Raw genomic sequence first — 120,155 nt, forward strand, 5'->3', positions numbered from 1 at the left:
TGGTTGTGAAGTAGGTGAACTGTCCACAGCTGCCATGGGTGTGTGAACTGAAATTCAGCCCGAGCTCCTGGCCTGGGGCTGAGAGGAAAAGGAGGAAGGCACACCGCTTTCCACTTTGCCCAACCAGAAGAGACATCTTCTCATGTACCCACAGAGTGAAGGATGTGTGCCTGCTGTCTTTTTGTGTATTTATTACTTTAAAAAAATCAAATATAAATTGCATTTGTCAGAGTTCTCCAGAGAAATGGAACAAATAGGATGTAGCTATATAGAAGGAGATTTTTCAATAAGAGATTGACTCACATTATCACAGAGACTGAAAAGTCCCACAGTATGCTGCCTGCAAGCTGGAGGCCCAGGAAAGCCGGAGGATGTGGTTCCAGTCAAAACCCCAAGGCCTGAGGACCAGGAGAGTTAGCAGCATGCATCCCAGCTGAATCCACCGGTCAGAGAACCAGGAGTACAATGTCTGATGTCCCAGGGCGGGAGACAATGCATGTCCCAGCTAAGCAGAGAGCAAATTCACCCTTGATTTGCCTTCTAGTTCTACTGGGGCCCTCTGTGGATTCAGGGATTCCTGCCCACATTGATGAGAGTGGTCTTTACTCAGGCTACCCATTCAAATGCTAATCTCTTCCAGAGACACCCTCACAGATACATCCAGAAATAATATTTTACCATCTATCTGGACATCCTTTAGCCAAGTCAAGATGTCACGTAAAATTAACCATCACATAAACAAAACTAGAGAATAATATGATGAACCCTCATGTATCCTTTGTTTAATTTCAACAGTTATCAACTCAGTGTGAATCTAGTTTCATCTATGTCCCTCTCTCTGGGTTTCTCATTTAATATATCTGTAAAGCAACTGAAAATAAGGATTTGTTGTGGAAATACAACCTCAATATGATTATTCTATCGAAAAACCCAACTAATATCATTAGTATCCAGTCAATGCTTGCATTTCCCCAGTTATTTTTATAGCTTATTTGTTTATCACATCTCACGAAAGTCTGCATGCTGCACTTAGCTGATATACTCCGTATGCCTCTACAGGGAACTCCTCCATCTCATTTTCCCCCCTTATAATTTGTTTTTTGAAAAACATGTTTGTCCCGTAGAGTTTTCATGATCTAGATTTTGCTAAGTGCACATGTATGTCGTTGTTCAGTTGTTCAGTCATGTCTGACTCTTTGTGATCCCATGGATTGCAGCACATCAGTCTTCCCTGTCCTTCACTATCTCCTGGCACTTGCTCAAACTCATGTCCATAGAATCAGTGATGCCATCCAACCGTCTCATCCTCTGTTATCCCCTTCTCCTCCCGCCTTCAATCTTTCCCAGCATCAGGGTGTTTTCCAATGAGTCAGTTCTTCGCATCAGGTGGCCAGAGTATTGGAGTTTCAGCTTCAGCATCAGTCCTTCCAATGAAAATTCAGGACTGATTTTCTTTAGGATTGATGGTTGGATCTCCTTGCAGTCCAAGGGACTCTCAAGAGTCTTCTCCAACACCACAGATCGAAAGCATCAATTCTTTGGTGCTCAGCCTTCTTTATGGTCCAGCTCTCACATCCATACATGACTGCTGGAAAAACTATCATTTTGACTAGACAGACCTTTGTTTTCAACGTGATAAAGTATTCTTTTGGTGTGTTTCTCTGTTTCCTGTGCTTCATATCAATTGGAAATTAGACCTAGAGGTTTGATTAGGCACATGGCCCATTTTCTGGAAAGACTACTTCATGAGTGGTGGTCTGTTTTCTCATCAGGGAGCAAATTATGTCCCATATGTCTCCCTTTTGCTGATTTTATCTGCTGTCGATGGTCATTGAGTCAGTGATGCTATCTAACCATCTCATCCTCTGCAGCTCCCGTCTCCTTTGGCCTTCAATCTTTCCCAGCATCACTGACTCAATGGACATGAATTTGAGCCAACTATGAGAGACAGAGGAGCCTGGTGTGCTACAGTCCATGGGGTCACAAAGAGTCAGACACAACATAGTGACTGAACAATGATGATCATTTGTTGTGCTTAGTAATATTGTTTCATTAAGATGGTATTCTCATTATATCACTGCTTCTTCATTTATTAGTCAATACTTCTATAAAGAGAAACTTCCCCTCATCCAGTATTTCATTATCCTGAAATGGAGTTCATAGAAGGAAAGGAAGGCTAGATGCTTGATTCTAATTATCAGCTTTTTTTTTTTAAATTGGCTTTTAAGTATCTTCCAAATCAGCGCTTTTCTAAGAGAGCCATCCCACACCATCCCTGCTTCCATCTCTTTCCCTAGGACAGGCAGAGTCACAGGACCCCACTGCCCTGCCAGGGTATCTGGGATCTTCAGCATTTAACCTGGGCAGCCAGGTACTCAAGACGATTTCCCGAGCACAATGGAGAAGCGGGCCATGGACCCTGGGTACCTGCTGCGTTTCCTGTTGGCCCCACCTGTTTGAGGGCTGAGACAAGCTCTCGGCGCTCGGTGAGTAAGCACGCTGCAGAGGAGTGACCGGTCCAGTTCCCACGGCTCCCATCCTTGCCACGCCCGACGTCCCGTTCATTTCTGAGCTGCCTCCTACAGCTCACTCAGCCCAAGCTGCCGCTGCTACTGCTTTTCCTTTCCCTTTCCTTCTGCTTCCTCTTCTTCCCTCTGTCTCCTCCTCCTTCCTCTCCCCTTCTTTTCCCCATCCCTTCCCTTCCCCGCCTCCAGCTCCTTCTGCATTTTCTTCTGGCCTTTGTTCATGTTTTGCCTCTTTGAGTCGATGCCTCCCCCTACTTTCTCAGTCTGTTGGAAAAGGAGCCAGCCTTTAGGGTCTTCTCCTACCCTTGCTCTATCCCGAAGGAGTCCTTGAGGACTCAAGTCCACCTGACTTCCCTCCGACTCACCATCATGTTTGGTTAAGCCCCTCTTGGATCCCTTTTTTTGCTTGTGCTTATGCGCAGACCCCACCAGTGACTGTCAGTGCCTGGGGCCATGCTTCCGCCCCCAGCAGGCTGCATCTGGACCTCCTGCCTTGTTCAGCACAGGAGCTGTTGTGACACCAATCACGGGGGTGCAGTGGTTGAGGCACTGCTGTTTTGCTCCGATTTTGAAAGCGATGTCCACCTGATACCAACACATCCTGGAGAAGAGCAGGAATTTGGTCATCAGGCTTGGAAACTGTTTGAGGTCTACATGACTGATGAGGTGGATTTGTTTTCATTTTTGGCTAAAGGGCAGTGGTAGTCATAACCCAGATCTGACATTGGGCTCCAAAGTAGTAGTTCTTGAAACAGTTGCTTCTGGGTCCCAGAAACACGATGCTCTGTAGAACCTTTTTGGCAGGTGGCCAGAGTGGAAACAAAAAAGAGTGAGGAATCAAAGTGTGGGTCAAGGTTCCAAATGACAGTGCTATTTCTACTTTATAGAGCCATGTTTCTCCATTTTGGATCAGGAATTACGGATGGACCTTCACCTTGCATTTTCAGTATTTCCTCCTGAGTCTTAACATGCTAAGCCTGCAAACATGGTCTAGATACTGATTTTGGCAGTGGGCAAGAAGAACATACAAAGAAAAAACCGGGATGAATGAACTTCTGTGGACTTTATGTAATGGGAAGGGGAGTGAAAACAGTCCTCACCGGCATAAAGGGAAAAAAATGGGAGGTAGGACAATACTAGGCTGTATGCTGGGGAAAATGGACCTAGCTGTAACCCAGCCTTGAACGGTTCATGACCTTGTTCATGAGCCCATTTCTGAGCCTCAGTTTCCTCATCGGCAAAACAATAATCAAGTTTCATTCTTGGAGAGAAACTTGAGACCAGGTTTCATTCTATGCTTCTAGAATTCTCTGTATTGTTTACAGACTCCATAGCTATCTTCTCATTTGATCCTCACAGTAAACCTTTAATGCAGGTTATTATTACCCGTATTAGACAGATGGGCTAATACACTGAGCACTGAGGCTGAGGGATGGTAGGTTTTGTTACAAATGCAGCTTGTCCTCCTGACCCACAGTCCTGCTTAGCAGGAGGGGCAGGCCTGTGTGGGAATGTTGCTGTACTGATGAATGTGGGCATCTGCCAGTTATGTTTCTCTGAAGCATATAAAGGCAGGAAGGGTATGGTTAGTAGGTGGATTTCCCTAGCTATAGTGCTGGTCTGTTCCTTGATGATTGCTTTTGTCTAATGGATGTTCCACATTATGGTATAATGTCCCCTAAATGCATTAACTAGGCAGTCATAAATAACAACAGGAGGACAAGAGGTAGTGGACAAGGAGAGATGGACAAGCAAAGGGGAAAGAACTATGGGCTGCAGAGCCACGTACTATTCTATGTCCTTGACAAGTATTAACTTACTTGGTCCTCACCTCAGTCCTTTGGGGAAGGTTGCTATAATCATGCTCATTTTACAGCTATTGAAACCAAGGCCAGAGAAGTTAAAATAACTTGTCCAAGCTAGTAAGTGGCAGAGCCAGAATGTGAAACCAGGCAATCTGACTTTGGAATGTGTACCCAAACTGCTCTGGTGACAAGGTCAGGCTGGGCAGTTATAGCCTTTGTGAGCTGCTCTAGTATAAAGTAAGATAAAGAATGCTCCCCCAGAGCTAGCCAGGTTGCAAAGGAATTGGCATACTATAAAGAATCAGCCTGCAATGCAGGATCTGCAGGAGACACAGGTTCGGTCCCTGGGTCGGGAAGATCCCCTGGAGGAGGGCATGGCAACCCACTCCAGTATTCTTGCCTGGAGAATCCCATGGACAGAGGAGCCTGGTGGGCTACAGTCCATGGGTCACGAAGAGTCGGACAGGACTGAAGACTTAGCACCCCAGCATGCATATTGCTGGTAGCATTGGCAATGAGCTTAACATTTTTATAAAGCTTTTAAAATGTATGGCAGGCAACATAAAGTTTTCTATATTTATTTAAGAATGCCAGCCAATCCTCAAAGTTTATTCGAAGTTACAGCTCAACAAAAGCTACCAGCTACAGGAATATAAAAGTTCACTGTATGATTTGCAGTAATGAAAAATTGAGAGCAAATTAAGTGCCCAAGAATAGAGGATGATTAAGTAATTTCACAGTACATTCACTTATTGGAATACAATGAAAACATCTAAAATGAAAATTAGGAAGATAATTATGGGAAAATGTTTCTGATAAAATTTTAATTTATTATTATTATTTTAAACATTTATTTATCTACTTCTTTATTGCTGTGCTGGGTATTTGCTGCTGTGTACAGGCTTTCTCTAGTTGTGATGAGTGGAGGCTACCCTCCCATCCAAGTTATAACCAGGCCTGACTCTGCTTAGCTTCTGAGATCAGACGCGATCAGGCGTGTTCAGGGTGGTATGGCCAGTGGCATGGCCAGAGACCCAGGCTACTCTCATTGCATTGCGAACGCTTCTCCTAGTGGTGGCTTCTCTTGTTGCAGAGCACAAGCTTTAGGGCACTTGGGCTTCAGTAGTTGGGGCGCATGGGCTTAGTTGCCCCTTGGAATGTGAGATCTTAGTTCTCAGATCCGGGATCAAACCCATGTCTCCTGCACTGAGTAGATTTTTAACCACTGGACTACCACTGAAGTCCCTATTACTATTTTGATTATTTATTTCCTTAAATACTTGGCTCTCCTGGGTCTTCATTGAGGTGCTCTGGCTCTTCGTTGCGGTAGGCAGACTTCTCTGCAGCACAGAAGATTAAAAAGTTTTGGCGTGTGGGCTTAGCTGCCCCATGGCATGTGGGACTTTAGTTCCCTTACCAGGAATTGAACCCACATCCCCTGCATTGGAAGGTTGATTCTTAACCACTGGACCACCAGGGAGGTCTCTAAAATGTTGAGTTTAAAAAGCAAGGTAAAAATATGTAGATTATGATGACAAAGCTTTATTATACAGTTATACTGGCAAAGCCTGAAACAGAAAAGGAAAAAATTTTAGTAGTTAGGTGTTCTTAAGTTCTTTTCATTTAAAATTTTATTAGTGGTGGATTTATGTTTATTCAATGGGGAATGAACAAAAGAAAGAGCTGGGGGCAGGAGTGGGTTGAAGTGATTGTCAAGAATGGGGCTTGGAACTGTTGGTGTGCTCCTGCCTGCCTTCGTCCCTGAGGGCAGCGGAGGTGCTCAGGGTGGGGAGAGGTCTGAGGAATATGCATGCACTGGGATCGCGCCCAGCTGTGGCCACCGGGAAAACGGTGGGTGTCTTGGCAAAGCCCCACAGTGTTCCCTTTGCTGTCTTCTTCGCCTGACCTCACTTCTCCTGTTCTTTCTTCAAGTTGCTCTTAGAAGTCACTTTTCTGGAGTCAACCCTGTCTGCTCTCCCCACCTCCCAGCCCCTCTGCGCTCCTCTTAGGTGTCCCTTCCCCAGCACCCCGTGCTGACCCCCATCTCTTCCATTTCTGAAGCCCCTCTGGGCTGCAAGCGTTGGGGCCTCCATAGGATTTGGATCACCTCCTTCGGCCCTGACACAACACCAAGTGTATTCAGTAAATGGGCCTGCTTTTCCTTATCTCGAAAAGGGAAGCAGCTTTGGTTGAGTAGATTTTTTTTTTCCAGTTCCACCTACTGCAATTTTCCCATCTAATTTTCCCAGACTCATGAAATAAAGCAGGCACTGAAGACAAGGTGAGATGGAGGAAATGTCCTCTGCCTTGTGGATGTCAAGCTGACCCTGGTCTTGCCTTGGACTTTGGACTGTGAGCCTGGTCTGAGGGCTCTGCGGGGAGATGCCATAGCAGGTGGTCTGAGTGTAGGAACCAGGTCGCAGCCGTCCACCTGACAAGTGGCCTGCTGGGTGAAGGCTCTTTGCTTCTGCCTTGCTTGTACCTGGCAGACCAGCCACAGGACCCATGGGACCCCGGGGCTGGGCGGCCTCGTGTGACTCTGAGGAGCTTCCTAACCCTGATATCACATATGTGCCTGTCAGCAGTGGAAGTGGGCGTGTCTGTCCACATGGCTGGTTGCGCCTCTGTCAGAGTGCAGAGAATGGTGGTCGAATGGTTTTCTGGGGTGAGTGTGTCTCTGTATGGAACGTGTGCACACACTTCAGCCTAGAACAGGGTTTTCCATTCTGCAAATACATATTGTCAGCTTTGTGCTCTGCAGAAGCAGCGAAGCGGTGCGACAGGCAGAGAGCCTGGAAGTGTGCATATCTGCATTGTGTGTCCTCTCTGTGTGTCTTTGGGAACGCGTTCTTGGCACGTGTTCGGTTAACAAGGCTTTCCGGTGTATGCATGCCCGTGTGACAGTGCCTGGGTCCCGTGTGCGGCGCTTGCTCGCTTTCCAGCTCCACTTGTGCCCGCAGTCGGGCTCTGCACGTGCGCCAGCCTCCATGCACACGTCCCCGAGTGACCCGGGAGCGTTGTGCAAGGACCTCCGGGTCGTGTGCACTGGAAACGCTCGAGCCTGTCTCTCCGCAAGCACGAAGGCACCTTCACATGTCTGGGTGCACGTCGCTCTCGGTGTGTGCACGTTCCGTGTGCACGCCGCGCGTGTCTGGGTGCAGGGCGCTCCACGAGCGCGGTTTCCGGCCCGCGGGCGACCAGGGACCCACGCGAGGCTGCAGGAGCCCCGCGGGGCTGACCCCCTTCCCGCGCCCGGCCGCGGGCTGCGGCGATTGGCCGCCCGCTGCTTCTCAGGCATCACCCCTCCCTCCCTGCACCCCCGCCCGCCCGCCCCCCGCGCGCCCGCGGTCCCCGCTGTCCCCCGCGGTTTCGGCGAGGCCGCGCCGCGCTGCGCTCCGTTCCCATTGGCTGGGCGCGCCTTTGTGTGGCGGCAGCTGCGGCCCCAGCGCCTTTGAATGTCGAGAGGGGCCGGGAAGGGAGCCTTTCCATGGGCCATCTGTCTCTCCGCCAGCCGCCGCCCCGCCGCCGCCCGCGCCCCGCGCCCCGCCTCCCGCCCCGGCGGCTCCCGCAGCCCCGCCGCCGCCCGCGCCCGCGCCCCGGAGCCGCGCCACAAAGGGCCCGCGCGCAGCCGCCGCCGCCGCCGCGCGAGGAGCCAGGATGGTCCTGGTCCACGTCGGCTATCTCGTGCTTCCAGTGTTTGGCTCTGTGCGAAACAGAGGTATCGCTTTTTGCTTTCGGGGTCCTCTTCCGAGCGTGGGTCGCCGCGGGCACCGGGGCGGGGGCTGGCGCCGAGGGCGGCGGGGGTGGGGGGGCTCAGGGCACACCCGGGAGGACGCGGGGCGAGCGGTGGCTTCTCCCCTCTCCCTTCTGGGGGCACCCCGAGTGTGGAGGTGGCCGCCCTCGTGGGAGCTTTTGCAGTGAAGTTAGGGTTTGGCGAATTCGAGTCCCCTCCCTCCCCGGCCCCATTTTTTTATTCTTTGCGGCGGACGCGGTTCCCCAGTCATAGCCCCTTCCCCCAATACCTAGCCCTGTGTGATCGAAGGACGGAGAGAGATACATGACTGTGTGCGCGCGCGCCTGTGTTTGTGTGTGTAAGCCTACTTGGCTTTCTGTGATTTTTTTTTTTTTTTGAGATGTATGTGTGTTTCATGTCATTTGTGTTCGTGTTTCTCCATTATTTAGTCACTGATACCGATGGCTGCCTAGCTGGCATCTGGCATCTGCCCTGTCCCATGCCCCAGCCCCCACCTTCTCGTAGGCACTTGCACGATTTCCCGTCCCATCTTTTCCTCCCCCTTTAACCCTTTTTGGTGTATCGCCCTTCTGCTATCCACCCCCCACCCCATGGTCTTTGTATGACAGTTGTATTAATGGGTTCAGGATGCGCGTGTGTGTGTGTGCGTGCGCGCGTGTATGTGACTGTATGCAAGTGTGTGCGCGCCTCGGAGAGTCAGGCGTGCACTGCTGTGCACCCCTGGACCCGGCCGGCCGGAGACGGGTGCCGGCCCTTGGGTGTTGCGCTGTGTGTGCGCGGATGCGGTGGGACGCTGCCCCCAGGCCAGGCCTTTGCCCCCGGCAGGCGTTGACAAAGCAGCAGGCCGGCGCCGGCTTTGTTTTTAACTGTGATATATGGAGTGTGTTTGCACGGTCCCCTTCCCCACATCCCCTTTCCCTTACATTCTGCTAACAACAATAGCTTGATTTCCCCCCTCTTCTCCCCGCTTCACATTTCTTCCATTTTCTTTTAATCAAAAACTCCCACCTCCCAAAGCAAACCCGAGATGCATTTAGATTCATTATTATTATTATTTTTCTTTTTGCATTCTGCCTCTGGACTCACATTGCTCTTCTTGGAAATGTTTCTGCTATCCTCTCCCACTCCACGTCTGCTCAATCCCTCCTGGCTGAAGCCCTCCCCCGCCCCCACCTCCCTCACGCTCGGAATGATGTCTTCCCTATGCGACCAGGGCTGCTCCCCCAAGTCAGAGTGGGGGGTGGGGTCGCGGGCCAGCGCTTTCGTGCGCCCCAGGGGCCCGATTGGGCCGGAGAATGAAAGCCCAGCCCTCTTTCTTCCAGCCCAGCTGTCCCCAGCCACGGCCTCTCTCCAGAACCTAAAAGGCAAGGTTGACCCCCTTAGGCCTGTTTGAACCGCAGTTTTTTTGTGTGATGATAGAATGATGACATTCTGCATTTATCAAATCTTTTTTTTTTTTCTTCATTGTGTAGCTCAGTGAATGGTCAACTCGCTGCTGTGTGCGCTGTGACCCTTCTGCCTCCGCATTTAGCTGTATTGTGACACCCCTCTTAACCATCTCCTGTCTCCATCTGAGGAAGGCATTGCTATTTAAGCGGCAGTATCCCCTGTCTCAGGCCAGCCTAGCAGTGGGGGGCAGGGGTGGAGGGGATGTGTGAAGAATAGGAATGGGAGGGGGGCTGGGTGAGATCTCCCTTGAAATGCCAACCCCTCCCCCAATACACAATTATATCTCATTACTTGGCATTTCCGTTTAAAACGGGTGTGGAACATTACACTAGGCAGAAATTCAAAAATGATTAAGATGGATGTTGAGCCTGAAAGTATAATTATCCTGATTAAATCATTATCATCCTCATTAATACCACCGATCTCTAAATACCATTGCAGGATGCTGATTCCATGTTTTGAAATTCAAATTGCTCAGCTGCCTTTAAATTTTATTTTTAATACACCCCCTCAAAAAACAAAAAACACCTAAGAAAACAAATTCTGCCAGTCAGTCAAAGTTTACTTTCATGGCAAACACGCCCATAGGAAATTCAAGAGCTGAGGGTTAGTCGGGCTGTGAGTAAAATTTAGCGCAATGTGATAAGAATTCATGACCTTCCGATAGAGGATACTAATGCTTAACCCAACAAGGTCCTAAACCACAATCTTCTTGTAAAACTATTAGATAGCTTGCCAGCTTAAATCTGTTCTTTTTAGTTTCCATTGTAGTAGTATAGGATGTAGGCCATTTCAGAATAGATGTAGAGAAATAACCATTTTTGTATCTCATCTTGTTTAGCCGAGTACATTGCACTGTAAATCCCTGTTAAGTGGATTCCTTTTGCCTTGGCTTGGAGGCTGTAGCACCCCATTTGCCACTTATCTGGGTGGCTTCAGCTAGCTCCCTGGTAGCACCCCGGCATAAGTGAAGAGATTACATCTAGTCAGAGGCAAAAAATAATAAATATATATATATATATATGAACAATTTTGATAAAATGATAGTTGCTGCTACTCTGAAAATTTGGTGCAGCAAGGTCTTTGGCTTAAGGGGGAGCCCTGGCCACCGTGTCTTAATTGTTTAATTTTACAATGTCAAGAGCATCTTTGGACATCCGCCCTGGCCCTCAGAGCTGCCCCTTTAACAGCCGGCTCCCTTCTGCTGCCTCGCTGGCCAGACCTGCTCGAAAACGGAAACAAAACAGCAGCAATAAAGAAAGAATAAGGCCCCTACTTTGAGGGCCCTTCCAAAGTAAAGTCCCAAGGGGCCTCCCCAGATTGCCATTTGGCAATCTGAAAAGAAAGAGAAGAGAAAAAAATGAAAAGAAAGAGAATCCCCAGCAAAATGGTTTTCCATTAAACAGGGATCGCGTGTTCTGCTGTGCTGAATTACTTCCTGTTCTTATTTTGTGGGTAATTTTTTCTGTATCAAATATCCTTTTGGTTGTGTATCTTTTTCACCTTTTCTTGTACTAAAACTAAAGCATGATCTGTATTTTTTTACATCCCCCAGTTGACAATGTACAGCGCTCGGTTAGAGATGTTACCCTGCTGAAACGTACTGTGCTCATGTAGCCCGGGCCATCTGCTCATTGTACGCTGCTTTTGTTCTGTCGCCCTTCCGAAGCATGGTGGGCCCAGCCTTTTTTTTTTTTCTTTTTTTTTGTATCGTGTGCATGACGACATTGTTACACACAGAATCCACTAATACTAATATACAATCTCTCAATAAAGAACTAGTTTCCTATATTAACCTAGTGTGCTTTTTCTCTTGCTGTTTTCCCATTTATTGTCGTATCCTGCTGTTTAGATTTTCCCCCTTGCTTTTCTATCCCCACCCTCACCCACCCACCCACCACTCCCACCTCCCATTGTAAGATTTGAGTGAATGCCTTCTGGTTTTTTTTTTTCTTTCTTTCCTTTTTTTTTTTTTGTGATACAGATATGGTGACTTTAATCTCATCTAGTCCATATCTTTCTACAGTAGATATCTGGGTAATGTGGTGGGGGATGGGTCAGTTGTCCTGACACACCAAAATAGCTCTATTACATAGAAAGAACTCCTGTCTTTGGCCACCTATGTACCCACCCGATAGCCTCCACTTTTCATCTCAGTTTGCAAGTTTCATGGGCACCCGGTTTATGATGTTGATGAAGAGATGGGCTATAACCCTTAGGTTGAGAAAAGGGATACTGTTCTTAACTAGCAATCTTGTAGCATTTCAGACTCGCCTGAAAAACCCATTTTCAGTTGTCTTTTTTTTTTCTTTTTACTGTTTCATTGATTTACTGTCCTTCTAAGTCATGCTGGGGGTGACATGTTACATGCAGTTGAAGCCATGATCTGGAATTTGAAAGTATCCTCTCCCAGGTGCATATTTAAATTGTTGGGACCTGCGATGTAAGTTTTGCATGGAGATCCTGCATAAGGAAGATGTTTGAAACAGAAACCAACTCAGACCACTCCCACATTCATCCCAGGGCCAGCAGCCTGACCTGTTACTGCAGGAATAAGAGGGTCTGTGCCCTCTGCAGGCTGTGAGCCAGTGAACGCTGATTACAGCCCAGTTTCCTGACAGCTGCCTCATCTGTGGCCGGCCGGAGTGCCTCTCTTGAGAAAGAAAGCCAGATCTCTGTCATTGTCCGAGTGTGGGGGGCGGGGATCAGGAGGGAAGTCCGAATCTACCTCCAAACTGAACTGGAAGAAGAGCCCTTAAAGTATATCTTTGTTCCATAATTATATTTGAGGAGCTAGTGGAGAGGTATTTTTTTTTCCCCCAGAGTGGAACCCAAATTCAAACATTTGTCAATTACACCTATTCAATTTCAGCTCAGAATAAGCCTTGCTAAATGAGGCGTTTTAGTCACCGAGGAAATTAGCTGATTAAAGAAATTCACGATTCCTTCAGAGGGTCATCATTTTGAAGCTGCTCTTCCTTGGGCCAAGGTGCCTCCTGCTCGCCCCTGTGGGCTGTCTCCCAGCTCGCCTCTGCCCCCTGCCAGCCTTCCCTCCCAGGCGGGCGCACCCCTGCCTGACCACAGCGCTTCCTCGCCTCCTTTGTGGCTTGGTGCGGCTCTCCTCTCCCCCATGGCTGCCCTTTCTGCTCTGGCCCTTTGTTCTCGCGCTCTCCCCAGCCCGGGTGGGAAAGCTGAGCTGATTTACTGTGACACATGGACACACAGGCAAGTTCCCAGCAGAGGCTCGTGCTGCAGCTTGTGTGAGACGAGATAGGCAGGTCGTGGGGATTTCGTTTCTCTCCCTCCTCCTCCCTCCCCTCCTCCTTTATTTTGGTTTTCATGAAACTTTCAATTTTGTTCCCAGTTTGAAAAAGCAAAATAAACCATCCTCCAACCAACCTCAACAAGAAGGAAAATGATCCCAACTCAGGTGATCACGCTGGAGAGCAGTGGCTATTAACTAACTCTCAGATTTTATTTTTTTAAACGAATATTATATATGTTGGAATTATCTGGTCAATATGCTTTGAGAATGGTTTAGTAACCTAGTAATAACATAGAAAGTTAGTAGGTTACTGGGAAGTCATGTTTTAGCAATTTATCAATGCATACCATATTTTTGTCTAGACTGTCAGAGTAAACTTACTCATCCGAAGGAGCCTTTTCCTCTAACTGGATTGTCCAGTCATTACAACGCCATTGTACTTTGTATCTACTCTCTCAGCCAACAGACACATACCTGTTTTAATCAATTTTAACTCTTAAGATTTTGGAAAAGCCATCCACTCTGTAGATCCTATGCTGGACTTTGTAATAAGATGGAACATGGTTCTCATTTACCACTTTTCCTTTTGAATAAGAGAACTTCTCTCCTGAAACCAGCATTGGATAAGGCTCGCCTGATTGAGGGGCTTACTTAAATAATAGTTTCTCATAAATCAGCAGATACTATTAATCACTCAAGGCGAGGCGAAAAGACCACCAAGAGTCTCCATGCCCCAATATGCAGATAACAGACACTGGGCCACCTCTCACCTCTCTTCCTTGCTCACCCCCTGCCCTACCTGCCATGTCCTTCCCCCCTTTAAATACGCAGCCTGCAGTATCCATTGGAAAACTTAATGCTTTTCTGACCTCGGGAAGCAACAGCTCCATGCTGGATCCAAGTGCAGTGGCAAACTCCCGGCCAGGAGACATAGGCCCTTGACTCCAGCTCAGGGTATAACTTCGGGTGTCTCAGTCCTTCCTGACCACAGTTGCTCAAATGTATGACACTTGTACACTTGCGCCTTAGTTCCTCTATGAATCTAAATAGTTCTTTAAAAAGTCCTGGCTTAATATAATATGAATCTGAATTTGCTTTTATTAGGATGGTATGGTTTGGCCACAGATGAGCCAATATATTTCTAAGAGAATTGGAGGGAAAGGCTTAGCTTAGGCTCAAATTTTCTGGCTGATTTAAGAACTAAGAACAAACATTCATAACCCCACAGCTGAACCACTTGCAATGCCTGTATTTTCATGTATTCATTCATTAAGTCATTCATTCACTGACTCACTTGTTTGTTCATTTAGTTAATGAGTGTTCACTGAATTCCTACTTGGGGCCAAGTGAAGGGGGATATGAAAGCCATGTAGGACCTGGATACCTGCCCTCCTGAGGCTTATGCTGAGGCTGGGAGATGGATGCTTAGCAAATCAGACACTGTCTAAGGTATTCTGTGCCTCGGCACCCAAACAGATGGCAGAGTGTCCTGATTGGTGAGAGGGGAAGAGCTTGGAGCAGTCCAGGAGTTGAGTCCTATCCCAGTCTTGACCAGGAAGGGTGAACTTAGGCCACTGCTGAGTGTCCTCTAAACAATCACCATCACTATATCTACTTGATAGGGTATGTGGAGACTTTTCAATGACACCTGGCACAGAGCAGGTCCCTCGGCATGCTAGGTGGCCGCCCCCATCCTGCACAGCGGTCGAATGTACTGGCCAAGCGATCAGATAAATCAGGGAAGATGTGCTGAGGAAATGGGGTTGAGTTGTGCCTCAAAGGTTGGTATGTATACAGGAGGGAGGGGAGAAAGACTCCAGGCAGGGACAGGAGTGGAGGGAGACTTCGGTCAAGGCCAGGTGGCTCTGCTGACTGGGCAAGAACAGAAGGTGCTTACGAGGAGGGGCTGTGTGTGTGTCGGGGTGTGGCTGCGGGTGTGTTGCCTTGCATAGCTATGGGAGGCACTGGGACCATTGTCCTGTCTTTGAATGGTTCTTGGGACAGCGTTACTCCAGGGGTTAAGCAGCGTAAGGTTGGGAGAAAATGGGAGAAAAGTCTGGAAGAAATCCGTTTCTTAGGCCTTTGGAAGCTCCAGTAGAGGGATGAGCCCAGAGGGCTTAGCTGGGGAGGAGTCCACGGCGGGCATCCAGGGTCGTTGGAAGTCCACACACCAGTGGTCTGGAGGATGAGGAGGAGGGCTTATGGGGGGCGGGGGGCTTCCCATAAGAGGAAATGAGCAGAGCTCAGTTGATGTGGAGGGGTGGAGGGGTGGGGAGGTCTGGAGGTGCCTGGGAGAATGTGAGACCGTGAAGGCAAGCAGGGATGATGGGCGGAGCAGTCAATTTCAGAGAGAGGTTAGTTCAACTTGTAGATAAATAGAATTTGAGATGCTGAAGGGGGCAGAAGGAAGGGCACTGTGGCAGTGTCCTGGGATTTGAGACCTCTAGTCCTGGACGGAGTACTAGGTGATAAATGAAGTCATATTTATGGGACACACCCTCAAAGAACGCTCCCTCCCTGCCTTATTTGGCTGGGCACGTGCATCCTTAGTCATGCGGGTAACTCAGCAACCTCTCTACCAACATTCACTCTCTCAGGGAGCTGTGCTCTGGTATCTCAGTTTGAACGACTTCTATCAAACTTCACCTTTCTTGAGAAGAGGGACCCAAGGCCAGCAGGTGGCAAGATCATTGCCTTCACGAGTTTGCAAAAAGGTGGGGCCTACCCATGTGAGGAGGAGGGCAGCGTCGCAGAGACGGAGGGGTAGGGGGTGGCAGCTGGGGACAAGGACAGGGTATGAGAGGTGAGGTGTGGGCTCCAACCTCAGGCTTGGCACTGTCTGCCAAGAGCGGATTTTCCCAAATTCAAGGCTCTTCTCTTCTGTTATCTCATCTCCTCCTCGACACAGTCTGGGAGGAGATAACTGGGGACCAGAGGAGACAACGGAGGCCAAGGGTGGGGAAAGTTGCCCCCTGCCCGTGTTGAGATTGGGAATGACTGACCCAGAAGTGGATGCAGGGTGACTGGCCGGCTGGCTGTGGCTCCCTGCAGAGCTTCCCAGGACCTGCACACTGTTAGGAACCTCTTGAAACCAAGAAAACACTGGAAAGGAATCCTTGCTTTTCCTCCCCGTCTGGGGACATCAGTTTATCTGCATTGGGAGAGGCCTCAGTCTAGCTCTCGGCCAGCCAAGCTGTGAGGCAGGTCAAGTCCCCAACCTTGAGCCCCCACCTTCTGGAACGGGAGTCTGAGAGACAGGGAGGGTGCATGGTGGACCAGAAAGACCCCAGGGTAGGAAACGAGCAGGGGGTGGAACTGGCCTGCAGACTCTGGCTCGGAGGAGGCCTCACCAGCTTAACCGGGGGACCCCCGTGCTCAGGTTGCCACCAAGATAACTAGGTGTCCCCCCATCGAGGACTTTGGCTCCCAAGTCATGAGCACCTCTCCCAGGTTTTCTTAGGTCATCATGATGCCTTCTATCTATGTTATATCATCAAGTAATAAACTCACATTTTGGAAAGTTTAGAAAATAGACCAAAGGGAAAAAATCTCTTAGGAGTCCACCTGTCTGTGATCACTTTAGTGAAAGGTTTTCCACCAGTTTGTTCATACTCATATATTTTCTGTAGCGCTCTAAACACAGTAATATACACTTTTGCATTCTCCGATTTTTCAGATTTAACCTATTGAAAGCCTTTTCATGTCTTGCTAAGTTGTTTTCACAAGCATCACTTTGACTGGCTTCACCAAATTCCACTCAAACGGTGGCTCTGTGTTCAGACTCGCGGCTTGTGAGGCACCCAACGGCTCTGGGTCGCAGGCCACTCCTGCTGGTGTGGTCTGTGGCCTCCCTTGGGCTCTTGTTTGGCCATGGGGAGGGTGGGGGATGGTGGACTCTGACAGCTCCTAGGCGTCTCTGCTCACCATCCGTCCCTTCCATCCATGGGCCCAAAGGGGTGGGAAGGGAGGGCAGGAAAGAGGGCGTGAGGAAGGAAGCTTCGAATAAATTCCTCTGAGATCTGGCTTCTGGTCTCTGTTCTGCCACCAACGTCCACTGTGATCTTGAGCCAGTCAGCTTCCTCCAGCAGGCCTCAGTCTACCCATCCGTCAAATGGGGACGATGGGTCTACCTTACAGGACTTGTCACATGAAGTATGACTTACGCGAAGTGAAGTTTGAGAAGCCAGCCAGAGGCAACAGTCAACAGTGATGGCCCATTATTCAGGCTGGTGGGCGCAGCGCTGCTTCGAGGCTGCCCTGCCAATAACCACCCGTGTGACATGGCTGGCAAGCCTGACTGCTCTGGGTCTGCACTTCCAACTTGCCAGAGGAGATAATTGGCCTAATTGCCCCTTCCTGCTGTAAAAAAATGGTGATTTCCTGTGGATGAGAGTCACTTACACTTCCATTGTCTTTTGGCCAGTTCGCTGGGCAGCAGCCACGCCTCGGCGCTCAGTAGAGAGGCCCCGCCCTTCCGCCGGCCGCAGCAGGGACTCCGCAGGCAGCGAGCTCAGGCCCCGCCGGGGGTCCGGAGCCTCGGGTCCCTCCTGCCTCCTGGGGCTGCAGCCGCTCGCGTTTGCTCCTCAGCCAGAGCTTCCCTGGGCCCTGCTTTCCTGCGGTGTGCCCCTGCAGGGGAGCAGGGTCCGCCCTGCCGCAGGTGACCTCAGCAGAAGGGCCCGGCCGCTCCCCCGGAGGTGGGGGCTGGTGTCCCCGAGTGGAGGCGAGGAAGAGGCGCTGCTGACTCTGCACCGGCCTGCGGGGTGGAGAGCGGGTGGAGGCGCTCTCTGAGGCTGGGAGGAAGTGAGAATTCAGCCAACACCTGTCTCGAGGAAGGGCGGGGAGCTTTGGAACAGCTGCTGCTGTTTCTCTGGGGGCTGCCGTGTGGGAGGCAAGGGGGCGGAGGCCCTCCCAGGGCTTCGCCTGCCCCCACAGCCCGCTTGCTGGGCTCCAGCTCCTCTCCCCCAGCGGCCAGTGCCTCCAGGGCACCCTCGCCCCCTCACAGTAGCTTGTGGGCCCCTCTATGGCGCCTGTTCCCAAGACCACCCCCTCCTAGAACATTTAGTTCTGCTCCCAAACTCTGGGTGCTAAGAGGGTGGACGTGTCCCCTGGCCCAGGGCTGCTGACACTGACCTTCTTTAAGCCAGGGGGTGGCTCTTCCAGTGGGGCCCTCTGTCTCCATGCTGTTCTCTGGAGTGGGAGCTGGCCTGGGCGGGCCTCTTCTTCCACCAGCCTGGCTCTGCCGAGCTGCGCGGAGAAGTTCAACTCTGGGGCAGGTGAGGCGGGGATGGGAAGACCTGGGTCCACTGGCCGGTTCCCTCCTGCAAGGCGCCCTGAACTGCTGGTCACGCCTGGCCCAGCAGCACGGGTGCCCAACTTGGTACTCAGGGAGGGACCCCAGGGAGGCAGCTGGACAGCCTTGGCCCCAGTGCAGTCAGAGGCGGCCAGAGCCCCTCCTGGACGCCAGGTGGGTCAGCCCAGCCTTGGTTTCACCTTTGGTGGACTCACCTCCTTTGGAGCACAGGGGGAGTCCGGCAGGAGGAAGGGTCCAGTCAGCTGGTCTGCAGGGAACCTGGGCCTGGGTGGTGGGGGGCAGCTCTCATCTTCCTGTTTCTGGCTGGGGGAAACTGAGGCTCCCGGGCAGGTTTGTTGGGGAAGCAGGGCGGCCACAGAGCCAGAGCCGAGGTTGGGGAGGGGGCAGGGTAGGGAGTAAGGCCCCCCACCGCCCCCCGAGAGGGAGCCTGGGCCCTCTGGGACCTGAGGAATCCAGCCTTCTCCACACCAGGAGGAACGGGGCTGAGGGAAGGGTGGGAAGAGACATCACGGGGGTGGGTTGGGGGTGGGTAAAGGGCGCTATAGCCATCAGCCCTCACCTGAGCAGGTGAGCGGGGAGTGTGACGGCGAAGGTGGTCCAGGAGCCCAGAGAGGAACCTGGGATGGCCTTTCCCCAGCCCATCCCCATCCCACCCTCGACGGCCCTCACCAGCCCACGCCACCCCTAGGAGAAGGGTGGAGGAAAGAGGAGCCAGAATCATAAGAGGAGGGAGTAGGTGAGGTCAGAGACCAGCCCCTGTCCCTGTCTCAGCAGGAAGCACCCGTCTCTCGGGTACTCACTAAATCCATATGGCCACCTACTGCAGGTGACTTTGGACCTCTCTGAGCCCCAGTCTCTTAGAAAAAACTGGAGATAATTGTTATCAATACCATTGTCGTGGGGAGGTAAGGATGAAAGAAAGTTATGATGCATGTAAAGTACAAGACATCTTTTAGAAAAAGATGTTCATTCTCAGTTCGTCCCTCACACATCCCTGTTTGGGCCTGGAACAATCTAAGGGGCCCAAAAGGAGTCACGGGGAACAGGCAGGGAAGGGCATGTCTCAGCTTTCTCAGATAAGCAGTTACTGAGATCTGTGCCGGGCTGTGGGCCGCTGAGGCACAGACAGTATCTGGCCTGCAGCCTGACTGCGGAGATCCCCGAGGACCCCTGGAATTGGGCGGAGAACGCACAGATTAGGCTACACTGAGGGCCAGGCTGACGGCGATGCTGCCCGGAAAGTGTGACCCAGCCTGGAGGCCTCTGGCCAGCGTCGGTGCCTGGGACGGGAAGTCACGGGTGCCTGGCAAAGCCAGGAGGGCCTCTTGGAGGAGGTGGAACTGGAGCTGGTTCCCAGAGCAGGGAGTGATCTGTGGCTTGCTGCCTGGGAACCTCTCAGGTCAGCCTGCACCCTGCCCCTCCCACGGAGGCCCAGAGCTGATCCAAGAGGTGAATGTTCAGAGTCCGGGGGCTGTCACCTTGCCTGACTTTTCTTTTTCTTTTCTGGAGCATCGGGCCCTCTCATTTCATTGTCATCCTACCCACGCCAGTCCCTGTCTTCCCTGCTGTTCCCCAGCCCCAGCCATTTCCCCGGTAATCCTCTGGCCCTTCCCACCCTTCTGCCCAGCTGAGTGCTCCCACGGGTCAACGTGTTATTTCTGGGAGGGCCATGCTGAGGGGGAGGCTGCCTGCGGGGAGCTGAGGGCTTGTGACCTCCTCTGAAGTGGGTAACCCTCTCGAGCATTGATTGTGCTCCCTGCAGGGTTGGGTTCTCATTCTTAACCTGCCAGGCTGAGTGACAGGTGAGGTGGTGGATGGACTACATCCACCGTGACGCCTGGCGCAGAGCGTGGGGCTACACTTACTATTACACATGGCTGCCTGCTAGGTTGTTGCGTGTACAGGATCCCCTGACTGCTCCTAGGAGGCATTTTGAATTTGGTAAAGGAAGGGTAGGGGAAAAAAAAAAAACAAACACCTCCAAGTCTCAGTGTTCTCATCTGTAAAATGGGAACAATTCTAGCAACTGGTTATAACAAAGCTCAGATCTGATCATGGATTTGTGACCTAACAGATGTGTGCCTGAGTTGGACCAGGCACTCTGCCAGGTACTGGAGACATGGGGATAAGAAGAATAACACGAACATCAGCAAATGCTCACGTAGCACTTGCTCTGTGCCAGGTATTCTCCCAAGCACTTTAACTGCCCTAAAGAAAGGTAGTCCTGTGGGAAACAGACATGTGAACGAACAAGAAAGTATGGTTTGAGGTGTGGGCTGAGTGCTCTTTCAGGGGGAGCTCAGGCTGGGCAGGTCTTAGAGGATGCATGGGGTTGAGCTGGAGCAGAGGTGGGGGCAGAGTGTTGCAGGCAGAGGGGCTGCAGGGCACAGGGCGGGCTGGGGAGCAGAGAACTGCAGAGGGGACAGGAGAAGAGGCAGATGTCCTATGGGGCAGCTGGGCCCTTGTCACTCCTAATTGTTGTCCCCGCAGTGTTGCCTGTTGATCAGCTTTGCCAGTGGCTGACTGGCCTTTGTCAGGAACGAAGGGCACACCACCCATGTGCAGCTCCAGTGTGTCCGGGATGAGCTAAGGGCTGTGCTGAAGCCCCAGTCTGCTCAGGACTTCCTCCCCCTTCGTATGTTTGTGACCTTGCCCAGGTTCCTTGGCTTCCCTGGTGGCTTAGCAGTAAAGAATCCGCCTACGATGAAGGAGCCACAGGAGACATGGGTTTGACTCCTGGGTCGGGAAGATCCCCTGGAGGAGGGCATAGCAACCCACTCCAGTACTTTTGCCTGGAGAATCCCATGGACAGAGGAGCCCGATAGACTACAATCCATGGGGTCACAACGAGTCAGACACGACCGAAGCGACTCTGCACAGCACAGATGTATGCCAGATTTCTTGGGGTGGGCTTTCTACCTAGCCACCTGTGAGCCCACAGCTACACTAGACACGCTGTACACGACCCGTCTGGTACTTGACGTGCACATAGTTGTGCCCCTGGATGCTCAGCCCAACACACGCCTGTCTGTACACAGTCCCCGAATCATGCACATTTGCATAGTCACACACAGCCACACACCCGCGTGATGTCACCACGTCCACTCATCGACACGTGTAAATATCTGTACACACAGCACTTTACACAGTCACACACACAGGTGACAACAGGCGCACACAGCCACTTGCTGCTCACACCCGTGAGTACACGCAGCAGCACGAGATACCCACGCATGCTGTCTCTGGAGACCCAACTTCAGTGTCTGCTTCCCTTTCTTTCCATCGACAGGTCTCTTGAGCCCCATGAGTTGGACACCATCACTGAATTCACACAATTGATATTCCCATGAGACTTTAGCCGGGGTAATGCCACCAGACCTGACCATGGCCACGTGCCTCACTAGAGCCTGTGGCCCCCAGTTCTCACCGTCCTCAGGGCTCTGCTGTTTCCATCGCCCTCGCTGCAGCCCAAGAGGGGCAGAGGCTGTGTGGGCTCGGAGGGAGGGACTGCTGACTCGTCGTGGTCTCCGCCATAGTGCCCGCTGATGGATGCTACAGACATGGCGCAGCTCCTTTGGGTCGCTGTGTGGCCTCGGGGGCTTTGTGGAGGAGGTGGGCCTCGGGCTGGGGTGGAAGGCCGAGGTCCCTGTTGGTAGGAGGTGAGACAGGGAAGGGTACCCAGGTGGGAGGAGGCCCCATGAGGGATATGGGGAGGACTGACCGTGGCTGGCAGCCCCCCAGCCCTGAGAACCCCGGCGGTGCTTATGAGGGCAGTTTGGGCAAGGATGGAAGAAGAAGCTGTGGGTCCAGGAGATGGCCAGCAAACCCCGCTCTGCTGGGGTTTCCACCCGCCACCCTGGGTGGTGGTCCTGACCCCCGGGAGACTCCTCGGCTGGAGCTCAGCCTCGACGTGCAGATGGCGGGGGAATTAGACCGTGCGGTATTAATGGTGCTGCCCTGCTTTATAAAGTGCCCTAACAAGCTGGCGAGCCAGGCACACTCAGTCTTATTTACAGCTGCTATTATTTCTCTGACATCGAGATTAATTTGACGATAGCTGTTTATAAGCTCTTCTATCATCAGATGGGCCCATTACCTGGGAGGAGAGGAGGGCTGAATTTAATTTGTGAATGGTGCGCCGGGTTCTCTTGTTCATGGAGTGTGTGTGGGAGTCACAGCCATAAATCATGGAAGAGACCAGCAGTGCCTAGACCAGAAGTCTGGGAGTTGCCGGGCCGGCCACGTGCCGGGGAGGGATGTGGGCAGGTGGGCGGGTCTGCAGATTCACGGAGCCCAGTGGGATGCACATCATCTGTGCTGGGAGAGAGACCTGGGGCTTCACCTGGCCAGAGAGCTTCAGACTCTAGGGTCTACAACAAGTGAGGATCATCTAGAAGTTTGTGACAACACAGGTTTTGTAGACTCACCACCTCTCGGGGGCGGGGCTCGTGGCTTTCCCAAGTCTGGAGTTATCTCACAGGAGGCCTGTCAGGCACAGTCCCACCTCTCTGGGCCTTGGCCTGTGGACAGGATGACTGGCCTCTGGGGTTCCCCCTGCTCCGGGCACAGCTCCCCTCCCCTGGGCATCTGGAGAGAAAGGCACAGGAGAAGGGCTGGCCAAAAGTAGACCCCGAGTGACAAGCTGAGAGGTTGGATCCTGAGAAGAGCGGTAAATGGGCAAAAGCCACCTCCTTCCTCCCATGGGCCCCTCCTAGCATGGTCACCCCTCAGCTGTGATCTCCTCCTGCAGGCAAGGGAGAAGCGTCAACTTGTGAGTGTTGTGTTGGGAACTTACAGGCACCGTCTCTCTGTCTTCTTGCATTGATCTTTGGGTTACCTTTCATTAAACCCAGTTGAGAGATAAGAAGACCGAGGTGTCGTAGGAGGTGGTTTAAAATTTCACGGCCTAGAACTGAGGCTGGGGTTTCAGTGCAGCCGGGACATCAGGTCCCTTCTATGACCTGAGACAAAGTTCTCCCCCCGCCAGGGGGCAGGGGCCCGGCTGTGCAGCTGCACACGCTAGACTTTGCATCCTTCAGCACACAGTGACTCTATGGAGTGTGGGGGGAGGTGGGGACAGGGTCCCAGAGAACTCAAGGTGTTAAAGGGGCCCCTGTGCTCCTGAGAAATCTTCCTCTGATGAGGGCTACATTTCCCTGGGTGCCCCTGGAGCCCAATGCAGCAGATCTTTCTCCACTTGTGGCCTGGCGCACTCTGTGACTGCAGGTCTCTGGGGGAGACGGTTGGGCAGGAGGGCCTGACTCACACATAGCCCCCGACATGCACTGATGGGGATCAGTGGCCCGTGGGCAGTGACCAGGCCCCTTGCCTTTCCTGGGTCTGTCCCAGGATGCCAGGCTCTGTCCTCTGCCTCCCAGGCCCTGGCCTTTCCTTCCCCACTGCTGACTGTCCTCTTGGCAGCCTTCGCAGGCCTCTGCTGGGTACTTTTGAGAATCCTTCAGGCCAAACATCCCTGGTTCCACCAGTGTTATTGCTTCCAATCAGACGCTGACTTGGATGAACTCCAGCTGGTCAAATTCCATAAAATGAGAAGGACGCCAGTGTGAATTCCATGAGATGCCCCCCTCGTCGTTGAAAATCTACACTTTCATTACTGTAGTCTGAGTTTGCATCAGATCGCCTTATTATTGAGCTTAATTCATGCAGACCTAAACTCTCGAATCTGATGACACTTGCTTGGAGATGCTTATGTCTTTGCATGGTGAAATTGGTTTATTGAGTAGGGTTTAGTCTGGTTCTGGTTCAGAGACTCCAAACAAAGTGGGTACCAACTATCTCAGGTCAACCTGGAGTTCGTGGTCCTGGGCAGGCATGGCAGGCAGGTGTGGGTGGCAGGGACTCGGGTATCTCTTCTTGCTCCTCCCTCCCTGGGGTCTGGCCCTTTTCAGCATATCCAGGATAGTTCACATCATGTCCACTTTCTAAGCACCAGCATGGAGGAAGAAGAGAAAGGACAGGAAGAGCATGATGTATTGCTACCTGGCACCTCCACTGGTATCCCATTGTCCAGAACTTCGTCACATGACCATGCGTTGCCGCAAAGGAGGCTGGGAAATGAGGTTTTTATTCTGGAAGGCCAAGTGCCCAGCTAAATTTGAGGGTCCTATTACAATCTGCCTGCCGTGCAGGAGACCCAGGTTCTATGCCTGGGTTGGGAAAATCCTCTGGAGGAGGAAATGGCAACCCACTTCAGTATTCTTGCCTGAAGAATTCCATGGACAGAGGAGCCTGGCGGGCGGGCTACAGTCCATGGCATCACAATGAGTCGGACATTACTGAGTGACTAACACTTTCACTTCACCGTAGAAAGAGGGAACGGGTATTGGGAGACAATCCATCATCTCTGCCCTAATTGGTCCTTAGTACCCACAGTTGAAGCCTTACATTGATCCTATTTAAAAACTGTCTTGTGAGCGAAACTTATGGTCTCACAAGAAAACTCCTTGCCTATGGAAATAAAAGAGACTGTCTATGTTCACACCTCTGAGTTTAGTGTCATGGTGGGTGGGTTAACATGCCTGCAAGGGCTTTGCCTAATAGGCAAGGGGCAAGGTCCCAAGGCAAGAAGTGAGAAGCCACCTGTCCAAGTTGGTGTCTGACCACTCACCTGTGTTGACAGAAGGTGCTCATTCATTTACTTACAAATTCTTCTCATTATCCTGGTGACTAGCGTGCATCTTCCATCTTGTCCAAAGGACACAGTAGAATGTGTGAGCTAAGGAGGAGGTCATAACTGGGAGTGCTCAGCCCGCGTATGGTATACAAAAGCTGTGTGTCCTGGGGCAAGGTATGTAGCGTCTCAGAGCTTCGTTTTCTCATCTGAGAAATGGGGATATAATCATGACCCGCTACTGGTTGTTGGGGAGACTCAGGGAGAGACCATGGGCAGCACCGGTGCAGTGCCTGGAGCAGGGATGGGACTGTGAGAGTGTGGGTATACATGAAAGTGAAGGTCGCTCAGTCATGTCCAACTCTGCGACCCCATGGACTGTAGGTCCATGGAGTTCTCCAGGCCAGAATACTGGAGTGGGTATTCTGGAGAAGAATAAAAGGAGAAGCCTTTCCCTTCTCCAGGGGATCTTCCCAACCTAGGGATTGAACCCAGGTCTCCCGCATTGCAGGTGGATTCTCTACCAACTGAGCTATTAGGGAAACAATTCAGATGCGAGTTTGCCTTCACTCAGGCTGAAAAGCTGAGGTTCTCACGCACAAAGCGCAGGATGAGAAGGACTGATCAGGGTGTGTAAGTATCCTACTCCAACAGCACTATTGACAATACAGGGTCTTCTTTTATCTTAGAGACTAAACAAGAAAAATCTTTACGAGAGTCTGAATATCTGGTTACAGTATTTCCAGGGCGTTCGCTCGATACTACAGGGTTTCATGAAACACACTCAGTCACTAAGCTCTAAGGCACATATATTTGCATGTTTCCCATCTCTGAAATTGGGATACATCTTCTAGATGTCTGTGTGTCCCAGTTACACTGTCTTTTAGAAATTGGTGGTGGTTCATAAAGGGACAGTGCACCATCCAACTGATGGCTTCCTAGAACTGATGAAATTTAACACTTTTTTTTTTAATGCATCTCATTCACAAAGCTTTGAGGGCCACAAATAAGTCTGTAGAACTCTCAGAGGCAAATAGTGTCAAGTTTGCGATTCATAGGATCTTGGTTTCTTTCTCACCATAAACATCCCCCTCCCCTTGTCTTGTTTTTAACATTGCGTGACCCCTCACACCCAAGGACCCAGGAGAATAAGCACTCCCTGGAGGACTAGAAGGCAGCGAATCTGGAGACAGGAGTCCTGGGACCACTGTGAGCTTTGTTAACCTCTCCTGGGGCTTTGGGCTCCTTGTAGGTCCTAGGAGTAAGAGCATCGCTTTGTGCTTCCCTCCTCAGGGGCTGGTGAACACTTCAGGGAAACTTGCTGTCTAAGAAGCTTTGGAAAGGACGGATGTGCTCTAGAGTTAATATTCTAGGACAAATGCTAACCTCCTTAACTTTCCCCTTTTCCCCAAACCAGCTGTTGAAGCCCCTTCCTGTACCTCTCTGAGAACCACCGGTCTTCTAGACACACAGGTGACCCTTCTGGAAAGCTGACCCCGCCTCTACCCACTCCTCCAGCAGCCACAGTCTCCCAGGACCCCGGGGGGTCCCTTCCCAGGGCCTCTGCCCCCTGCATTCAGTGCTTGCTGGCTTCCCTCCGTCTCTCCCCCAGCCCCTACGCCGTGTCCTCAGTTGCCCTCTCAAGACTTTCCCTAACCCAGCTTTGTACACATGCTCCAAAGCCTTGCATGGCCCATATACCTGCAGGACCTCTGTACCTAAATGCCCAGTACAGTCCCACCTCATGGACTGCCAAGGGTGATAATGACATGACGACGATGCCACAGAAGGACCTCTGTGGGTGGAGGCATGGCCAGGTAACGGGGGCCCGCTGAGCTAAGGCCACGGGTCTGGTCCTTGGCAGGGTTTTCCACGGCTCTTGGCTCGAGATCAGGATGAGTTTGGCTCAATGCAGGCCCAAATCTCTACCGTTTCTCCCTCATTCTCTGCTTTATCTATTACTTTAATATTTATTAAGCCCCTCTTCTGTGCCAGGAACCATTGACCCGGGATTCAGACCCAGGCAGAGGACTCCAATGTCTGTGGGGAAGCTGAAAAAATATTGCTCTATCTTCCTTCTTTTCATTCATTTGTTTATTCACTCCCTCATCCCACAGATGTTAACTGAATGGCCCGTCTTGCCCCAGATTTGTTCTGGGCACTGAGGACGCAACAGTGGGCAAGTCAGGACCCCTCCCCTGGATTTAGGGAGCTTACCATCGGGTCGGGGGGATGATGGCAGACAGCAAATGAATAAGCAGGTAAACAGATAGCATGCAGGAGGTGATGGGGGTAGGGTGCAAAATATCACAGGGTCGGGGGCCAGTGATGCTGGGATAGGGCTGGGGGAGCGGCAGGGATGTCACTTTACTTCCACAATCAGAGAGAGCACTGTTGTAACTGTCACACTTAGCAGAACCCAGAACTTCAGGGCAGTGAGAGAGGAAGCCCAGAGGGTGTAAGGGGGTGAATCTTGTTGTGGGGGAGGGGGGTGCTGGCTGCTTCCTGCCTCCTGATCAGGGCAGGGTGCCCACACTTCTGGTACCACTCTGTACTAGGCACCCTAGCAGCATCGTCTTCGCACCGGGGAGGTAGAGGCTGTCATCCCCATTTTACAGAGGGGGAAGCTGAGGCACAGTAGGTGTGCTCACTCGCTAAATTGGGTTCAACTCTTATGACCCCATGGATTGCAGCCTACCAGGCTCCTCTGTCCATGGGATTATCCTGGCGGGAATACTGGAGTGGGTCACCAAATCCTCCTCCAGGGGATCTTCCTGACCCAGGGATCGAATCCGCATCTCCCGTGGCTCCTGCATCGACAGGCGGGTTCTTTACCACCGGGTTCTTTACCTGGGAAGCCCGCTGAGATGCAAAGAGGTCACGAAAGGCGACCCAGCTGGTAGAGGTGGCGCCAAGAGTCAGACCCGGCAGGGAACCCTGGAGTCTGAGCTGTGACCACTGCGCTACCCTGGCCGCCTATGTCTCGTCACAGCCCTGGGCCCAGTGGTCCTCTGAGCCTTGGGGCCTCCCCTACCCTCACTCTGCGGGGTGCTGACTGGTGGGTGTGGCACTGGCCAAAACCTTTCTCAGTTCATGCCTTGCTATGGCCCTTACACGCGAGGAAACTGAGGTCCAGGGAGGGAACTGACTCACGCAGAACCATATACTAATTAATGACAAAAGAGATTCAAAGACTTTCCTCTCCTTTGCCCTCCTCCCATCGTCTCATTTCTTTGCCTGGGAACTTCCGGGCTCCTTGGTCCAGGGGTGGGAGGAGGTGGGAACACCGTGGGTCTGTTCATATTCTGGGAACCATCTCTGAGGACAAGGTGTATGTGTGTGTGTGTGGCGGGGGTGGGGGGGTGCATGTGTATGTCAATGTGTGTGCAAGCTGTGTATGTGGGTGTGTGCACGTGCATGCACATGTGTGTATTTTCAGATTCCACCAAGGACACCCAAGAATCGAGTCTGAGACACGTCAGCTGAGGGTTGAGAGGGCACCAGGGCCTCAGCGCCCACTTCAGAACCCCACCACCCCAGCCCCTTCTCATTGGCACTGCCATCTGCTCTTCTCACCATGTCCGCTCTCCGCCCCCTGACTCCCTGCCTCTGTTCCGGGCCTTAGTCACACCTGGTGGTGGTGCAAGTGTCAGAGCTTTTACCCTCGAGACCCCAAAGGTTGGAGGATTCCGTCAGAGCCAGATGGAGCCCTGGTCGGAAAGGCAACACTGTGCCTTTGAGCTGCAACAGAAGCATCAGGTGGGACAACTGGCTTTGAGTAGTCCTCATATCTGTCACCAGGGTTATCTGGGGAGCTTGCAAAGATCTGTATGCCCAGCCTCCAAGGCAGAGCTTCCTTTATGAAGTAGGAATCTGCATCTATGAAAATACAGATTTGTGAATTTTAAATACAAGCTAGTATTTAATACTAAAATTTAAATACAAGCTTGTATTTAAAATTTAAATACAAGCTAGTTGTTTCGTCATTAAAGAAGAAAGATGTGTATGTAGGGAAAGTGGAAGCAGTGCAGCAGACTCATGGCTGAACTCCTGCTCCCACTCCTTGCCTTCGCCCCCAGACCCCTCCCCAGAGGCAGTGACTGTATTGCTCACCGCTGATTTATAGCAGGTGCTGCAGGAGACTTGGCACACGCAGACGTTGCACCCTATGCCCCTGCCTTCGTGGAGTTTATGGTCTAGTGCAGGTGACTGGAAGTAAACAAATGACCCACAAATACATATATGTTCGTGAAATGTGACAAAGGCCAGGCATGATCAGAATGGTGTGTTGGGGCCAGAATAGCAGGGACAACCTCATTTTGGTGGGCTGGGCAGGAGCAGGTGGTAGTGGACGGAATGAGGCTTCCTCATCTCCTGTCCAGAGTCTCGGGCTGGGGGCTGGTGGTGGCAGGGACAGGGGACCCTTTCCACTCACTTCTCACTTGATGTCTGGGGTACAGAGAGGAGCAAGACCCCTCCCATTTCAGGAGACTCTCCATCCAGGTAGGGAGACAGGACCTCACCCTTGATAAGGATTGTGTGGGTTTCCTGAGGCGGCCGTGACAAATAAATGGAGGGCTTGAAACAATAGAGACTTATTGCTTCTCAGTTCTGGAGGCTGTGAGTCTGAAATGAAGGACCATGCTTTCTCTGAAGGCTCTGGAGGTGGATCTTTCCTTTCCAGTCTCTGGTGGTTGCTGGCGATCCTGGCCTTTTAGGCCCATCACCCCAATCTTCACCTCTGTTATCTCATGGTGTTCTCCCCATGTGTCTCTCTATCCCTACACGGCCTTTTTACAGGGTATCAGTCATTGGATTCGGACCCATGCTAATCCAGGGTGACCTTGTCTTAACTGGGTCACATTAGCAAAGACTGTATTTCGAAATAAATCTCAGGGGCTGAGATTTCAACGTATATTTTTGCAAGGACACGACTCCACCCACAACAAGGATGAGACCGGTAGGCCAAGGGGCAGGACAGCTGTGAGAACTATAAGGATTCAGGGGATATCTCCAGGGTTTTCGAGGAGCCAGGTACTCGGGGAGGAGGACAGAGAATGAGCAAGTGAATGAGTAAAAGATGAGAGAGGCAGGAATGCAAAACGTGTACACAGCCATAGGGAAGAGGCTCCCAGGACCTGCTCAGAGCTGCCTTCTAGAACTGAGTCCAGGAATGAGGCCACCAGGTGCGAAGCCTACAGCGCATCCGAAGGGAACCCATTTGCTCCTCCGCTGCAGGAAGCGATGGGGCCCTGGGTGTTCTCAGTCTTCCTCTGCGAACTCCTTCCCTCCTGGCTCTGGCTTTCAGGAGTGGCGACTGCAGGAGGAGTGACTGACACTGGGCTCCCGGGACGAGCTAACACACGTCCCCAAAGCCCACGGCCTCTGGCCCTGATGACGTGCTCCACACACCCAAGACTGTCCCTTCCTCCTATGCTTATGCCCACACCAACCAACTTCTTTTTCTAACCAACCTTTTTTTCTCACTTATGAAGGGAGAAACCTGTGGGTGGGATCACTCCCACCTTGTCATCACTTATTCCCAGCATCTAGAGAGGGTCTGCTCAGAGCATGCACGCAAAAGATATTCTTTTTTTAAAAATTTATTTATTTAGGCTGCACCTGATAGCTCAGTTGGCAAACGAAACTGCCTGCAATGCAGGAGACCCTGGTTGGATTCCTGGGTCAGGAAGATCTGCTGGAGAAGGGATAGGCTACCCACTCCAGTATTCTTGGGCTTCCCTTATGGCTCAGCTGGTAAAGAATCTGCCTGCAATGCGGGAGACCTGGGTTTGATCCCTGGGGTGGGAAGATCCCCTGGAGAAGGGAAAGGCTACCCACTCCAGCATCCTGGCCTAGAGAATTCCATGGACCACACAGTCCATGGGGTCACAAACAGTCAGACACGACTGAGTGACTTTCACTTTTCAGGCCTTAGTTGTGGCATGTAGGATCTAGTTCCCTGATCAGGGGTCAAACCCACGTCCCCCGTACTAAGAGCACAGAGTCTTATCCACTGGACTCCCAGGAAAGTCCCAAGAGATCTTCTTTGACTTAAAGAAAAACCACAATGAGATGAAAGCATCCGGACAGTCACACCCTCAGATTTTGTCCCTGTGGACACCCAGTTCCCCCTGCCCTTCACGTATACTACTGCTCAGGAGAACTGCACCTAGGTCTTACCATGGCCGCTGAGCAAACCTGATGCTTGGGAGAGGCACCTCTCCTTCCTGGGCCTCAGTTGCCCTCTTTGTAGTTTGGAGGTGTTAGTACCCACTTCATAACCTTGCATGTGAATAGCTGTCAGGAAGCTAGAATTATGCAATTTATTTCAGCCCGACCGTGTGCACTCCTGCTTTGTAATCAGCCCTACGCCAGGCCAGGCAGTGCACGGTGGACCAGGCAGGTTGCCCAGTTCTTGCGGAGGGGGTGGATCATGTGTAAGGAGTTCACAAAATGAGGAACACTACAAGGTGTGGGGAGGTGCAGGCAGCGCTAAGAAGGCATGACTAGGATTTCAGCTGGCTGAAGGGGCAGTGGAGTCCTCCTGAGGGCTCTCCTATGAAGAGGAGTTAGCCAGGCAGAGGCGGGGAGAAGAATTCTCTGCAGAGGGACTAGCGTCTTGGACAGGAGAGCTCAGGGATTGCTCTAGAAAGAGAGCAGTCTGATGTAGTTGGAACAAGGAGAGTGAAGGGGATGTGAGAACTGAGGCCAGAGAGACCGGATGGACTCCAGGGGAGAGGCCATTGTATTAGCATTCCATTTGGTTTAGCAAATACAGTCATTTCTCTCACTTCTGTAGAAGAAGCCTGGCAGGAGGAATTCAGGGCTGGTGTGGTGCCTCTCAGTGTCAAGGACCCAGGCTCTTCCTAATCGCTCTGCCATTCTTGACTTCCATTCCCAAAGTCACTCATGGCCCAACAGAGCTGCTGCAGCTCCAGCCTGTGCCTGCATTCCACCAAATATGAAGGAGCAAGGGATGAGGATGTTTTCTCAAATTAGGGCACTTCCTAGAAATTATACATGGGGCTTAACAGGTAGCACTGGGGTTAAAGAACCTGCCTGCCAATGTGGGAGACATGAGAGATACAAGTTTGACCCCTGGGTCAGGAAGATCCCCTGGAGGAGGGTATGGCGGATTGCCATACTAGAATACACTCCAGTGTTCTTGCCTGGAGAATCCCATGGACAGAGGTGCCTGGTGGGCTACAGTCCATGGGGTCACAAAGAGTCTGATACAACTGAGCGACTTAGCACAGGCTGTGTATCAGTTATCTACTGATGCATAACAAACCACCCCAAACTCAGTGTCTTAAAACAATAAGTATGTGTTGTGGAAATGGCAACCCACTCCAATATTCTTGCCTGGAGAGTCCCATGGACAGAGGAGCCTGGTGGGCTATAGTCCATGGGGTCACGAAGAGTCGGACACAACTGAGCGAGTGATACACACACATGTGTTGTGGAAGGGAGTTCCCAGGTGACGCTAGTGGAACCCACCTGCTGAAACAGGAGACATAAGAGATACAGGTTCAATCCCAGGGTCAGAAAGAGCCCTTGGAGGAGGGCATGGCAATCCACTCCAGTGTTCTTGCCTGGAGAATCCCATGGACAGAGGAGCCTGGCAGGCTATAGTCCATAGGGTCACAGAGTCAGATACAACTGAAACAGCTTAACACATACACAGAAATTGTACACACCATTTCCATTTAAATCCTTCTGGAGAGATTTTAGTCTTGTAGTCAAACTTAGCCTCAAAGGAAGCTGGGAAAGTGTCTATATTACAGACAGCCACGGGTCAGCTAAAAATAAGGAGTTTTATTGTTGTGGAAACAGAGGAAGATGGATATTGAGGATAACTCATGGCCTCCACCATAGTCACCAGGTTTAGTATTGCACTTGATGAGAACACTCTAGAAAATCCCGAGAAGCATTATGAATCCACGTCCTGGCTCCACTGAGGGGCTTCCACTAGTCACTCCTCCAAACAGAGCCCTCCTCCCTCCCACCAACACGGTTAATCAAGGGCACGCCCCCTCTCCTCCATGGGCCTCTTGCTCTCCACTGAAGATGCTGAGGCTGTGGGAGGTCTTCACTGCTGCTAGGATGGGAGGAGGAGGGACCCTGTGTTTGTGACCAGCCCTTGGAGGAACAGAAGCTGTTTTATGACAGGGGACTAGAATGGCAGTCAGGCCCAACTGGAAAAGTGGTCTTCCTACTATGGTGGGAACCTGGGAGCCCAGAGTCCTTTAGGGAAAGGCATTTGGTGTTCTAAACAACCTGTTGACTAACTCTTGAGACTAGGTTGCCGGTGTCCTTTTCTCAAAGATAATTCCATGGCAATCCCTGCTTTCTGGCTTGGCCCTCCTGGTCTCTCTTTTGGGACCAAAGCCCCAGGCAGCACTAGGCAAAATGTCCGTGCAGTAGGAAAGGTGTCAGATTCTCCTGCAGGCCAGGATCTGGGGGTGCAGTGGGAGAAGACTGCCTTGCCTACAGTCAGCCTCTCCCAGGTGGACAAGGTGGGGTGTGGATTCTGCGTGGGGTGGTGCCAGGCAGGGTCAGGCAGAGAGTCAGGCGGGGCCCAGAGCGCTCAGGTTGAGAGACAGCTGGATGTTGTCCAGCCTTGGGGTGTTCAAGCCACTCTTGGGGACCCCTGGGAGCTGTAGAGGAGGCTATAGAGGAGCCAGGGGCTCCTTTGAATGCTCCCACCAGCTTTCAAAAGTGGGCTTCCACACACACTCCATTTGAAGGAAGATCTCTGTGACTAGAAAACGCAGGACTCCTTCCGGCTGCTCAGTGAGCAGCTGATGGGAACTGGGCAGGGAAGAGGTCAGTGACTTGCCTGAGATCCACGCTGCTTGCTGCTGCCCCATCGCCAGGCAGTCTGGGTGTGAGGGCCTGCCCTTCCCGGGGTGCAGGCTGGTCGTCTCTGGAGCCTGCTGTCTCCATGCCTGCTGACTCGAGGGGGAGCCAGTCTCTGACCCTCACTGGACCTCAGTCTCCTGCACTTGGTGAATGAGGAGGCTGGGTGAGAAGCTCCTGAAGATCCTTTTTAGCTCAAATTCCCATGATCCTATTATCTACTTCATGCCCCGTTTCCCCACTTAAAGAAATTAAGAAATAGGGCAGCACTGAAGATAATAGCTCGTTTATGTCCCTGCAGGATTTCAAAGGCCTTTATAGCTTGCAAGCAAAATACTGCTCAAGTTCAGCTGTGGCCGGCCTGCCCCCAGCCCTGCTCCCAACTTATCCCCATTCGGAAATGGGGGTGTGGTGGGCCGGCCCTGGGGTCTAGGTCCAAGGTCACAAGGAGGTCAGGGGGCAGTGGCTTGCCCTTCAAGGCCATTCTCTTCTTCACCAGGCAGTGGCTTGGGAAGTGACAGTGGCTGTGCACCCTGTCAGCTCTTGGAATGGATTCTTGAGAAGGACAGGTTTTCCCTTCAAGTTTTTTGTGTAAAAATTGATGTCTACTCATGATTTCTTAGGCCCAGGTTTACTTACTTCCTCTTAACTTATAGCCACCTGGGCGAGTCCCTCAGAGCGCCCCTAAAAGAAATAGCAGGTTTTCCCACAAGGCTTTTCTTCTAAGAGCCAGCAGTGTGAGTGGAGGGTCCCACAGGCCCTGGGACTGCCTGAAGCTTTGTCCTGCATATTTTCCCTGTGACTCCTTCTGTTCCTGGAAATGCAGCCCAGGAGCAGCCCAAGTAGATGGTAGCACAGCCAGGCCTCACTCATGTGAACACGGTGGGTCTCAGAGCTTTGCTACTTACAGACTCAGGGTCACGTGACCTTGGCCGATGACCCTTGGAGAACCTGCTTTGGTGAACAGATAAGAGGGATGCGTGATAACCCCACTGAGCTCAGCTGTCCCTATATCAGTGGATTCAAAGTGCTTGATGAGTTCCTCTCCCTAGTAGTCCCCGCCTCTGGTCCTTTTCTTTAAATTACAGAAATTTAGCACATCAGAGCCGAAAGGACTTCAGAGAGGTGCTCACTCAGGCCCTCCGTTTCACAGGGGTGGAGACTGAGTCTCCACCGGCAGAGTTGCAGGAGAGAAGTTGCCGAGGGCTCTTGTGCACAGGCTGTAGACCTTTCTACACCTGCAGGAAGAGCAAAGGGTTAAAATGAGGTCAGCTTCTGCAGCATCCAGGATGGGCGTCATGAAGGTCTGGGATCTGATTGACTGCCCGCTGTGTCCCTGGGGCTGACCCAGAGCTAGAACTCAGTAAGTGGATGGGAGTTCTAGCACATTCTAAATCAGAGGGGCCAAAGGAGTTGGGCTTTGCTGTGCTGCCAGTCTGGAAAGTCCCTCCTTCTCTGGGGTTTGAATGTGGCCTTGAACATGAGTGCTTTTAATTCTTCCACCTACTTTGGTCACAGAGGAAGCAAAGGCCAAGTCTTCTGGCAGAAAAGGCGGCTCTAGTCTAGGTGTTATTAATAAGAAGATTGAAAGGCGCACACCTCAGTCCTCCAGCCAGACCTGCTGTTTGCAAAGTTTCCACGGGAGCCGTGCCTGCCCTGAAGTGGTGCCCATGCCCGACTTCTCCCAGCGCCTTAGCTGCTCCCCTGACTCCAAGCACTCGTGAATCCGGTTCACCTTTGTTCGCTGGGTCCCTGATTCATGTGGGGAGACCAGGTCGCCAAGTCACAGCCTAGCGCTCAGGGGACCCTGGGCAGGTCGAGGAGCACTGCTTCTCACTGCTGTGATGAGCTGACCTTCAGGGCAGGGAACATGCCTCTGTGTCTTGGGTCTCCTCGGATTTTCTGAGTGGAGTTTCAGAGGTCACATGAAGTTGCTGGGGCCGCTGGTGAGAGGGTGACCTGCAGACTCACCTCTCAGAGGGCCTGTGGCCCGGGCTCTCCTCCCTCAGCTGCTTCCCTACAGGCAAGAGACCTTCTAAGACCTTCTTGTCCTCCCCACCTCCAACCAGAAGTTTGCTTGGCCAAAAATCCTTACGAATTACCCAAAGCATATTTTGGTATGGTGGGCTTCCCAGGTGGCTCAGTGGGGAAGAATCCACCTGCCAAGCAGGAGACACAGGTTTGATCCCTGGGTTGGGAAGATCCCCTGGAGGATGAAATAGCAACCCACTCCAGTACCCTTGCCTAGGAAATCTCATGGAAAGAGGAGCCTGGCAGGCTATAGACCATGGGCTTGCAAAGAGTCAGACATGACTTAGCAGCTAGATAACAACAACAAAAGTTTAGAGAAAAAGCTGTAAGGACGTGGAATACATGCACTCTAATGTGACCCCAGGGAGGCTCACTTTGTGGGGTCCCTAGAGGGCCCTTGGGGATGCCCCCTCCTAGGTGAGGTGACCACCCAGGCCTGTGATTTCGGGTCAGTTCCACCCCTCACTGTAAGATGCCTTCCTCCATCTAATGCTTGGCGTGGAGATTTTAGGATTGGTTTACAATTGGATTTTGTTGCCTTTAAAAGAGGCCAGAGGCTACAGGTACCATGAAGTCTCCTTTGGTGGCTTCAAAATGTTGTCCTTGGCTCCCTCTGACAACCGAGCTGGCTGGGGGCCCCCAGGAGCATAGAATCACTGGAAGACCCAGGGCCAGTGGATCCTTCTTTGTACCTCCTCGTTGGGCTCCAGGCTGGAGGCTGGTTGCCCAGGTTTCCTCATTAGACCGTCAGGGTGCTTCAGCAGGTAAGAAAGAGCTCTGGCCCAGGATTCGGGAAGGCTGGGCCCTTTGATCCCTGCTACATCCCTCGCAGGCTCTTGGGGGTCTGCTTCTGTTTCTGACAAGAGTAGGGTGGATGGGTTGGGGGTCTTTGGGACTCCCCTTGCTTCTAACACCCTCTGACTGAGTCTCTGCTTCCCTAGGACACCTCTGCTTTATCACCTTCCCCTGCTTCTCCTGCTGTATCCTCTCCAGGCAGTTTCCTGCCTTCCTGCCAGAGGAGGGGGAGGGGAATTTCTCTTTGGAACCAGACGGAGGTGAGAGGGGAGGGCGCTTGGATGGCATGTGGCCTGAGCCTAGGCTGTAAAGCTCCAATGTGGACTCTTCCAGAACCCGTCTCCTATCTGTGTTACCCACACCACACCCTTGACTCAGAGTCACGTAGGGTCAAGGGTCCAGGGGTTCTGTTTGGGGGTGACCAATGTTTGCCTCCAGAAGTCTCTAGAGGAGGCTTTTCTCTGCTAAGCAAACGCATGTAGTTGTTTCTTTACAAGGATATGGGCCCTAAGTATGCAGGGTTCCAAGTTCAAAATTTGGCCGGGTTAACTTTTATGGCCTTGGACCTCTCACTTCACTCTGGATTTCTACATCCTCAGACTCACTTCATGATTAGATTGTCCTGAGAGTGCAAGGTGTAGGTGAGGGATAGAAACAATGACAGAAGAGTTATAAAGCAAGGGGGTCACCCTGCAGGAAGTTAGAATCATCTGCAGAGGAAATGTCATATCTTGTGACCAAACCAAAGTGGGACTTGTCAGTACAAGTTGGGGTCTAACTAAGTGATAGGTCTTGTGACACGGGCTTAAGCCTTTCGGAAGATAAGGGGGCATGAGCTGGGACCAGCTGATAGTGTTACTACCTCCTGTTCCCCCAAGCCCAGCCCAGGCCCGGACGACACCTGGTTCTTCTCAAGGGCTCCTCAGATGCGTAGTTCATGTTATGAGATGCCCTCAAGATCTTGGTGAGGGCCCTGGAAAAGAAAACTCCCTGGTTTTCTTGTGCTCTTAGTAAATGGAGTGTCCAGCAGTATCTTCTGGAGGATCCTGGGAGAACTTGATGCATAGCGATATCATTGATAACAATGATGGACCTGGGTCTCCTGCATTGCAGGCAGACTCTTTACCATCTGAGCCACCAGGGAAGGCCCATGTTGATAGTGCAGTGGTTATTAAACACTGGAGTCCTGACTGAGAGGAAGAGTCAGATTTCTGAAAAGCTTCTAAACTGCGAGAAACATGTTTCTTTCTGGAAGGGCTCAAGTGCAGCTCTGCCTTGGGACTATTCTCCACCCTTCCCAGTTCTGAGATTAGGTCAAGTTCATTCATTCACTCTTGTATGCATTTACTTAACACACACGTATGGATTGTCCACTATCTGTCAGGTGCTGTGCTAAGGGCTAGGAAAAGAAGAGCAATCAAAAGTCTTGGAGAGTGAAAATGCAAGTCTAATAGGAGGCCTTCTGTGTCCTGCTGGAGAGAATGGATTTGCTGCAACTGGCTTAGGGCCCAGTCCTCCTGTTGGGCTTCTGGGATTCACACCAAGAGGAAATTCATCATTTACTTAATTTCCAAGAAAAAGGAAATAAATCAGCAACATTGTGGACCTTATAAAGCAAATACAACAGGGAGACACTGGGGTTGGGAGGATGAAAGGCTTCTTCCAGGCTGCCCACCTGCTGGGGGATGTGGGATCTCTCCTTACAGATGCTGAGTTTTGGGAGTTTTCCAGGAACCTTTTGGGATTTAGCTTCCTATTCAACTGGTTCAACTCTCTGCAGATGTAGGGTAGACCAGATGACCCCTGAGGTCTCCATCTGCTTTAAAATTCAACAGTTCAGGGATTTTCAGGATCTGAGCTCAAACTGGAGGCTTGTATTAATGTTCAGTTCAGGTGGTGGGGAACAACTTGTCCAGAATGGTGACCTGGAAAGGAAGTGGACTCCTGCTTGAAAGAAAAGTGGCTTTCTGTTCCAAGCATCTGAGCCAAAGACTTATGCTGATCCTCTCTGAGGCAGGGTAGAATTGGCTCTTGAATTACAGATAGGTCTACTGGAGTCATAATTAGGCAATTTCAATGAAAAGGTGACCCCCCACATGGGGCCTTAAAACTTATGTTGCATAAAGCTTCTAGCATGGAACAAGATGTGTTTATACAGCACACTCTACCCAGCTGACCTTGGTTCTCTCCCACCAGCAGCCTGTGACCCTGTGTTTCAGTCATTATCAGACACCAGCTCCCCTGAATAGCAGGTTAGGGGTGTGCTTCTCCAACCTTCTTGAGCATCAGCATCTCTTCAGTGCTTTCAACAAATCAGACTGCTGGGCTCTATTCCTGGATCTCTATTGCAGCTAGTCTGGGACGGGACAGGCATCTCTCTTTTTTAACCACTTCCCTGCTTGGTTTTGATGTCCTGTTAGGGTTGAGAACTTCGGACCAACGAATCTCCAGGTGTGGTCCCCTCAGCAATGCCCTCACCAGGGGCGCATGTTGAATGTGCAGGTTCCTGGGCCCCAGAGCTACTGAATAAGAATCTGCATGGTAATTTGGAGGCACACAAATGGTGGAGAACCACCTCTCCAGGGCCTGTCTACCCACTCCTGTGCCCGTGCAAAGAAGTCCTTCCTGGGGGAGTTTATTGGAGGTTCACTGTGGGCTCATCCCTGGAGATATAGGTTACACCTGTCTGATGTGGCTGAGACTGGCTCGGGGGGTGAACCCCTGAACAGAGACTAGATATGTTGGTTAGATCATTCGCTCTCCCCTACACCCTGCCCACATCATCACCTAAACCCCAGGGCTTCTGGGTGGGGAACCAAGACTTTCAGAGCAGGACCCAGTCGTGGGACAGAGGAGCAGGAAGAAGCCGATGGGTGTCCCCACTTCCTTGGGGGCCAGGGGGACCCAGGTCATCCTGGTCACAGTTTGGCACCAACGTTGTCCTTGGTGCCCTTGGCTGTCCAGAAGTCAGCTGACCTTCTCCAGAGCTGTCTCAGTTCTGCAGTCCTGCTCCCTTCAGGACAACTCCACGGAGCTGGGTCTTTTTCGGCACGCAGGGGCCCTGAAGCACTAGCCGTGGACCAAGGCCTGATTGTGAGTAAAGAGGTGGTCTGGCTTTGCCTCGTGTCTAGTACATTCTGGGGTTCAGACCCCAGTTCTGCCATTCACTGGCCGCGTGGACCCCTCTGAACCTTCACGTCCTCAGATTTGTTATCCCATTCAACCAATCTCTATTTATTAAGTACCTACTCACGATGAGCTGGACTTGGCCTCTTGTCATTTTTGAGAGCTGGGTACAGAGCCTGGGACGGGCCCTGTTAGGAGGTGTGACCTGGGGACCGGATAGTTTTTAGGGTAGCACAAGGCAGTATCTATACAGGGGTGTGCCACGGGGGCAGCGCTGGTGGGCTGAGGGGTGGTGGCAGGTCCTCGCAGGCTGGGCTGTCTGCTGCGTCCAGGGGCCTCCTGGAACCCGCCAGGTCTTGCATGCGGTGCTTCAGGGCTCGCTGATCAGGGTGGCAGCACAGTTTTCTGGAGGCAACCTGGTTGGAGAATGGGGAGCCCAAATGAATGCCTCTCCCTTGCTGTGCCTCCCTAGAGAAGTCACTTCATTTCTTCATGCCTCGGTGCTGGGAGCCATATGCCTGCCACTGCCGCTCCCAGAAGCCCATGCGGGGACCCCAAAAAGCAGTGAGACAGCTTGGAAAGCAGCCTCTGTGACATTAAGCGTGTCACCATCATCTCCACCATCCCTGTGTGGGCCCCTGTGTGAGCTCACTCCCACTTACCCCACATCCTAGCTTATTTCGTCCTGGAGGAGAGGGCCATCAGCTATAGAATGAGTCTGTGTCTCCATGGCAACAGGAAGACAGGGCCTTGGGAGGGGCTGGCCTGAGTGGTTAGAATCTCCTGTTGGGACCTGGCAGAGGGGAGACGGGGCTGGGAAGCAGGTCATCTCTTGCTCTGGCTACAGGAACCAAAAGCTCTGCTGCCTCTGGCCGAGCTGTTTTATCCATACGTGTTATTATAAAACCTGAAAGGGACAAGATCTGTTTCCTTTAATCGAGCCACTGCAGTGCTGTTATTATGTAAGGGCTGCGTGGTGTCCAGGAAGCCTCTGGGGCACAGGGAAAAGGAGATTTCTCACCTCTGCAGCCTCTGCCTCGCCCTTCTTTTCCCAAAGCCTTGTAGGGGCACCATCAACCCTCATGTGTGTGTGTGTGTGTGTGTGTGTGTGTGTGTGTGTGGAGGAGGAGGATATGCCTTCTTCTATGTCACACACAGTTAACTGAGCAGCAGAGCCTTCTGCCGCTCACTCGGCCCCTGCCAGGCTGTGGTCTCCTAGGGGCCTCCAGAGCCATGAGCTTGATGCTAGGGCTCTGGGTCTAGTGTGGCTGGTCCTCAGCCTTGGGGATGGTGAGTGCAGCCAGAGCCTGGGGGTAATAACAGGTCATGTTTCCTCAAGAGCTCCACTGCGCTTTCTAAGCATCCATTATTCTTTTTGCGACCTGACAAGCACCTGTGAGGATGGCCGGCCCACCAGGCAGGTGAGGAAAGTGAGGCCCAGGGGAGCCGAGGGAGCTTGGGGATGGCCCAGTGGAGGGCCCCATCCAGGCCCCCCTGGCTCCCCAGGGGCCCACGGTGTCCTGGCTGGGATGACAGGCGGAGTTGGCTGCATCCCACAGAGCAGGTCGGTTCAGTGCCGTTTCTCGCCATCGATGAGCCAGTTGACAGCGATGTGGTGATGATCGAGAGCACAGCGCCGGGGACACAGAGTGTTAATAGACCCCTGCTGACGCCGAGGATGGAGCTGAGCATCCCTGCGGTGGCTCAGGGGCTCCGGGCAGCCGGCAGTGGCTGCCCAAGTGGATGCACATGCACCCAGCCCTCGGGTTCTTCCCTGGGACCCCGGCTGTAGGAGGCGCTGTCATCTGCACCCCGCGTGTGGGAGTCCGGGCTCGGGGTGGCCTCAGCCCCCAGCCCCGTGGCCGTGAGTGCCCCTGGCAACTCAGGCCCCCCGTGTTTCGCTTTCCTCCTGGGGTGCTCTTTTCCCCTCCATGTGAGCACGGCCAGGCTGGTTCCCCCACCTCCCCTCCCCACCGAGTGTCCCCGAATGGAGCCCTTCTTGCAAACAGGAAAACTGGGGCCCAGGCAGCTGTGCACCAACCAGGCAGCTTAAAAACTTATAGTTTCATCAATTAATTAACTAATTAGCCATTTTTTATTGTGGTAAAATATACGTAACATAAAGTTTACCATTTTAACTAAGTGCACAGTTCAGTGGCATTAAGCACATTCATGGTGTTGTGTGACCATCCCCCCATCCGTCTGCACAAGTTTTTCATCTTCCCAAACTGAAACTGCTCCCAATAAACACCAGTTCCCAGCCCCTCTCCCCCAGCGCTGATAACCTCTCCTCTACTTTCTGTCTCGGTGATTTTCGCTAGCTAGGGACCTCCCATTAGTGGAATTATACAGTAGTCATCTTTTCATGACCGGTTCCTTTTACAGAATAATGTCTTCAAGTTTCGTCTATGTTTCACCATCTGTTAGAATGTCCTTCCCTAGACAGAAGAAGGTGGCCTTTTGCCTTTTCTTTTGCCGTAATTCTTTGGTTTTTAAACAAACAAAGCAAGGGAATCTTCCTCCAGCTATTTGTTTTCCAAAACACACTGGGGCTTACACGTGGAGCCCCAGTATGTAAGGCCCACCAAGCAGCGGTGCTCTGGCTGAACAAGGTGGAGAAGAGGGGACCCTACACCCTGAAGACCCTTGCCAGAAACTCCTGGGCACACGTCAAGGCTTCTGCCCCTGTTGCACCTGCATGTCCCAGAGAGGGGGTGACAGTTTGGTTCACGGTGGGCTCTCCTGCAGGCACTGGGGGCCTGTCTCCTCTGCTTTCCTCCTAACCGCCTCTTCCTGCCTCCGGGCCCCAGCCAGGACCCCAGGATTTAACACAAGGGGAAAATCCAGAGAAATTAAAGACATCGTTTGCCTGGGGGGGTTGGAGTTTCTCCTTGGAAACCTCCCCAGGCTGCCGTGATCTGCATCTGTCTGTCTGAGTGTCTTCTGAGACCTGGTGGAAGCCCCCTGCCTGCCCTCCCCTCCGATCCCCACTCACCTCTGTTATCTCCCATCTCTCTCTGCGCTCAGAGTCTTCGAGCACCTTCCAGGCCGCCCATTCTGTTCTGCTCCCATTGGCCTCGATTATATATTGGCTCTAGACCATTCCTTTCCTTTCCCCCAAACATTTCTGGCCCTGAGTTCCGTTTCCTTAGCACCTTGTGAGTATTAATTAACTGCAGCATTAAGTCCATTGTTGGTTGCCGCATGAGTTTATGTACTCTGGGGAGTTCCCCATTTATCAGATGACAATTCCCTGCAGTTTTACGTGAGGTCTAGAGCACACAGAACTTCGGGCCCCATGAGAGGCAAGGTGGGGGTGATATTTTGGGATAGGACAAGCACGTGGAGTAGAATACCTTTATATGTTCCAAAATCCATCACGGCAACCACTGACTCCTACGTGACACAGCTGTGTCCGGATCATTGCCTATGTGCCAGGTCCTGGGCTGAGAGCTGGTGGTTTAGTCGCTAAGTTGTGTCCGACTCTTGCGACCCCATGGACTGTAGCTTGCCAGGCTCCTCTGTCCATAGGGATTCTCCAGGCAAGAATACCAGAGTGGGTTGCCATTTCCTTCTCCAGGGGCTCTTCCTGACCCAGGGATTGAACCCGGGTCTCCTGCATTGCAGACAAATTCTTTAACCAACTGAGCTACAAGGGAAGCCCTGGGCTAAGAGCTGGGGAAACAGCAAAGCAGGCTTAGACTCCTCTGCTCTCAATGAGAGCATGGTTTGGGACAAGTTACTTCATTTCCTTTTGCTTCTGTCTCCTTATCTGTAAAATGGGATGTAATCTCTTGGGTTGTATGGGGATTAAGTGAGATGGAGCCTGAAGAGTGCCCCAAAGGGGTGGGCACAGTTGGTCCCAGCCAACACTGGCCACTCTGAACCTCCCCAACCTGTGTCTGAGGGGACCACAGGCTCTTCCATGTGCCACCCTTGGGCCCCTAGCTTCAAACAGCAGCACAGCCGTCACCTATCACCCGTGCTTCCTGTCCACTTTGTCCTGTCTACAAGTAACATACAACGGGGAGGGAACTGACATTAGTTGGGCACCTTCTCTGTGTCAGTGTCTCTGTGAGGTAAGCCTTAGTTTGCCCATCGTACCGACAAGGACACTGAAATTCAGAGTGATGCAGAGCATGCCCAGGACAACATGGTCAGGATGCAGTGGAGGCCACAGCCAGGCCAAGCCTGCCCAGGCAGGTGAAGAGGAGGAACATAGACACGAAGGAAATGGTAGAAGTGGTCCCTTGGGGAGATATCTTTGCGAGGAGTCTTTTGAAGCTTCCTGGGTGTGGGACCTTACCTGTGCACTGAAATATTAGACCTATAGCCCCAATGTGTGGGATGTTGCAAAATCATGGCCTTGTGACCTGCAAAGGAATTTCTTTCGAGGCCTCAATCCAGTTTATCTGAAGTAATTCAGCAAGCACCGGTTGAGAGTCTTCCAACTGCAGGGACTGGGAGAGACTAAAAAATGTGCAACCTACCCCTTCCCCTAGGAACATCTAGGCTACTGGAAGGAGGCGGCTGGACACTGGATACGCACTTAGAGAAGTTCAAGCTTGGCCATTGCATCTGAACCCCAACTCAGCGCATGGTCTGACAATGGGTTATTTTAAATTGTGAATGTATTTATAGGGAAGATGTCAAGAGGGTATAGATTGCATCACATTTCATTACATCTTTAGTAGACAACTTAATGAAAAGAAGAATGTTTCATAAAACTCAGACTGGAAATATTTGACTCATAGTTAATGTCATCTCTCCCTCCCTCCTTCCCCTTCTCCTTCCTCCCTCTGTCTTTCTTTCTCTCCCTCCCTCGCTTCAGCAGGTATTTATTGGGACTTACTATGTGCTAGACACATAATGAATAAGGAGCTTTCAGGAGATGAGGGAGGCAGACAAATAAGAGGCAATATCAAACTTAAGACTAAAAAAATCTATTTAAAAAGGCAGGATCAATATTGCTTCAAAATAACTATGTATGGAGATGTGAGAGTACCCAGGAGGGTACTCAGTCAAGTCTAGGACAGGGAGAGGATGGAGGAAGTTTTCTGGGAAGAAGTGGTGTGGGAGAGATAACTGGAAGGACAGTAGTATTTTGTCAGATGAAGCAATAGAAGAGGGGGTGGGGAGAAGAGTACCAAGTAGAGAGAAAATCTCTATGAACCAAATGTATAGTAGGTCAGGAGAGAGGGTATAATTAATTTTGCTTGAGGGTAGAAGCATGGGAGATAGACAAAGGCTTTAGGGAGAGGCTGGTGTTTGGGGCTTTGTGGGATGAGGAGGAGTTTGATAACCAAAGATTGAGGGCACTCTGGGCAGAGGGAGTGGTGTGAGCCAATGAATGCATGGTATATTTAGGGTGTGAAGTTCAGGCCACCATGCCTAGGACAAAGAGTACAAGAATGTGTGATTTGACATGATCTGGCATCTGATAGGACTGTCTGGGCAGAAGGACTGCTAGCAGGTGATGGAGGGCTGCATGAGGGAGGTGGCACAGGAACGGAGAGGCGGAGTAGGTTCAAGAGGCATTTGGGGAGAGGGTGGTGGATCTTGGCTGCTGATCAGTCTCAGTAGTTGAGAGCTCAGGCCAGTGGAAAATAGCCTTGGGGTTTGCATTTTAGCTACTGCTCTGCCAGATCCCAGTGCCCACTTCATTACTGCTCCATGGCACCCCCAGCCATTGATCACCTTGTGTTGAGGGAGCAAGTACAGGGCATACAGTACTACACAGTACCACTCGTCTCTACAGTACCGCACAGTACCTTCTCCCTTTGCCCACACTGCAGACGAGAAAATAAGCCTGGGTGTCTGCAGAAGTCTGCATAGCACAAGGCCTATGAGTCAGGCTCCTAGGACACACCCTCTAGAACATTCTGAGCATGCTCTGTGGGAGATGCATGGTGAAAAGTGGTGGCCTTTTGCACATCTTTCTCTAATCAGTACCCAGACTGGAAAGGCTTAGGGGAGCTTGAGTGGAAGCTCTGAGGTGTCTTCTCTGTGGGTGTCTAACTTCCCTCCCCCTCCTCTTCCCCTAGTACTGCTTAGATGGATAAACAGTTGAAACTGACCCTGTATCAGGTGGTGGGACCCTGGTGCCTCTATGGGGCTCACCTGCTCCTAATTAGGACTGGGGCGGGGAGGAGAGCGGGCACCAAGGAGCAACTGCAGCATCTGGTCCCCAGGACCCATGGGTGTGCAGGAGGCAGTGAAGGAAAGAGAAGGTTTTGGGGCTTCACATACCTGCTGGAAGCCCCTGTCCCCCGACCCTGCCCCCTGGTTTCCCCCCAAGATAAGGGAGGACGTGGAAATGCAATGACCCTGGCAAGTCATTCAGCCAAGGAAAACTCTCTTATCTTCCTTTGTGAGGGCATCTAGTCCAGGTGATTTTAAGCTTCTTGACCCTGCTTTGGCCACCTGAGGCAAAGAACTGTCCCACTGGAAAAGACCCTGATGCTGGGAAAGATTGAAGGCAGGAGGAGAAGGGGATGACAGAGGATGAGATGGTTGGATTGCATCACCAACTCAATGGACATGAGTTTCAGCAAGCTTCAGGAGTTGGTGATGGACAGGGAGACTTGGTGGGCTATAGTCCATGGGGTTGTAAAGAGTCGGACAAGACTGAACTGAACTGACCCTACTTTGACAAACACAATACCTTCTTCAAATGGAACTTGAAACTTAAGAGAACAAATCAACCTGTAGGACAAAGTGCTGGCTTCTTTTCAGGGCTGACACTCCATCCCTCTAGCTACTGAGCAGCCCTTTCTACTTTCCTAGGACACGCCTCCCTCACCCCCAGCCATTTTACAGGTGAGGGAATTAGCCTAGAGAGGTAGAGTGACCTGCCTGAGGTCACACAGTAATTTTGGCCTTTGAGCCTGGACAATAGCACTGGTCCTCATCTCCTTGCCCTGAGCCCTTCTCTTTTCACCAAGCGCCCCTGGCAAGGTTCCTCCTTTAGGCCACCTACTCTCTGCCGAGGGTGCCCCCCTGCTAACTGCAAAGGTCTGGCCTCTCCAGGGGTGGCTACAGTTTAGGTAGCCACCCTGGGGAGCCAATGAGCTTTCTGAACCCAAAGGATGTGACTCAGGACACAGAAGGGGAGGAGGAGCTTGATGCAAAGGGTCTGTTTCAGGGTTGCTTCCAGACGTTGCCCTGTGGGTGGTCACCTACTGAGTCAATTGCAGAAGGGGCTATCCTGCCCCAAGGTCCTTGGCCGGCAGGCAAGTTCCTACCACTAATGCCAAAAAACTAGGTGCACAATCGAATCTCAAAGACAAGAGTTTTAGGTGAAATAGAAAAGAACAGTTTTATTGTTTGCCAGGCAAAAGGGGGCACAATGGGCTCCTCCCTCCAAAGCTGTGTGTCCCAATCCTGGAGGATCTGGTGAAAAGTTTTATAGCAGTGGTTCAAGGGTGGGGTTGCTGATAAGATTAGGGTGTGTGGAGGGCCTACATTCCTTTAATCTGGTCTCAGATAATCTCCACGGGTCACAAAGAATCAGACTGAACAACAACAACAGATAATCTCTTGATGAGCTTCTCTGGTTCCTTTAATCTGGCCTCAGGTGGTCTTCTCAGAATGAAGAATACTGAAGCTTCCATTTGTTGCTGGTTTTAGTTCTATAATTCTTTCACTCACTTAGAGCCAGACATCCTGGAATTCAAAGTCAAGAGGGCCTTAGGAAACAACACTATGAACAAAGCTAGTGGAGGTGATGGAATTCCAGTTGAGCTATTTCAAATCCTAAAAGATGATGCTGTGAAAGTGCTGCACTCAATATGCCAGCAAATTTGGAAAACTCAGCAGTGGCCACAGGACTGGAAAAGGTCAGTTTTCATTCCAATCCAAAAGAAAGGCAATGCCAAAGGATGTTCAAACTACCGCACAATCGCACTCATCTCACACTCTAGTAAAGTAATGCTCAAAATTCTCCAAATCAGGCTTCAATAGTACATGAACTGAGAACTTCCAGATGTTCAAACTGGATTTAGAAAATGCAGAGGAACCAGAGATCAAATTGCCAACATCAGTTGGATAATCAAAAAAGCAAGAGAGTTCCAGAAAAACATCTACTTCTATTTATTGATTATGCCAAAGCCTTTGACTGTGTGGATCACAACAAACTGGAAAATTCTTAAAGAGATGGGAATACCAGACCACCGTACCTGCCTCCTGAGAAATCTGTATGCAGGTCGAGAAGTAACAGTTAGAACTGGACATGGAACAACAGACTGGTTCCAAATAGGGAAAGGAGTACATCAAGGTTGTATATTGTCATCCTGCTTATTTAACTTATATGCAGAGTATATCATGCGAAATGCTGGGCTGGATGAAGCACAAGCTGGAATCAAGATTGCTGGGAGAAATATGAACAACCTCAGATATGCAGATGACACCACCCTTATGGCAGAAAGTGAAGAGGAACTAAAGAGCCTCTTGATGAAGGTGAAAGAAGAGAGTGAAAAAGCTGGCTTGAAACTCAGCATTCAGAAAACTAAGATCATGGCATCTGGTCCCATTACTTCATGGCAAATAGATGGGGAAACAATGGAAACAGTGAGAGACTTTACTTTGGGGGGCTCCAAAATCACTGCAGATGGTGATTGCAGCCATGAAATTAAAAGACTTTTGCTCCTTGGAAGAAAAGTTATGACCAACCTAGACAGCATATTAAAAAGTAGAGACATTACTTTGCCAACAAAGATCTGTCTAGTCAAAGCTATGGTTTTTCCAGTAGTCATGTATGGATGTGGGAGTTGGACTATAAAGAAAGCTGAGCTCCAGAGAACTGATGCTTTTGAACTGTGGTGCTGGAAATGATTCTTGAAAGTCCCTTGGACTGCAAGGAGATCCAACCAGTCCATTCTAAAGGAAATCAGCCCTGAATATTCATTGGAAGGACTGATGCTGAAGCTGAAACTCCAATACTCTGGCCACCTGATACAAAGAACTGACTCCTTAGAAAAGACCATGATGCTGGGGAGGATTGAGGGCAGGAGGAGAAGGGGACAACAGAGGATGAGATGGTTGGATGGCATCACCAAATCGATAAACATGAGTTTGAGCAAGCTTTAGGAGTTGGTGATGGACAGGGAAGCCTGGCGTGCTGCAGTCCATGGGGTCGCAAAGAGTCAGACACGACTGAACGACTGAACTTAGTTCTATAAAGAACTTAAAGATACAGTTATCCCTTGAGGTGAACCAGGACCTTGCCCCAAGGCTGCACTATTGTTTCTTGGCTTCTCCTTCCTTGTTTCTTCATCCCCTCCCTTCCCTGATTAGCAACTGTTTGAACCTGTCCTTTGGAACTCAGGGAATTTCACAGAGGCTGTTCCCTACAAATGAGAAACACCAAACAGAAAGACTTCCTTGTTCACGAGCCCCCACAGGGTCCTGCTCAGTTTCACAACCAAGCCTGCTCAGTTCAGTTCAGTTCAGTTCAGTCATTCAATTGTGTCCGACTGTTTGCGACCCCGTGGACCGCAGCACACCAGGCCTCCCTGTCCATCACCAAGCCTGCTGGCTGACTTCATCTCATCTTGGAATGTGAAGAAGGAAAAGATGAAGGTCCAAAGGCAAAGGCCATCTTCACCCCGAAATTCCTCCTGATCTTTCTTCTCAAATTGTCTTCATCCCAAAACTGTGCTCGACAGAGCTTTTAAAAAACAGCTCACTTCTCTGGCACCCCCGTCCCTGAAGGAGGCAGAGTGGAAGAGCCTTGAACCTCACCTTCCTCTCCACCCCAGGCCTCCGGGCCTCAGTTTCCTCCTCTGTAAAATAGACGAGTGGGACTGGAGGGGCTGTCCACCGTGTTCAGCTCTGCTGGTCCCTCACTCAGCAACTCTCAAGGAGTCACTGGAAGCATGGAAACTGCGAGAAGACTGTGTGCGTGCACATGTGCCCCTGGGCTGAGGGGCTGAGGTCTCAGAGCTCCTCTTTCATCCTCTTGGCCAACCTGTAGCCCATCTGGTGCTGCCAGGGATGGGGCCTGGAGGCAGGCCCCGGAGGAGCCCAGGGCAGCCTTCTTTCCTCCCCTGCTGACCTGGGTCGGGGGTGTGCAGCGATATCCGCTGGAGGAGGCCCCAAGAACCTCACCTCAGGTCTCACTGAGAGGGAGGTAAACGCAGTGATGATGGTGACAACCACGCATCACAACCAGTGGCAGTAGCATCCTGCTAATGAGTCCTTGTGTGTGTGTAGCATACACCTGCCTGGCTTGGTTCTCAGCGGTTTGCAGCATCACCTCTGGCCCCAGGGGACTGCATTTCTCAGTTCAGATGCTTCTGAACCTGCTGCTCACGGCTGGGTGCTGGTGACTCTCCTATGGGTGAGAGCTGGGAGACCGTGACTTCTGAGGTCCCTCACTCCCGTATCTGGGAACCCTGCCTGGTCCTTGGGTCTGGTGCTTGTGAGTGATGCCCACTCGCTAAGAGGAAAGAGAGGCGGGAAGGCAGAGCTGCCTCCTGGGTCAGGTCCCATCACACCCTCCCCAGCCCGTCCTCCTGGTGGTCTCAGAGAAAGCCCAGAGCCAGGCCCGTGGTAGAGAAGAAAGGAAGGGGACCTGGGAGATTGACACAGAGCAACCCCCACCAGCTTGCATTTTTCTCTCTGAAACAACTCGTCAAGAATGTCTGACTCCTGGGTTTCTCTGCTCACATGTGGGAGTGTGGTGAAGCCTCGGGCTCCACGCAGCCCTGGGTCTCAGTCTCCCTGTCTGCAGCACTGTCTGTGCAATGCTATCCCTCTGCCCTCCCCATAGAACGAGAGAAGGAAAGCCCAGCTGGTCTGATATCGCTACCAGGCAGGCACGTGCTCTGCCGTCCACAGCAGCCGCCAGCTTTCCAACCACACTTGCTGCTCTGGCTCTCGTCTCTGAGGAGCCAGGCTCTCCCATCTCAGGCCGCAAGGGCAGGGCAGCCCAGGAAACAGTGGCCTGCACCATGGCAATGCTGCATTTCCCTGCCCCTCTCCTGCCCCAGGCTGCCCCTTGCCTAGAGCTCCACGGACTCCGACTGCATCAAGCTTTGGCCTCTCTCAGGATCCTCCAAGTTCCAGGGAGGCCTCCTGGAGGGGAAAAGTACCCTTTAAGACTGTCAGGAACAAAACTCTTGTGGTGGAGTTTTGGGCATCACCAATGAGAAGGGCTTTTGGAGAAATGCACTTTTCCCTGGCTCAGCTGCAGGGTTCAGCTCAGGGTGGCCTACGGTTCCTCCCCTTCCCTGAGGCCTTGCAGCCGATGTGATCCTCACGAGCCCTGCAGCTCAGCTTCCAGGGCCTCTGGGACACAGGACAGCACAGGCCCGCTTCGGGGCAGCCTCACTGTGTGGGGCTGGGCAGCTTTGGGAGGCTTGGTTTTTAAATAAGAGGCTGCAAGGATGTCAAATGCCAAGTTTTGACATCCGAGAAGCTGGGTCCCTGGCATCACGGCTCCCTCCTGGACGGATGTCTTCCCCTCCTCCTGAGAGGGGCAGGCCCCAGGGAGGCAGAGGTCTCTCAGGCCCGCGGCTGGAGAGGAAGCCAGACGCTGGAGTCAGGGCCTCGCCCGCAGGCTCTGTCTGGCTTCAGATTTACAGCACAGCTCAGAGCCCTGGGCGGTGCCCCTGGTGGGGCCCGGTGTCTGCAAAGCTATGGCTTTTAGAGATGAGACAATCATTCTTTTTTTTTTTTTGCCAAAGAGGAATTCCTCCCCTTGTATGTCATTTAATGTTTTAAAATTATGCATTCATCTAGTGTCAGCTTCCCCATTGTTTATTTTGCCTACTGCTGAAGGTAAGATCCTGCCCACCCACAAATCTCAGCAGGCTCCGCTGACAGTTATGAATCTTAAGTTTCCAGCTTTTCCAACCATCCTCCACCTACAGTTCATCTCCTCTGATGCCACCACAGTCCTGGGAGGTGTGACTTTCTCTCTGTGCAGGGAAAGAAAGAGGCTCATGGATCTTCCTGCTGGTCAGCGGACCCGGGCAGAGCCTGAGATCTTTCCCTCCCCACCCCAGGTCTGGAGCCTCACACACGCTCTCACCTGCTGGGCCAGCGTGGCCGGGGCAGAGGCTGGGGGCTGAGGACAGAGGGCCAGCCCAAGATAGTGTCGAAATCAGACACCCAAAATGTGAAAATGTCATATTCTTCTACAAATACACAGCAAGCATGAACCAAAGATTTCCTTAAGTCATTAATGAGGGAACCAGCTGGATGATACACATACACAAGTACACACACACACACACACATACACATGCACTTGTGTGCGGGCTAATGGGGAAAAAAAAAGTGAAATAATATCACTAAATTAGATACAAAACTGATATTCTAAAAAACAAACAAACAAACAAAAACCCCTGATATTCTCCATTGGATAAAAACAATTTGCACCCATATTAATTCCCTAATGATAACGTCTAACTTTACAGGGACTGGACTCTGTGTGTGTGTGTGTGTGTGTGTGTGTTAGTTGCTCAGATGTGCCCGACTCTTTGTGACCCCATGGTCTGTAGCCCACCAGGCTTCTCTGTCTATGAGATTCTCCAGGCAAGAATTCTGGAATGGGTAGCCATTCCCTTCTCCAACGGGTCTTCCGGACCCAGGGATTGAACCCAGGTCTACTGCATTGCATGTGGATTCTCTATCATCTGAGCCACCAGGGAAGCCCTGATGGGACTCTACCAGGAGTAGATAGTAAGTCAAATAAAGTTCTATTTCCCTAGAAAGCCGGATGATTCTTAGGCCTATTAGACAGTGTTCTAGTATGACTTTGAGAGGATGCACAGTCTTCTTTTTGCCTTATTTCAAAGTTTTGGATATTTTTCCTTCATAACTGATAGAGACAGAAAGGGGGATGGCAGCCAGAGAGAGCCCAAGTCAGGGATAGCAAGGCAGATTTTACTGTCCAGGGCTTTTACCCTTTCGCTGGACCCTGATCCACCCTTCTTCCATCTAGAATCCCACTCTGTTATTAGAACAACCTTGGTATTTTGTGATACCTAAGTCTCAGGAGGTTCCCATAGGTGCCCAGATGCCCCAGGGACCCGCAGCTGATGTGTCTGTGTATGCGCGCCTGGGATTTTATTTCCTTTCATCAGAGAGACCTTCTCCTTCAGGGCTCTGCCCAGAACTGGGGCTCAAGGACCTCTTTATTGAAAAACCTCTAGTCCCTATTTCCCAAATCTAGTACTTGCTCTTTGAATTTTTCCTGTGGGCATATTACCCCTGCCCCAGTACACATAATACCTCCTATGTACGCAGACGCACTCACTCTGATGCCCTGTCAAGTCCAAGAGCCTGCAATGGAGAGGGGGCCTGCCTCTGCCTTCTACTTCTTCCCCCAGGGTGCCAAGGCCAGCTCATTCCTCACCTCTGCATGGATGATGTGGACATGGCCCCCCCAGGCCAGCAGTTGCAGCCAGTGCCAGGGCACACATGGCTGCTTCAGCTCCATGCATCCCCTCACAGGACATCTCCGTGCCTGTTAGAGACGGCACATGCACATACGGTGGCCCTACTCCCTCCCCCTCAGAGATTTCCAGAATAATCTCCAGGGCTATCTTCAACATCTTGGTTGGTGCACCGTTTGAAGTCCCAATGGAAGATAGTCCTACCCTCGCTGGCACAGGTTCTCTGAGATCCTGCTCACCCCACTGGTGCCAGTTCTTTTTTCTTGGGTTGGAAACTATGGTTGCCTGGGTGATGTGATGTCAGGGGCCAGGTAGGTCCATCCTATCCCACAATTAGACCTTCTTCCTAGGCTCTAAATGAAATTGCACAGAAATGAGAGGAGCATAGTGTGTTTTCTTGGGAGATGAAAGTGGTAGTGTATCTTTATTATTGAGTGTAAATGACTGATGACAGACTGTCTGGTCTGGGGGGCTCTAAGCACTAGGAAGACTGTGCACACACGTGTGTGTGTGTGTGCAGGGAGGGGTCAGAAGAGGAAGTGCCGTACAAGGTCATTGAGGCTGAGACTGGAACTTTTTCCAGGTTGGCGCTGCTGAACCTACTGGACCCTATTATCCCTGGAGCCTCTAAATCCCCAGATTTAGAGTACTGCTCTGCTCTGATGATGGCTGGAAGGAAGGCGAGCCTTGTTTTGAGATGCACAGAAAGAAAATCTAAATACAAGCCCCACGCCCCTCAGCAGAACATGTTAGCTCTCATTCTCTGGCGTGTGAGCTGAGCACCCATCACCTCCCCCCAGAGCTTCTCCGCCACCACCCAGCCCCCAGCGCCTCGCTCCCCTCCTGTGGTTTTGGCAGGACCCACTGGTGGTCATTAGTTAATAAACCCAGTGTTTGCCTTCCTCTTGGAAAAGTGACTTTCCCCCTCCTCTATGAGTAATAAGTGTTTCAGCTGAGCTCAGTGAGGTGTCTGGGGCTGGAGGAGTTACTGTTATTAATACGTGCCAAGAAGACTGGAATAGTATCTCTGTAACATGAGGGGATGGGGCTAGATGACCTCATGGTGGTGTCTGCCGGCTCTGATCCTCTGGCTCGCTGGACCCCACATCCACAGAAGGGACCTCCGCTGCCATCTGGGCCTGCCTCTCAGTTGTTTTGCCAAAAAGAGGTACTAGGGTCCACTCATGGCCTTGGGGGGTGTTGGTGGCAAATGCCTTGGCCCATCCATGCAGGGGGAGTGTTCTCATGGGAGATAAGGAAATGGGTACCCATGGTGCCAGGGTTTATGCTCCTCCTGGCTGCCGCAGTGCCCACCCTGATGAGGCAACCTGAATGACGGGTTTCCCCATCCTTGTACAAGGGTCTAGGGACTCTGACACCCAGCTACTCTGTGAAGTACTGATGAGCTTGGTCATGATCATCACCATCCCTTCTGGCATTTGCGTAATTTGATCGTCTACCAAGTACCGCTGTTGTGTAGTTATCCTGCTAGAGGCACAAACACCTACAATGACGTGCATGTGCGTGCTCAGTGGCTTCAGTCAGGTCCGACTCTTTTCGGCCTCATGGACTGTAGCCCAGCAGGTTTCTCTGTCCACGGGATTCTCCAGGCAAGAATATTGGAGTGGGTTGCCATGCCCTCCTCCAGGGGAACTTCCCAACCCAGGGATCGAACCCGCATCCCCTGTGGCTCTTGCATTGCAGGCAGATTCTTTACTAACTGAGCCTCCAGGGAAGACCCCTTTCACCAAGGTGGGGTTGTAGCATAGAGAACCAGCATCGTTTAGTAGGAAATAGTAGCTCATAAAGGTTTAATATCAGTTTTCTTCTAGGGCCACTAAGCACTGAGGCCAGCAATAGAATCCGGTCTCTTTCTATGGTGTATTGTCTTGATTTCAATCCATCCATGAACCACCTAACCATCCCTCCATCCATCCATCCCTCCATCCATCCAATATACGATTACTAAAAGCCCATTTCATGCCCACATGTAGGCAAGGGGTAGAGTGGTAAACAGAAACAGCCCTGCTCCCTACCCCTAATTGTTGCCAGTTAAGTGCAGATTCTCTTTTTCGTAGATAGAAAGATCCAGGGTGTGGAGTGGGCACCTGGGCATGAAACTCTCAGAGGAAGATTCTGTTTCCCTTCCTACATTTTCTTCTTCCTCCTGTTCACAGCAGGCTGAATTTAGGTCATTTGGGGAGTTTCTGGTTTCTAGATCCTTTGGCAAGTGAGCAGGTTTTGGGTAGTAGAGGAGGAATTAAAGACTAACAAAGGGGAGGAAGGACATTGATGTTGATGAGCACTGCTGGAGGCTGGCGCACTCCAGGCACCTCTGCAAAGACACTGAATTCATTTCTCACCACGGTGTTGAGAGTGGCAGGTCAGGGAGACAGTGATACCTGCTGGTCTGCTGCAGTGATATTTTGCCGTGTCTTGTTAGCACAGGGCCCTGTTCTGGGCACTTCAGCAGACAATTTACCTGATACCCTGTGGTTCTCACCTTGTGGGAAAAGATAACCAGGCCCCACCTCTAGAGAGTCCCATGGTGGGTGTGGGAGGTTCACACAAGGACCTGCATTAAAATAAGCCTCTGTCCCGACCCAAACACATGCTTCTGGTGCAGCTCCTGGGTTACTCTGAGGGTGGGAAGACACCTTTCCTCAGGACAGAGGATGTCTTTGAAAGACAGTCCAGTATGAAAACAGAGCTTAGCTCTGGGGCAGGGTATGCGTATAGAACTTGCAGTTTTCTAGGACGTGTAGGGGAGAAGTTTGTCCAAACCTCAGTGCCAAATTTCCCTCGAGGCTGTCCAAAGCAGGAAAACTCCTGGGCTTCCAGTTCCACCTGAGTGCAGGTCTGGAGGGCTTCGCAGGTGGTGCTAGTGGTAAAGAACCCACCTGCCAATGAAAGAGATGTAAGAGATGCAGTTTTGATCCCTGGATCACGAAGATCCTTTGGAGGAGGGCTTGGCAACCCACTCCAGTATTTTTGCCTGGAGAATCCTATGTAGAGGAGCCTGCTGGGCTACAGCCCATAGGGTTACACAGAGTTGGGCATGACTAACGTGACTTCGGATGCATGCATACACACAGGTCTGGAAGGTAGGGAGTGAGCGCAGCATCAGAGAGCTGGCAGAGGTCTGGAGCCGAGCAAGCAGGTGGATAGGTCGGCGGTGCAGGGCTCACCATCTGGAGCAGACAGACACCCAGGCAACCCCCTCTGAGGCGGCCGCAGCCAAGGGAAAGCCTTCCAGTCTCCACCGTCGAGGACTTTTGAAGCCCCAGGCTTAGGGCCCGGAAAGCAGACTCTTGAAGCAGAAGATGACCTTAGGCGTTGACTGGTCACAGGGACAGCGGGCTGCCAAGAGGCTCCCGGGACAGCAGCAGATATCTTAATTGACCACGGCAGCTTTCCCCCCAAGCCTGGAGGCAGCGTCAGAATTCTTCTAACTGCAGAACCGCAGGCCAGGATGTTCCAAGATCTGAGTTGGCACATGAGTTCCATACAAGCTTCTTTGCCATTCTTGATCTAGATTAAGTCCCCCACTTGACACGTGAACATGAGGCTGGGAGGCGGAGAAAGGTTTGCTCAGTGACTAATAGAATTATTGCCAGGAGAAGAAAAGAGGTAGCCATGTAGCAAGCTGTTGTCGAGGGGGCTTGAGTCCCAGCTTGCTAACTTTGACACATCCTGTGTGTATCCTGTGCGTGCGTGCTAAGTTGCTTCAGGCGTGTCCAACTCTGTGCGACCCTATGGACTGTAGCCCGCCAGGCTCCTCTGTCCATAGGATTCTCCAGGCAAGAATACTGGAGTGGGTTGTCATGTCCTCCTCCAGGCGGTCTTTCCAACCCAGGGATCGAACCCGAGTGTCCTAGGTCTGCAATGCCAGATGTGTTCTTTACCCCCGCGCCACCTGGGAAGCCCACCACCATGCATCCCTTCAAAATTCACCACTCAGTGTTACAGTACAGACTTGGACCTTTTAAAACCCACTGCTTTCTAGATGCAATTGGTCCCAGGACCCTTTAATGGCATAAGCTCCTCAATTATCCAGAACAGTTTGTTTTTGAAACACACTATGGGGCCTGCAGGCTGAGCAGAAAGAAATGAGGTGATGAGATTTCAGAGTTTGCCTCAGCCGTGACTGAGGGCTTGGGGAGCAGCGGGTGGGCCCCACACAAAGCTGCCCTGGGAGGGGGGGCGGTCTGTGGGGTCCTTGGTCTTGACGTTTACTTTTCACTCTGGTGGTTTAGGCTTCTCAGGTGGGTGTGTGGTATGTGTGTGTTGGGGGGTGGGCGTGAGCATGAGTGAGCCTACCAAATCCTAACCACATGAAAAAGCAGCTCTTTTGGAAGGTGATTTTATGAAAAAAGAGAAAGTTGCATTTTGCAGAGTGAGGAGTGAACCTAGAGAACTGCAAGAGATGGGTTTGTGTGGAGAGGTGGGTGTGAGGAAAATTTAACACCCCTCTCAGGGTGGTCAAAAACAGACCTAAGAACACAGAGGTGAAAAAAAAGAAAAGAAAAAAGCCACAAAACACTGAAATAGTTATCATGGAGCTCAGGCACTTAATTTTGGGGCCCAGTTTCTTGGATTTCTTTTTTTTTTTTCTTCATTTATTTTTATTAGTTGGAGGCTAATTACTTTACAATATTGTAGTGGGTTTTGTCATACACTGACATGAATCAGCCATGGATTTACATGTATTCCCCATCCCGATCCCCTCTCCCACTTCCCTCTCCACCTGATCCCTCTGAGTCTTCCCAGTGCACCAGGCCCGAGCACTTGTCTCATGCATCCAACCTGGGCTGGTGATCTGTTTCACTAACCTAGATGCCCATCAGCAGACGAATGGATAAGGAAGCTGTGGTACATATACACCATGGAATATTACTCAGCCATTAAAAAGAATTCATTTGAATCAGTTCTAATGAGATGGATGAAACTGGAGCCTATTATACAGAGTGAAGTAAGCCACAAAGATAAAGAACATTACAGCATACTAACACATATATATGGAATTTAGAAAGATGGTAATGATAACCCTATATGCAAAACAGAAAAAGAGACACAGATGTACAGAACAGACTTTTGGACTCTGTGGGAGAAAGCGAGGGTGGGATGTTTCGAGAGAACAGCATCGAAACATGTATATTATCTATAGTGAAACAGATCTTGGATTTCTTTTGTTGTTTACGTAGTTTATAGTCCACAACAAATTGGCAACAGCCAATGTGAAGAGGGACGACAGGCTTGGGGAAGGGCTGGGGACAGTCGTCCCATCCCATTATGTGCTGTTAGATGATTCTGACCCCAAGGAAACGGGGAGGGGAACGTGGTCTTTGGTGACTGTCTAAGGAGCTGGGCAAGCTAAGCGTGTGAGCGTTTAGGAAAGGTTTCCATCCTAAACGATGGCGCTTAAAGGGATAAGTTTCTGTTATGAGGAAAATTCTTTTATGTGAACCTTTCTCAACAAGGTTGATAAATGAAACATCACTGTAAGTTCCAGACACTCTCGATAAATTCCTGTGGGTCATATTAAGAGACGGACACATCGTGTGTTTACAGAAAATGAAGCATATCAGATTCACCTGGCTCAAGCTTTTTTATTTTGTTGGTGCAGACAAGGGGATGGGGTGGCAGGGAGTCCCCCCGCCCCCCCACTCCCAGTCAGAGGGCCACAGGTGATGGAGACAGGAATAGTCTGAATCTCCCCTGTCTTCTTCCCTCAATCTCCCCTGGACCCTGTGACTTGCTTTCCTCTTTCTACCCCGACCCCGCCTCCCCAGGGTGGAGTCGGCCCAGGAATGGAGAAGGTTAAGCTGGGGTGGGGATCTCTAAGGAAAATGACTCCATCAGCCGTGCGTGGTCTGGGGGCAGATGACAGAGGTTGGAGATGGGTCACCACCTCTGTGTCCTCAGGTGGGGTTGGCTGGTTTCATGGAAGCCCTGGCACGTATATTCTATTTTCAGGGGAACTCAGAGATAAAGCATGCGGACCTCCCACTTTCTGTGAAATGGACACTAACCCTTCTCTGAGTGATGGAAATGGGTCTTCTATTCTCTCTCTACCCCACCCCCGTGTCAGACAATGAGTCCACCTTCCCCATCCATGGCTGCTGATCGTGTGGAATTCAAGACTAAGGCGGAGCAAAGGGAATGCTGGTCGGGGGGTCAGAATTGCAGACTGGTCTGCTGTTTACTTCTGAGCTGGGAGCCCTGGGCCTTGGTAGTTAATATCTCTCACCTGTAGGATGTGGGCATGAATGCTCACAGGGGTGCGAGGATCAGATAAGAGGATGAGTATAAATAATTTAGGAAGCATTCAATGAAGGGGAGGGATTTTTCAATAAGGGAGACCTTTATTGACTGGAAACCGCCACCAAGTAGGAAAGTGTCATTGAAACTCTTGAAAGCAATGAGTACAATGGAAATACTTCACAATGGATAATTGTGCGCAAGTGTGCCGGGCTAGATTTGAATCGAGCTCTGCTTTGGCCCGCTGGCAGCTGAGCGTGGGGGCTCCTAGCTCACGGGGCTGAGGACAAAGCAGTGCCAGTCAAACCTTCCTAAACTAGGGGGCCACCACTTCTTTGCTCATTTTTTCCCAGTTTACCATTCGCAAGCACTTCCTCGGGGGTGGTATTCACAAAAATTGTCTCGTTCAGCCCTGAGGCTGCGCCCTCATGAGCTTGCAGTGAGTCAGCTGAGCCATCCTCTCCGGGGCTGTGCGTGCAGCCCACAGCCCGTCAGTGGGAAGGACTGAGCACAGAGCCAAGCCCACTGCATGCTCCCGCTTCAAGGTGGACATGGCACCAAGAAAGGGCCCTGGGGTATGAATTCAGATACTTGTCTACAGGACGTGCCCACAGTACCACCCTGACAACATCTGGTGAAGTTTGAGAAGAGCTTCTCTGTATGAATCCTCCCAGCTCCTGTTCTGGGCAACAGAGGATGGTCGTGGCTGAGAGGGCTGGGTCAGGGCCCTGGGAAGTTGACCGGGTCATATCTGATGGGTGACATCCTCCTCTTTGTTTAGGTGCCTAAATAGGGTCTTCCAGAAGTCAGGCCCCACGCTAAACTGCTGTCCCTCTTTCCCTCCCTCCCAGGGTTTTAGACATCTAGTCTTCAGCACTGGGAGGCTCTCTCTACTTTCCTCCAAGCTGGTGCTCTGCCTGGGCCAGAGCCCCTCCTCTGCCCTCCAGGCAGGACGAGAGCCAGACCCCAGGCTGTTTAACTCATCAACGTGTGAGGTCTCAGACCTGATGTCCTCTCATTCCAAATGCTTCTGAAACCTCCAGGTTCTAAAACCTTCCACCCAGGGAAGCCATGCCCCAGTCCTCAGGGACACTGGCTACTGTGCGGGGGTCAGAGGGGAGATAGATGGTCCATTAAGTAGAAAGGACTGTGGAGTCACGATTTGGAGAGCCTGGAAGTCATGAGAACTTATCTTGCCCATGGACTTTGGAGTTTGCAGTCCAGGGTTCAAAGCCTATCTCTGCTACCTACTAGCTGTGCAGTGGGTGGTGATTTTGTCACTCAGTCATGTCCAACTCTTGTGACCTCATGGACTGTAGCCTGCTAGGCTCCTCTGTCCATGGGATTCTCCAGGCAAGAATACTGGAGTGGGTTGCCATTTCCTTCTCCAGGGGATCTTCCTATCCAGGAATCGAACCAGGGTCTCATGCATTGCAGGCAGATTCTTTACCGACTGAGCGCTACAAGGATGCAATTACGTAACCCCTCCGAATCTTGGTTGATGTGAGACTTGGAAGAGATAAGATGCCCACTGCCTGGCAGGGATCCAGGTGGCTTCAGTGGGGTGGCTGCTGGGAGGCAGGGAGAGCTTGTGGCGGGTGCTCAGACCTTCCTCTTTGGCTTCCTGCTGCGGGGAGGGTGGGGAGGGAGCACTCCCCGCAGGCCAGACTCTCCTTCATTTCCTTCCTCCAGAAAGCTTTTCTCACTTAGGTGCAAACAACTAGGGGTGGTGGGACAGATGGGGGCCCTCCTACAGACTTTAAACAGGGTGAAAACATGAACATAAAGTGATCAAATGCGTGCATGCTTTCACTGTGGAAGTATAGGCTTTCTGGGGCACATGTGAGCGCCCCAGCCTGACCATCAGGGTAGCTACCTTTGGGCCATAGTATCTTAACTGCCAGAAACTCAGACATGTCATCTCCCTGTTGGAACCCAAGCTGACACTTAAAATTGGTCCAGTCTAGCTCGACTCCCATTTATGGACCTTTAGAGCAGATGGAGGGCTTCCCTCCGTCGGGGGGATGTGGCGCTAGTGGTAAAGAACCCACCTGCCATTGCAGACCTCAGAGACCTGGGTGTGTGGCCCCTGGGCTGGGAAGATTCTCTGGAAGAGGGCATCAACCCACTCCAGTATTCTCGCCTGGATAATCCCATGGAAAGAGGAGCCTGGTGGGCTACAGTCCAAAGGGTCACAAAGGCTTGGACACAAATGAAGTGACTTAACACACACAGGGGCAGATGGACTCAAAGACGGAAGGTGGGCTGGCTAGTATCAGCACCCAACTTGCTATTGCTGCTTTTCCCTGAACCTCCCAGGAAGCGTGCCGGGGTCTGGGAGCCCCGATTGTCTAGAGGTCTGTGTGAGCACCTCCACAGCTGCTTGCTTGCCATGTGGCTGGAACCAGGGCAACAGACCTTGGGGTTTCCCTCCCTTGGCACCCTTGACATTTGGGGCTGGATGATTCTATACTGCGGGGGCTGACCTGTGCGTTGTAGGATGTTTAGCAGCGTCCTGGCCTCTCTCCACTAGGTTGTCAGCAGCAGCCCCCGACCCCCCTGTGCTGACCCTTCTCACTTTGTGGGGATCAATAAAATCTCCCTATGTTGCCAAATGTCCACCGAGAGGATAAATCATCCCCACTTGAGAACTGCTGCTTTACGCATGTCATCGCATGTAAATCTCATGTCAGTCCTTTGAGGAACCAGCTTTATCATCATCCCCACTTTACAGGTGAATTCACAGAGGCTGAGTGAGTTAAGTAACTTACCTACAGTTAGTAAATGACAGAGCTAGGTCTTTGACACCCAAGTCCATCATTTTTACCCTGATATCCTGCAGCAGAGGATGACATCTGAGTCCCTTGTTAAGCTCCAAGTTGCCCAGGATCTCACTTGGTGTTCACCTGGGGACAGGCCCAAGCTGGAGTTTTGGAGAAGTGAGCTGGTAGGTGGCAATGCAAGGGTCCCAGCCCTTCAGAGGCTTCGCCAGGCCAGGTGGGAAGGGGAAGTAGCTGGGAGGTAAGCCTGCTCTCCTGCAATAGGTTGGCTGGGAGGACTTGAGTCAGTAGCTAGAGCCACAATCTGCTGCCTAATGTTGACCAACACCAGTGGCAGAGAATGCAATCATTTATTACAGCTCATGATTCTCTGGGAAACCTGAACAGTTCTCCTGGCCCCGTGGCGGCTCAGCGGGACCCATGCCTGAGTGGATTTCTGCTCTTTGTCAGGACTCTTCCACCCGGCTATGGCCTTGGCTGGGATAACGGGGCTGTCTCCGCTTTGTTCTCTGCAGTCTCATCACCCAACAGGTTAGCTCAGGCTTGCTTACAAGGAAAGCAAGAATCTGAGAGGAAGAGAGAAGAAATGTGCAAGGCCTTCCAAGGCCCGAGCTTGGAACTGGGATCAGTCACTTTTGCCACCTTCTGTTGGGCTTCCCAGGTGGCTCAGGGGTAAAGAATCTACCTGCGATGCAGGAGACGCAAGTTTGATTCGGGAGTCAGGAAAATCCTCTGGAGGAGGAAATGGCCAATCACTCCAACATTCTTGCCTGGGAGATCCCATGGACAGAGAAGCCTGGCGGGCTACAGTCCGTGGGGTCGCAAAGAGTCAGACACGACTGAGAGACAGCACTTGCATACACGCACGTTGGCCAAAAAACGTCACCAAGATATCCCAGATTTTAGCCTCTTTTTTTTTTTTTAAGATTTTAGCCTCTTAACAGGAATGGCTACAAAGTCACATTTGTGAGGGAGTGGAGGAAGGGAGGGGAAGCCGAGGCCACCTCTGTCTTCCTCCTCTCCTGGTGCTCAGCTGGCATCTGGCTCAACCTCTGGAGGTTAGTGAGAGGGGGAGGGCAATGCTAGAAGGTTCAGACTCCTGCAGAGATTCTTGCTACTTGGACACACCTCTCAGGGGGGTGAGCTCCTTGAGGATAAGGATTTTGTTCACCCCTGACTTCTAAGAATCTAGTGTGTGCCTGACACCAAGTAGGTTCTCAGCCAATTGTTGTTAAATACGAAATTAATTCTGTGACTTTACCTGAAGTCAATTCAGGGTAACTTGCCGTCAGTGGTCTTTGTTAAGTACCTGCTGTTTGTTGAGCTCATCCTTACTTAATCCAAGAGAGTCAGGAGGCTGTCCAGTTCTCAACCTGGCTGTTAGGACCATCACCAAAGGTCGGCATGACTGATGGGGGCTCCAGAGAAGGGATCCAGACAGTTTGGGAAGTGCTGCCTTTGCAAACCACACCTTGTGAGTGCCTGGGCCATGCGGGGAAGGGCACGGCGGAGGCCCAGAGCTCTGGAAGCTCGTTCCTGGTCTTGGCAACATGTGGATCGGGTGGATTTTCTGCTGCTTTTCCAAATGGCTCCATTTAGTCAAAACTGGAGGCTGTCTTGACAGCCTACTGGCTTCTGTTTTCCTTTGAAAGCCTGAGAGCTCTGGGAGAGGAATCTGAGACTGGCTAGAGATTCCCCACAAGCCATCTATGCAAGGGCGGGTGGGACCTGAGAAGACTTTCAAAACCTAGGTTCTTAGAAACAGGAAGCTGCCTTCTGCCTGGAGTTGCCGAGGTTTGCCTTGGAGATGTCCCTCCTTCCTGCCCTCCAGGTTGGGGGAGGAAGGAAGGGACCTTAATTAGATGTCATTCCTCTCCCTCATCTCTACCTTCAGCCTTTCCCAGGGTCAGGAGGGGAGCCTGGGGGTGGGAGGTAAAGGGGGATTTATTCTAGATCAGAGAAGAATCAGACCAGTGTGCGTGGTTTCTCAGTGGTGACTGGGAGCAAAGATCACCACGTTGAATTTAGGGCGGGGGTGTGTGGAGTGTGTGTGTGTGCGTGCGTGCGTGTAGGTGGGATCATGGGGAGGTGGCAGTGTATGTGTGTGTGTGTTGGGGGAGTGATCATGGGGACGTGGCAGAGTGTGTGTGTAGGCAGGGTCTTGGGGAGGTGGGCAGTGTGTGTGTGTGTGTGCGTGTGTGTAGGTGGGGTCATGGGGACATGGCAGAGTGTGTGTGTGTGTGTGTGTGTGTAGGCGGGGTCATGGGCAGTGGCCAGGGTGGGAGGAAGCAGTCAGGGAGAGGGAAGAACAACACTAGGAGCCCAGTCGTCTTTGTGAAGTGTTAAGTGCCAGTTTTTGTTAGGGGGCCTGAACCTTTGCCAGAAGCTCTGGACGGTTCAGCAGAAGAAACCCAGCCCCCTGCCCCCAAGGTGCCCACCACTGGTGAGGACATGAATCTGCCACAGGGGAGACCGCCGGCCAGCCATGACGGGCAGGGTCCCATGAGGTGTCAGAAGGTGCGGCCTGGACGTCAGGGCGGGAGGGACACAGAGAAGGGAGGTCAGGGGAAGTTTGAGGAGGAGGACGCTTTGGGCTGGAGTGACAGTGGGCCTGCTGGGTCTTGAACGGCCGGCGGCCCACCTGCTGTTGAGCTGAGGGCACACAGTCCAGCTCCAGGGGCTCTGTGGAGACTAAAAGCTGCTGCCATCAAGGGGCCTGTTGCCTGTGACTCCTCTGTCCTCGCCTCAGCACTCCTGGGAGGGTGGCCTGCAGGGTTAGTGAGGAGCGGATATAGGCCCGGACTCAGAGCTCTGATCTTCAGGCCCCTGGGGTGCTGGGCACTCTGGCTTTCAGAGACCACCTCTCCAAGCTCAGGCAGGGACCCTGACCCGCTTTCCTGCCCTTCACCTGGCTTCATTTCTCGTGGTTGGAAGTCCTGGCTTCACTCTTGAGCTCTACCCTGACTTTAGAGAATGAGCCAGATATTTCTCCCCTCTCACGAGCTTCTCTTCTCTGAGCTCTGTACTCTGACTATGTCTTTGTACCTGAGCTTGGCCAGAGTCTGCCTGAAGGGCAGAGACCTGATCGCCCACATCTCTGGCTCCCTCAGAAGAGGGACGGGGCACCCAGCAGGTTCCCAGCACGTAGCTGTGACTTTACCAAGAACTCTTTTGGCTTCTTTCTGGCCTGCTAAGAGAGTGCCGTTATGTTATGACTCAGGTCGAACGGGGACCTTCGGTCTAATGATGGGCAGTGTGGAAGATTGTGTGACCTGCAGAAACAGGGAAAACAGTGCCTGTATAGAGCAGTCAGAATGCCACCTGTATTCTCACAGTCCCCAGTTGTTCAGAACATTTCTGTGTCTGTTAGTGCCATGGCCTAAGCCTGCCATGGATGGTCTGTTGTCTCCCTAGGTCTGAACCCAGCCTGGATTGTGCCAGCTTGTCAGCAGCCCTGTCACTAAATCCTGCCCCTCCAACTGTTTGCATTTTTCCCTCCTTGGTCTTCTGTTTGAGTAAAATATGCTGATAAGGGTTCAGGATTAAGCTTGGAGGCATTTACAGCCCCACTCCAACCCAGAGTTTATTGGGGAGAGCAAAATTTGGATGGGCAAATGGAAGGGGTTGGGGCATGGGCTATGGGGAGACTGAAGATGCTATAGGCAAAGATTGTCACCAGCAAAGCTAAGCCTTGTACTGGAAAGGCAGGAAGGCCAGACATCCCCATAAGACAAGTAGGGGGCTGTGGGACATGAACCTAGAACCCAGAGGGAGGCGAGAGCACAGGAAGACTGGGCCCGGGCCCCCAGGGGCTGCTCGGTCCTGCTCAGAGGCAAGGGCAAAGCCTGTTACCAGTCCCCTTCTGAGAGCATGGACCTGGGCCGTGGGCCCACTGCCCAGGGAGCCACTTCACCGGCCACACCAGCCCAGCAGGCCTGGCCTGGGGCCCCCACTTGCTCTGTAGGCTGCACCTAACTCAGCAGATCCACAGACCCCAGTCGAGGTGGTCACTGGCCACCACATAGCAGTGTTTCTCCCACCCTCCACTTCTCAACCACCTGTTGTCACTCTAGGACATTTTTTCCCTTATTGTGGAATTTTCCAGATCTCTCTGAAATCTTTCTGGAGAGATGTAGAAAGCTCTTTGTATTTAAATTCTGTAATAATGGATCCAAGAGCATGAGGGCACAAAAGGACTCGAGCAAGCACCTAGTCCCGTTCTGGATGGTACAGTGACCGGCCCGGGGTCACCCTGCTACTTGGGGTGTCTAGGCCTGGCCCACACCTGGGTCAGAAGACAGACAGAAGACATACGTGAAGGGACCTAGGTCTCACCCCGTCCTGTGGTCTTCCCACTAAACCCTCTTTAACAAATGCTGGCCACCTGCAGGGCTGCCCTTAAAGTGACAAATCATGGCAACAGCCTAGTGGGTCTTCCTGGCACCTGGGACCTTAGACTTGAGGAGCCCTTGGAGGTGTTGCCCACTAGGGTCCCCAAATAGAGCAGGAAGTCCTCATGTAGGGTCCAGGAGTCCAGCTGATGACAAGCATCTCCTGCCAACGTGGGGATCTGTATGCTCTGGGTATGCTGTATGCTCAGAGCTGTATGCTCTGCTTTTATTGGCTCTCTGCTGGGGTGGGGCTCTCAGTAAAATCAATTTACATGGAAAAGAATTTGGAAATCATAAATCTGATGCAAACTAGGAAAACCTCTCCTTGCTGCCCAACAACTTTGTCTAGGAAAAAGTGAGGCAAACCAGTCTTCCCTCCTCCATAAAAAAAAAATTAAACTGCACATATTTAAGCTATATAATTGGATGGGTTTGGGCATATGTACACTGGTGGTTCAGAGGTAAAGAAACTTCCTGCAATGCTGGAGATCAGGGTTCAATCCCTGGAGATCCCCTGGAGAAGGAATTGGCAACCTACTCCAGTATTCTTACCTGGAGAATCCCATGGACAGAGGAGCCTGGTGGGCTAGAGTCCATGGGGTCACAAAGAGTCAGACACAACTGAGTGACTGACACTTTCACTTTCTTTATGCATCTGTGAAGCCATCTCTCCCTTGTTGGTTAGGTCTTCTTGATCCCTTATTAATTCATGTATTAGATCAGCTATATGTCAAGCATGCACTACATGCTATGGGCTATTACAATTTTATACTTGGAATCTGCCTTCCTCTAAATTCTATTCTCTGACCCCAGCTTCACTGCGGCTGCCAGATAAAATACAGGATGTTCAGTTAAATTTAGAATCACAGGCAAAAAATGAATGGATTTTTAAAAGCAAGTATGTCCCAATTATTGCATGTGACATTTTAAAAAATTTAGTTTTAATTGGAGGATAACTGCTTTATAATGTTGTGTTGGTTTCTGCCGTACGTCAACATGGACCAGATGTAAGTATACAGATATCCCCTTCCTCTTGAACATCCCTCCCATCCCCCCATCTCACCCCTCTAGGTCATGAATGTGACATTTTTTATACTAAAAAGCCACTCATTGTTTCTCTGAAATTCCGATTTAACTGAGCAGCCTGTATCTTTCTTTACTAACTGGCAACCCTAAGCTCTACTCACTTGTATAGAGCTGTATAGAAATCACTTGCTCTTTGTCCCAGGACTGTCCCTCTGGGGTTTGAAGATGGGCCCCAGTGCTCCCATGTGCTGTGAACCTTCCTGGTGTTCAGGGCACTGGAGGGTGCTTGCTCTGGACTCAGTGCCATGAATTTAATTACTGATGTTAAGACTGTATGAACCGGGACTTCCTTGGTGGTCCAGTGGCTAAGACTCTGCTGGTCAGGAAACTAAGATCCCGCATGCTGTGCAGTGTGTCTGAAAAAAAGAAAAAATTGTGTGTGAGCCTTTTTGAGCCAAGTCCCATGGCTCCTGTTAAGCTAGTCTCGCTGAGAACCCTTTGGGGCCGTCGGACAGGCCTCCCCTCCAGCCCTCAGGCAGCGGTTTTGAACAAAGCCGTGGCTTCTCCATCTGTGCTGATGAGATTCATCTTGTTGGCTTTATTCATGCTTCTAGGACGTTGGAATCTCATGGAAGCCAGAGTCTGTCACCTAGCAAAAGGTCCATCCCTCCCAGGTTAGAATATATTTAAACTTGATTATAAATCAGACTGTAGCTTTCCCATCAAGTAACTGGTGGGAATGCAGACAGGCCAAGGCTAAAGTGCAGATGATTACTGTTTGCTGTGAAGAGAGCCTCTGTCTCCTCCCTCCCTTCTGGTGGGTTGACATTAGCTAACATTCATTGGACCAACTCACCTAAGTGTAGTATCTATTACCCAGATGGCATTTCTCATTTTTATCTACAAACATTTCAAAGCGGTCTAATTCAACTTTCTCACTCATTCACTACAGTGGATATTAATTGCCTGGTTCCTTGTGCAATGTGTCAGATGCCTGGTGAAAATCAGATCCGTTAGGTTCTGGTGTCCTTCATTTCCCAACCCAGGTCACCCATCACAGAAGCCCATTCTTGAGGGAACTTGCTGGTCCCTGGGAACAATCAGTCCCCTCTTAGTCTCCCTCCCCTTTTAAATCATCACAAACCATTTTAAAATCCATCACAAATTTGTCAAGGTGTTTTATATTCTAATGTAAAGTTTCTGGATTTTCATCCTTTTCCCTATGTGACAATTGAAACACAATTTACAGTCTGAAACATCAGCCCCTCTGCTGTGATTCTTGTTCCTCACAAATTGCACAGTAGTTCTGGGGTCCCATCAGCAAGTTCCCTGTTTGTGAAAGTGCAAGTGAGAGTCGCTCAGTTGTGTCTGACTCTTTGCAACCCCATGGACTATACAGTCCATGGAATTTTCCAGGCCAGAATACTGGAGTGGGTAGCCTTTCCCTTCTCCAGGGGATCTTCCCGACCCAGGGATCAAACCCAGGTCTCCAGCATGCAGGCGGATTCTATACCAGCTGAGCCACCAGGTCCCTGCTTGTGCTGCACTATAATTTAACATAGTTGGAAGACATAGTTCAGTGATCATGTGGAGCGGCTCCTTACTCTTTTGAACTTAGAATGAATTCTCATTAATTGGATGGATGTAGGTCAAGGGCAGGAGAAAGGTTAAAAGAAGGAAAGTAACAGGCATTAAACACTTACTTTGTGCCAGACGTGCAATGCTTTTGGTATTCCCATGTCTTTTCATGCTCACCAAACTTGATGAAGTAGAGATTGTTAGCCCCATTTTTGAATTGGAGGACCTGAGAACTTCAGAGAAGTTAAGGGAGGGACTCAAGGTCACAGAGTTGGGATGGCTATGTGATGCGTGTAGAATTCACGTCTGACTTAGTTTAGTTTCAAAGTCCGTGTACTCTCTATTGTTCTGCAGAGCTGAGCTTAACTCTAATACGGCAAAACCTATTTTGTTCTAGGAGAGGGATGGTGAGGTTCGTCATAGAATTCCTTCTTATGTCAGAGCTGATTCTTCACATGCGCTGGTTATTTTGGAACCGTCTACTGTGAACACTATGGCGGACTGGGTTGCTGCTCTCTGGGATGCAGAAGTTGAGCGACCTGTTGAGTGTCCTGTGGTGGAGTTTCTAGCTGAGAGGAGAGCTAGCCTTCAGCGCTGAGGGCTCCCCGACAGTCGGAGTGCCTGTGGGAGGTGCCTGTGGGCAGCGATGTGCAAATGGATTGTCAGTTGGCACTTGGATTGGGGGTTGCGGAGCTCGGACTGGGGGGCGCAGATGGGCTGACTCCCGGAGGGTGGCCTGGCTGGAGTGTGCGTGGCAATAGAGGCCTTTTGGGAGGAGGGGCCAGCGAGGCCCACAGCAGTGGCCCAGGTGGGGACAATGGGGACAATGGGAGCAGCAGACACAGCAGAGGCCATGAGAGGGGGTGGGGGCCAGCTAGAGGCAGCGGAAACAACAGAAGTGGGTGAAGGGCTGGGCAGAAAGCGTGGATGAGAGAGACAGGGAGAAGCCCTTGGAAGGTTCCCAGGCCCCTGGCCTGGTCTGGGGGTCCCGGTGAGCTCTGCACACCCCCAGGCAGAGGAGCAGATGGGAGGAAAGATCTAATTTGATCCGGTTGAGTGGAGTCTGAAGTGTTCGTGGGATGCCCAAACAAAGAGCTTCTTAAGGTCTGAGCTGACGGGAGACAGTCCGGGTTACCCTTGTGAGGGCAGGTGTTCCGTAGAGTTGTTTGTGTGGATGACCTTCCCTGCCGTGAACCCCCCTGCAGGGCCAGCGTTCCCTGCTCCCTCTCAGGTGAGCTGCAGCCTGGGGCTGTGCGCACGTGTGCACCTTTGCACACACGTCCCCACACAGCACATGTGCACTCACGTATGCATAGTCATACATCCTTACACACTCACCCCCACACACATACACACACAATCACACACATTTGTGCACCTGTATGCACTCACCCATACACTTTCCTCACACACCAACACACTAGAACATTTACACGCATAGCATACACCCTTGCAGAATTCCATATCCACACGCACCTTCCTCTCAGACACACTTACAGACTCCCATCAGACACACATTCACACATGAGCACACACACACACATACACCACGTACACCCTCACCCACTCACACACACACGCTAACCATTGACACACCTATCATCCACTCATGCTCACTCCCACTCACTTGCACACATTCGTACTCACACCCGGGAGCACTTACTCACACCCACTCCACCCAGGAGCTGCTCCCGCTGCGTTCGGTCAGCCCCTCCTCAGCCTCCTGGGGCACCGAGTGCCAGACCCTACCGTGGGGGGCCCATTTGGGGTGGTTCCCTGCCCCCCTAACTGCTGACCGGGGTTGGTCGTCTGGAGTCCGCCCCCTGAGGGATTTGCAGCCCTTCTGAGCTTAGTTCCAGGAAACACGAGCCGGGGTGTCCTTGGAGTGGAACAGAGTGTGAGGACTAGAGTGCAGCGTGAGCCTCTCGTCTGGCTCGTGGGCCGTGGGAAGCCTGCCTCGCCCAGGTCAGCCTGCCCTCGGCGGCAGGTTAGGAGCTACGGAACCACAATGTGGGGCGGGGGCTCTCCGCGCCTGGCTGACGAGGCTGACCAGAGAGAGATCAGAGGTGAGCCCAAGTTTTGAGGCTGGACCTTGGGGTCCCTTATGCTCCTGTCCTGTCCCATGGGAGCTGGCTCCCCAGGGCATGGCCTGACTGGTGCCCTGGCCTTGGCAGGGAGGGCAGTGTCCGGCGGCTCCAGGTGCTAGCCGTCCAGCCCGGGAACACGGCTGGGTTAGGGGAGGTAGAGCGGGGCTGCCTTTGCTGACATCACCCCCGTTCTGTCCCCAAACAGCCTAGTTTCCCTTTAAAAATGACTATTTATGTAGCTCCTATTTAAGAGTTATCTAAAACCTTCTTGAACCTGGCTTTTGCCCCGGCCTCTGCCACCTCTTGGAGAGATAGGAAGACTATAAATTGCATCTTACTGCAGACAGTTGGTCCTCCTTTGATTTGCTTGAATGCCCCTATGTTGGAGAGCTGTTTGAAGAATTGGGATCGGTGACAAAGGCTGTTGCCTCCCTTTCCAGGGCTCTCGCGGCCTTCACCCCCCAGAGTGGGAGACCAGCTCTGGCCCAGACATCCAGCAGCAGACACGCCCAGCCCTTTGGAGTGGAGCCGGGTCTCCACTCCCAGCCAGTCTCCTGACATTCCCTCCAGACACTGTGGCCAGCGCCCAGCATGGGGATTAACTCTTGCTTACTTACCTGTGCTTCCTCTATGGCACATATTGTCTTTATTATTATTACATGGCTTTATTTATTCTGCCATGACAAAACCATGTATCAACACATTTGGAAAATATCCTTCCTAATCCAGTCACCCAACAGAACCATGCTCACCTGCTGCACTTCCCTCTAGAATTTCTCTCTGGGCAGATGAGGTCTTGTTTAGTTTTGTTTTGTTTTTTAAGTTGAAGGTTAATCCCTTCTAATGCAGATGCCATTTCCAGACCTGCGGCTCCAGCCATGGCTTGCATGGGGAAAAAAAATGAGTCACAGCTGCTATTCATAGCTGGATTTTTAAAATAAAGAGCAGGGAAGCACGTGCTGGGAGCTGGCTCTGGGCTTGATGCCTTGAGGCATATCAGGTAATTCCTGCCTGGAAGGAGCATACGCTGCAATTGAGGTGACAGGATGCACCCAGGAAAAGGTTGGGTGAGCTCACAGGCGTTGTGTCATCACAAATGTCCCAGGGTGCTTGGGAGAGCCCTGCCTACCGAGAGGCACAGAGATTGGCGGGCCCTTCAGGAATCCAGGGTGGCGAAGACCCAGTGGGGTGGTCAGAGAAGCCTTCTTAGAAGAGGTGGGGTGGCAGCTGGGCTTTGAAGTCTTTGCAGATGGATGTTTGGGGAAGGGTTATCTTTCAGACTTCCCTGAAAGGGGCTTCCCTGGTGGCTCAGATGATAAAGCGTCTGTCTGCAATGCTGGAGACCTGGGTTCGATCCCTGGGTCAGGAAGATCCCCTGGAGAAGGAAATGGCAACCTACTCTAGTACTCTTGCCTGGAAAATCCCATGGACAGAGGAGCCTGGTGGGCTAGAGTCCGTGGGGTCACAGAGAGTCGGACCGAGTTTACTTATTTATCTTTCAGATTAGGGAAACGGCCGGGGAGATGATTGGAGGTGGTAGAGCTCCAGGGCTTCCCTGATAGCTCAGTTGGTAAAGAATCCACCTGCAATGCGGGAGACCTGGGTTTGATTTCTGGGTTGGGAAGATCCTCTGGAGAAGGGAAAGGCTACTCCAGTATTCTAGCCTGGAGAAGTCCATGGACATTACATGGAGTTGCTGAGTCAGACATGACTGAGTGACTTTCACTTTCACTTTCAGAGCTCCAGTATGTCTGGAGGCCTGGATGAAGCTCAGTATGGCAGGGGCAGAGGCTGGAGTCAGAGGCAAAAGGTGCCATCTGCCCTGGAAAGATTAGGGAACCATGGAGGTGCCTGATGAAGGTGCTGCCACAGAGGCTGCTGAGTCATGGGAAGTGGGCAGGAGGACAGTCAGGTCTGCTTTCAAGAACAGTGAAGAGGCTGTAGGAGAAGGGGAGGACTCTGTCAAAGAGCAGTCCTTGCCTTGCCATCCCTTGACCTAATCTCCGTCCTGACCAGAGCCAGGGCTGATCTTGGGCCAGCCAGGACTGGCAGCTATAATGACTCCTGGAGAGTAGGACACCTATACAAGAGGAACACTCAGCACACAGACCAACTTCCTAGGTTCAAATCCCAGGTCTATCCTATGAAGGATAGCATATCCTATCTTCCCTCATGGCTCAGATGGTAAAGAATCCGCCTATGATGCAGGAGACCTGGGTTCGATCCCTGGGTTGGGAAGATCCTGTGGAGAAGGGAACGGCTACCCACTGCAGTATTCTTGCCTGGAGAATCCCCATGGACAGTGGAGCCTGGCGGGCTGCAGTCCAGGGGATCACGAAGCGTCAGATACGACTGAGCATAGCACATGCATACATCCCATGAAAGCCCACCAGCCAAGACCACCAAGAACACACCTGGAGAAAAACAAAGTCAGGCATGCTAGCCTGCTGCAGCAAGGCAGAGCACACACCAGGGGAAACAGTGGGGCACCTCAAAATGGCCTTTAGAGAAGGGGCGCTTATGGAGTCTGGGGGCTGGAGTTAATTATAGCCCAGTCTTGGTCGGGGTTGCTCAGCTACTGCTTCGCTGGAACAGTCAGAAGTCATATCTTTAGAACACACAAGCCTGTTTGGAATTGCTGTCAGATCAGTTTGTCTGTGGTCTTATCTTGGAACATATGGGTGTGAGTGAGCTGGTGTCAAAAGAATCTGAGCTTAGATAGTCTGTGCGGTGCCATTTATCTGTTTTATGAGTCACTGCACAGGCCTTTTTGTAAGTTGTGGTTTCTGTTTCACATCTCAGTTCCCTCCTTGCTGCCTGGCTGCCCTCAGGGCCATCTCCTACCTCAGGCTGGTCTGTGGGCAGGTTACGTTGCCCCTGATGTGCCTGGTTTCTTCGCTGAGAAAGTGGGGACAGGAAAAGCAGCGACTCCATGGGGTCCTGGGGATTACAAAGTTAATACACGTGATGCATCTAACAGTGCCTGGCACACAGGGGGTCCAGTGTAAACGTGAGCCATCATTATAACCACAAGCCTTTAAGACTGAGAACAAGGATGTGGATGGCTCCACTACCCCCAAAGAAAAGATGGCCCTTAAGTTTATTTTCTATTTAACAGGGGGAAAGGGCACATTGATATAAGTTACTCTGATCAAACAGGATGGTGTCCTAGGGAGCAGGATCCACCATCTAGAATAAAGCAGTCTTCTTTGACTGGTGTCATCTTCTAAGAAGGTGGGAAGGCAGGGGATCAAAGGATGCTTTGAGACTTGGGGCACATTTTCAGGGAAAGATGGTGACGCCCTCTTCCTTGGTTTAGTCAAGGGCAGAGCAGGAGGGAAGGGACTAAAGCTCGGGCACTACGAGTGCGGATTTCATAGAGAAAGACTAGGCTGACTCTAGGTTGTTAAGTATCAGGGCGGGTAGGCTGAGAGGCTGTGGACTTCCAGCCACATCTGAGTATGGCGGAAATTGTGGTGCAGTGGCGGGACCTCTGCCCTGGGCGTCAGGTCGCCTGGGTCCCAGCTCAGAACTGCTTCTAATAGACGGGCATGCCTGCTTAGTCGCTCAGTTGTGTCCAGCTCTTTGTAACCCTGTGGGCTGTAGCCCACCAGGCTCCTCTGTCTGTGAGATTTTTCAGTTCAGAATACAGGAGTGGATGGCCGTTTTATCCTCCAGAGGATCTTCCCAACCCAGGAATCAGACCCATGTCTCCTGTGTCTCTGGCATTGCAGCTGGATTCTTTACCTGCTGAGCCGTCAGGGAAGCTCTAGCTGAGAGATGGTTTTCTGCAACTTATTTCTCATCCCCTCTGTCTTAACCTCCCTATTTATAAATTAAGAATTTGAAGGACCTTTCCGAGTCCTTGCTTTCTTCACTTCAAGGCAAAAGGCATCCTGGAGACCATGGTCATTCTTTCTCAAGACTGTACAGTGTTTCCTGAACACATGGTTCACTATTGATGGACATTTGGTTGTCTTAGTCCTTTGTACTTACAAGCAACGGTGCACATTTTGTGCTCATATCTTTATGGAATTGTATGCATTTACATGTAGGATGACAGATGGAGTTGCCTGTTGACAAGGGTTGTGTATTTATGATTTTCACTGCCATTGCCAAACCTCTCCATTGAGGTTGCACCAAACTGGAATCTTACTGCCAAGTTGTGATGTGGTGAGGGGGCGGTGGGTGGGAGGTTCTTGGTGATCCTGCTGATACATCTTCCACCTCTAAGGTTACATGCTGTCAGGGTCCTGCTCTGCTTCGGCTCCATTTCTTAAGGCACCAAATGCTTCTCTGGTTTGGGCTTCATGCTCCTCCCCTTGCACTCTGCTTTTCTGCTCTTTGGCTGGTCCCATTGAGAGAGAGAGAGAATGAGAATGCATGAATGAGAGAGAGTTCTAGAGGCTCAATGTCTCATCTGTGAAATGCCAGCAACCGTCATCCTTCCAACTTCTGCATCCACACACTTGGCTCCCCACAGTCAGCGTGGAGGAAAAGGAGCCGGCCAGCTAGCTATGTGTGTTATGCTGAAGGTCAGAGCCCCCCTAGGTCCTGGGACTGGACCCTTTAGGTCCAGTGTTCTGTCTTCAGGATCAGGATCATTACTCATTAGCTTCACAAAACTCCTGATTCTTGGTGGAATTTTACCCCAGGGAGGTTCTTAGGGCCTCGATCTTGCTTGTGACCTGGAGCCCTGCCTGGAAACACTCAGAGCTGTCACCAATAACTGTCCATGGGCTTAGCTTGAGGGAGGGCCTTCCTGACAGACAGACAAGTGCAAATCCATCACAGAGGAAGTGAAACAGACCCAGAGAGTGGAACCGCCGCTGTCCCCCCATTTTCATCACTGATGTGGCACACGGTGAATTAGCTTTATGAATCCTTCCCTCAACTGTCCAGGCTACTAAAAGTGTTCAGCAAGCAATCCCTGATTTTCTACATGTGCCTTTGTAATGTTTACAGGACACCTCCACCACACACATACACACACACACACACTCATTAATGAATCTCTTGGGCACCAGTGTGTGCCAGGTGCGGATGATCAAGACCCCGCCTCCACCCCAGGGAAGTTGCTGAAACAGGCTCCTTGTCACAAAGCATGGGGCGGAACTGACGAGTGTCAGAGACAAGACATGCAGCACAGGCCTGACAGCTCCGGGCTCCCTCCTCCGCTCCTTAGGGGCAGCTCTCTTGGTTTGCATTCCCCTAGCATCCAATCATTTCCAGAGTTGAAGGAAGGAAGAGAACCGGAGGAGAAAGGAGAGGACTGCCCCCCGAGAAGGTGGGTGAGGCCTTGGAGGAGAGAGCGGCAGCTCTAGCCTTTGCTGGGTTCACGGGGTCAGCGGCAGGTGGCTTTGGGTTGGGCAAGTTTGCTGAAAGATGCAGTGACTTCGACTGAAGAAAGGAAAGAGACAGGTTTCCTGGAGGCCCCTGGGTTAGGCCTTTGCTGATGAGGTGATGCCATGTGGCCATGATTTACAGGAAACGTGGGTCAGTTGATGGTTTCAAGAGGGCCTGCATGGAGTCATTTGCATTTTCCTGTCAAATCCCATTTACCGCTGGTCCATTCAACACACCCTAGTTAAGTACCGACTGTGTGCAAGCAGTGAACTAGACCGTGGAAGCCTTGCCTCATGGAGTTGACATTCTATGTGTGTCTTCAACAGTGGTCAAGTACCCATCCCAGGGAGGGTCACTTGGATCTTCAAGAGGAATTCCCAAAGGGTGAAGCTCTCCTGCTGGAATCTCAGGCATGAGTCAGATATTTAAGATGGTTCACCCGATGTGAACAAAAGTTGGAGGGTGTTTGAGGAAACCAGATTCAACCAAGTAGCTGGATGTGTCCTAATGATGATCCTGGGCTGGGCCGTGTGTGTATTTGATCTTTGCATCTCCTTGGTCCCTTTCTCTTGGCCCCTTGGGTGCCCTCTGGGAGGAGGAGGGTCTAGGGTACCATGGTGTCCTGCCCCCTGGAGTGGCATCCAGGATGCCAGGCTCCCTGGGCTAAAAGCCTCTTGTCAGCAGAGTAATTGGATCTGACTTGCAGCAGGCAGGGAGCAGAGGTATTCAAGTCAGTCATGCTATTTTTAAACGCCCTCTCCTCCCCAAGTGCAGATCTCAAGCTCAGCGGGAGAGAACGGCTCATCTCAGAGCCTTGGGAATCACAGCGCAGCCCCCTGCTCACACGTTTGAATGTCCCTACCCCCATCCTTGAGAATCAGATCTCACACCGGGCAGCTGTCCACAAACCCTGCCATGACCACACGTCCTGGTTGGGAAAGGTTGGACTCCAGGGGCCTCAGGGTTGTGGGGGACCCATCCCGGTGTGGGCTGACTGCTCAGCAGGCCGGAGGCAAGCCAGCAACCCTTGTCTCTTGGTTGCCTGGCAGCCCAGAGGCTCACCACTAAGCTTGCAGGCAAACATGCCCCTGCGCGTCTGCCGCCGTCTGTGACTCTCAGGAGCAGCTCATGGCTGCCTGTCAGCTCTGAAGGCGGCGGGAGTCAGAGCAGAGAGCAGGCACCCTCCTGCCATCCTCCCTCTGGGAGCTGAGCCCCGTCCTGTGTGCAACGCAGGGTGGGGAGAGGCTCCCGGGAGGCCAGCGCTCAGTTACACACCGTTTGTCTGTGGATTCACACTCACTCCTCTCCCCAGCTTCCGCAGCAGCTGCAGCCCAGGGTGGAAGGCTCTCTGAGCCACAGGTTGGCCGTGTCACGTCCTCCCTCCGGGGGATGCAGACAGGAAGGGCGATTGCTGAAGGGCTGGACCAGCCCCCGCTCTCGGAGGAGGACAGGCCGCCTCTGGAAGGAGCTGTCGTGGAAGTGGAGACACTGCCAGCAGCCACCATGGGGCGCGTGCCGTCCACGCTCCAGACAGCACGCCTGCGGGCTACGGGCCGCTGTGGCCTGTGACAGATGGGGCCACAGGGGACCTAAGGGTAGCCCCTGGCCAAGGTTACTGGCCAAGGTTACTTGTCCCTGCTCCTGACAAGAATTCTCAAACACTTCCCCCGACCACCAAACTCCTGAGGTCTTGGTGGTTCAGTTGCTAAGTCATATCCGACTCTTGCATTCCAACCCAGGGATTGAACCTGGGTCTCCTGCATTACAGGCAGATTCTTTACCGACCGAGCCACCAGGGAAGCCCCTCCTGAGGCCTTGGGTTACTTCAGATGAGGCACAGTTCAAGTTCAACATGGCTCTCTCTCTGAGAAGCTGGAGGTGTTCCCGGCCTTCCGGCCGTAGCCAGGGGGAGCCAGGCTCCGAGGCATGTCGCTAAGGCTTGTTGCTTCGGGTGACAGGTCTTGAACTCAGTTTTTAAAATTGTTTGGTTAAAACATTGCAAGCTGGGAAGTCTGCCAAGGCCTCTTCTCTCCCGAATGGAATTAGAATAAGGCAGCTGCCTAACCCTGTCCAAGGGCTCTGATTCCCGAGTTGACACCGCAAGCACCTTCAGTAAAGCAGCATCACTGGAACCCAGCCTTCCCCCGAAGCAGACGGATGGTGACATTGGAGGGGAAGACCCTTCCCACCGCAGAGTACGCCTCCGCGGGTGTCAGACAGGCCTGGGCCCACCGCCTCGCTGCAGCTTCTTAGCAGATCTGAGTTAGAGGTTAGGGGTGGAGGCGGAGACTCTCTGGGGTTAGAGAACTGACCCCAAACCCACCCCGCCTCAGCCCTGTGAGCTGGCAGGCGGGACAGCAAGGTGTTTACCTTCTTTGCACCTCAGCTTGCTGGTCTTTTAAGTGGAGAGAAACAGTTGAAATTTGGGAAGAGGAATGGGAGACAGTCATGGGAGGTCCTGGGACCCTTGGGTGAAGGAGGGGAGGATGAGAAAGGTGAGCAGAGCAACCCTGAAGACTCACCACCTTTCCTGTTTTGCTGTACGGACATTTTTTATTATTTTATTTTTAAAGATTCCTCTGTATTTTATTTTTTATTTTTTATTTTTTTTTCCATTTATTTTCATTAGTTGGAGGCTAATTACTTTACAATATTGTAGTGGTTTTTGTCATACATTGACATGAATCAGCCATGGATTTACATGTATTCCCCATCCTGATCCCCTCTCCCACCTCCCTCTCCACCCGATTCCTCTGGGTCTTCCCAGTGCACCAGGCCCGAGCACTTGTCTCATGCATCCAGCCTGGGCTGGTGATCTGTTTCACCCTAAATAATATACATGTTTCGATGCTGTTCTCTCGAAACATCCCACCCTCGCCTTCTCCCACAGAGTCCAAAAGTCTGTTCTGTACATCTGTGTCTCTTTTTCTGTTTTTCATATAGGGTTATCGTTGCCATCTTTCTAAATTCCATTATATGCGTTAGTATACTGTATTGGTCTTTATCTTTCTGGCTTACTTCACTCTGTATGATGGGCTCCAGTTTCATCCATCTCATTAGAACTGATTCAAACGAATTCTTTTTAATGGCTGAGTAATATTCCATGGTGTATATGTACCACAGCTTCCTTATCCATTCGTAAAGACTCCTCTGTATTTTAATAGCCACATAATATATACACATGGTTCAAAGTTCATGTGGCACAAAAAGACCCATACAGAGAAAACCCCATTCCCCTCCCTCGTCCCCCCTCCAGCCACCCAAGTTCCCTCCTCATGGGGAATCATGATCCTTCCAGAAATCATTTGCTTATTATTGATACTTTTGCTGCACATGTGTTGTAATCTAACCCACACAGTATAATTCAGACTCTTCCAGCACCCTCAGGTTCTACTCATTTATGTGCTTGTTGTAACATCTTTGAAACTAGGCCTCATTATGTGTAAGTCTCTTTACAGTTTTCAAGATGTGTATCTCAAATGACAGTCCTGGAGGTAGAGATGGCAATATCCTTGTGCCCATTTTGCAGGTTGGGAAGCAGAGATTCAGAGAGATTAGGCTACTTGCCTAAGGCCACGCAGCAAGTGAATGATTAAGATCCATTTAAATGCAACTTGCCTGACTCCCCAGGCAGGTATATCCCACTGCTTCCATGAGGGAAAATACTTCACTCCCTGTATATTGTGTTGGGTATAGAGAAGGTATTTAATAAAGAATAATTGACCTGGCAGACCTGGACTATGTGTAGGCACTGCTAACGGGCAAGCCTGACTAATCCCAGCAGGCCACGGGGCAGGCTGTGGGCCTACATGTACACTCACATACACTCAATCCTTCCACACACCCAAACTCCAGAAGGGCAGACAGCCTGTGGAGTCCCCTGCCCTGGAGGAGAGGGAGGGGTGCAGTGGGAGCTGGGGAGGGTCTCCCAAGAGACCCTACTAGGTTCAGTTGGGGCCAATTTGCCTCCAATAAGCATCTTCATTTCATCTATTCCCCCCTTTCAAGTGGGGACTGTGGGTGGGCTCAGGGCCTGATCAGAGCTACAAATCTTTTAAAGAACCTGGTGATGGGCCATTATTCTTGGCTCTTGGATTCCCCTCTAGCTTCAGATGACTGCTGGAGCCCCACTGAGGTAGGCAGGTGCAGTCTCTGGGCCTGGGAGAGTCCCCGAGTCTCTTTAAAGTGCCCCCTCCCCAGGCCTGGTTGACTGCAGCCAGAATTTAACTGACGTGGGTTATATGCCCCTGGGAGACCTAATCTAAAATTACTAACAATCTGCCTAAGGAGCCCCTTGACCCCCTTCCTCAGTGTATTTGGACCGTTATTGAGAACATATTTTGGTGGTGCCAATAATGAAAGAAAGACCGTTTGGAATCAGAAAACCAGGCTCTAAACTCAGCCATGGGCCAAGTGGTGTGGGGTGAATCTGCCAGCTCTCAGAGCCCCAGTTGCTTCATCTCTAAAATGGGGATAGTCTTCTAATTCACCCAGCTGGATGGTTGTGGGGCTGGCTGCACTTGGGAGATGCTTTGTAAGAGATGACCTGATGTCCCGACGTTACTGAGAGCATCACAGTGGCACCAGAGTGGGTTCTTAAGGGACCTGGAGCACCTGGGGTGGAAGAAAGACAGAGAAGCAGAAAACAGTGCCTGAAGCCCTGGAAAAGGACACCAGCCCTGGGGGGAAAGTCAAGACGCCCAGTGCTGCACCAGCTGGCTACTCACGGCTGGGGATTGCCCTCAGCCCTTTTGACTTTGCTGTTGGCATTTCCCCTGCTAATTAACATGTCATGGGGGTGCTGAGGAAGAAAAATCCCAAACAATTGATTTGTCTGTTTGCCAGCACATCTGGGAAAAGGCTGGGTGTGGGAGGTCAAAACAGGCTAGAAATCAGTGCTTCCTGTTCTCAAAGAAACACACAGATCTGTGGGTTTCAGTTCTGTTGCTATTACTGATGGAAGCTCTAGGAAGTCAAGGTTCAACTGCAAACTCTCAATGGAGTAGCAGGCGGTTGGTGGTGGGGAGGAAGCATTTAAAGCTCATCTGGCTTTGTCAAGGGAAGGGTGACTCAGGGATCTGGCTGGTCCTTGGGGAGACTATTAATAAGTCATCTATCAAATGAATTCATCCATCCATCCATCCATCCATCCATCCAAGTGTGCACTGAGCACCCAGGTTCCATCTAGTCCTTTCCTGAGGGAACTCTGAGTGTTTCAGGGAGAGAAGACAGGGATTTTGTTCTCTAAGCATCCAGACTCACATTCAAAACAATCACAGCATAATTAAAAATTGAGTCTCCACCTCAATAAATGGCAATATCATCTGTATCTGTTAGTATTTTTCTGCATGATAGCTATTCCAAAGCTTGTTTTAAAACAACAACCATCTATTCAGCTCACAATTTAGTGAGTTGATAATTTGGACATGAGGTTGAGTAAACTCCGGGAGTTGGTGATGGACAGGGAGGCCTGGCATGCTGCAGTCCATGGGGTCACAGACTCAGACACGACTGAGCGACTGAACTGATAATTGAACTGAACTGAATTTGGGTTGGGCCCAGCTGGGAGTTCTTTTGGTCTTAACTGGGTTCACTTGTATTTTTACAATCAGTTGGGACAGACTGGTCTAAGGTGGTCTCAGCTAGAATCTTATCTCTGCTTCACATGGTTGCTTATCCTCCACTGAGTTAGCCTGGGCTTGGTCACATGAGAGGGACAGGGCTCTGAATGAGAATGGAAACAGCAAGGTCTTTTGAGGCCCAGGCTCAGAACTGGCATGATGTCACTTCCACTGCGTTCTATTGGCCAAAGTCAGTCATATGGTGAAGCTCAGATTTAAGAGGTAGGGAACTAGATTGTGGTTCTTGGTGGGAGGGGCTGCAAAGTCACCTTGCAAGGGGCGTGCTTACCAGGAGGGAAGGATTGGAGCCACTTTAGCAAACTGTTAACATACCATCCTTCTAATTGCTCAGTACAGAAGACTGGAATCCTTGTCTTCTGTCTCTCACATTTCATGTCCAATCCATCAGCAGATCTGGTCACTTCTACCCTTGACATGTGTTTCAGATCTGACTACCTCTTATCTCTCTGCCCAACTCCCACCCTGGTCCAAGGAGCAACCATATCTTTCTTGGTCTCTGCTTCTGCCCTTTGGTCCCTGTAGCCTGTTCTCATCATGGCAATCAGAGGGAGTCAAAGTTTGTCACGTCTCTGCTCAGACACCTTCCTTTGGCTTCTCACTAAGAGTAAGAGCTAATCTCACTCAGAGTAAAAGCCAATATCCTATAATGGCCAACAAGGTCCTGCACAGCCCCAACATTTATTGAGCCCCCAATATTTATCTTACCTAAACTCCTACCATTCCCCTCTGCCCCCCATCTCATTCTGCTTCAACCACACTGGCCTCCTGATATTCCTCAATGCCAGGCTCACTTTCACCACAGGGCCTTGGCACTTGCAGTTCTGTCTCCCTGGAAAACTCTTCTCCTGATATCTTCATGCTTTATCAGCTCTTCACAGAAAAGTCACCTCAGTGAAGGTTTGTCTGGCCATCCTATTGAAAAATTAACTCCCCCTACTCATCTTCCTTCCCTGTTTGTTTTCTTCATTGCTTTTATCATCATTGATAAATGACGTTTTTTCTGATATACCTACTTACTGTCTAGACTGTACTGTCCACTATACTGTAAGTATACACTATACTGTAAGGTACTGTCTACTATAATGTAAGAAAAATATAAATTAACATTTTCTAATAGCTACATTTAAAAAAGTATGGAATTTATTTTTAATAGATACATTATTTAATTCAGTATATCCAAAACTTGTTATTTCAACATGAAAGTAATTTGCCAAGTTTCTAATATTTTTTACAATGTTTTGTTGGTACAACACCTTTGAAGTCTGGTGCTTATTTTACACTGACAGCCTTTATCAATTTGGACTAGCCAATTTCACACGCAGAACAGTCACACACAGTCACACTGGTGACCACACAGGACAGTGCAGGACTAGATTATAGTCCCACGAGGACACATGTTTTTGACTGTTATTCACGGCTGTATCTCAACGTTAGAACAGTTCCTGGTAAGTAATAGGCATGCAGTAAATATCTGGTGAGTGGATAAGCCAAGCTTAAAGTCAAGTACAATTGGCCAATCAAATGCATGTGGCCAGACAGCAAAAGACCTGTCACTGGCTGCGTCCATCCTCAGAACTGCTGGGGCAGAGTTGTGAAGGAGATAAAGTCAGGCTTTCTTTCCCAGCCTTACCACCTCACTTGGCATCTCAATGATCTTTTCATTCATTCTGGACAGACAGAAAGTTTGGCAGGTTCATCCACACCCAACAGTAAGGATTTAATGTGCTACCCTCTTGGGAAGGTTTGCATCTTAAAAGTGGGAGTGAGTGATGCTTAATTCAAAGCAATGACTCCCTCCTGGAGAATTGTTGACTCCAGTGGGAATGCTATAACTGACATTCCTTGGGTGTCCCTGGTGTCCCAGAGTTCACCCCAGGAGCCAGGAGGCCTCTAGAGACCGTGCTTAAAGCTTGATGGGGGGAGAGGGGGATTTGAAGAAGAAGGTTTTTCCTGAGCCTGTTCTCTGCACCCCGCCTGGTGGAGGGTGAGAGCGCTTGTCCTCTGTAAGGCATGTTCACAGGTGGCGTCTTATGGGCAGCCTGTCAAGTGGCCAGGTGAGGCCCTATGCGCTCGTTTTGCTGATCAGAATCTCAGCGCAGAGCTAAGAAGTGAAGTAACTCAGCTGCTCCCCTGTGCACAGTCTTGGCCTCTGGGGGCTCTTGGTCCAGTTGGGGTGACTTGATCAAAGGGACATTGGCCTGAGATGATAACTGTGCAGGATAGCAGGTGATGAGGAGAGTAGACACGGGCACAGCTGGACATGGCCTGCCTGGGGGCCCCATCGTGCTGGTGGAGGCAGAAGCCATCACAGGCCAAGCCAGGGGCCCCAGAGGGGCCTACAGAGTCCCTTGAACTGACCCGAGATGGGCTGTAGCAGTTTGAGGATCTGGAACCTGCTGGTTTTGAGATGGTGCGAGTATAATCTCCCTCTCGCCCTCCTCTCTCTTCCCTCTCCCTTCAGACATCCCCCTTCCTGTTTTCTCCCACAGCCAGTCTCCTGCCTTCCTTTCTCAGCTCTCATGAATTTTAACCAACGCCCTCCCCCCACCTTCCTCTCTCTTTCTTTACACACCTCCCCTCCCCCAACCCCACCCCCTACACTCACATCTCAGGGTGCCAGACCGATGTGCCCATGGGTAGAACCAGTTGGGAATGTAATTTAATTGCTTCTGACTCCCTTGGAATTTAATTTCAGGGAGAGACTGGACTCTCCCCACTTTCCCATGCCAAGACGCACTGGCTGCTCTCTGAGATTCCATCATTAGGACTTCATGATATGATCTTGCTAAAACATAACCACTCCTGAGAAAAGCCATTATTGCAAGTCTGTCATTGCCTGTCACAGTGAGTGGGCCCTGAGAGTCAGGCTGGGAGCAGGGCAGAGGAGGTGCAGCGGAACACAGAGGCAGAAGGAACAGGATTCTCCCAGGGGAAAAGAAAGCTGAGGAATGAGGTTAATCTCAGTCCTGCCCGACGTATTCACAGGGCCAGGCCTTTATGTGGGTGTCACGTGAAAGGTCCGTCTAGTCAAGGCTATGGTTTTTCCAGTGGTCATGTATGGATGTGAGAGTTGGACTATAAAGAAAGCTGAGTGCCAAAGAATGGATGCTTTTGAACTATGGTGTTGGAGAAGACTCTTGAGAGTCCTGTGGACTGCAAGGAGATCCAACCAGTCCATCCTAAAGGAAATCAGTCCTGAATATTCATTGGAAGGACTGATGTTGAAGCTGAGACTCCCAATACTTTGGCCACCTGATGCGAAGAGCTGACTCATTGGAAAAGACCCTGATGCTGGGAAAGACTGAAGGCAGGAGGAGAAGGTAACGACAGAGGATGAGATGGTTGGATGGCATCACTGATTCAATGGACATGAGTTTGAGTAAACTCTGGGAGTTGGTGATGGACAGGGAGGCCTGGCATGCTGCAGTTCATGGGGTCGCAAAGAGTCGGACTTGACTGAGCAACTGAACTGAACTGAACTGAACGTGTATTCTGCAGATCTCAAGAGAGCCCAGGTGAAGAGGTTTTCTGAACTTGCTCTGTTTTGTGCACCAGGCAATGCTCATGTGAGGTGGGCCCAGGAAGCTGCCCTGGCACTTCTTGAAAGTTGTTGGAACTTGGATTTTTTTTTTTTTTTAATTTACTTGAATCTTTATCAAGAATATTAGACAAGTATGACCTAGAAGGAACTATATATGGTTTACAAGAAAGTTAACCAATGCCATCAACAGTGTAGACCCCTTCTTCCTTGGCCAGGAATGGCAGGAGGCTTTCTGTTCTAGATCTGAAACTGTATCTTCTTCTGGGTTAGTTGGTTGTGGTTCACACTGACCACTGGGTGTGCTGGGCCACCTCAGTCCATGGTGACTGGTAACTGGGTCCCTAGACTCTTTGAAAGAATTCCCAATCCTCCTGTCTGCGACATCTCCCAGATCAGTCTTTCTATCTTACATCTTACCTCCTTGAGTTGCATTTATTCCTCTGCCACCATGGAAAAGCCCCAAGCGCTGAAATGCTGGGAGGTGGCTGTTTTGCACACTTCCCAAGGTTTTTAGCAAGATGTTATTGCCTACATGTTCATTTTTCTCCCTCCTTTCCTTCCCTTTTTTCTTCTGTGAGTTCTTACTACATGTTAAGATCTGTGCCATGCACTAGGAATACAGGTGCATGAAATAGAGCTTGGTCCTTTCCCCAGGGAGTGAGGTCTCCTAACTATAGGTAGCCTCTACAAAATGCCCTTTTATGACTCTGGTGGGAATATTTTTATAGAGCTCATCGGCATTAGATTAAAAAAAAAAAAGAAGGCATCTTCCAGGATGGATGATGCCTGGAAAACTGTCTTCTGTAATGCATCCTGTCTCTAGCCGACCTCCCACTCCTGGGCTCCCTTCCCTTACTCCTGGTCTGTGGACCACAACTGGAGCACTGATCCTTTGCTGTTTCCCGGAAGTTTGCTGTTTAATTATCTCATGCCCATAGGCAAGCAGGTTTCCTTAGGATGGAAAGTTCCCTCCCACCAGAGCCAGGAATTCAGTTCCTCCGAAGAAGCTGAGCTTTTCATTAGAGATCAAAGCCTGGCCCTGGGGAAGCATTCACAAAGTTGCTCTTGGCGGTAAAGAATCCCTCTGGGCATATCATTTCCTTTCTAAGCTCTGTTTACTCCCGTTGGTCAGGAAACCAAACTATGCAGAGGAAGGAAAGCAGACCAAGAAGCCGAGCCAGGGAATATTCTTCTTTGGATCGAGCAACTGGATCAAAAGAGGTTAATTCCATTTACCTGGAGTAAGTAAGGAAGCCAGGAAGAACAGCCTAGGAAGCTGGGTTCTGGGTAGATGATCCATATTCTTCATCTCTGATTTCTCTGGGTTGCTCTGAAGTAGTTGTCTCATGAGGTATACCCCAACCCCCTGGTCCTGCCATTCAGACATCCCACAATTTGCACCCTCCTCCATCTTTCCAGTATCATCTCCCCAAGCATCCTGCATCTGAGAGGATCACAAAGGACGCATTACCTAGCAACGTGAAACTTGGAACATGTCCCAGGATGGAGGAGTCAGTGGGGGCCATTAGGAGGCTCAGAAGATGCATGAAACCAAAGTTCTGAGCTGTATCAGTGCGGAGGGAGAGGAGGCTCCTGGGACCGTGTTGAGTAGAGGAGGGAGTCTGTCACTGGTTGCCTGCCTGAGGCTTGCTCCTCCTCCTTGCACCTGCAGGTCTGGACCCTGAGTACTCAGGTGTGCTCTCTGCTCGTTGCCATGTTCCTTCCTCTTTCTCCCATCACCTAGAAAAGACTTTCTGTGCCTCCAAAGACCAATTTGGCCTACCAATGCTCAGGCAGGGGGTAGATGCTGCAATGAATTTGCATCATCTCCTAGTGAGCACAGAAGGGGCCCTGGAGCACCTCCAGAGCCCTTTCCCTCTCCAGTGTTCACACTCCTCTGCCAGGCCACTGCCCAGCCTCTGCATGGACATGCCCAGTGATGTCGAACTTTGGAGAACAAGTGAATTCTACGAACTGTCTTCCTAACATTGACCCAAATCCACCAAAAGAGCAATCCCCTTTGTCTGAGCTGTTCCCTGACCCAGCGTCTCCTTTCTGGATTCCTTAGCTCCTTTCAGGCAACTCAAGTCCCCTCCCAGTCCTGGTCTCCTCATCAGACTTCAGTTTAGGTGTCCATGGGTGCCCAGAATTGGTGCCAGGACCCTAGAATTTCCTCCATCCCTCTTTATCAGTTAAAACTGTGAATCACAGGGCCAAAGCTTTACAAGGGAGGATTCCCAGGGACCTTACCAAAGCAGCAGTTGCCTTCTGCCAGGAGGACCCAATGGGCTGCAAAGACCTTGGCCTACTCCAAAAAGCTGGGCCTTGTTCTTAGGCCAGGGAAGAGGCCTGGGGCTGCTGGCCTAGGTGGACTGAATGGGCCTAAGTGATGTCAGCCACCACGGCCACGCCTCAGCATCTGTCACTGCAGAGATTCAGATGTCACTGCTCCCACGGGCAGCAGCTGCTGGTCCTTGTCACCCCGCCGTTACTCCCTTCGGAAGGAAAGGCTTCCTCCTAGAGGAGGCTTAGGATGGGGATGGGGGACGGGGAGGGGCGGGGAGACCCCCGGGGCCTGGGCAGTTGGGCTCCTCTCTGGGCACTGCGTGTGGACCGGTGTGGGCACATGAGGAGCTGGTGCTGGGTGGGGGGACTCCAGTCCCACCTCAGCCATAACGACTGAAAGCCCTTGGAAAAGCCTCCACTCCTTCCCAGCTCCTCGAGATCCTCATCTTGTAGAACAAAGGCTGTGTGGTCTCTGAGCCTCATTTAACTCGTATATTCAAGGATTCCCTGCACTTGTGTATTTCCTTGTGTGTGTGCGTGTGTGTGTGTGTGTGTGTGTGTGTGTGTGTGTGTGTGTTAGTTGCTCAGTCATGTCTGACTCTTTGCTACCCATGGACTGTAGCCCGCCAGGCTCCTCTGTCCTTGGGATTTCCCAGGCAAGAAGACTGGAATGGGTTACCATGCCCTTCTCCAGGGGATCTTCCCAATTCAGGGATCAAACCTGGGTCTCCTGCATTGCAGGCAGATTCTTCACTATCTGAGTCACCACAGAAGCCCTTGTATTTCCTTACTAGCTAATAATCTAATAGTAAACTTTTCTAAGATAATGAGTCTTTCTCTTCTTTCTTTCCTTCTTTCTTTCTTCTCTCTCTTCTTCCCACTTCCCTGCTTTTCTTTCCCTTTCTTTCATTTTCTCTCCCTCCCCTCTTGGAAGTTCCCTAAATCCTTCTATGAACAAAGGATTGTCTTGAAATCACTCACTTTACAGCCAACTATTAGAGATAAAATTTGTGCAGAAATGAAATGCGAAGTATAACAAAGTATTGAAGTATTCCCACAAATCCAACGGGAGATTCTATCCCAGAGTTAACATTTGCCCTGGGTGTTTAATGTTGACAGAATGCAGGCAACCTTGGGAGGCAGAGTATGGGGTCAGGGGTTAGATAAGGCCTCAGGGGTCCAGGAGAGGTGAGAGAGAAGGTCACAGGGAGCAGAGAGAGCGAGAGAAAGGCCAGAAAGGGTGTTTGCAACAAGGGACGGATTGCTCAAAACTGGCTTTAGAATGACACAGTAGCCACTGGAAGATGGATTTTGAAAGTGAGCACTGGTTGACTATTGCCTCTCACCGCTTCGAGCTCACTGCCGGTGCTGGACATGGCACACACGGGATATTCCCAGCAGGACGTGGGACAGCAGATCTTGTGAACTGAGTGTTGTGACTGCCCCGGGGTCCCCCACGAGCCAGAGGAGAGGCTGAGCCAGAAGATGCCTGCTGTGCCCCCACTCCACAGCTGAGAATCATTAGCAAGCATGTAGGACGGGGTGGCATCATTGTGGGTCATAGTCTGAGGCCCAGAGAAGTGGAATGTCCCTCCAGATCTGACAGCGAGGGGAGGCACCCTGGCCTTATGACTGAGCCCTTCCACGGGGTAACTCTGTCCGGTTCTGAAAGCCTCTTCAGTACCAGAGGCCTTCTTCCCGGCTGCTTGTGGGCAGAAATCTGCTTTCAAAAGACCGATTTTCTTTGCCACTTGAGAGCTTGGCTTTTCAGAGAGGAGCAGACTCTGGCTCCAGACCTGGCTTCAAGAAGCGCTCGGCAGAGACAAGCGGCAGCCTCCCGGGTCAGCTGGCCAGCTGATCTCCATCCCTCCATCCCAGGGCCTGCGGGAAGGGGTCTCTTTGGCCCTCCCCTCCCCTCTGACTCTGCTGTGGGCACTGCCCTCCTGTTCTGCCTCCACTTCTGAGGGAGAGTGAGGCGGGTCAATGACCTGAGGACAACAGGAAACTGGCGCCCGAGAACTGGTCTGGGGAGGGGGGGAAATGCCAGCTTCCCTGGAGACCCAGGAGGGTTTGGTTCCATCCTTTTCTCCCAGGGTCCTACACCCATCTGTGAGAGAAGTGGGGGACATTTGGCCTGGCTGGCCAGGGGGCCTGCGGCTTTGTCCCCGAGGTCCCCACCGGCAGGAGGTGGTTATCCCAGGGGCCGTGGGGTGGGCAGCTGGCCCCTCTGGTGGTTGTCCCCAGCACTGCCTGCTCCTTCCCTTCCTTCTTGGTCTGAGGATTTGAAGACAGTGCCTCTCAGCTCTGGGGTCTGGAGGCTGAAAGCCCCTTTTCCTTGAGGTGATCAAGCTGGTGCAGTTTAGAATTCAGCTAGAACATCCCTCCAGTGCAGGACGCTGCCTGCTCTGCAGAAGCCCGTCCGGCCACACAGCTCTACTGTCTCCACCGCCGTCCCTGGCTTCCTGACTTCCCGGCCTGGCTCCTCTCAGCTCCCAACCAGCCTCCTCTGCCCCCTTGTCTCCGTCCCATTGTCCCCAGGAAGCCGGACCTGGCCCAGAGGACGCTCCGGGTGTTGGGCCTTGTTTCTGCCCTGCTTTCCTCCTAGGAAGGGCCTCTCACTCTATCAAGCCTCCTGGTTCCCTGGCTCTGCCCCTCCTTCCCGTTGACAACTGCCTTTCAGTCAAGGCCTCAGTTCAAGTCTCCGCTCTGTCATTTACCAGATGAGCATCAGTGAACCTTCCAGAGATGCGAGACCTCCATCACTGTCCTCTCCACCCACCTGGCCCACAGCCCGTGGCCCCCACATCCTCTGCTTCTCCTTCACCTTCCCCTCCCCATGGGGCTTGTCCTCTGATCCACACACTCTCCCGCTGCCAGCCCTTTTGGCTCCCCGCCCACGAGGCACGGGTCAAACACCAGCTCTTGTGGGGTGCCTGCGTGTGCCAGGTGGCCATTGGGCAAGCGCACGGTGGCCTGCCCCATCCCAGCCCTGCCCTGGGGAACACCCCTGCTTGAAGGTGCTCCCAGCTAGCTCTCAGAGGGACCCGATAGCACCAGTTTCCAGAATTCTAAGATGCACATGTTTCTTTTCACATTTCTGAAACTACTGTGTGTGTTATACTTTGCTGTGTTCCTTTAATGTGGTGCTTTTTAAGACAAAAAACTGTAACCCCTCTTTTTTCCCCCACTCCCTAATCATGTTATTTAGTTCACGGTGACTCTTCCAACTGATGTCATTTCAGCCCTGGGGAAATAAGATAAATGGACAGTATAGTCAAGGACATCTGGAGATTATTTTTTAACCCAAAGGAGTAACTCTAATGGGAAAAATTGCAGGTTGTCTATTGATGGGGGCATTCTGGGATGTAAATGCTATTCAGATGTCACTGATCGTTGGCTTGCCAGGGGCCCACATTGTGTACCCTAAGAATTTCACTCCTCTGCTCTTAGAGATCAAATACAGCAGCTGCTATCTGCTGCTTTCATAGACAGTGCAGGACACAGACTGGGGAGAGGATGGGGCCCCAGAATGGGTGTCTCCTGCCTTTAACTACCTTCTGAGTAGGGCGCCTGTGACTGAGAGCCCTCTGGGGATGGAGATGAAAGGGGAGAGGGGCACAGAGTCCCAGAACAGAGGTCAAAGGACTTGTGCAGGTAGAAATTGCCCGAAACAATTCGAGACTTACAGATACTTTGGTTCATTGTTGCTGCCCACCCAGGAGAGAAGGCAGCCGCGTTCACTGCCCAGTGCATCGGCTGGAGGCACAGGTTACAAGAGGGTGGAAACCTCTCCAGGCTGGGGTGTGGCCGGTCTTCTTCCTAAGGGGCCTCCACGGGAACCTGAAAGGCCCCCCCTCGAAGGGTGGGCGCCCTCATGGCAGGAAGGGACTGTGGGAGGAAGGCAGCTGGTGTTCCCCGAGATGGGAGAGATTCCACCAGTGCCCGAGGCAGAGGATGCCAGCCCGCTCTGCCTGACCGGCCCCTGGGCACTGCAGCTTTAAAACCTAGAGCTCACCTCAGCCCTGCTGGCCACCTTCCTTCCCTCTCGATTTCATACCAGTTTGCCTTCAACCAGCCTCAGCACGTCAGTCCCTCCGAGCCCCTGTCTTTCCCTCAGTCCCTCCAGCAGTCAGTCAACCAGGTATTCACTGAGCACCAGCTCTGGGGAGGCGTGTGGGGGTCCAGAAACAGTGAGACACGAAGCTTGGCCAGCCAGGGGCGGCAGGAGTGAAGTCACAGCCCAAGGTCCCTACTGCCAGGGCCCAAGGGAGTGGTAGCGACAGGGCCTTCCATTGGAACACAGGGGAGGAAGGCGTCCCCGGGGGCTGGTGGGCAGGAGAGGCATTTTTTGAGTTGCCGTGACATGACCTTTAAAGGTGGGGAAGGCAGCCACCAGCGTGAGCAATGGCCCCGGAGTGGGAACGTGGATGTCTGCAGATTTGAGTGGTCCAGCGTGGATGATGGCGGAGGGTTTGGTGGGGGTGGGGGGGATCAGGAGGAGGGAGCTGGACGATCAGGTTAAGGTGTGTGGATCTCACCAGCAAGCCAGGGGGCTACTGGCAGACATGTTAGCAAGCTTGGCTAAAACACTTCGCTCTGTGTGTGGAGCTGGTCTTCTTTCTTTAGAGCTGCAGTGTCCAACACGGAAGCTGCTATCTGCAAGTGGTACTGCAGATGTACTGTGTACACAGATGTACTGTGCTGGGTGTACACTGGATTCTGAAGACTTAGTATGAAAAAAAATAATGTAAACTATCCCAATACTTAAAAAAAAAAATGTCATTTATTTATTTAGGCTGTGCTGGGTCTTCACTGCAATGAGTGGAGAGCATATGGGCTTCAGTTGTGGAGCACAGGCTTAGTTGCCCTGCATGTGGAATCTTCCCGGACCAGGGTTCAAACCCATGTCTCCTATATTTGCATGCAGATTCTTAACCCCTGGGCCACCAGGAAAGTCCTTCAATAAATTTTTATATCGAGTATATGCTGAAATAATAACATTTTGGATATGCTGAGTTATACAACATATATTGTTAAAATTACATTCACCGGTCTCTTTTGACTTCTTTAAAGGGGGCTACTAGAAAATCTACAATTGCATATATGGCTCACATTGTAACTGAACAGACAGTGGTGGATTGGAGTCTTCAAAATATTCTTCGTTTTTGTCACCCCATTCCTTTCCTCCGCAGTCGTGGCTGTCTTTCACTTCGTTAGCTTTTGACAGCTCTCCATTCCTCTCTTGCCCTCTTTCCTTCGGTTGTGTGGGCCTTCTCCTTTCTTTATGGTCATGTTGGTGATAGATGGTGGTGAGTGAGGAGGAGGAAGCCAGAGCCAGCGTGCTCAGGCCACAGCCCCTGGACTCCTAGAAGCCAGAATTCACCAGGCAGGGAGGCCTACTGATCTGTGATACTTGTGGGAGTTAAGATTCTAGATAATTCTTTTCTGGCTTACTTGCAGTGAGCCAGAAATACATTATAGTTCCATTTTGTTTTGCAAATATTTAAAAAAATTTTTTAAAAAACCTATCAGTGACATGCATGTCATTTACAAAGACAAATAACTCCAGTACAAGACACATTTAATAAAACAGGGATTGTCTGCCCTTCACCCCCACCCCAGCCTCACCACTAGAAGCTCAACACTCCCAGCTCTTCTTCAAGTATTTACTTCCTGAAATACATAAATTACTAAGTAAATTTCTAAATAAATTCTTATACTGCTATTTGTTGATTTTTCAATTTTGACATTGTCTGTTTTCTTATTATGCAATAAATGTCTTTTTCTGTTCTAAAATAGTTTATTAATGCTTACTGTATTATTAATATATAGAGACTGTTCACTGTTGAACCAAGTGGTACATAATAATTACACTTTCTGAACAATATTTCCTCTTCCTAGAGATAATAATTGCCTGCTTTCTATGACAGTTTTATAAATTCTTACCAAATGCTCTATAAAATTGGAAAATTTCTTCAAGTATTATTTCATTGTGGCCAAATCTAATGGTAATCCTATATTTTTTATCTACCCCCCAGATGCCTCCTCAGAGCACCCTCCCTCCTGCCCCCTTCAAAAGGTTGCTGGAGGGTCTGTACTGCCGTCTTCTTGGGAAACCCCCCCCTCTTCCGGGTGTCACCCCCTATTTCTTTGCTCCTTTCTCTTGGTTTGCATCAGTATCTCTTTGAGAAAGGGTGCAGAGAAATTAATTTTTTTTTTTTGAGACCTTGCGTGTTTGAAAACAGTCCTGTTCTCTTCTCATGCCTGATTAAGTTTAGCTGGACACAGAATTCTAGATTGAAAATCTCCCCCTCCCCCGCCTCTGCTGTACCTTGAAGGCAGTCGCTCCACTGTTTTCAAGCTTCCAGTATTGCTGTTGAAAAATCTGGTGCTATCCTGCTTCCTGATGCTTCTAATGCAACTGGTGTGCCTTCTCTCTGGAAGGTGTGAGAATCATCTCACTGCCCCCAGGCTTGGGGGTTTCCCTGGGATATGCCTCAGTGTGTGGTTCTCCCCATCCCCACCCCATTTTGCTGGGCACTCAGAGGGCCTTTTCTATCTAGAAACTGACCTTCAGTTCTGGGAAATTTTTAAAAAACTTTTCCCCATAATTTTCTCCATTTTTCTCTCTTACTAGAAAAACTGTGGGCTCTTCTGACTGAACCCTTCAACTCTGGCATCTTTCTCCTCATTTCCTTGTTTTCTTGTTCTGCTTCCTGGGAAATTACTCCAGTGTTATCTTCCAACCCTTCTGCTGAATTTCAGAGTTTACCTCTTATATTTTTAAATTCCAAGCTCTTTCTTGTCTCCTCTTTGCCCCTTTTAAAGGAGCTTACAGTTGTTTCATGGACCCAATATTTTATTTTTTTTTTAGGATATTAATATACATATTTTGAAGTTTATTGGTCTTTTTTTTCCTTTTTTTTTTTTTTTGACCCCTGCATTACTTCTGTTCCTCTGAGTTTTTTCTTTTTTATTTTTTTTTTTAATTTAGTATACTCTCTCTCTCCTCACTTTTCCTCAAGAGACTAGTCATCCTTGGCTGTCTGTTCACATTGAAGAGTAGGTCACCAAAACTTCCAGAAGTTCTGTGTCTATGCATGGACCTTTCAACTTATGGGCTCTATTATGCAGTGGCTGGCTGAGGACGCTACCATTTTATTGGGTACTCCCAACCAGAAGGATCTGTAGAGCTCTTTCTGGGACCAGTTTCCAGCCTGGAGCTGTGGGGTGTGGGAGGAGAGCGGAGAGGCACATGAAGGGCAGTATCCACTGAACCAAGTGGCAGAAGGGAACAGAGGTTTCCAAAGTTCCATGAATAGACTTTCACTTAACCCCCCTATTGGAGCGCAGTGCTGCACCCCGGTCCTCCACTACTGGGGCCTTTCTGGCTCAGTTTCCCTGCAAAATGCCAAGGCGAGGGAGGGGCAGTCACTGCACTGGAAAGGGCAGAACTGCTCCTCATATAGGCTGGCAACCAGCCTCCCCATTCTCAGCGCCACCATCTCTCCACCTTCCAAGGGAGTCACCACCTCCAACTCCACACCGTTCCAGCATGTGTGGCAAGATCTATCCATTTCTCTTTGACTGCACCTTCATTGTGTGTGTGTTTAGCCGCTCAGTCGTGTCCAACTCTTTGTAACCCCACGGACTGTAGCCTGCCAGGCTTCTTTGCCCATGGGATTCTCCAGGTAAGGATACTGAGTGGACTGCCCTTTCCTTCTCCAGAGGATCTTCCAGACCCAGGGATAGAACCCTGGTCTCCTGCACTGCAGGCGGATTCTTTACCATTTAGGCTACAGGGACGTCCACACCTTCATTAGGTGCTTTGTTTCCAATTTCTCAGCTCTGCTAATTCCTCCATCTGCTTTCTGTCTTCCAGAAATCTGTTGACATTTGTTTCCTGCTGATGTCACGTCTCCTGTTCTCCCTGTCCTTGTCTGTTTATTTTCTCTTTATTCCTTTGCTCTCATTTCAGTGGGGTTTGGGAAGGAACAGATATGTGTTGAACCTGCCACATTTAACAGGAAGCCTCTGTAAATCTTCCTGAGGTGCCAAGTCTACTTCCTTCCTTATTAAAGGGCTCCAGTGCTGAGAGTTGGATCTCTGCTTATGGAGAAGTTGCAAGACTTTCCCATTATCAAGGTCAATTTTATTTAGAAGGTGGTGGAGACTAGATTAAATGAAGCATGAGCCTGGCTTATTGCTGGAAATTTTTGCTTTTAAAAAAATTATGATATTACAACAAATTAATTATACTTAAAATTTTGTGTGATTAGGTTTTTTCTTAAAATTGCATGGAAAACAACTTGTTTTCTCCTCAGAAATTTGGGCTCTCTGCAGGCTGGGTCCTGGCCAGCCAAGGCTTCAGAGCTTGACTAGGTTGGACTAAATTTTCTTTTGTGTGTGTGGGTTGCTCAGTTGTGTCCTACTCTTTGCAACCCCATGGACTGTAGTCCACCGGGCTCCTCTGCTGAGGCAAAAATACTGGTGTGGTTATCCATTTCCTTCTCCAGGGGATCTTCCCAACCCAGGGACCAAACTTGCGTCTCCTTCATTGCAGGCTGTTTCTCTAGGCATCTATTTTAAAAGGTAGTAGGATCAATAAAGTTGCTTGGGAGAAATTCAAGAAAGCCAAATTGTCTCCTGGGACCTTAAAATTCCTTTAACTAGTGTGTTAATTTAAAAGAGAACGCTTATCTATTTATTAAACAAAATATGCCTCCTCCCTCCAACACGTTCTGCACTGAGTCTTTACCAGGCAGCACTGAGGATCATTTGTATATAAGAATAATGACATCGTTGGGTTCTAATGAAGGTCTTGAGTTTCACGGGCTGCAGGTTGCGGGTAGGAGGAGATGAGACCCGTGGGGGACGGTGGCAGGGCTAGTCCTCATGGAGTCTTCGTCATTGCTTCTCCAGGTGCCCCCTTTCAAAGGTCTCAGCTTCCTCACGCTACCTCCTGCCGCCACTTCCACCTGGGCCCCCCGCAGCCGCAGCAGCTCGCTCCCGACTTCCCCCTGGCCCACCCCGTGCAGTCGCAGCCGGGCCTCAGCGCCCACATGGCCCCGGCCCACCAGCACAGCGGCGCCCTGCACCAGTCGCTGACCCCGCTGCCCGCCCTGCAGTTCCAGGACGTCACAGGTCCCTCCTTCCTACCTCAGGCCCTGCACCAGCAATACCTCCTGCAGCAGCAGCTCCTGGAGGCTCAGCACCGCCGGCTCGTCTCGCACCCGAGGTGTGTGAGCCACGTGGGCGAAGGTGGGCGGGGCCGGGGCGTGTGTGCGCCACGTGGGCGAAGGTGGGCGGGGCCGGGGCGGGGCCCCTGCTTTCCACCCCGCCAGGCTGGGCCAGCCGTCAGGCACCAAAGGAGTCTCCCTGTAGGAAGCAGCTTTCGCTCCGGTTAGAGGCATTCATTCCGGGTGGGGAGCACGGCTTTAACTTGACACCGGTTCCCTCTGTTGCTAGTATGTGTCCTTGTCACATGGCCCGGGTAGCTGGTCAGGAGCCGGGTAACTAGTGGACTAGGATGCTCACGGTGGACTTTTGCACAGTGTGGGAGACTAGACTCGGGGACCCCTCGCACCCTCTCAAACTTCACGGTCATCTGATTCTAGCACTGGAGGTCCCTAAGGGATGCCCTGGGTCAGCCCTGCCCGCAAAGAGCCCACCATGTAAATGCAAAGTAAAATGAGACAGTACTAATCAAATGGGGCTGAACTGACCGTGGGACCTTGGGCAAGTCACTTCACCTCTCTGAGTCTCAACTGTTAAGAGAAGGAATTGTACAAGATAAGTGGTTCTCAGACATTTTTGTCTCAGGACATTCTTTACACTCTTAGAAATTATTGAGGACTATAGCAAGCTTTTGTTGATGTGGCTTATGATTATTGATACTTACCCTATTAGAAATTAAAACTGAAAAAATTTTAGATACTTGTTAATTCATTTTAAAATGACAAAAACAAAGTTATATTAACACCAATAATGTTTTTCAAAGAATAGCTAGATATAAATGAAGTAAAAAGAGTGACTTTTAAAAATTATGTATTTGCAAATCTCTTTAATGCCTGGCTCAATAGAAGATGGCTGTATTCTCAAGTCTGCTTCTGCACTCAAATTGTAGCTGAATCACATGTCATGTAGTTTCTGGAAAATTCCATTGTTCACTTGTGAGAGAATGAGAGTGAAAAAGCAAATGCATGATAGTATTATTATGAAAATCATTTTGACCTCAGAAACCCTGCGAAAGGGTCACAGGGACTGCCAGGGGTCCTTGGAACATACTTTGAGCATCTCTGGACATGATGATCTTTAAGACCCCAAGCGTTTGTGTCTATAGAGGCTGGGGTGCTTGGGACAGAAGGTGAGTATTGTAGGAGGTCAGAGGAAGCAGAGGTCACTGTGATCTGAAGTGTTCTGGCAGCCCTTCCTGGAGGAGACCTAGTCCTGAGTCATGAAAACTGGGAAGAGTGTGGAGAAGGGTGGAGGAGAGAAGAGCATGGCGGCAGCAGAGGGTATGGGTGCATAGACGTGGGAGATGCTACAGGAGGCAGGTCTGTGTGTCCTGAATACAACCCGCCAAGGACAGAGGGGCGTAGAAGGAGCACAGGAGGCAGAGAGCCCGGGTGAGACAGCAGGCCTGCAGCAGCTAGACCCAGGGAGCAGCCTTGGCGTAGTAGGCAGCCCACAAACAGCAGGAATGTTTGAGCTGCTGCCCAGGAAGCTTCCTTGGAGTTTGGGAAGAGGGCTGAAGGCCGCTGCTCCATACATAGGCCTGGGCGGGGGCCACCAGGGCTCAGCGCTCCTGCAAGCTGGGCTGGCCCAGGGCTGCCCTGACGCCTGGGTCCTCCTTCCCTTCTGGTGCAGGCGGAGTCAGGAGCGCGTGTCTGTCCATCCCCACCGCCTCCACCCCAGCTTCGACTTCGGCCACCAACTACAGACACCTCAGCCCAGGTATTTGGCTGAGGGCACTGACTGGTGAGTCTTTGGGGCCCCTGGGGGAGGGCGAGAGGAGGGTCTTGCCTGATCCATGGAGCTCCTGTTTCCTTCACATCAATGATGCAGAAGTCCTAGTCTTCAAGCCCCAGCTTTTGCCCTGTCTCCAGCCATCTGTGGAGCCAGATGGGCCCCCAGGGGCTTAGTTCTGGCAGCAAGCTCAGAGGTGGCTAAATGCCACCACGTGCCCAGCCTGGGGCTTGGTTCTCGTGGTTATGCCTAGGAGGAGCTGACAGGGATGCAATGCATTTCCCAAGTCCAGGGAATGCTGTGAACCAATGGTCCTTGGGAGGAGGGCAGATAGGAGAGTCTCAGGAGCTAGCATGATGGTCAGGGAAGGCTTCCTGGAAGGAGTGGGCCTTGAGGAGTCCAGAAAGAAGTGCCAGGGCATGCCAGCCAGGCAAAAGAGGCTCAGAGAGATAGAACCAGCCAGGTTGGAGGCAAGGCCTGGGGAGAGGCTGAGGGCTTGGTTGAGGGGTCTTTGTAGGCAGCGGGGCCTTGTGAAGTCTTCCCACAATCTGCACTCAAAACAGAGGTCTTTCTTGCCCTGGGATGCAGTACCATTTGGTTTTGGGCCCTTGGTCCCACTCTACTCACAGGTTCTAGCTCAGGGAGGGCTGACCTAACCTAGGGTCAGATCCAAACACCTGAACACTCAAAAAAAAAGATGTGCAGTTCACTAAAATACTTAGAGGTAAGGGCCTCATGCCTGCAACTTACTTTTAAATAGTTTAGAAAAAAAATCTATGGAGAACTGTGTATGGGTATATATAAAGCAGGTATGTAGGTATGGATGAACGGAGAGAGAGAAAAGGAAAAAGAAATGCAGTCAAGTAGTAAAACTTTAACATCTGGGGAATCTGAATGAAGGATAACCAGGAATTTTTGGTGCCGTTCTCACAACTTTGAGGCTAAAAAAATATTTTTTCTTTAAAAGAATGTAAAAACAAAAAGACCTCAATGAAAGGGAATGGACTATTTATAAAATAGACATACAGTAGTGTCATTACTCAGCCATGTAGTCAGGCTAACTTTCATGAGCAATGGTTGCTTTGGAAGCGTGACCAGGGCTGGACACCCAGGAACAGTTCTGAGGGGCAGTTCTGGATGACTGGATGTTAAACGTGCTTCTAGGTGCAGGAGAGGGTTGTTTTCACAGGTTCCATCATCTCCAGCCCTCACTAGTTCTCCAGTTTTCTCTGTTAGATTTAACACTTCCTTAAGAGATTGTACCACAGCCAGCTTCAGCCCAGCCTTTTTCTAATTAGCAGATTCAAATTAGGAAGATTTAATTGTTGTTTGGATGAAATTCTGTCCCTCGGCAGGCAAGTCAATTCAATTTAATTCACTTCAGCACACAGAGAGCCCAGGGTCCTTGTGTGCGGCTGAGGGATCTGAATACACACACGGGGTCCCATGTGGCAAGTGGGAGGGTCAGGTGACACGCTGAGGGTGGTGCTGCAGAGATGTCAGGGGTGCAGATGCGGGTGCGAGTTAGCCAGCTTGCTTTAAATCGCCTGTCCTCCTCAAATTTCTGTTGCTCTGCATTCCTGACCCCTGCCTGCCCTGAGAACTGGGAGAAACTGGGGCTCCTGTGCCCAGGGCCACCTTGGGCTTTTCCCCACTTCCCAAGCAGGAGGCCCTCTCTCCTCCCTATAATGAGCTCTGCTCCAGCAAGGGCCAGCCTAGTGGTAACGAGGGGCTTTACATGCCCACCCCCCTTCTTTCCCAGGGAGGTCTCTTCTGCCAGGAGATGCAAGGTTCTGGAAATCAGATGACAGGAAATGCATTAGAGGAGGGGCCGCTCTCCCTGCTCTGCGAGGAGCCCTGGGAGGGAGGAGGTGGGAGTGTGTCTGGACCCGACCCCCCTGCCCCTTTCCTTGAAAGAACCATCAGGAATCACTGACTCCTGCCCTAATCACTCCAGGAACCGGCCCCCAGAGCCTGGTCCAGCCCCAGGCCTGAGGCTGACTGGCCTTTCCCTGAAATTTAGGAGATTTCAGCCCTACCCACGTAGCTGCTCTCAGCTGAGCACCCTGGCCTGAGAGTGTGTGGGAGCAGCAGGCCTTGGGGGATAAATCCCCCACACGAAGTTCCCCTTTCTGGCCTAGGCCTGGTAACTGGACCCCGACTTTGCGCCCTCCTCCAGTGTCTCCTCTGACTCAGTCCTGGCTTCATGGTTCCATCTCTGCCCCCACTTCAGGCCACTCCACCACCTAGTCCTAGCTCTGCCCGGGGAACCTGGGACAGTTAGAGAAGGGGCATGGAGATGAGAGCCTCCTGGCTTCCTTCCCCTGCAGACAGCTGTTCGGGGATCCTGGGTTTGGGATCAGATTTTTGATGAGATGATAAAAGGGGATCCCAGAGCCCACCCAGGCCTACCCTGGGCAACTCACCCCACTCATCTGAGGGTGAAGGTGTCTTTTGCTTCTCTAGTCAACACTCTCAGAATTGGAGCGATTCTGTTCTCAATTCCTTGGGACTTTGCTTTTGGTAGAATTCCCTGAACATCTCTCTGCAGCTGTGAATCTGCTGGGACTGCTGGGCAGCTGCTAAGAGTCTGAGTTTCTGCCCACGAGGTGCCCCATGGAACTCCTTTCGTCGAGGCAGGTCATAGGATGAGCCCAGGTGAGGGTCAGAAACCCTGGAGTCCCAGACTGGCTAGCCCAGGGCCGTGGATCGGGCACTGTCCTTCTTCAGGCCTCTATTGGGCCTGCAAAAATGAGGGGTTGGACTCAGAGGATTTCTAAGTTTACTTCCAACCAACTCCAAGAGTTACCTCATTTCCCAAGGGGGCAGACTCATCAGCAGTTGTTCCAGGGATCTGGGCTTTGGCGACCTGATGCAAAGAACTGACTTCTTGGAAAAGATCCTGATGCTGGGAAAGATTGAAGGTGGGAGGAGAAGGGGATGACAGAGGATGAGATGGTTGGGTGGCATCACCGACTCAACGGACATGAATTTGAATAAGCTATGGGAGTTGGTGATGGACAGGGAAGCCTGGCGTGCTGCAGTCCATGGGGTCGCAGAGAGTCGGACATGACTGAGTAACTGAACTGAACTGAACTGATGGAGGAAATACAGGAATATATTTACATCACACTGCTCAGACATCACAGATGGAAGCAGAAATTCTTGCCATGTTCCTCATGTTTTAAACAAATTGCATTTGCTCAGGTGCCCTTTGGTTTGCTATATTCCCTACACCCTGGCACTCAGGTTGCAACCTGAACAGGTTCAGCTTCAACTTGTAATTTCTGGTAAAAACACTTCAGAGGAGATGCTGGGTTGTTCCAGCCAAAACCTGGTTGACTCTCCAATGTGAGTTTAATAGTAATTGATGATCTTCACCCAGATCCTTTATTTCTCTAGGAGACGTGAGAAGGTGACAAGTAATTCAATCATTGCTTATTCATTTATTACACAGAAAACTTTCATAAAGAGCAATTTCCCTTCATCGTGATTTGGTTACCCTGAAGTACAGTTAATAGAGGAAAGACAGGATAAATGTTTGGTTCTTCTCCTGTATTTATTAGTTTTCAAAATGAAGTGTTGGTTCCCTAGCATCCTTCAAAGGGAACCGATTTGCTTTAGCATCATTTCATGCTCATGGATGTGAACCTATTTGATGTATTTCAACTTATTGCAACACTCACTGATGCAAAATGTCCAAACTCTGCCAGTGGGGGCCTCTTCAAGATGGCTCCTGAATCCTTTTGACCTGACCTTGATGACTTCCTTGCTTTCAATTATGACAAGATGTTTCAATCTCATTTTGCACATTTTTTTTGTACTCAGACCTGAACTTAGCCATTTTTTCAAGAAACCCTGGTTCCTTTTCAGTATTCACTGATTGATTACTTAAGTAAAGTGAATTTCCTCCACGGTTAAGAATGGGGGCAGTGGTTCAGGAGAGTTTCCTGCCCCAAGGCTGCAGGTCCCTCTCCTGTTATTTTCTTAAAGTGGTAAAAGCATGGCCTCTGACCCCTCCATTTTATCTGGACCTGTGTTTTCTTTGCTCTGTATCTGTACCTGGCTTATTTGGATTCCTCTTTCAGCCTTTCTCTTAGGAATGGACTTTGCCTTGGGAAGGAGATTTGTGCACTAGTCCCAAGTAGTATGAGGCCCGGACTGTTCTAGTTCCTTCGGATCTCGCAGAGCCCTTCCTTCTCTGAGTCTTGGTTCTCTTTGTCCTAATGAGGGGGATGGACTAGGCGAGAGTGGCTCCCTTGCCTCTGCGGCAGTTTGTGACCCTGATTCTACGCGATGGGCTTGATGTCTCGGGTCCCTTCGCAGCCTGATGGCTGGACCCCCTGTGCCTCACTGTGGCCCTGTCCCTGCAGGGATCTCAGTGTGGACGCCGGCTTGAGTTCTGCTCAGTTCCAGGTGCGGCCCGTCCCTCAGCACTATCAGCATTACCTAGCAACTCTTCGAATGCACCATTTCCCCCGAAACTCCTCCTCCACGCAGATGGTGAGTGAGAGGCTTTGCCAGGAGACTGACTCCTCTGCCGCCTGTTGGTGCCAATGGTGGGCTGAGGCCTGAGGCTCTGTTCCCCTGTGCCCCGCGCCCCTGTGCCCCGCGCCCAGCAGGTCCACTGCCACCCTTCCCTCCCGGCTCCCAGTCCCAGTCAGGCTTGAAGGGGAAAGAAAGGAAAGCTGCTGGATTAGAAACGCGCACTGCTGGAAGGAGGGGTGGGGGGCGCTGGGGGAGGGGCAAGGGGCAGTGTGGCAGGCTGTGGCCTGGGGGGGGCTGGGGGTGGAGGGATGGGGGTGGGAGTGAGTGAGGATGGGGAGTGGTTGGGGGAAAGGCCCAGGGCTAGGAACAAGCAGGGTAGTCCCCGAGCCCCATATGACCTCATTTAAGGTGGGCGCCTCCTGGGCTCTGGTTTTACTGATCTGTGAAATGGGATGAAGACCCCTGGTGTGGGAACACAGGAGACCCTAGAGGTGGCCCTTGGGGCTGCCTGCTCATCTGGGGTGGCCTCATGTCGAGCGTAGGCCTTCAGCACTGCAGGGGCGGGGACTGTGGGTGGGTCAGGTTGGGTTTGGGGGCCTTTGTGTTCCTGCCATCCCAAGCTTCATGACGCTTCATGAATGAGGGTGAAGTGAATCCGTTAAGGCAGCTGAAGACGGACTGAAAATCTTATTTCCAGACATCTTCTCCATGCTGCTGCCCCCGAGCGTTAATTCTGCTCTTCCGGCACCGCCTTTGCCCTTTAACCACTCAGCACCTCAGCCTCCTCACTTGTAAAGTGAGAGCTGGGACTCGTCATTTCAGGAGCCTTGTCGGCTCTGACGTTCTAAGGTTCACGTATGAAGTACCACCCCCTAGGAATAAAACCTTGTGTGTATCGAGACATTGGTGCATACCAGGCACCGTTCTAAGCACCCTTTGTTCAGTTGCTCAGTCATGTTTGACTCTTTGCGACCCCACCAGGCTCCCTCTGTCCATGGTATTTCCCAGGCAAGAATACTGGAGTGGGTTGCTATTTCCTACTCCAGGGGATCTTCCCAACCCAAGGATCACCCCACAGGAAAGGTTTTATCCCTATTTTACAGATGGGTAAACTGAGGCCTAGAGAGGTAAAGTCCAGGGTCATGCAGGAGTAAGCCGAGGAGCTCTGACTCACAGTGAGTGAGGCGGGGCCGTGCAAGGAAACGGCTCTACATTTTAATATTTTTGATATTTTTGTTCATTATGGACTTTTTGGTATTACTTTGATTTTTAAATATTACATTAAAGTATTGTTTCTCTTGGTTCTGAGTTATTAAATTTCGTGCCCTCACTTGTCCCACCCTAGTCTGGGCAGCGCAGCACAGAGGGGAAAAAGGGTGAGTTTTGCTGTCTGACTGCCTGGGTTTGAAACCGTGGTTATGTCACTTACTTCATCTGTTCGTGTCTTGTTTACCCTATCACTAAAATGGGGATAGTAATTGTACCCACGTGACAGATCAGGTGAGGTAATTCAGTTAGTCACGAGAAGGGCTTAGAACAGAACCTGCTGTGAAATAAATGCCCAATCAGATTCGTTTGTTCCTTTACTGATTTTGTGACTCTTTCTGGGGCCGGTTCGGCACAGGCTTGGTTCTTGATGAGCAGAAAAGACAGGAGGAGGAGAGCCGGCGCTTCCCCTCCCTTATCTGCGGGACTTCAGGGTTGCGCTAACTGGCAGCTGCGGGAGGGGGACCGGAAGCTGGGCTCCTGGAGCCTGGAATCCTGCCTGAGGCGTTTTCTCCCCAACAGGTCGTCCATGAAATCCGCAACTACCCTTACCCTCAGCTTCACTTCCTTGCTCTCCAGGGACTGAACCCCAGCAGACACACCTCCGCTGTGCGGGAGAGCTATGAGGTACCCCTGCCCCTCTGTCGGGGGGAACCCGCCCATTCCGCCTGGCTCCTGCTGGCTTGGTGGAGACCCCACCATCTCCTGTCCCTCCCTCTCTGGTGGGGGAGGCACGGGTGGTGGTGGGGAGCCTCAGGGTTGAGAGTAAGAGGGAGAAAAAGAGTAGAGATCTTGCGCGGACTTTGAGCCTCTGACAAGTTAGCTAGTTCTCCCCATGTGAGTCTTTGCTGACGTCCCCCAGTGCCCCTCTGCCTTATCATGTGTGCATCTGTGTGTCTGCACGTGTGGAGTGCACGCATCCACACGTTTTCTCTTTGTAGGAGCTGCTGCAGCTCGAGGACAGGTTGGGAAACGTGACTCGGGGAGCAGTACAGAACACCATCGAGAGGTTCACCTTCCCCCACAAGTACAAGAAGGTAAGCAGGTCAGCCTGCAGAGTTGGGGGGTAGGGGGTGAGGGGTGGTCTAGTTGATCCTGGCGTAGTTTAACATCAAGAAGAAGCTCTGCAGCTCTGCTAGGGTCTTCCCAGGGTCTTCTCCCGTGCCTCTGCCGGTGTGATCAGGAGGGGTGATGGCAGGCGTCTCATCTGGAGAGAAGCGGGGTGCATGCGTGTGTGCTGGCGGACTTGTTAGTTTGGGTGGGTGTACAGGCAGATAAAAGTTTGTATCTGAATGTGGAGGGCCATCGGAGCACCAGCACTGAAGGCTAACATTTGCCTTAAAAAAGACTCCCAAGTCCAACCTCGCCTGTGGACAAATGGGAGGCTAAGGCTCCAGAGAGTAGGTTTCCAGTCCTCTGTGAGTGTCAGGTTCACCTGGACCACTTTTAAAGCCACAGATTCACAGGCTATGCCCTAAGCCTGCAGAGGAAGACTCTCCAGGGCTACTGCTTAGGAATCTGGAGTAGGATTAGAACCTAGGAATTGAAGTTAAGTTGTTTTTTTTTCAATTCAATAAATAAAAAATTTGGAAGCAACTGAGATGTTTTTTGATAAGGAAATAGATAAACAGTGGTACATGTATATAGTGGAGTATTATTCCATGATTAAAAAAATATATTTTCATACAGACAATATAAATATAAAATATATATAATATATTTTATATTTTATAATATATACTTTATATTTTATAATATGAAATATTATTTTCTTATGTTACTGTAATGGTGGACACATGACACTGCATTTGTCAAAACCCTAAGAACTCTAATGTAAATCAATGGACTTTATTAATAGCGAGGTATCACTCTTGGTTCATCAATTGTAACAAATACACCAAACTAATGCAAGATATTAATAGGGCAAACTGTGTGCATTTTGAGAGGGGAAGGCATGGAGCAGGCTGTATTTTCTGCTTAGCTTTCATATAAAGTAACACAACTCTATGAAATAAAGTCTGCTATGAAAACAAATAAATACTTATTTAAGTTTAGGAATTAAAAGCTTGACAAGCACTGAGAATCTTTGGAGCTGGAAAATGCTCGTGCTGGTCAAGCTGGAGCCCGTCTTCACCCCCTCAGGAGGTCCTAGGCTGTAGTGGCTGCGAGCACTAGGTGCTGGAATCAGTTTTGAATTTCAGTTTTACTACTGTCTTTGGGCTGCTGTAACAAAATACCATCTGCTTGGTGGCTTGATGGCACTTATTTCTGATGGTTTTGGAGCCTAGGAAGTCAAGACCAAGGCACCGGCCGACTTGATTCTTAGTGAGGGCACTCTTCCTGCCTGGCAGATGGCTCACTTCTTGGTCTGTCCTCACGTGGCAGAAAGGAGGCTCTGGTGTCTGTTTTTCTTCTTATAAGGGCACCAATCCCATCATGGGGAACCCACCCTCATGAACTCATCTAGACCTAATTACCATCCAGAGCCCCATCTCCATCACATTGGAAGGGTGGTTAGGGTTTCAACATATGAATTTGGGGTGGGGAGAGAAATATTCAGTCCATAACCACTACATATAACTGTGTGACTCTGGACAGCTTACTTGGCATTTCTGGCCCTTCCCTTTCCCTTTTTAATGTAAAATGGGAAAGATATGTTAGTGACTGCCATAGGGTGACTCTGGGGATTCAGTGGGACAGTGCGTATACACAACCCAGCACAGTGCCTGTACCTGGTGCGAGCTTGGGAGTGGGGAGTTGCTTTCCCAGGACCCACGGTGTCAATGTCAAAGACCATGACCCTTGGCCTGTGCAGCTTCTCTTGGAGGCACTGAATTTATCCATCAGTGATTCTAACCAACATCTATTAACACACCTATTATGTGTCAGGGTCATGCATAGCATGTTAATAGGGGACATGACAAACATAGACAGCATATTAAAAAGCAGAGAGATTACTTTGCTGACAAATGTTTGTCTAGTCAAAGCTATGGTTTTTCCAATAGTCATGTATGGATGTGAGAGTTGGACCATAAAGAAGACTGAGTGATGAGGAATTGATGCTTTTGAACTGTGGTGTTGGAGAAGACTCCTGAGAGTCGCTTGCACTGCAAGAAGATCAAACCAGTCAATCCTAAAGGAAATCAGTCCTGAATGTTCATTGGAAGGACGGATGCTGAAGCTGAAGCTCCAATACTTTGGCCACCTGATGCAAAGACCTGACTCATTAGAAAAGACCCTGATGCTGGGAAAGATTGAAGGCGGGAGGAGAAGGGGACGACAGAGGATGAGATGCTTGGATGGCATCACTGACTCAATGGACATGAGTTTGAGCAGGCTCTGGGAGAAGGTGAAAGACAGGGAAGTCTGGCGTGCTGCAGTCCATAGGGTCGCAAAGAATAAGACACGACTGAGCAACTGAACAATGACAAAGAGGAAATGACAGTATTTCAGTAATTAAGGGGATCACTGGCATAATGACCATTCGTTGGTGGGAGAGCTTGAAGCTTATGGAGAAGAATGTGGAAGGAAGAAAGGTGTGTTCAGGAGCCCAGGAACAACTTCTACCTTCCTGACCACGGTGGCCTCACACCAGACTGCACACTTCATTTGCCATCACTTCAATGGGTTGAGAGGAGATAAGGAAAAGAACAAATGCTAAGAATGAAAAGGGAAAATGAACTGAGCCAATGAGATAAAGAGTTGAGCTAAGAAATTATAAGAATAAAAGGAGAATTAGGGGAATAAAATATTTGAAAATAAGGAATAAGAAGTAAAAATGCAAAATGATAGCATTTAAAACCCTTTAAAATATAAAAAAAAAGCTTAAAAAATTTAAATTCAGTAAAATAATGTAAAACAGAAAAGGATATTTTAAAATAGTAATGATGATAAGAATCATTAAAATATAATCTAAAAAGGAAACACAGAAAAACAAGAATTAGGAATAGATATGAAAACAACACACAAAATTAATGTCTATAACATCAAAGTAAAAAGGGAATGTTAATGAAAATGAGAAAGTAAGGGTAAAACAGATAAAATAAATATTAAATTTAGAATGCTGAAGAAAGTTATAGTTAAGGTAAAAGTTTCATGGATAATGAAAAAAGAGGAAAAAAACCAGAAGACCTAAAAGATTAAAAATACAAAAGAAGAACTAGGATAAGATTTGAAAAGAGACAGTAGTTTAAAGAAATATAGATTAGACATAGCAAAACAAAGTAGGAATATTAAGTTAAAATTATTAACTATAAAAGGGAAATCCTGAATACTGATGGGAGAAGGCAATAGAAAATAGTCTTCATGGTATTTTTTTATGGAACTTTCTCAAAGTGTTGACTAAAAAAGGCCACTCCTCCAGCAAACACAGTTGGGTTCTTAGGTAGGCAGATAATCATAACTCCATTCATAGTCCAAACCCATGACAACTGTATGAGACTATGGATGTAATTCTGATTTTCTGGATTATGGCTAAGAGTAAATTTATTGCAATGGGGGATATAGGGTACAGGGAAGCTGAGATCAGAAGGCATAGATTTTCTTGTATGTCCTAATGAGGTTACACAATTCCCTAGACTGCTTCAGACTCCAGAACTGAGGGTCAGGAACCAGATTGCAGAGACCTGGAATTTAGGCCTGGCCCCAAGATCAGAGTCATTCTCTGGGTAGGGTTTATCTTGTGACACTTCAGATTTTTCTCTTGGCTAAATGATCTTTAAGTCTGCTTATCCCTGGAGAAGGGAGAGAAGTGAAGTGAAAGTTGCTTAGTCGTGTCTGACTCTTTGCAACCCCATGGACTATACAGTCCGTGGAATTCTCCAGGCCAGAATACTGGAGTGGGTAGCCTTTCCCTTCTCCAGGGGATCTTTCCAACCCAAGGGTTGAACCCATGTCTCCCACATTACAGGCAGATTTTTTACCAGCTGAGCCACCAGGGAAGCCCAAGAATACTGGAGTGGGTATCATATTCTGTCTCCAGCAGATCTCCCCGACCCAGGAATCAAACTGGGGTCTCCTGCATTGCAGGTGGATTCTTTACCAGCTGAGCTACCAGGGAAGGAGTTAGTTTTATTCTCATGGGTGTTATCAGAATGTTTTACTGCTTGGCATGGAGATGGGAACAAAGTGGGCTGATTTCATTCACTGATTAGATTCCTTCCTCCCCAGAATATTTTTTTTTAAGCACCAATGATATGCCTTGTACTTGACTGAGTGTGCATAGAACCTAAAGAAAGATGAGCCATGGTCCACACTATCTAAGAACTTGGAACTTTCTACATAGTAGTTGTTGTCATGCAGTCCCTAAGTCATGTCTAACTCTGCAACTCCATGGACTGCAGCACGCCAGACTTCCCTGTCCTTCGCTATCTCCCAGATCTTGCCCAAATTCATGTCCACTGAGTTGGTGATGCTATCTAATCATCTCATCCTCTGTCACCCTCTTCTCCTTTTGCCTTCAATCTTTCCCAGCATCAGAGTCTTTTCCAGTGAGTCAGCTCTTTGCATCAGGTGGCCAAAGCACTAGAGCTTCGGCTTCAGCATCAATCCTTCCAATGAATATTCAGGGTTGATTTCCTTTAGGATAGCCTGGTTTGATCACCTTGCTGTCCAAGCAACTCTCAAGAGTCTTCTCCAGCACCGCAGTTCAAAAGCATCAATTCTTCGGCACTCAGGCTTCTTTATGGTCCAACTCTCACATCCATACATGACTACTGGAAAAACCACAATTTTGACTATATGGACCTTTGTTGGCAAAGTGATGTCTCTGCTTTTTAATACACTAAGTTTGTCATAGCTTTTCTCCCAAGGAGCAAGCATCTTTTAATTTCATCACTGTAGTCACTGTCCACAGTGATTTTGGAGCCCAAGAAAATAAAATCTGTCACTGCTTCCACTTTTTCCTCTTATATTTGCTATAAAGTGATGGGATTGGATGCCATGATCTTAGTTTTTTGAATGCTGAGTTTCAAGCCAGCTTTTCAAATACTTAGCATAGAATTTAAAAGAAGACAATTAAAGTTAACAAGTATAAACAGAGTGCCTATGTGATGGCTAACATGATATTGGAACTAGTGCTTAACTTATCCTTTTTTTAATTAATAGCTTTTAAAGATGAAGTATGGTTGATTTACAATGTGTTAGTTTCTGGTGCGCAGTGGAACTAGTACCTATTTTAAAGGAATTTTCTGGGCAGGCAGAGAGATCCAACAACATAAAATAAGCCTGGTACAAAAATTAGGAGCTAAAGCCCAGTTTGCCTTCATCTAGTAATGAATGAATAACTGAATAGACATTAGCTGAGGGAAGGAGAGGAAGGAAGGAAGAAAGTGGAGGGAGAAGTGTGGAGGCAAGGATCCAGGTTGGAGAGAATGTAAGGAGGAGTGGACAGCGCGAGGGGACTAGAAAGGGTGCAGCTGTTTATGCACAAGCCATAGATTTGCAAAGGGTGATTCGTTAGGCACCCAATTCCCTTCCAGACTCTATGCCCTTAAGACTGCATTAAGTTTATACCCTGGACGTAATTTGCCTGGAACAACAAAAATAAGATTCTCTTGGTTTCTTCCACACTCTGTATTCTGCACCAAGGAGCAAGGTGTGGGGAGGAGTCAGGGAGAAGAGTCTGGGAAGCACACAGAAGTCTAGGTGTTAAAAAACTACACAAAACAAAACAAAGTCTGCTGCTGCTGCTAAGTCGCTTCAGTCGTGTCCGACTCTGTGCGACCCCATAGATGGCGGCCCACCAGGCTCCACCGTCCTTGGGATTCTCCAGGCAAGAACACTGGAGTGGGTTGCCATTTCCTTCTCCAATGCATACATGCATGCTAAGTCACTTCAGTCGTGTCCAACTCTGTGTGACCCCATGGACAGCAGCCCACCAGGCTCCTCTGTCCACAGGATTCTCTAGGCAAGAACACTGGAGTGGGTTGCCATGTCCTTCTCCGAAAACACAGTCTAGGTGTTACTTGAGAACTTCAGAAGTGACTGACACACAGGGGGAGGAGGCTGAAAGGCAGAGGGGGGAGTGCTGTGGATGAACACAGTAGGCACCAGCAGGTAAGTCTGCTTCAGGTGACAGACACTCTCCTCTGCTTCTCCCAGCGAAGACCCCAGGATGGGAAGGGCAAGAAGGAGGAGGGAGAGGAGTCAGACACCGATGAGAAATGCACGATCTGCCTGTCTTTGCTGGAAGATGGAGAAGATGTGAGGTAAGAGCGCAGCCCCTTGAGTCCCCCGTCCTCCTTCCTGGGGCCAAGCTGGTCCTCTGCCGTGTGTCGGGGTGGGGGGAGTGCTTGCTTGTTTGCCTGTGCACATGCGTGAGTGTGCAAGAGTGCACAGTATGCTCCGTGTGGAGTGTGGAACATTCTGGATGTGGAGTGCCCATTGTGTGAACACCCAGACACCAAGCTAAGAGAGCAGAGGGGCGTTTGGCTTGGATGGGTCTCAGGTTAAGTCCTGGCTTCGAGTTGGAGGGCCAGGAGGAGGGGGGTCTTGGAACTCTCCTTCCTATCATGCATTCCCATCCCAGCCACAAGCTCACTCCATGGCAGGGCCCCCAAGACCCTCTGAGTGTGAGTCTCCTGGTCCCCGAGTAGTCGGTTTCCCTCGGCTCCTGGCACAGCGCGGGACCCTTCCCCTTGACCACTGCTCCCACTTACCCTTCCCTCTTCCAGGCGCCTCCCCTGTATGCATCTCTTTCATCAACTGTGTGTGGACCAGTGGCTCGCCATGAGCAAGAAATGCCCCATCTGCCGAGTGGACATTGAGACACAACTGGGAGCCGACAGCTGAGGGAAGAAGCAGCCAGTGGACACCCCATTTTCCTTCACCAGGTCCCCCCACGGCCATAGCCCTTGCAGCCAAACTTTGCCTTCTGAGCCATTTGATGTAGAGGAGAAGCCTGCAAGCACATTTTTGTGGAAAGAGGAGTTGGTGGTAATCTGAGTCCGAGGAAAGGAGGGGGTGGGGGGAGGCCCGCCCATGCAGAGTGGTGACTGCCCCGTCTGTCCGTCCGTCCGTCCATCCATCCGCCTGCTGCGCGGGAGGGAGGGAGCTGGCGTTGCCCGGAGCAGGGACGGGAAGGGGGGGCCACGCTGCTGAGAGTCTAGAGGCGTTCCTGCAGGTCCCAGCTCACAGCCCGGCCCCTCGATCCTGTCCTTTGAAGGATTGTATATATACCTCTCGACCACGTAGAAACCATGTAGGGGTCTCTAGCTATTTCTGTGGATGGCAGCCAGAGCATGTTAGCTTCAGAAAAAAATGTCGTGTGTGGTGCTCCAGTCATCTGTGGTGGACATGTCACTGTTACCGAATCTGCACCAAATATTTCTCATTGAGTTTCTTGTTTTGGTGCCTGACTGAACCAACCAACGACAGCCCAAAATCTTCCCGTCTTTACGAGAGAAAAGAAAAAAAAAAAGAATCAAAGGTGGAAAAAAAAAAAAAAGCCAAATTCTGTTTACGGTGAAAAAGTATGATTTTTTTTTTCACCCAGGTTGGGAGGCGGGAGGGGGTCCTGGTTTTGTTTTTGTCTTTTTTCTTGGCTTTTGTTTTTCTCATGTTTACAAGCGCACGGAGCGAGCTTGGAGGCGGCATCTGAGAAGGGGGTGCAGATGGGGGCCTTCGATGGGCCTCTCAGGGGCTCAGCTGGGCTTGGGAAGGCAGCATTTGAGTGGGTGAAAGGCATAAATCTGTCTTGAAGGAGGGCTCCCCACTTCTAGAACCCATCTACTTAGCTCCAACCATTCCTCACCACCCCCCCAGTTCCACACGGAACCAGGAGGGGTTCAGCTAGAGCTGCCCCAGGTTCCTCGAAGCCAGGATAGCCCTGCTCACGCCAGCTTCTTCCTTTGGCTGTGCTCAGACCCTGCCACACAGAGGCAATGGGACCACTGCCTCCCTAATGCAAAGAATTAATCAGATGTTAAAGTAGTCTTGGCCAAAGTGCTCTCAGCTAGCACGCGCAGGCTGAGGTCAAACATGCAGACCTTGGGGAGGACCTTGAGCTTCTTCAGGGATGTCTTGAATCCTGATCGAGTCCCTCAGAGAGGACCCTGGCCCTGACACCACCTTGGTGGGTTTGGGAGGCCCTGTGTCCCTTGTCTCTAGCTCTTTCTCTGACTCTTTGATAACCTTGGGCAAGTCTCTTTCTTTTTCTGTGCCTCGGTTTCCTTCTTCTTACAGTGGGGAGAAGCAACAGTGCATCCGTTTCTACTTCCTCTACCTCACTGAGGTGTTGCGAGGAGTACGACCATCCACCCAACGACTTCTGTGCTCTCTCCTGGGAACCTCCTCGGGGTTGAGGGATGGGGGTAGTGGGAGACAAGACCTGGAAGTTCCAAGTGACATCATCCCTGGACTGTAAGCTCCCCGAGGCCAGGATGTTGCCTCCCTGGCTGCTGTCTTTCTGAACTGCTCCACATTTTTTAATTTTCCTTTCTGAATTTCAAAGGGAGCAGAGAGAAAGGAGGACAGGAGAATGGAGATGGGAGAGTCCACCAACTTCCAATCCCAAGCCAACTTTCTTTGTCCATATGTGGAAAATACCAGCTCAGCTGGAATTCTGCTCCCTTCCTCTGCCCCCACCTCTGGCTCCTCTCCCTCATGGGTACTGCCCTTCCAGCCTCCCGCTCCCCTTACTTACCCCATGCCTCAGTCTCCATGCCTTTATATCAGTGAGATAGGACTAAGGGGGACAGATATTTATCAGATATATGAAGATCATCCTTAAGGTTATGAAAATTTTTGAGTCTGCATTGTTGCTGCAAAGGGTAGAACCAGGATCAATGAGTGAAAATGATGGGGAAGCAGATTTTGGCTTGAGATAGAACCTTCTGGCACATGTGGAGCTGTCAAGTAGAGGGACACAGTCTGGACACCTGCGGGCAGAGAGCAGGGGTCATGGCTTCTGGTTGGAGGAATCCTCGAGGCTCTCACTCAGACCAAGGCCATCTATCCTGAGTGCTGCCAGGGCAGATGCTGGGAGAGGCAGCAGCCAGGGAGGCAACGTCCTGGCCTCCGGGAAGCTTACAGTCCAGGTGAGGAGCCAGGGGGATAGTGCAGGGTGACTAGTCTGAGTCAAGGTTAATGGCCAGGGCATGATCCCGTCCCATTCGGTGGTTCCAGTGTGTGAACCTGGTCTCCAGGGCCAGTGGCTGGAGATCCCACGAGTGGGAAAGTACTTGTCAGGATTTTGGACAGAGCTAGTGACTAGTAGCCCCAGGAAGTTGGGAACTTCGCCCCCTATCCTGCTTTGACCTGAGATGGGTGGGGCGGTCCAGGGCAGGTCCCTGCCCATTTACTCAGTCTTTGTTCTTCCCTCCCAGGCTGGTTTGAAAGGCCGGCAGGTGGGAGGCTGGTGGGGAGCCGGTGTCTGGCTTCTGTCCGGGCTCTTCACTGACAACGTGGCAGCCCTAGAACCTGCCCTCTGCTCCCGGGGCCTCAGCTTCCTCGGCTGCCCACAAGGAGCTCGCATTGGATGCTTGCTAAATTTCCTTCCAACACTCACATTCTCTGATCCTCCCTAACATCAACACACTTTTTTCAAGTTGGGAGAGCTGTGTGCCCATCGAGCTGTTGACAACGATTCTCCCCAGGGGCACCACCATCTGTATCACAGGCTGAGAGTGGGACAAGTCCCCTTCTCCCCCCCACTTCTCTGCAGGCCCCCAGGCTAACATGAGGCACTAACTGGGGTGAGGACCACCCAGAGGGGAGAGCTCAGCACTGGTTTTGGGGGTAGATCCTAGAGCCCACCCCCACGCCCATCTCTCTGGGGCTCTCACACCCTGCAGATGGGCACCTCCCAGACCTGCAGAGGGGTGAGAAGCGTGAGAAGTGAGGAGAGGGGGTCTGTGTGTCTTCTTCGTGGAAGCCCCCTCCTGCCGCCCTCCCCACCATCCAGGAGCCTGGGAAGACTGGAGAAGAGGCAGGTTTGGGCCTCAGCATCTCACACCTACCACCTCCGGGAGGGGAGACCCCTGGTCGTCCTCCTTCTGCTCAACTCAAGGGACTCAGACCCTTCCTTGACCGAGACGCATGAGTGCCTTCTGGGGCGACAGCGGCCCCAGGATTCCAGTTGGGCCTCCAGCCACAGCGCAGCCCGGGCCGCCGGGACACCAACCCACGAACCAACCCCACGAAGCCCGGCCACCCGGCGCGGCGGGGCGGGGCGGGGCCCAGGCGACTCCTCCTGCGGCCCCGCCCAGCCCTCGCCCCTCACCCGTGGCGGGACTCCGGGACTCCGAGCTCCTCTTCTGCAAATCTTTCCAGCCTCCGTGCAAGTATTCTTAACTCTTTACGCCTAATGTTGAACAAGCACAGTTTTTTCAATGGTGAAGAAAAAGCACCAGATTTTTTTTTTTCTTCTTCCTGAAGAAATCCCCCCCCACCCAGCCCCCCGCCTGCCGGCGGGACAGACACTCCCCGCGTGGGGCTGTAGCAACGTCTGTCAGGTCCTCCCCTCGTGTTTCATCTCCTGCGCGCGCGTAGAGCAAATGCTAGAGCGATTTCAGCTGATAGAAAAACAAACATGAAAAAAAAACCACAAAAAACAAAAAACATGGCACGTTGCTAGTTTACAGGGTTTTGTGAGTTTAAATGCCTTATATTTAACAATCATAATTTATGACTAACTTGTAGATATCGTGGGTTCTTATTTAATTATTTTTATAGTTGTTTTGCATTTTTAATTATAATTTATTTATTTAGAAAGGATACTAATTTTTTTTATTACTCCTATTACCTCATTTTGGCGTTGTTTCTGGGAGTGGAATGCTTTGCATGCATTGGTACGATGACAAACAACTACGAATACAAAAAAACAAAAAAAAAATAAAAATTCCGCGAACTTTATTTCGTCCAAACTATCAGGGTGTGTGATTGCAAGCTGTCCTACTGTGGTGCTGGCCTCTTTGGATACATTCCATACGAAATGCAAACCTTTGATTCTGTATGCTGTGATCCTAGTGAAAAACTCCAATATAGTGACTGTATTTAGCACATATATAAATATAATTTGCACTCGTCAGCAGACTGGGGTAAGCCTTTCACTTGCTATCCTTGCCCCCCCCATCCCCCATCATTAACCACCCCATTTTTCTTCCTCTTCCCCTTTTCCACAACCTCTGCCCACCCTGACCCCATCCTCTGGGGAAGGTCGGGGGTAGGGGGGGATGGGGGGGGGGCCCTCTTAGTTCGAGAACTAAGCCCTTTGGACATTACCAGCAGGAGCATCTGAGAGCCAAATCCTGATTTATTAGAATGAGCTCGGGACCTGGGGTCAGGAGGCTGGGTTTTTCAGACCAGCTCTCCTGCAAACTTCCCCGTGACCTTGAGCAAGTCACTTGGCCTCCCAAGTCTCAGTTTTCCGGGCTAGGGTGAGGAAGCTGAACAAGAGGATTTATCTAGTGTCCCTCAGGCTCAAATAGGATATGACACAGAGCCGGCGGGAGCCCACCATGCTGTGCTCTCCCATCCTCTTAGGAGAGAAGAAAGGGAGTGTGGAGGGAAGGAGAGGAAGAGAGTGGACTGAGAACTTATCCAGTGGAAGGATGTCTGTCCTTTGACATGCAGTGTCCTGCAGGGGACAGGGGGCAAGACAGGCAGATGCATCCTTGGACATGGGCTTTCACAAGGTTTGGTGGGCATTTGGAGAGTGAGCTGCCACCCATGCTTTCTTAGATATGGGGATGGGGTAGGCAGGATATAAGTGCCAGACTCTGGCATTTGGGATTGGCCACCCTGTCATCTCCCGGAGCCTTTGCTGTTGAGGCCTTGCCCTTGACAGCAGATCAGGACACAGGTTTGAGACCCACAGTGTCTCCTCCCAGCATCTCCTTCGCCCTCTGTCCTTGCTTCAAGGGGCCTGTGGGCTGAAGGGGCTGCTGTGGGGGGACAGCTGGGGGCCTCCGATCTCACTGCCCCCAGGAGGGGCTGGAGGGGAGAGCTGCAGGCTCAATAGCTTTGAAGCCTGGCACAGCGGTGAGCCCAGCTGCTTTTGAGCCAGAGAGAGAGAAGAGGTCCCTGTCCCCTCTGAGCGGCTCTGGCTCTCTACCTGTCTGCTTCCTCCCCTTTCTTTCCAGCTCATCCTTCCTTCTTGCCTCTTGACATCACTGCCTTTGCCTGGTGGAGAGATCCACCCTCCACATGAGGCGCCGTGGGATGGTGCTGACTGGGGAGGGAGCGGAGGCCCAAAGTTGCCACACTGCCTGGCCGACTTGTGAGAGTGGCTGGGCCCTTTCGGCCCCACTTGGCTCTGGCTGGACTATGGGTCCCCTTCCCTGGGCTTCCTGCCTGCTGCCTGTCCAGCTTGCCTCTGCTTCCACCCTGGAGCCATGCGGACCTGACTCCTATGAAGGCAGCCTGTGGAGTTGCCCACTGGAGCGCGACTGCCAACTGCAGGGCCTGGCAGATGCTGCCCCTTGGCAGGGCTCCTGGATGGACACGCCTTATGCTGCTCAGGTGGGGGGGTCAGGGTGGGAAGTGCCCTTTGCCCGGGCTGGCCTGTCCCCCACCCCTCCTCATCCCAGCCTTCCCCTTCCCCAGTCCCACCCCTGGCCTTGGCCGTGGCTCGTTTCTCAGCTCTGGAGCCAGCGACCCCAGGCCCGCAAGGGGGTAATTTGGTTGCCCCTGGTAAGTGAAAGGCTTATCCTCAGTGTTGATTGTCCTTTTTTTGTAATCCTCCTGCTGTTCTGTTCTGTTGTGCTGTGCAACATTTTGCTACATAGACTATTTTATAGCAGAAAGCTAGAAGAATATTTATTATGAATATTAAAGCAATAGTGCATCAATGAAAAGGCGGAGACATTAGGAATTGTGTAAATGCTTAGATTCACTTTTGGTGGATTTTTTGTACTTTATTTATAACTAATAAAAATGAACTGCATTGCTAACTACACCTCACTTGTGCAGGGTGTTTATTTCTGTGCTTACCCAGGGCATGCCTGGAGAAAAGTGCTCCAAGACAGACCTGTGTTCATCGGAACACCTGGCAGTGTTTGCTGTCTCTTCCTCACCTCGCCCTCTCCTCATCCTCTGCCTGTCCTTCACGTGTTTCCCTTTTTCCTCTTCCTCCCTCAGCTTCCCCACTTCTGCTGCTCCCAACTCCCTCCCTCCTCCTCCTCTCTTATCTATTATTTTCTCTTTCCTCTTTATCTCTCCAAGAATCTGTTCTATTCTCTGAACCAACCATCTAATTAACCTGTTTTCCTAAACTTTAGCTTATGGATCTTAAGGCAGAAAGTTCCTTTTTTTTTTTTTTTTATCATTTTCAAATGTAACCTCTTATGTTTTGATCTGGAGGCTCCTCAGTTTCTCCATAGGAGAGAAAGATTTGATTTTTGAAAGTTGGGGCTTGGATTTTTTATTCCTTCATAAGAGCCCAAATTCAGACACTCTGCGGTGTCTAGAGTCTATTCTCAGAAAAGTGTGGGTCAGTGACCTGGAAGATGACTTTCTCTCAGAAATTACAAGCAGAGCCCATGTGAATGAACTTTTTTCCCCCTCAGTCACAGACTTTATTTTTTAGAACAGTTTTAGGTGTACAGAAAATTGAAAAAAAAGTAGAGAGCTCCCATATGCTCCCTCGTGGCCACCCATTAGCATCTTGCCTTGGTAGATGCATTTGCTGTAGTGGAGGAACCAAAATTGTTACCTTATTATTAACTAAGGTCCATCGCTTTCACTCATTTTGTATGTAATTTCATACATTTAAATGAATGTTAAATGGGCTTCCCTGGTGGTTCAGATGGTAAAGTATCTGCCTGCAAGGCAAGAGACTGGGGTTTAATCCCTGGGTTGGCAAGATCCCCTGGAGAAGGGAATGGCAACCCCCTCCAGTACTCTTGCCTGGAGAACTCCATCTACAGAGGAGCCTGGCGGGCTACAGTGCATGGGGTTGCAGAGTCAGACACGACTGAGTGACTAACACACACACAAACAAAATGAACGTTTAAATCTCTAGCTCTCATCGAGTCAGATGATCCAAAACGCTGTCTGTCTTTTTCCCCACAGTTCCACCTGTATCTGTTGCTCTGGGAACCTGGGCTCCTTAGTCTTCGCTCCGCCACACCCCGCTATCCCTGTTTGCCAGCTGTAAGCACTCGGATAGGAGGCCAAACTCCTTCCCCCAACATCCCACAGGCCCCGTCTGTCATCTCTGGCTACTTAATCTCTGTTGGGGCACAGCCTTATGGGGTTGGGAGAGTGGCTCTATTTCCTTGGATTCTGTGCCCACCCAACACGGGGGCTGGTGGGTAGCCTTCCGAATCTCCACCCCTCTCCCACCTCCTATCACAGTGCCCAGGAGGGCAGACTTCTCAGAAAACACCCCGGCTCTGCCTGTGACTCCCAGTCTCCATAACCCTCAGGAGGTTAAGGAGGATGGAGTCTGGCTGTGATTGTCAGGGCTCTTTCAGGAAGCAGAATCAGTAGGGTTAATATGATATAATACAGGATATGATATGTTATTTATAGATATGGAGATTTATTTTGAGGAAGAATTGGCTCACGGGATTCTGGAGCCTGAGTTGTCCTACAT

General features: G+C 50.8%; 1 protein-coding gene across 3 annotated transcripts; it reads left to right on the top strand.

Moving 5' to 3' along the window:
• Positions 1-7,902: 7,902 nt before the first annotated feature.
• RNF165 (ring finger protein 165) lies at positions 7,903-118,505 on the top strand. 3 transcript variants are annotated; one of them, XM_043444463.1, is made up of 8 exons: positions 7,903-8,048; positions 96,818-97,156; positions 98,765-98,875; positions 103,237-103,366; positions 105,140-105,244; positions 105,559-105,654; positions 111,719-111,825; positions 112,291-118,505. In XM_043444463.1, the coding sequence occupies exons 4-8, from the start codon at positions 103,328-103,330 to the stop codon at positions 112,406-112,408; spliced, it is 465 nt and encodes a 154-aa protein (XP_043300398.1). In that variant the 5' UTR covers positions 7,903-8,048; positions 96,818-97,156; positions 98,765-98,875; positions 103,237-103,327; the 3' UTR covers positions 112,409-118,505. The 3 variants fall into 3 exon arrangements, with proteins under 3 accessions (XP_043300398.1, XP_043300396.1, XP_043300397.1); XM_043444461.1 differs by having other exon boundaries at positions 96,818-97,133; XM_043444462.1 differs by lacking the exons at positions 7,903-8,048; positions 96,818-97,156 and adding an exon at positions 97,623-98,261.
• The last annotated feature ends 1,650 nt before the right edge of the window (positions 118,506-120,155 follow it).

This window comes from Cervus canadensis, chromosome 23, assembly GCF_019320065.1.
Source record: "Cervus canadensis isolate Bull #8, Minnesota chromosome 23, ASM1932006v1, whole genome shotgun sequence".
NCBI lineage: Eukaryota > Metazoa > Chordata > Mammalia > Artiodactyla > Cervidae > Cervus > Cervus canadensis.

Excerpts from the sequence above, each read along its gene's own strand:
- RNF165 (XM_043444461.1), top strand. The coding sequence starts at position 7,988 with ATGGTCCTGGTCCACGTCGGCTATCTCGTGCTTCCAGTGTTTGGCTCT. Across the intron at positions 105,655-111,718 it reads TCCCCCACAAGTACAAGAAG|CGAAGACCCCAGGATGGGAA; the intron begins GTAAGCAGGTCA and ends TGCTTCTCCCAG. Across the intron at positions 111,826-112,290 it reads GAAGATGGAGAAGATGTGAG|GCGCCTCCCCTGTATGCATC; the intron begins GTAAGAGCGCAG and ends TCCCTCTTCCAG.